This window comes from Notamacropus eugenii, chromosome X, assembly GCF_028372415.1.
Source record: "Notamacropus eugenii isolate mMacEug1 chromosome X, mMacEug1.pri_v2, whole genome shotgun sequence".
NCBI lineage: Eukaryota > Metazoa > Chordata > Mammalia > Diprotodontia > Macropodidae > Notamacropus > Notamacropus eugenii.
The window spans coordinates 50178177-50322355 of NC_092879.1; positions in this window are offsets into that span (position 1 = coordinate 50178177).

Here is a 144179-nt window from a genome sequence, read left to right on the forward strand (position 1 = left end):
TTCATATACTGATGAACAGAGCTGGAAAAAAACAATAATGATTGGTGTAAGTAAGGCAGATTTTAGTGTGTATAAAGTGGATCTTTGATATTCATTTTTAGAGTTTAGTTTCCCAGAATCCATAGCCATAACAATCTCTTGTTCCCAGGTATTTTATGAGTTCTCATGATTATGGTTCAAAACATCTCCACAATACTTATGCAGCATTATATAATGATAAATACTATAAATATTTTTGCTTAAATTGTAAATGTCCACTGCAACTGCACAGTGAGGTACTGGGATGGAGTAATGTAAAATTGGAGGATATTGGTGGTAATATGCCTTCTTTGTCTGTTGCCCTATAAAGCAGGTGGGCAGTAGTCAGTGAGTGGGGAACCCTTAGGGTTGAATGCACAAGCTAGAATGCTGTATGTGATTGGGCCCCATCAAGGTTTGGGGGAATCTGTACTTGCCTCACCCAGCCCCCATTGAGGTTTGAGGGAATTCAGGGGAGTGCACAAGCTGTGCCTGTCTTGATGATCCCCCCTTTTCACCAGCCCCTGTGAGAAGGGTGATTAGCCATTGTTGTAGCAGTTGGTGTTCCCATTACCAGTGACACCCTTTTGAGATTAGACTAGAATAAAGTAAGATTATTAACTCCTCAGAAGCTATTTTCCTGTCTGACCAGATCAAGAGGGAACCTATGAGTCCTCCTGTGTGCTAGTGTTACCTGTCTCACGATTAACGTGATGACAAATTTGTATCACACAATCTCTGCTGGGCTCTCACTGAAGCAAGGAAATATTTTTAATACCTCCCTAATCATTTCACTATTCATTTCACCACAGCAACTATTCAAAACCTTTTCATCTCTCCTCAAGCATCTCATGGCACCCCATCTTCCACCTTCTCATCTGAGGATCTGCTCATATTTCACCAAAAATATTGCAGCCATTTATTGAAAGCTCCCTCTTTTCCTTTCCTTATGTCATATCATTATGGTATTTCCTCTCATTATCTCCTCCTTTACTCCCTTCTCACATGAAGAGAAGACCTTTCTCTTTGACAAATTAAACATTTCTGTATGTACCCTGAACTACATTCTACCCAACTTCTCCAGAAGATTATACATTTTATCATCCCCACTATTTCACTAATCTTCAATTTCTCCTAATCTGACTACTTCCCTGCTGCCTATAAACATGCCATGATTCCCCTGTCCTTTGAAAAATACTCACCCAACATAGAGCAAATTGAGAGCTAGGACTCAAACCCAGATCCTCTGTCACTGCATCCAGCATTCTTTCCAGTGTGTGTGTGCATGCATCCTTCATTGCTGAAGAAGACCATGACATCAGAGAAATGATGACATGACTTGCACTTGACTTTGTTTTGAGTGAGGGAGGGCTGTGCAGGTCACCAGCCTCACTTCTCCTCCAGAGCCATCTGAATCCAGTGACCACATATTCATCAGGATGACTGGAGATGACCCAGGATGAGGCAATGGGGTTAAGTGACTTGCCCAAGGCAATACAGCTAGTGAGTGTCACGTGTCTGAGGTGAGATTTGAACTCAAGTCCTCCTGACTCCTCCATGAGTGCTCTATCCACTGTACCACCTAGCTGCCCCTCTTTCCATTGTACCAGCTGCCTCCAAACCTTTCCATTTTATAGATGAGAAAACTCATGACCAGAAAGGACAGGAATTTTCCCAGTGTCACACAGGTAGTAGGTGAGAGAGCTGAGCTAGCATGCGGATCCAGGTCCTCTGATTTCATATCTATTGCTTTTTCTAACCACTCTATACCATTTTTTAGAATTGTATATGGCCAAGTATAATTTCAAGTCAGCCCTTGTTAGAAATATCTCAAATTCATAACTAGGGAAAATTAAATCAATGAAATATCACGTTCTTTAGCTACCTAAAAAGTGAATTCTCCAAGAAAAGGAATGACTTCTTTTCCTATCAGAGAAAAAACTAAGAGCAACAATAACAATTCTCCTTAACTAGGGACAGTTTTCTTTTTCTTAAACTAGGAAAGCTGGGCTAAAAAGGAGGCAGCTGTTTCAGGGAATTGGAGCTGCTGCTTCTCTGCAAATAATGCCCAGTTCTTTTCAGCTGGGAAAATGGCTTGCTGTCAGTATCCTCAGTATACATGGCCCAGGACTACCTATCCAGGCAAAGGACACTTCAGACCAGTTGACTGGACAGGAGAACATTATGGAATGGGAAACCTTGTCTAATTACAAAGCCTTTCCCAAAAAATTGACAGAGAAATATAGCTGTCCTCAGGACCCCCTCAGCCAAGTGGAGTAATGCTCAAGAGAGCAAAGGCAACCTTTCCAAGGCAATCCAATGTGCTTCAAAAAGCGTCTGAGAATCCAGAGATCCTCTAGGGGTGGGGAACCTGACTCCTGGAGGTCACATGTGGCTCTTTAGGTCCTCAAATGCAGCCCTTTGACTGAATCCAAACTTTATAGAACAAAGTATTTGTTCTGTAAAACTTGGACTCAGTCAAAAGTCCATGCCCCAGGCTGTAGATTCCCCACCCCTGCAACCAAGATCAATGCTTGAGGTTGATAGGGAAATGAATTGGAGTGACACAATGCTACTTTTCTTAGCTTAATAATAATGATAATGATAATGGTTAGGGGGTTGGGGATAATGACTGGGATACGGATTGTATCTGTGATTTCATCTGTATAGGGAATTCCCAGGTGAGGAAACTCTCCTGACGCAACTTGAAACTTTCCCTGTAACTAACAGGCTTAGACTTGGAGTGCCTCCTAGAGCATTAAGAGATTAATTGACTTGCCCAGTGTCCCACAGCTAGTATGTGTGGGACTCAGAATTCAGGTCTTCCTGGCTTCCAGGCAGGTAATAATAATAATAATAATAATAATAATAATAATAATAATAATAATAATAATAGCAACAACAATATTTAGTATTCCAGAGTTTGCAAAGTGTGTATATAAATTTGGTCCCCATAACAGTCTTGTGAGGGAGGTCTTATTACTAGCCCCATGTTACAGATAAAGAGAGATAAAATGACTCGCTCAGGATCACAGAGGTAGCAAGTGTGTATGGCAGGATTCAAACTCAGGTTCTCCCTAACTCATCCAGCAGTCTATCCACTCTGCCACCTAGTGTGCTCAGCTCCAAGCTTAGCACAGGAGTATCACTGATTCTATACATCCACATCCCTCTCTTTTCTCTCCTAATCCAGTGTACATGAGTTTCTATCTTTCCAGGAAATAATACATGAAAGATCAAGCACATTTCTCTATGGCCTTATCCTGTGAATGTCTTGGTATGTCCTCACACACACTCTAAAATCCATCTTCCATCTCTAGGCTTTTCTATGTGCTGGGCTCAATGCTTGAAATGCAATCATTCCTCATCTCTACTCTGCCTCTTAGAATTCAAGGCTAATATTTTACTTCCTAGAAGAGGTCTTGACTCCTCCCATCGAGATGTTAGTGCCAGCTCCCTACCACCACTATCACACACACACACACACACACACACACACACACACACACACACACACACCACAACCTCTTATATAATTGGGATCTGGAGGACCTTCCATGAAAGTGAGCATATTTGCTGTCACCTTCATAAAGGACAAAGAACATGAAGCTCCTGGCTGATATGCCAGTTATTTTCAAGGCCATTCCAGTCACAGGAACCAAGAAGTCAATCAGGAGGTGTTAGACTATGCATATTTTTCATTATTTTCTCAATTAATAAGTATTTATTTAGCACCTGCTTTGTGCCGGGTTTTAGGGATCCAACTATAAAGGATACTCTCAAGGAGTTTACGTTAATAATGATAACGGTAATGTAGTATATGGCATGATGGATAGAGACCCGACCCAAGAGTGAGGAAAACGAGTTCAAGTCTTTTCTCTCTCTGCATCTTGGCTTCATGACTATGGTGAAATAATTTTACCTTTCATTGTCCTAGGTAACTCCCTAGCATTTGCTGATCCTTATTGATATGCAATTTCCCCAAAATAAACTCCATACATCAATGAAATCTTATGTTGTAACAAGACAAAAAAAACTTTATTTATAAAACAATTTGTATTCATTGTCTCATTTCATTCTTAGAACAAGCCTATAATATAAATATGGAAAGTATTATTTTCTCCATTTGACAGATGAAGAAACCAAAGTATCCTGTGGAACTAATATCATGACTTGAATTTAATAAGGGCTTGAAAATTTATTGAATTGAAAATGACTTGTTCAAAGTTGTGATATATGATTGTGATGAAATATCATTGTTCAGAAGTTATCTAGTCAACAACTTTGCTTGAAGCAAGGTCCATAACTCTTTGACATTCTTTCTGTGACATTCTTTCCTGTTTTTTTCTCTCTTATTTTATTTTTTCCTTAATTACATGAAAAAATTAGCATTCATTTTTTTAAGTTTTGAGTTCCATATTCTTTGTCTGCTTTGTGCTCCTCCCCACTTTTCAAGAAGGCCAGCAATTTGCTATAGATTATATATGTAAAGTCATGCAAAATGTATTTCTATATTAGCTACATTGTAAAAGAAAACATAAAATAAGGGGAAAAGTATGTTTCAATTTGTACTCAGACTCGATCAGTTCTTTTCTCTAGAAGTGGATAGCATTTCTCATTGTAAGTCCTTCAAAATTATCTTAGATCATTGTATTCCTTAGAATAGCTAAGTTATTCACAGTTGATCATCGCACAATATTGTTATTACTATGCACATTGTGCTGTTGCTTCTGATCATTTCACTTTGTATCGGGTCATGTAAGTCTTCCAAGGCTTTTCTGAAGCCATGTGACCTGTTATTTCTTATAGCACAATGGTACTCCATCACAACCATATAGCACAACTTCCTCAGCTATTCCCCAATTGATGAACATTCCATCAATTTCCAATTCTTTGCCACCACAAAAAGAACTGCTATAAATATTTTTGCACACATATGTCCTTTTTTCCTTTTTGTTTTTTAATCTCTTTGGGATACAGACCTAGTAGTGGTATTGTTGGATCAGAGGGTATGCATGGTTTTATAACCCTTTGGACGTAGTTCCAAATTGCTCTCCAGATAGGTTGGATCAGTTCACAACTCCAACAGTGCATTAGTGTCTCCATTTTCCCACATCCCCTCCAATTTTTTTATTTTCCTTTTATGTCATATTAACAATCTGATAAGTGTGAGGTAGTACCTTGGAGTTGTTTTAATTTGCACTTCTCTAATCAATAGTGGTGTGGAGTATTTTTTTCATATCACTATAGATAGCTTTGATTTCATCTACTGAAAACTGAATGTTCATATTCTCTGACCATTTATCAATTGGGGAATGACTTTTATTCTTATAAATTTGACTCAGTTCTCTATATTATTGAGAAATGAAGCCTTTTTCAGGGAAACTTGTTGTAAACTTTTTCCAGCTTGCTGCTTTCCTTCTAATCTTGACTACATTGGTTTTGTTTGTGCAAACCCTTTTTAATTTAACCCAATAAAAATTATCCATTTTACATCCTGTAGTGCTCTCTATTTATTATTTAGTCATAATTTTTTCTATTATCCATAGCTCTAACAGGTCAAATTTTCCATGTTCCCTTAATTTACTTATGATATCACCCTCTGTATCTAAATAATGAACCAGTTTTGACTTTATCTTGGTATATAATGTAAGATGCTGGTCTATACCTAGTTTCTGCAAAACTACTTTCTAGTTTCCTCAGAAATTTTTGTTAAATACTGAGTTCTTGTCCCAAAAGCTTGGCTCTTCAGTTTGTCAAACATTAAATTACACTGGTCATTTACTACTGTGTAAAGTGTGTCTCGTCTATTACACTGATCCAACTACTCTATTTCTAGGCCAGTACCTGATTGTTTTGATAATTACCCCTTTGTAATACAGTTTTAGATCTGGCTCTGCTAGGACACCTTCCTTTCTATTTTTTTCATTGATTTGGTTGACATTCCTGAACTTTTATTCTTCCAGATGAATTCTGTTATGATTTTTTTTCTAGGTCTATGAAATAATTTTTGGTAGGTTGATTGGTATGGCACTGAAAAAGTAAATTAATTTCAGTAGAATTGTCATTTTTATAAGCAATTAGTATTTTCATAATTATTTAGATCTGACTTTATGTGAAAAATATTTTGCAGTTGTTTTCATATGGTTCCTGATTTTATCTTGGCAGATTGACTCCCAAGTATTTTATATTGTCTGCAGTTATTTGAAATGAAATTTCTCTTTCTATCTCTTCCTACTAGGTTTTGTAGGATAGGAATGCTGGTGATTTATGTGGGTTTATTTTAATATCCTGCAACTTTGCTGAGGTTGTTAATTATTTCAAGTAGTTTTTAAAAATTGATTCTCTAGGATATAACCTCATATCACTGGCAAAGAGTGAGAGTTTTGTTTCCTCATTCTCTTATTCCAATTCCTTCATTTTCTTTTTCTTGTCTTATTGCTATAGCTAGCATTTCTAGTACAATATTAAATAATGGTGGTGATAATGGATATCCTTGCTTCATCCCTAACTTCATTGGGAAGGTTTCTAGCTTATCTCCATTACAGATAATGCTTGCAGACAGTTTTAGATAGATACTAATCAGTTTAAGGAAAGCTCCAATTATTTCAATTTTTTCTAGTGTTTTTAAGAGGAAAATATGTTGTATTTTTTCAAAAGCTTTTTCTGCATCTGTTGAGATAATCATATGATTTTTGTTGGTCTTACTATTGGCATGGTCAATTATGCTGATAATTTCCTAATATTGAACCAGTCCTGCATTCATTATGTAAATCCAACTTGGTTATAGCATATAATCTTTGTGAAATATTGCTAAAATCTCCTTGTATTTTACTGAAAATTTTTGCATCAATATTCATTAAGGAAATCATTCTAGTCTTCTTTCTCTGTTTTTTGCTCCTTCTGGTTTAGGCATTATCACCATATTTGTGTCTAAAAAGAATTTAGTAGGACTCTTTTATGTATTTTCCAAATAGTTTACATAGTATTGAAATTAATTGCTCTTTAAATGTTTGGCAGTATTTATTTGCAAATCCATCTGGTCCTGGGGATTTTTTTCTTAGGGAGCTTGTTTATTTATGGCGTATTCAATTTCTTTTTCTAAGAGAGGGTTATTTAAGTATTCTATTTTCTCCTTTGTTAATCTGGGCAATTTGCATTTTTTGTGAATATTCATCCTTTTCACTTAGAGTGTTAGATTTATTGGCACAGAATTGGGCAAAATAGCTCCCAATAATTGATTTAATTTCATTTTCATTGGTAGTGAATTCACTATTTTCATTTTTGATATTGATAACGTTGTTTTCTTTCTTTTAAAATCAAATTGATCAATGATTTATTTTTGTTTGTTTTTTTCATAATTCTATCTCCTAATTTTATTAATTATTCAATGATTTTCTTTCAATTTTTATTAATCTCTCCTTTGATTTTCAGTATTTCCAATCTAATAATTATGGATTTTAAATTTATTCTTCCTCTAGATTTTTTTTAATTGCATGCTTAACTTATTGATCTACTCTTTCTCTCTTTTATTGATGTACAAATTAAGAGATGTCAATTTTACTCTGCTGCTCTCTGTGTCCTACAAACTTTGGAATATTGTCTCAGTGTTGCTTCATTCTTTTTAAGGAAATAATCCCTAGTTTCTATGATTTGTTCTTTGATCCACTCATTCTATATCATTAGATTATATAGTATCCAATTAACTTTTAATCTATGCTTCCATGACCCTTTATTAAGTGTATTTTTTATTGTAGACCATATTTCCGGACCATAGTTTGGAAAGAGTGCATTTAATATTTCTGCTTTTCTGTATATGGTTGTGAGGTTTTTCTGCCCTCGCATTACTACATGGTCAATTTTTGTGAAGGTGCCAGGTATAGCTGAGGAAAAGTATATTCCTTTCTATTCCCATTCAACTTTCTCCAGAGGTCTATCTTATCTAACTTTTCTAAAACTTTATTCATCGTCTTAATATTTTTTGTTTATTTTATAGTTAGATTTATCTAATTCTAAAGGGGGAAAGTTGAGGTACTTCACTAGTATAGTTTTACTGTGTTTCCTCCTCTAACTCATTTAACTTTTCCTTTAAGAATTAATTGAAGCATGCCATTTGGTACACATGTTTAATATTGATAATACTTCAATGTCTATGATACTTTTTAACAAAATGTAGCATCCCTCTTTGTCACTTTTAATTAAGTCTGTTTTTTGCTTTTGCTTTGTCTGGGATCATGATTGTTATCCTTTTTTGAACCTCAATTGAAGCATATTAGAGTCTACTGTATCCCCTTATTTTAACTCTCTGCATGTTATTCATTTTTGTGCTTCTTGTAGACCCCATATTATTGGATCCTGGTTTTTTATCCATTTTGCTTTCTTCTTTTTTATAGGTAAGTTTATCCCATTCCCAGTTCACGGTTATGATTAATTGTATTTCCCTCCATCCCGTTTTTCCCTGTTTATCCTTATTTCTATCTTTTTACCTGTCCCTCTCAAAAATCTGCTTTACTTCTAACCACTGCCTCTATTACTCTTCCCTTCCTTCTATCCTCCCCATTGTCTTCCCCTCCTACTTCCCTGTAGGGTAAGACAGATTTCTATTGTCAACTAAATGTGTCTATTACTTACTCTTTGGCCCAATTCAAGTGAGAATAGGGTTCAAGTGTTGCCCCCCACCCCTTCATTTTCCCTCCATTGTAAAGGCTTTTCCTTTTATGTCTTTTATATGAGATAATTTCCCCTTTTATGTGAGATAATTCTTCCTATCCCTTCCCCCTTCTTCCAGAACATCCCTATTTCTCACCCCTTAATTTTATTTTTTAAGATATCATCCCATCACAGTCAGCTCCTATCCATATTCCCTGTCTACGCAAACCCTTTTTACCTACCCTAATAATGATAAAGTTCTTAGGTGTTACAAGCATCATCTTCCAGTACAGGAATGTAAACAGTTTAATATTATTGAACCCCTTGTGTTTACTTTTTCATGTTTACATTTTTATGCTTCTCTTGAGTCTTATATTTGAAAGTCAAATTTCCTATTAATCTCTGCTTGAAAGTCCTCTATTTCATTAAATATGTTTTCTCACCTGAAGTTTTGTGGGGTAGATTATTCTAAGTTGTAGTCATAGTTTGTTTGCCTTTCAGAATATCATATTCCAAGCCATTAATCCTTTACTATAGAAGCTGCTAAATCTTATGTGATTCTGACTGTGGTTCTATGTTATTTGGGTTGTTTCTTTCTGGCTGCTTACAATATGTTTTCTATGACCTGGGAGCTCTGGAATTTGGTTATTATTTTACTGAGAGTTTTCATTTTAGTATTTCTTTCAGGAGGTGATTGGTGAATTCTTTAAATTTCTTTTTTACTCTCTGGTTCTAGGATATGAGGGCAATTCTCCCTGATAATTTCTTGAAAGATATTGTCTAGGTTCTTTTTCTATATCATGGCTTTCGGGTAGTCATATAAATCTTAAATTATTCCCCTTTGATCTGTTTTATAGATCAGTTGCTTTTCCAATGAGATATTTCACATTTTCTTCCATTTTTTTTCTTTTTTATTGTTTAACATGAATAAAAGAACAAAGAATCACAGACTATACAGTTGAAAGACATGTCTGTGGTCATCTAGTCAAACTTATTCCTGAAGACAAAATCCTTCCCTAATATATCTAGTCTTCAATTCTTCTGATTTTTGAAGAAATTGTTTCTTGAGGTCTCATCAAATCATTAGCTTATACTTGCCTAATTCTAATTATTAAGGAATTACTTTCTTCAGTGAGCTTTTGTACCTTTCCATTCGGCCAATTCTATTTTTTAAAGAGTTATTTTCTTCAGTGAATTTTTGTACCTCTTTTTTTCACTTATCAATTCTGCTTTTTAAGGGGTTTTCCTCTTTAGTGGATTTTTGTGCCTTTTCTACTATTTGGTCAATTCTGTTTTTTAAGGTATTTTTTCTTCAGTATTTTTTGTGCCTCTTTTACCAAGCTGTTAACTCTCTTCTCATGATCAATATTTCCTCTACCTCTCTTATTTGAATTTTAAAATCCATTTTGAGCTCTTGAACTCTTGTTGGGCTTATGTCCAATTCACTTTTTTTCTTTTGAAGTTTTGTTTATAGCTGTTTTGACAGCGTTGTCTTTTTCTGAGTTTATGTCTTGATCTTCCCTCTAACCATTGTAATTTTTAATGTTCAGATTCTCTTTTTGTTGATTACTCATTTTTCCAGCCTATTTCTTGACTCTTACATTTATGTTAAGATTGCATTCTGTTCCCAGGGTAGAGGTAGCACTGTCCCAAAATTCAGATTTTTTGTGTTGCTGTTTTCAGAGCCAATTCTGTGTCTTTAAATTTTTGGTGGTTCCAAGGTGGATGATCTAAAGAAATCCTGCACAACTTTGGCCCATAAAAAGATTTTGGGAGGCTTGTCAAAAACGTAAAGGATGTAAAATAGGCCTGCACAACATACTGCCCATCTTTGGTGGGTTGTAAGCAGTCCATGAACCATATGTTGTATAGGCTTGATCTAAGGGGAAGTGTGATCACTACTCTCCTGCATTGTCTTTATAATCTCCTGGTTACCTCCTGGTTCTGGTCTTTATTCAAGAAGGGATCGTGTTACTCTGTAGCTGAAAGTGTTAGCACTCCCCTTGGCCCTGGGACTGTGACTCAGGTCCCTGCTCTCCTAAAACTACAAATGTTATAGCTTCTTTCTGCCTTGGAACTGAGACCAAGACTCTTGTTACTTTGTAAATGACCACAAGCACTTTTTTCTGCCCTGGAACTATGACCAGGGTCCCTGCTCCCCTTCAGCTACAAGCATTAGTGCTCCTCTTCACCCTTTAACTGAGCTCAAGAACTGCATCTAGGCAGTGTAACAGGATCCTGAAACCGGTGCTAGCAAAAGGTCCCTTGTCATCTCTTTCTGACTAGTTGTCAGGCCTCCTTACCATCTGTGGACTAACAGCTCCTGAAGCTTCTGGTGCAACTACTTCTAAGGCCTGCTATTGGACTTGCTGCAATGTCTGTGCTCTGGTCTGACTACCACCGTCGTGAGAGAGACCTTTACTATTGACCTCCTAAGTTGTCTTGGACTGGAAAATTTTTTTATTCCAACCTTTTACTAACTGTCACTCCATAATTTGATTTGAGGTATTATTTTAAAGTTGTTTGGAGGGGAATTTGAAGGAGTTCAGTTGAGTTCATATCTCTACTCTGTCATCCTTTAGCAAGGATTCAAAACACATGGTTCCACAGAAGGGAATCAGAGTTCATGTTCAACTTCATGGGAAGCACCCAGTCCCATATATCATGGGGACTTCCCTAATTACCCATGTTGCAGTGATATTTTCTCCTCTTATAAAATATAACCTCATTGAGGACAGTTTTGTCTTTATGTTTCCCATGCCTGGCACATAGTAAGTGCTTAATGAGTACTTGCAGATGGACTGATTGACTGGTAAGAGTTAGGTCAAAATACATAATAGTTAGCAAAGATACACAAAATCGAAGCTGATCCACACAAACTTGATGACAAGTTGGCTGATGTCTAAGGACAAAGTAATGTCCTAAGAAGGAAAGGAACAAGAAGGAGAAAATTGGAAGGGAATATAAAATTAGCCATACTTGAGAGGAAACAACTACCCCTAGCTAAAATGGTCAGGCAGCATGGTGGGGTAAACAAAAGGGTACCAGCTTTGGAGTCAGGAAACTTGACTTCAATATTGCCTGGCTATGTGACCATGAGTAAATCACTTCCTCCCTTCAAACTTCAATTTCTTTCTCTGAAAAATATGTTGATAAAAGAAAGACTCTCAAAAGTCTCATCTAGTTCTAAGGCTTGTCATTTATGATCTCCTTCACAGGCTGGTCATGAGCAAAAGCTCTTTGTACATCTTAAAGCAGCATGCAAATGTGCATTGTTGTTGCTGTTGCTGTTAAACAACTTAAAAATTGAAACCAAAAACTTACTCATTCTTTACTCACATAGTCTTCACCTCTGAGATTAATAAACCAAACCATTAGTAATCAAGCAACAAACATATTAAATGCCTACTATGTTCCAGAAACTGTGATAAGTTTTGAAGACAGAAAGGTAAAAACAAAACAATCCTTGACCTCAAAGAGCTTACATTCTAACAAGGAAGGCAATGTGCACAAAAAATAAATATAATTGATATATGATGCATAGTAACCTTAGAGGGCTAAGGCACATGCAGCTACGAGCTGAGATAACAGGAATGAACTTTTGTAGAAGATGACCCTTTAGAAAAGTCCTGCATTCTAAGAGGAGTTGAGGAGATAAAAGTATTCTAACCAGCATAAAGGCATTTAGTGACCGGAGATAAAACATTGTGCGAGTAACAAGTATGACAGAACTGAAGATGGTGAAGAATAATATGTAAGAAGATGATAAAGATAAGAAGGGGCTGTATTATGAAGAGTTTTAAATACCAGACAGACATTTTTATTTAATCTTTGAGGCAATACAGAGATCTTGATTGAGATAAATGTGTATATTTGGTTGGAGACCAGAGTAGGTATCAGTAGATTGCATTAGCCTCCCCAAGGAACAGATTTTACTTTTAACCAGAGCCTTCTAGAGAGATGACCTAAAACTGAAACAGTATCTCTGATAGGGAGTTGTTCAGTCTCTATGGCTATTCATTGGTAGAGACTTGGAGGTAACAGTGACATTTCAGGGGAGGAAAGCTTTTATTGTCCCTCAAATCATATTAAACCTAACTAGCAGATGGATAATGCTGGTGAAAGGAAAAATAAAAAAAAGAACAAAAAAAGGAAAGGTGAAGTAAGGGCACAGGGAAAAGCATAATTAATATGCTTTCCTGGATTCCAGGCAGGATGATTCTATAGGTACAAGTGTAGCTCCCCCAAAGATGTTCCTTAGTCCAGCTTACCAATTAGAGAAGTCCCTGAGACTCAGTCCTAAGTCTGCTGTTCTTCCCATGTATGCCCTTGGGCAATTCATCCATTTCCTGACTTCAGCAGTCACTAACTGGAATGAGTTCTGAATTTGAATCCTGGTCTTATAGCTACCTGTATGACCTTGTGCAGGTTGTTTCCCTTCCTTGGGTCTCAGTGTCCTTCTTTGTAAAAATAAGGGGGTTGGGTTAGCTGGCCTCTGAGGGCCCCTCCAGCTCTAGATCTATGATCCTATGTGTGACCTTGGTAAAGTAACTTTCCCTCTTCTGGGCTTCTATTTAATCTCCTTTAAAATAGGGGAGTTGGGAGGGGCCTCTAAGATCTCTTCTAGGTCTAAACTTTGCAGATTTCAGTGCCAGAGTTTGGAGCACCCTTTCTCTCTCAACATTATGAGAAATTAGTGCCTCTGTATTATTTGGTACCATATTCTACTGATCTATACATTCTCCCACCAAGAGCACCTGGACTGGAAGAATCTCAGTGACATTTGAGTACTGGGCAGGGGGGAGGGGCTGATTTGACTGGACATCTGTGGCATGAAGCATCCAGGAAGAAAAGATCACATCTGGACTTAGACCACCCTGTTCCTTCAGCACAGGAATTCCTTCTCTATCCCCTTCTGATTTTCCCCCATCCTATGCTCATCCTTTCTATCACCAGGCTATGAAAGCTATGTTATTGTCCTTTGGGATGGAGGTAAGAGGGAGATCAGATTTGGTAACTGCTAAAAGGAGCCAAGATCCAGTCCTTGTCGAAAGAAAGCCCTATTCAGATGTTCTCTAGATGAAGAATGCGTAGGCAGGCTGATGATTGTCGGTGTGAGTGGGATATAACTGCATCTCTGCCATTTCATGAGGCTGTTCATTGTATGGGAGCATTTTTCATCATCTTCTCTTCTTGCCTTGCTTTAAATTACTATGTATTTGGTGCGTGTAGTCTCATGATGATAAGTGGAATCAAGAAAGGCCTTCAGCACATTGAGTGGACCCCCTGTAGTGAACTAATGGTAAGACATGGCCAAAGGATACATAAGATAGGCAGGCATTGATGAGCTGCAGTCTTTATCCTGGGAGGGCATGACTAAATAGATGAGAACACAAGTCCATTTAGCCTACATATGGAGCTTTTCTTACTTTTTTAATGGTGTGGAGTGAGAGCCACTTCACTGTCATCTGGCCAATCCTATGCCAGTCCACAAGTTCACAAGAGCAAACATTTCCCAGGGCTCAAGGAATCTGTCCCATTCCATTAGTCAGAAAGTTAAAAACTGAAGCAGATTTTGTTCTTGCTATGGATTTCTCTGATGCTATTACCTGGTCTGACTGCTTTCCCCACAGTCCCCGGTTAATGGCATTCCTAATGTCATGTATAACGTATTTGCATTTATTTGTTAAAGTTTGCTTGTAGAGAATCCTAAGCCTACTGGCTTCTGCCAATCCACAGATGCTCTGGTTCAGTCTAGCGAGACATCCCTTGTTCTGAGCCACTCCATTAGGCACAGCCTTTGCCACGCCACTTCTGGACAGGTATCATCTATTAAACAAGGCAGGCAAGTGCTTGGAGCACTATGCACCCTGAATATTCATGGAGCCTAAGGAAAGAGATAACTTCCATCATATGAGGGTAGAGAGCTGGTCTATTTTTTAAAAAATCATTTCATTTTCCTTTTCTCACTTCTATTGTTTCAAGTGAAATTATTATATTTTCTTTTTACATCATCCTTACTTCCGATTATATCTCTCTCTATTATCTATCTAGAGATGACTCCCTTATAACATAGTAAAATGGAAAGAGGGGGAAACAATCAGGTTAGCAAAACTAATTAACACAGTCCCCAAATTCAACAGTATATGTAGAATTCTACAATCAGGGTCCCCCCTTCTTTGTAAAGAGGAGAAGGAGGCAAATTTTCTTTGGAGTCAAGCTTGAGCATTATAATTTTATAGCATTGTTTCCATTTTTTGTTGTTCTTTCCTTTCAGATTGTTGTAGTCAATGTGTGCACTGTTTCCCTGATTCCACTTCCATTTGTAGCCATTCATATAAAAGTTCTGTCAACTTCAGGGGTTCTTAATCTTTTTTTGCATGTTCTGGCCCCCTTGGGCAGTCTGGTGAATCCCTGGGACTTTCTCAGAACAGAATTTTATAAGTCCATAAAATAAAATACACAACAAAGAAAACCAGTTATGTTGAAATGCAATTATTGATGTATGCCAAGTTCTCAGACCCTTGGATACCAATATCTGGTCTATCTTGGCTCTAAAATGAGATCCAGGAAAGGGTAAATGGAAGGGAGAATATTCAAAATAATTCTTTTAAATAGGAATTTTCAAATATTTAGGAAAATCTCATTTTATCAATCCATTAAAGTTGGAAGAATATCACATCTGGAAGAAGGAAAACAAAAGCAAATGTACTCCCTTAACTTCGTCCCAACGAATACAGAATAAAAACTATAGAAAGTCCAGTGTCGCATTAGGATCATAGTTAGGCATAATTGCAATGACTGGAATGGCCGTAAATATGTATTTGCATTGAGGTCAGCAGATATAGAGCTCAGTAATTCTGGAGGAAATTACAGGCCTAGCCATACATACATGTCAAGAGCAGGTCATATTAACCTTTGGACTTTGGGAGGAATGGGAAAGGATAATGCAAGTCATAAACTATGAGAAAGTGTGGTGCTATGAAGGAGGTGTGGTACCTGTCTGAAAAGCACCCATGCCTTACTGTATTTAAGAACATCCTAGGAAGGTACCCTGTTTGGTTTGCTAAGCGTTTTATTTTACCAGGAATTGAGTCTATTTGGAGTCATAGAAATTAGAAGTTGGAAGCTTTTGTCATATACAATAATTTCAGTCCTGAAAAGAAATCGTTTTTTACCCTCTCCAAGATGAATAGATCCTAACTCCACCCCTACCCTTGAATAAGAATGCAGAAAGAAACTTCAGGTTTTCCCCAAACAGCTCCGATAATTTCTGCTTATAGCCTTTTTTCTGGTAATTGCTGCACTCAGTCTTCTATGCTCTGATTTAGCCAGCTTTAAATCATAGATATTAGAAGAAAAAGATGATCGTATGATTCTTCCTGCCACTCACTTCATCCCTTTTCTAAAATCTAATACTTTGGGAGAGACTTTCATAAACTGTTCTCAAATTGTGGGTTTTACATCTCAGAAATTTTTTCCCAGATCTAAGAATGATGCTATGATTCATTTAAAAAGAAAAAAACACTTCCAACCTGTTGATAATTTCATACAGTAATCTACATCAAATGGAAAGATATAAAAGCCCTTTAGGAGAGGGATTGGACCTGTGTTTTCACTGGAATAGGGGAGAAGAAAAAGATGATGATGATGACTTTGCAAAGCAAAACATATTAAGGCAAGTTTTAATTTTTTTAACTTTTTTTATAAACATATATAAATTTTATTTATTCTTACTCTTAGAACAGGTGGGACTCCAACAGGCAAATAAATCAAATTTGCAAAGCAGAAACATTAGTGGGCTCATAGGATCATAAATTTAGAGTTAGATGGGTTCTTCTCTTCCAATCCTTTCATTTTACAAAAGAGGAAACTGAGGCTGAGGGACACAAAGTAATTTGTCCAAGGTCAGAGTCAATAAAAGTCAGAGCAGGGATTTGAATAGAGGTCCTGTGATTCCTAGTCCAAAATACCTTCCACTCTACCAAACTGCCTCATTTAGGTTACAACAGAATTCTGCTCTTTATGAATAATTCCTGAGGTCATTCTAGGATCCTTACCCAAGGTCCTTGGTGTTGGCACCTTTGGACTATGGCTGCAAGGAAGTCAGGCACTCTTCTCACTTTCCAAACCCCTATGTTTTTGGTATGCCCATGTCTTCCAATTCCAAACCCAGGGATTTTTGTCCTTTACCTCCGTTAGCACAGGGAATGTGGCAAGACTGCACCAGACTGAGAGCCATGGAGTAGGCAGGTCATGGGGCCCTGGGCAAAGGGAGTGATGCTTGATAGATCATTCACAGTTGTCATCTCAGGGCTGGCAAGAAGAAGGAACACTGGAATAAGGGAAGATCCCTTTCAATCAGGGTTATGAGGGGAAGTGTCTTATGAACTGAACCTTGAAGAGAGACATTTCCAAAGGCCAAGATGAGGGCATATGTTCCAAGCATGGAAAATGGACTGCATGAATGTACAGAAGGGATCAGAGAACCATGGATAGCCACATCTAGTCCAAGTGCTACACATATAGAAGAGTGATGAGAAATGGATAGAAAGAAGGCAGACTGTGGAGGGTTTTCCTTGACAGACTGAAGGGTTTTCATTGTTTTCTTGGTTCTTCTCCTACCTCTCTGACCACTTCTCCATCTCCGTCACTTGCACATCTCCCAACATGAATCTAAGGCCCCATCTGCATGACGTCAAAAAAGCAGTGGACCAAAAAAACAGAAACATTCAGGCAAACACGTTATTTAGAATCATGCAGGCGAAGTAAACAAAAATTAAAGTTTAATTTTTTAACTGAATTTCAATATTCATATGTATAGACATCACAGAAAATTCTAGATCCAACTGTCAAAAATAAAAGAGGATATTTAAGTAAATATTGATATAGCGAGACAGAGGCTAGTATATACTGTTATTTCTTGGATTTTGTTTTTGTTTTTTTATGTAGATGCACATACATGAAGATATATTGACTTAATACTATCCAGGGCAGCTTTGACAGTTATGCATTGAATTTATCATATGCTTAAAAGGAAAAGCAAACTGTATGTGGTAGAGATATGCAGTTTCCTATATCAATTCTCTTTTCCTACTTTACTTTTATATAGAAATGCTAATCTTATTTGATGTTTGTTAATTTCAGTATATTTTAATTGAAATATATGATATATCATGGAAGGATAATCCTTGTAACAATTAATAGCAATTTTGTAAGAAATCACCTTGAGTTAAATTGGACTACTTTATAACCAGTCCTACCCTAGCATCTTTCTTTCTAGATAGAGATGTCACAGAAGTAGAGCTCTGTCACACTCTCCACAGAGATGCACATGCTTGGAGAAATCAGGCCCACTTGGCTTTGTTTTGTACCTTTAAATACTCTAGGGTTTGATTATTTCCTAATAATCACCATCTCTGTCATGCCTTATTACATAAATAGTAATCTCATCAGAGTGTTTGTGAAACTTGAAGAACGTGACCTAGAAAGTTTAGCTGGTACTGTCATTTTCCTTCCTTGGTGATTTTGCTATCAACATTGCATTAATCTTTGTCTATTTTTGAGCTTAGCGCAGACAGCATATTATCACGGAGCAGAAAAACAAACGTTAATGAAGCAAACAAATAGGTCTGTGTTTCAGAATTAAAGACTTCGGGTTTGGGAAACACAATCATTTTCTACTGTCTCTCCATCCACGTGGCCCATGTGGCACGTGGCTAGGAGTACAACGAAGCCATGCATCTCTATTTTGTTAATATTAACTAAGCTCTCTATTTATGGCCACACATACCATTCCACGTGATAAATACACAATATTCTGCTATCCTTCTCAAGGGGAAACATTTCAGGATGAATCTCAAAGAACAGAAATCTCTCATGATGTTTCTTTTTTATATTTGCTACAGATCTTTGCTTTCAATGGAATAAGGAAAGCCACTCTTACTACTGCAGATCAGCAAATCTACAACTTAGAATATCTGGGAAGTGCTTGAGGACACTGGGAGGTTAAGTGACTTGTGACCAGGCTCACACAGCCAGTATATGTCAGAAGCAGGATGTGGACCCACAGCCACGGCTATGTTTTTCTGTTGATTTTTCGAAGGAGCATGAGTCTGATGCCATCCTCCAGAAAAATATAACATAACACACATGAAAGGACATTCTGATAAACCCCCCTTTCAGTCTCACTTTATATAATTTGAATATTGGCTACAAGTCATTTGGTTCAGAAGCACCTGGAAGGTAAGTCGAAGTAGAAATAAGTATAAAATGATTTTAAAAAAACACCCTCAGATTATAAAATTTTAGGCTTACTATACAGATATTTACATAATTGTTAGGGCCAAGGTTTGGAAGAACACCTCTGATTGTTTGTAGACATGTATTCATTCACTCACCAATCATTTAAGGAGCATGAACCAGGTGAACGGCACCATGCTAAGTCCTGGCATAACACCATTTACAATAAATATGTATGGAGCTAATTTTGTACTTCCATGAAGTAATTATCTATTACTGTCAAAAACTGGTGGTATCTGGATGGGTCTTACAGATCCCACCACACAGGGCCTTTATGCTTTTAAGGATTCTATTTTCATATGAACACACAGCAGGGGCAAGTTGGGGTAGGGGTTGGGGGGGAGGGAAGGGATGGAAGACTAATCATTTCATGAAGGAAGTGAACCTTTCTCTCACACACATGATGTGCCAGGTGCTCTTGACAGTATGCAGGGAATTCTTAAGATAACCTCACTGCCCCCAACAGCCTCACAAGGCTTCAATGCAGATGACAAGAAATTAGGAAGAAACCAGATATTCCTAGCCAAAACTAGGGAGGACAGAAAAATCTTGGGACCAATAAGATCATTTTTACCATTCACTCTGGCATCTTGCCTCCCGGAACCATCTGATCATTTTTATTAATAAAACTGAGGTAAAATCAAAGACCTATCACTTTGATATATAATAAAACACCACTAATATAGAACGGTTTAATAAATGAAAACATTCATTAAGCCTTTACTATTTACAAAACATTATGTTGAGCACTGGGGATACAAATAGTGAAATGAACGTAGCTCCTCATCTCAAGGAAATCACATTCTATCAACAACCAAGACGGTACATTCTAATCTGGAGAGACAACACATCAAAGAAGGTTTCAGTGGCAAATCAGATGAAAAGGGCTGAAAATCTGCTTGATTTACTAGAAGGCTTGAATTATAGATTACTTTATTACTACAATTAATAGCTAACATATAAAGTTTTAAGGTTTGCAAAGTGTTTTACATACATTCTCTCATTTGATCATGACAACAACACTGTGAGTAGGGGCTATTACCATCATTTCAGTTTTATAGATGAAGAAACCAAGGTGGAGAGAGATTAAAAATTTTACCCAACCTTATGCATAAAAGGAGTTAATTTCAAGTCAAGTTTCAAACTCAAGTCTTCTGACTTGAAGTTCACCACTCTAACTACTATGCATCAAGGTCTTTTAGTGGAAACAACACAGGATTAGGAATCAGGAATCCTGGGTTCTAATTCTCACTCTACTTATAATTTTCTATAGGATTTTGTACAACTTCCTTCACCTTTCTGAGTCTCATTTGTATCATCATTATTTTTTAAATCTACATATTTTCAAAATTTTTCATGAGCTCTTTTGTTTTTACATGACCTTTGTTACTAAATACATCCCTACTTCTGCCCCTACCCAGGAACCCTCCTCTTGTGACAAAGAATAGAAAAGAAAAGAATTAGAAAAAACAGATCAGCAAAAGTAGCAAACATATTAATAATATCTGACAAGATATGTAGTGTTCCACATCTGTAGTTCTCCAAATCGATCTACAAAAGGAAGAAAGCATATTTTGTCATCTTTTCTCCAACGTCAGCTTTGCCTCATTTTAAAAATGAGATCAGATTACATTATATCTAAGAGTTCCTTCTATTTGTGAAATTTATGATTAATTAAGATAAACACAGTTTCAACTTCTTTTAAGGTTGGGTATCTGTTAGGAATAAGGATCCAGGGCCAAACGTAGCAGACATCCCCTAACAGTTTCCTGGGAAGATTTATCTGATCAGTAATATAGGATTGGAGGTTAAAGATTAACAAAAGGTCTTCAACAACTATTGTAATAGGTTTTCCAGCTGGAAATGACTTGAGAGATCATTTACATTAGAGATATACACAGCATAGCATACTAAATGACATGGAATTAAGAAAAGCTAACTTTTGATACAGCTTTATGTTTGGCAAAATATTTTACATTTATTATCTGATTTGATCCTTTTATCAACCCTGGAAGGCAGGTACATTATTATCATCTCCATTTTTACAGATGAGGAAACTGAGGCTGAGGTATGGTAGGGACTGGCCAAAGATCATGTGGCTACACCAGTATTTGAATTCAAGATTTCCTGACTCCAGTCTAGGATATAAATATAGAAATAGAAACAGTACATAAATGATATTAATGAGCAGTAGAAAAAAATCTGATATTTATATGGCAATATATGTTTCATTCCATCTTCATAACAACTCTGTTAAGTACCAGAGTCCAGTTATACAGATGAGAAAAATGGAGTACAGGGAGAAAGAAGTGAGTTGCTCATGAACATATAGTCAGTAAGTGTCAATCTGGATTCAAACCTAGGTCCCTTCTGACTCTAAATTCAGCTCTTTTTCCAGTGTAGTCTGGTAATAAGATGAAATTAATGAAAAAATTATTATTTACAATAGACCTTCATAAATATGTCTGGAAAACTTGGAATCCTTTAGCATAGCAGGCTTATAAGTTGAAAAAAATACTGAGTGGTTTGAAATGCTAGAGATATTAATTGGATGCCTTTTACTCATGGATCAGACACTCAGTTTATGAATGGAGAAATTAGTTCAAACTTTTGGCAAAATAAGAAGCATGTAATATATGAATAAGTGGGTCATTTAGCTTTAAAGTATTTCTTTCCAGAGGAACCAGGGAGACCTCCTCATAGGTAGAATGTGAACTCCCTTGAACCTGAGCCTCATGCTACCGCCTTTAAACAATCATGAAATGCTGTTCACTCTACCTCTTCACCAAAAAAATCCCTTTGACCTGATAGTTCACAAGTTAATGGATTCCCTGACAGATAATGTGACCCCTTAGGAAGTTTACCAGGGGAAAATGATTGAAGGAATATGACTAAATGCTAGGGATAATGTGGAGAAATTTTGAGGGAAGGATTTCCTATTTGTTAAGAATTATAGGAAAAACTAGAGAGCAGCTTAGCAGCAAGTGGATTTAGACCAGTATCTTATATTATATACTACATTAAGATTGAAACATATACAAACTAACTAGAAAAAAGAACACTTTTTGGCAAACACTCTTGTTTTCTTCCTTGCTTAATTAAGAAAATTAAGAACATGAAGGTTAATGCTATTGTTATAATTATAGAAAAGTCTTTTTTAACATTTAATTTAATATTTTAGTTCCCCAGAATTACATATAAAAACAAGTGTAACATACTTCTTTTAAAATTTTGAGTCTCCTGTTTTCCAGTTTGGGGAATCAAGATGGCAGAGTGATCACTAATTGCTATCTCTCTCCCTTTGTTGACTTTGATGAGCCCAGAGAATATCTCCCCAGGAAAAACCCTGGAACAATGGGAGCTACTGAAGGGGTAAACAGACTCTTAGAGCATGAGTCTAGGAAGATTGCTAAGGAGGGTGAAGGGGACCAATGAAGGATCAGAGCTCTCCCAAACAGCTCCACTTCAACAAACCAGGAGAAGATCCTGAGCCCCAGGGGGGTGAAGCCAGTAACTGTTAACACCAGGACCTCAGGTGTGCCTCAGTAGCCCAGGGGAATCAGGAATATACTAGCACAGATGGGATCAGAAACAGCTGAGCTTGCCTAGGCTCTGGCTCAGCAAAGCAGACCTCCTGTGGCCAGACCAACCCTTCCCCACACTTAACGAGCTAGCTCCAAGGTAACTGTAGGGAAACTCAAAAAGACCTCACCTGGCCTCTGCTTTCCAACACCAGCCAGCTCAGCACCAGGTAAGCTGCAGCATTTTAGCTTCTAGCTGAAAGAACCAGAGGCCACAGCACACAAAACCTCAAGTTTTAGGCACAAGAACTGTGGCACAGAGCCCCCTGTACTCCAGATGCAGAGATCTACTTTAAAAGCTAGGACAAGGGTGATTATCATGAGTAAGAACCTAAGGAGAAAAGAAAAGACCATACAATCTTTCTATGGGAACAAGGACCAAAACACAAATACCAAAGAGGTCAACATTGAGACTGTACTCCCATCTGAAACTTCAGAGGGGAATATGAACTTGTCCGAAGCACAAAGAGCAATCCTAGAAGAGCTCAGGAAGGAATTTAAAAGCTAAATTAGAGAAACAGAAGAAAAACTGACAAATGACTTTAAAAATATGAAAAAAGAAATCACAGAAGAATTTAAAAGGATAATTGGATAAATGGAAAAGGAAGCACAAAACTTTACTGAAGAAAATAACCCCTTTAAAGGAACAATTGGACAGATGGAAAAGGAGATGCAAAAGTTAACTGAAGAAAACAATTTCATTAAAATTAGAATTGGGCAAGTAGAAGCTAATCAATCTATGAGACATCAAGAATCAGTCAAACACAGCCTAAAGAGAGAAAAGATAGAAGAAAATGTAAGATGTTTAATTAGAACAACAACTGACCTGGAAAACAGATCCAGGAGAGAAAATCTAAGGATTATTGGTCTACCAGAAAACCATGATGAAAAAAAGGGCCTGAACAATATCATCCAAGAAAATATCACAGAAAATTGCCCCAAAGTCCTAGATCCAGAGGGCAAAATAGTCGTCAAAAGAATTCACCGTTCGCCTCCTGAAAAGGACCCCAAACTAAAAACACCAAGGAGTATAGTTGTCAAATTCCAGAACTATCAAGTAAAAGGGAAAATACTGTAGGCAAACAGAAAGAAGCAATTCAGTTATCGAGGAGCTACAGTCAGGATCACACAGGACCTTGCAGCTTCTACATTAAAAAGATGAAAGGAATTGAAATACCACATTCCATAAGGTAAAAAAGCTGGGACTACAATCAAGGATTAATTACCCAGCAAAATTGAGCATAATATTTCAGATAAAGAGATGGACATTCAATAATATAAGGGATTTCCAGACCTTCCTGATGAAAAGGCCAGAACTCAATAGAAAATATTGATCTTCAAACACAGGTCTTAAGAGAGGCATAAAAAGGTAAATAGGCCGGGGGGGAACTTGCTACTCAATATGGGCAAATTGTTTACATTCCTATAAGGGAAGATGGTACTTGTTAATCTTGGAATTGTATATTTATTATGAAATATAAAAAGGATATACATAGATAGTGGGAGTGGGTATAAATTAAATGATGTGATGATAACAAATGTGATTTAAGGGTGTGAAGGGATTGTTGTAGGAAATGTGACAAGGAGGAGGTAAAAAAAATTCCATCAGAGGAAGAGGCACAAAAATATATTACAGTAGAGGGAAAAGAGGAAGGAGATGAGCATTCTTTGAGAGGTACTCTCTTCTGATTGAATTCAAGGAGGGTACAACAAACTCAGTGAAGTATAGAAATACAACTAACTCTATAGGCAGTAGGAGGGGAAGGGGGAAAGAAAGGGGAGGGGAGGCTAAATGGGAGGGAAGAAGCAGTAAAGGAAAAGGGAATTAAAAGGGAGGGGAGCTGAAAGAAGGGAGGGAACACTGAGGGAGGCAGTGGTCAAAAATTAAAACTCTATTGTGGAGGGAAAGGGAGAAGAGAGAATTAAAATCATGAACAAAGGGAAAGGGGGTGGAGGGAAAGACACAAATAGTAATCATAACTGTGAATGTGAAAGGGATGAACTCTCCTATAAAATGGAGACAGATAGTAGAATGGATTAAAAACCATAATCCAATAATATATTGTTTACAAGAAACACATGTGAAACAGGGGCAAACACACAGGGTAAAGGGAAAAGGTTGGAGCAGAATAGTTTGCATTTCAGCTGATTTTAAAAAAGCAGAGGTAGCAATCCTAATCTCAGACAAAGCAAAAGCAGAAATAGATCTAATCAAAAGACATAAGGAAGGAAACTATATCCTGCTAAAAGGCACCTTAGACAATGAAGCAATTTCATTATTAATATATATGTTCCAAGTTGCATAACATCCAAATTCTTAGAGGAGAAATTAAGGGAATTACAGGAAGAAATACACAGCAACACTCTACTAGTGGGGTACCTCAACATACCCCTCTATGAACTTGATAAATCTAACCTCAAAATAAACAAGAAAGAAGTTAAGGAGGTGAATAAAACTCTGGATAAGGTAGATATTATAGACCTCTGGAGAAAACTTAATGGGGATAGAAAGGAATATACCTTTATCTCAGTGGTACATGGCTCATATACAAAAATTGACCATGTACTAGGCCACAGAAACCTCAAAATACCATGAGAAAGGCAGAGATAGTCAATACATCCTTCTCAGATCATAATGCAATAAAAATTATATATAGTTAAAGGCCATGGAAATATAAACCAAAAACTAAACAATCTAATCCTAAAGAAGGAGTGGATTAAATAACAAATTATAGAAACAATCGACAACTTTATTCAAGATAATTACAATAATGAGAGAACTTACCAAATTTTATGGGATACTGCAAAAGCAGTTTTTAGGGGAAGTTTTATATCTTTGAATGCCTACATGAATAACATAGAGAAAGAGGAGATCAATGAATTGGGCATGCAGCTGAAAAAGCTCGAAAAAGAACAAATTGAAAATCCCTAAGTAAATACCAAATTACAAATACTGAAAACCAAAGAAGAGATTAATAAAACTGAAATTAAGAAAACTATTGAACAAATAAGTAAAACTAAGAGTTGGTTTTATGAAAATACCAACAAAATTGATAAACCTTTGGTCAATTTGATTTACAAAAAAGAAAGAAGAAAACCAAATTATCAATATCAAAAATTGAAAGGGTGAACTAACCTCCAATGAGGAAGAAATTAAAACAATCATTAGAAATTACTTTGCCCAACTGTATGCCCATAAATTCAACAATCTAAACGAGATGTATGATTATTTTAAAAAATATAAATTGTCCAAATTAACAGAAGATGAAGTTGAGTACTTAAATAACACCATCTCAGAAAAGGAAATTGAAGAAGCTGTCAATGAACTGCCAAGGAAAAAATCTTCAGGGCCAGATGGATTTACAAGTGAATTCTGTCAAACATTTAAAGAACAGTTTAATTCCAATACTATATAGACTATTTGGGAATATTGCCAAAGAAGGAGTCCGACCAAATACTTTTTAGGATACAAATATGGTTCTGACACCTAAACCAGGAAGAGGAAAAACAGAGAAAGTTATAGACCAATTTCTCTAATGAATATAGATACAAAAATTTTAAATAAGATTTTAGCAAAAAGGTTACAGCAACCTATCATGAGAATAATATATTATGATCAGGTAGGATTTATACCAGGAATGTAGGGCTGGTTCAATATTAGAGAAACTATTAGCACTTTTTGCAGATGATATGATGATATACTTAGAGAATCCAAGAGAATCAAGGAAAAAATACTTGAAATACTAAACAATTTTTGCAGAGTTGCAGGTTAAAAAATAAACCCACATAAATCATCTGCATTTCTTTATATTACTAACAAAGCCAACAACAAGAGATAGAAAGAGAAATCCCATTTAAAGCTAGAGGAGACTATATAAAATATCCAAGAGTCTACCTGCCAAAACAAACCCAGGGACTATATGAACACAATTACAAAACACTTTTCACACAAATAAAATCGGATCTAAGTAAGTGAAAAAACATCAGTTGCTTGTGGGTAGGCTGAGCTTATATAATAAAAATGACAATTCTACCTAAATTAATTTACTTATTCAGTGCCATACCAATCAAACTAGCAGATAATTATTTTCTAGAGTAAAAAAAATAATATCAAAATTCATATATAATTTTTATTGCATTAAATTGAAAAGCTTTTGCACAAACAAACCCAATATAACCAAGGTTAGGAGGGAAGCAGAAAACTGGGAAAGAAGTTTTGCAAGTAGTGTTTGGGATAAAGGCCTCATTTCTAAATTACATAGAGAACTGAGTCAAATGTACAAGAATACAAGTCATTCCCCAGTTGATAAATGGTCAAAGGATTTGAATGGGGAAATAGCTGAACAAGTTGTGGTATATGAATGTAATGGAATATTATTTGCTATGAGTAACGATGAACAGGACTACTTCAGAGAAGCCTGGAAATACTTAAACAAACTGATGCTGAGTGAAAGGTGCAGAACCAGGAGAACTTTGTACACAGCAACAACCGCAGTATGCAAAGAATTTTTCTGGTAGACTTACTACTTCATTGAAATGCATGAACTTAAAAATTTCCAATGTACTCTTGAAGCAAAATGCCTTCCACATCCAGAGAAAGAACTACAGAATTAGATCACAGATAGAAACAGACCATTTTCTTTTGTATGATGTTTTGTTTTATGGTTTCTTCCATTCATTTTAATTCTTTTTTGGTTTATTTATTTATTTTTAGTTTTTGAAATTCATTTTCACAAAATTTTTAGTTCCAAATTTTCTCCCCTTCTCTCCCCATCCCATAATGCCTTGCATTCTGATTATCCCTTCCCTCAATATGCCCTCCCTTCTATAACAACCTATTCTTTCCTTATCCCCACCTTCTCTCTTTTCTTGTATGGTAAGATAGATTTCTATACCCCATTACCTGTATTTCTTATTTCCCAGTAGCATGCAAAAACAATTCTCAACATTCATTTCTAATACTTTGAATTCTAGCTTCTCTCCCTTCCTCCGTCCTCACCCATCCCCACTGAGAAGGCAAACAATTCAATGTAGGCTATATATGCGTACTTTTGCAAATGACTTCCATAATAGTCATATTGTGTAAGAATAACTATATTTCCCTCCATCCTATCCTGCCCCCCCATTTATTCTATCCCCTCTTTTGACATTGTGCCCTCTCAAAAGTGTTTACTTCTAATTACTCCCTTCTCCCATTTGCTCTCCCTTCTATCATCCCCCTCACCCCACTTGTCCCCTTCTCCTCTACTTTCCTGTAGTGTAAGACAGATTTTCATACCAAATTGAGTGTGCATGTTATTCCCTCCTTAAGCCAAATGTGAAGAGAGTAATTTTCATTTTTTTCCCTCTCACCTCCTCCCTTTTCTCCTCAATTTAAGAAGCTTTTTCTTGCCTCTTTTATGAGTGATAATTTGCCCCATTCCATTTCTCCTTTTCTCCTGCCAATATATTTCTCTCTCACCCCTTAATTTTATTTTTTAGATATCACCCCTTTTTATTCAATTCACCCTGTGCTCTTTGTCTACGTGTGTGTGTGTGTGTGTGTGTGTGTGTATGTAATCGCTCCAACTACCCAAATACTGAGAAAAGTCTCAAGAGTTACAAATATTATCTTTCTATGTAGGAATGTAAACAGTTCAACTTTAAAAAGTCCTTTATGATTTTTCCTTACTGTTTACCTTTTCATGCTTCTCTTGATTCTTGTGTCTGAAAGTCAAATTTTTTATTCAGTTCTGGTCTTTTCATCAAGAATGCTTGAAAGTCCACTGTATCGCTGAATGTCCATTTTTCCCCAGAAGTATTATACTCAGTTTTCTGGGTATATGATTCTTGGTTTCAGTTCCTTTGACTTCTGGAATATCATATCCCATACCCTTCAATCCCTTAATGTATAAACTGCCAGATCCTGTGTTATCCTGATTGTATTTCCACAATACTTGAATTGTTTCTTTCTAGCTGCTTGCAATATTTTCTCCTTGACCCGGGAACTCTGAAATTTGGCTACAATGTTCCCAGGAGTTTCTCTTTTTGGATCTCTTTCAGGAGGTGCTCGGTGGATTCTTTCAATATTAATTTTACCCTCTGGTTCTAGAATATCAGGGCAGTTTTCTTTGATAATTTCATGAAAGATTCTATCTAGGCTCTTTTTTTGATCATGGTTTTCAGGTAGTCCCATAATTTTTAAATTATCTCTCCTGGATCTATTTCCCAGGTCAATTGTTTTTCCAATGAGATATTTCACATTATCTTCCATTTTTTCATCCTTTTGGTTTTGTTTTGTAATTTCTTGATTTCTCATAAAGTCATTAGCTTCCATCTGTTCCATTCTCATTTTTAAAAAAACTATTTTCTTCAGTGAGCTTTTGAACCTCTTTTCCATTTGGCTAATTCTGCTTTTTAAAGCATTCTTCTCCTCATTGGCTTTGTTGACCTCTTTTTGCAATTGAGTTAGCCCGTTTTTAAAGCTGTTATTTTCTTCAACATTTTTTGAGTCTCCTTTAGCAAACTGTTGACTCGCTTTTCATGATTTTCTTGAATTGCTCTCATTTCTCTTCCCAATTTTTCATCCACCTCTTTTACTTGATTTTCCAAATTCTTTTTGAGCTCTTCCATGGCCTGAGACTATTGCATATTTATTTTGTAGGTCTCTGATGGTAAGTATTGCTCTTCCTCATCATAAAGGATGGAAGAAAATACCTGTTCACCAAGAAAGTAACCTTCTGTAGGCTTATTTTTTCCCCTTTTTGGGCATTTTCCCTGACAGTTATTTGACTTTTGAGTCCTTTGTCAAGAGGAGGGTATCCTCTTGGCACCTGTAACTTCTCAATTCCTCCAAGGTGACACAATCAAGGGAGAGGAGTTTATTCCTCTCCTGGCCTGTGCATTGATCTTGGAGCAACCAAAAACTTTTCTACCCAGAATCTGTGGGCAGTAGAATTCCTCTCCACAACAGCCTTCAGCTCTCCTCTTCAACCCAGGGCTACCACTCATGGCTGAGATTCAGATCAGCTGCTCAATGCCCCCAGGGGCTTTACTGAGGGCTCCACAAATGAATGCTGCAGCTGCCCCCACCACTGCTGCTGCTGCTGCCTCTACTGCCACTCCCTGGGGCCAGGGCTAGCGGAGGACCCTGCTCGCTTCTCACCCAGTTGAAAAAGCCCTCTCACTGACCTTTAAGTTGTCTTTGTCATTTGTGGGTTGAGGGATCTGAGAACCTCTGCTGCTGCTGAGGATTCGGCCCCTGGGGCTTGCTCTGGTCCTCCTCCTATCAGTGCTGTGTGGCCAAGCCTGGGCTGTGCTCCACTCCATGTGCTGTGTGATAGACCTTTCTTGTCTGCCTTCCAGGTTACCTTGGGCTTGAAATCTCTTTCACTCTGTCATTCTGTGGCTTCTTCTGCCCTAGAATTTGTTGAGAGTCATTTTTACAGGTATTTTATGGGCTGTGGGGGAAGAGCTAGAGTATGTGCATCTATCTACTCCACCATCTTGACTCCGCCCCATTCATTTTAATTCTTCTATGTGATATGCATTTAATGGGAATGTATGTGTAGAACCTATATAAGACTATACGCCGTCTCAGGGAGGGACTGGGGAGGGATGGGAGAATGAGGAGAAGGGAGTTGAAAAACTTCTAAGATATATGGAAGTGATTATCAAACACTGAAAACAAATAAAATAATTCAATTTAAAAAATGAAATAAAATAAAATTGTGAGTCCCAAATTGTCTCCCTCCCTCCCTTCCTTACCTCATTGAGAAGGCAAGTAATTTGACATAGGTTAAAAGAGAACATTAAAAAAAGGAATGCATAAAGTGGTGACTTTCACAACTATGCCTAGAAAGAGAATTCTTAACTAAGCGATGGACATAAGTACCCATTAAAAAGACAGTTCCAATCACGTATACTTCAAAAGCTTTTGTACAAACAAAATCAATGTAGCTGCAATAAGAAGGGGAATTTTCAGCAAAATATCTCTGATAAAGGTGTAATATTCAAGAAACAAAGAAGTAGAACACATGTAGAAGATCCATTGCCATGCTCTGTTGGATAAATGGTCAAAGGACATAAGCAGTTTTCAAAAGAAACACAAATTATCAACCACTATATTAAAATACATGCCAAATCAATAGTAATTAAAGAAATACAAATTAAAACAACTATGAGGACTTACAGCACTCCCAGAAATTTATCCAAAAATGACAAATGATGGAAATATTCAATGTTGGAAGGTCTTTGGGGATACAGGCAAACTAATGAACTGCTTTCTGGTAGAGACTGTAATTGAACCAACCATTCTTGAAAACAAAGTGAAAAAATGCTAGAAAGGAGATTAAATTGTTCTCATCTCTGACCCAGCAACCTCACCACTGACCACATATCCTAAAGAAGTCAAAATCAAAGGGCAAGATTTTACATATAGATAGATAGATAGATAGATAGATAGATAGATAGATAGATAGATAGATAGATAGATAGATATGTGTGTGTGTATTTCTATATATACACATACAGTTATATACATGCATATACATGTATGTATGTATGTGTATATATATGTACATATATACACATATGCCAGTTTTCACATCATTGTGTGGCAGGAAAAAACTAGAGACAAAGTAGGTGCCCATTGGTTGGGGAAAAACTAGCAAATTATTAAATATGTGTATTACATGTATGTGATATATATGTATGTATATTTATGTGTATATAATGGAATAAATTTCTTTTGGAGAAAGGACAAATATGAAAAATTCAGAGAAGTATAGTAAAATGCATGAACAGATGCAGAGTGAAGTAAGTAAAACTAGGAGAGCAATCACATAGTTTTTACAATAATGTAAGTGACAACAATGCAGAGATTCCTATTAATTTCAATGCCCAATCTTGGTCCAGGGGAACATCTGATAAAACACTTCTTTCTGTAGAGAGGTAGGGGATTCTGGATGCAAAATACCGTGCATGCAAACCAGAGGAGCTCTTGTATCAATAGGTTTTGCTTAACTATTTTTCTTTGTTGTAAAGGAAATCACAATAGCATATAAAAGGAAATGACAAGTAAAAAACAAAGGGCATTAATAAAAATTCTTCATAAAAGTCAGAGAAGAAAGAAATAGCTACACTCTTTTTTATTAATGGATTTGAAGAGTGATTCAGTACCTTTGGAGAACCATCTGTCAGTACACAGTGAAAAATATAAAAATCATCATACCCTTTGACCTGTTATTTCCATTCCTGCGAATATACTCTAAAAGTGCTGTAAAATAAGCAAAAACAATAAAACAAGAACTAGTTATTAAAATATTTCTATAGCAGCATTATTTGTAATTGTGGAAAACTGGAAATTCCCAACAATAAAGGAACGGTTAAATTGTGGCACATTAATAGAATAGAATACAATAAAGACAAAAGAATTACTAACAAAAAGAAAATGACAAAGACATTTCTGAAGTAAAGCAAAGTGAAAAAAGTATAACCAGAATAATGGAATACACATCATGACTAACTAAGAGAAAAAGTAAATGGTAATAAATAGACAAAAAATCCAGACAAAGAGATTTAGAAAAGGCAATAACTGAAATTGTTATGATATCCTATACACTAAAATGAATTTCATTGTAGACATTTACAGAGAACATGTAAATAATTGTATGGATGTTCAACATTAAATTTATAATAGATCATTTAACAATTATAATAAAAAGGAGCTTGCCAGTGCAGGAAAAAACAGCCTTGGGGTAATCTTTACCACAGATGAACTTTTCCATTAAATTCTATCTTTAATATAAAAATTAGTATTTTTGTTACTTATACAAAATAAGGTGACTGACTTGAGAATGAAACCTAATGATATTTGATCATTCCAAATCATGCTTGATCTTTAATAGTAAAATCTCTCTCTCTCTCCCCCCCCTTTTATGTATATTTATGTATATATATATATATATATGTATATATGAATGTGTTTTCACATTTTTATTCCCCATCCTAAGCTCACTTTAACAAAACCCAATATGTGAACATTTAGACTTAGGTAATATGTAAAATCACTTTTTTAAGTAAAAAGATTCATTAAGATTTTTAAAATATCCTTTACAAACCAAGCTTTCATAGTGAACTTGAAACATAACTGTCAGTTTTATAAATCTATTACACACAGCTCTTCAAAAACATACAATTTCCATTTAGAACTCAAAGTTTTAAAATTAAAAGTAAAAAGTTGCTGTTTACATGTGACTGGGGAAAATAAATACTAAATTTAAAAAAATATACAAGTTCCATAAAATAAGGTACAATTGAATTTTGAGTTAGCTTTTCTCGTTTTTAAACAAAATGGCAGTTCTAGATGTCAAGAGGGAAGATAATTCCCACTGCTTCTAAATTTACAAATCTGACCAAGGTTTCGTTTAAAAAGGGGGGAGAATACTCAGCCTCCCACAATTATTGAAGAGAGATCCCCAGAGCAATCCAGTAAAGACTTGACATCCAACTGACATTGATGTGCAATGACTACGCTTTAGATCAGGTCATGCAGTCAATTTTGAATCTTCCTAAATTGTCATATCATGGAAAAGTATCATGGGATAGTGGCAACAAAGAGTATTGACCTTTGAATCTGGACTTCATTTCAAATATCAACTCCTTTTCTTACTACCTGTGTGACCATGGGAAAGTCAGTTAATCTCTCAAAACATCAGTTTCCTCACATGTCAAGTGGGGATAATGAGAATAGTTACTTCAAAGGGTTGCTGTGAGGATCAAATGAGATAATTCTCATTAAACATTTTGCAATTACAGTAATTTAGAGCTGCCCCATTAGGGGCAGGTAGGTGGCACTGCAGTGGTTAGAATCCCAAGCTTGGAGTCAGGAAGATATCTTTCTGAGTTCAAGGCTGGTCTCAGATACTTAGTAGCTGTGTGACCCTATGCAAGTCACTTCACCCTGTTTGCCTCAGTTTCTTCATGTGTAAAATGAGCTGCAGAAGGAAATGGCAAACCATTCCAGTATCTTTGCCAAGGAAACACCAAATGGATCAGGAAGAGTTGGACATGACTGAAAATGACTGGACAGCAACAGTAAAGAGGCCATCAGAGTTTGAATTATAGTAGTAACTGGGTAAGAACAGACACAGGAGTAAATGTGAAAGATGTTTTAAAGGTAGACATAATAAGATTTGGCAAGAGGTTGGATAAGTTGGATAAGAGAAAGAGAGAAGCTAATGATAAGGCCAAAGTTATAATCTGGAAGGTAATCATGGTACTATAATCAGTTATCATCTGACTGGTGCTCCTTTCAACAGAAATGGGGAAGTTTGAGGTCTAAAGATAATAATTTCATTTTTGATATATTGAATTTAAAATGTCATTGGATATCCTGTTTGAAATGTCCAATGGGTAATACCTGTGACAAGAAGAGGGAAATACTGAGGCTGAACTTATAGAACTCATAATTATCTTCATAGAAATGATAATTGAACACAGAAGAGATTATTCTAATCTGAGGGAGGGCAGGACAGAAAGGAGGAGAGGACAAGGGTGAATGAGGGAGGAAAGAAAGGAGGGACGGAAGGAGAGAGGGAGAGACAGGGAGAGAGAGAGAGAGAGAGAGAGAGAGAGAGAGAGAGAGAGAGAGAGAGAGAGAGAGAGAGAGAGGGAGAGAGAGAGAGAGGAAAAAACAAAGAGAGACAGAAGGGGGCCCAGGATAGAGCTTTGAGGAACCCCCCAGTTAGGAACATAACCTGGATAATGAACCAGCAGAGGAGACTGAGAAGGAGCCATCAGACAGGTAGGAGGAGGAACTTCAAAACTTCTGGACTGTGACAACTTCTAATCTTCATCTCTTAGAATACCTACTTTATTCAGAATTCATCTCCAATGCCACCTACTACATGAAGCCTTTCCTGGGCACCCCTCCCTCTCCACCCTCAGTTGCTAGGGCTGTCCCCTTACCTGCAAATTATCTTGTATCTATTTGTATATCTACCTACATCTGTACCTGTTCTCTCCTCAGCTAGACTGTAAGTCCCTGGAAGGTAGAGATTGTATTGCTCTTGTTTTTGTAACCCCACCTTCTAGTACAGAGCCTGACACATAGTAGGCACATCACTCAACTCCTTGACAGCAAGAGAACACATCCTAGGATTTATAGCTTAGCCTAAGGAACCTTAGAGATCAACTAGTCCAAGCCATTCATTTTACAAATGAGGAAAGTAGGGCCCAGAGTGACTTGTCCAAGGTCACATGAATACTAATTCATAGAACCCAGATTTGAAGCCAGATGGTCTGGCTTCCAATGGTATCATCTACTCACTTCTTCCCCAATCCCTAGCAAAGTGTTGGGAACACAGTAGGTTAAATACCCAGATATATACACATACCTAGAAATAATGTACTATTATACTTTTAAAACTTTGAAGTTTCAAATAGTGAGTGGATAAAACTTCTGGTCCTGTTAATAATTCTGAGATTAAGAGGTGAAAGGTATGCAGAGCACAAAGGAGTACAGTGTCACAAACTGAAGGTGTGAAAACAGGTCTGTGAAAGGCATAAAAGAGTAAGGTCATCTCAAAAACTAAGGTTTTAAGCTTTTCTCTCCAAAAGAACAATGTAGAAAATGTGAAATACAACATCTAACCAGGCTGAAGAGAAAATACTTTGATGGAGGTAGGGAGGATAGAAAGGGAGAGATGGGATGAAAATAAATACATATCTACAGTGAAATGCATTGAAATTTTACTTCTTTGGTCTTCTATGGTGGGGAGATAAGACATGTAATAGAAAATAAGTAATTACATTTTTCACAATCAACCAGCTTTGGCGGGGTTTGGGAGGGGGGAAGAGGGGATGTTAAACCAAAGGAGAAATGTAAATCCACCGGGTCTACATGTGCTGTACAATTTCTGTACAGTGTCACCTACTTCAGAAAGGTAGAGTGTGCAAAGAGATCTGAAATATGTTCATTGAGCAACCACCTACTAGTGAAATTATCCTTGGACATTATGAGCCGAGAAAGAAGCTAAGAGCCAATGAAGCTGCTACCTCCTTTAAAGATCCAAACTGAGGGGAAAAGACAAAAAGGCTTCTGGATAAATAAGAGTTAAATAAGAGTACACTTCCCTGGAATATCCATCCTGTTGTTTATTCATTTCAGTCAAATCTGATTCTTTGAGTCCCCACTTGGGCTTTCCTTGGCAGAGACACTGGAGTGGTTTGCCATTTCCTTTTCCAGTTTATTTTACAGATGAGGAAACTGAGGCAAACAGGATTAAGTAATTTGCCTAGGGTCTCACAACTAGTAAGTATCTGAGGCTGGATTTGAACTCAAGAAGATGAGTCTTCCTGACTCCAGGCCCAATAATCTATATGCTGTAGCACCACTTAGTTTCCCAGAATGCCCCTATCCAATGCCATTTCATTTTTATGGCTCTTGTACACTCCTCGGTCAGGTACTCTTATCCTGGCTCATGCCTTCTTCTTCCTTCCCTCATACTTGTAGAAATTAATCTTATCTTTTATTTATATAGATATACACACATATATTTGTGTGTATGTGTGTATATATCTGTGTGTATATCTATATATATGTATATTTATCTTTTACCTTTTATATCTAGTCAAATATAGTAACCTTTAGGGCCTTTCCATGTCTTGCAAGAGAACAATTAAAATAGAATCCTTGCAAGTATCTTGACTGAATGTTAAGGAATGGAGATTCAAGTACTCTTTAGTCTGAACCACTCAGTCCAGATCTCAGAGATATATACATACATATACATATATGTACACACATACAAACATATATATATATATGCACATACATATATATGTTACAAAGATTGACAACGTATCACTCAAATACCAGTGCAGTCATCATTGGCACATAAGTCCTTAGTACCTTGACCCCATCCCTGCTATCACCTGCAAGCAAGACAAGTTGATAGTGAATATCACCTTAAATCCCTTCCAAGATCCATGAAGAAAAGGTGGTAGAAACTTGGCACACCAGATTTTCAAGGTTGACATCAAAGAATCCAAAGCTGGAGAGAACCTTATGGACCACTGAGGCAAATGCTCTCATTTGACTGACACTAAAATTGACACTGGAGTGGGCAGTAGGGAAGGGAATGGGAAATTCATTACTGGGGAAACCTATCATCCTGAAAGATTTAATTATCCTAGAGTGGCATAAGCTTCACAACCTGCCTTTAATGAGAGGGCCCAGGTCTGTAATTTCTATATTTTCCATTCAGCTGCACTCATTTGAACCTTTCCATATTGCCCCACCTGCCACTTTTGCACTTTACCTCCAATGACACATTTCAGCTCAGTTTTCTGTGTTGTCTTACATAAGATTATAAGCTCATTGAAGGAACTCTCTGTCTCTGTGTCTGTATGTGTCTCTGTCCCTTTGTCTCCATCTCCGTCTCTCTCTCTGTATTTGTACCCCAGTGTTTATCACAGAGCCTGGCACACAGTATGTGCTTAATAAATATTTGCTGACTTAACTAGGCTAAACCCATGAATATTAAGTAGCAGAGCAAGGACTTGTTCTGTCTTCTAACTCCAAACCCATTTCTTCCTACTCCTTACATTGACTGCTAAAACCTCATATATATTACTTCATTCCACAGTACATATGCACACCTCATTTTTCCAACTTGACTTCAAGCTATGGAATTATAGTGACTCATGCTTCTTCTTTATTTTCTATGCCAAGAAACAGAGAAATGGTAGCTGACATTTTTTTGTCTAAATAAGATTCTATTAATGTCTTCCGTTTCTTACATCATCATAGTTATCCCAAGTATCCCTCCCCCTGCTCTTCTCAGAGCTATCCTGAAAAACAAATAGTATTTTTAGAGGAAAAAAATAAGTACAACTGATCAATACATGGAAAAATTCTGAAAACATGTGCCATGGGTAACACCTGTGTACCTCCCATGTCAACAAAGGAGTAGATGCTGGGGGAGCGGGGTGTCCTCTCCTATGTCTTCATTCTACTCGTGCCTGATTTTTATAATGTTGAATAGCTGTCATTTAGGTAGTGCTCTTGGAATGCCTTTCACATATATTGTTGAACTGGAATAGACATGAAGTATATACTTTAATAGATACTTGTTGACAAGACTTTAAAGTTAGGAAAAGCCCCTGGAATGATCTGGGCTAAATACCAATAACCTTCCATTTAAGGAAAGATTTGCCTTTGATCTCATCACTTCATCATTGTGACTTATCTCATTTTATCCACAAAATAATCCAACAAATTTGTAATACCCTACCCTCATATATACAGACATTTGCTTCTGTAAACATGAGTCATATCACATAACATCTTAGGGAGATTTGGTGAATTTTTTTCTTCAACTAAAGCTTAACTAATGCAAATTAATTACCCCCAAAAGACTAAAAAAGCCCAGTAAACAAATGGGATATTTGGCAATGGAGAGAAATGGCTACCAACAGCAATAATGGGTTAGAATATAAAGGCATTTGTAAATCTTACTGGAAAAGGATGATGGATAGCTATTGACTCATAAAGCAGAGAGGGTCAATGGAGGGTAATGTGTGTGTTCATCCTTTGCTGTAGAAGAAGACCATGCCATCAGAGAAATGATGACATGACTTGCACTTGACTTTGTTTTGAGTGAGGGAGGGCTGTGCAGGTCACCAACCACACTTCTCCTCCAGAGCCATCTGAGTCCAATGACCAGATATTCACCAGGATGACTGGAGATGACCCAGGATGAGGCAATTGGGGTTAAGTGACTTGCTAGTGAGTGTCAAGTGTCTGAGGTGAGATTTGAACTCAGGTCCCCCTGACTCCTGCATTGGTACTCTATACACTGCACCACCTAGCTGCCCCAGTGGAGGGTTAAAACTAGTTTGAAGAAAGCTTGGCAAGATGTCAGACTAAGCTAAATTGGATCTAACCCTAGCCTCTCTCCTGAGCTCTGCTGTCCTAAAATCAGCTGCCATTTGTACATCTTGACTGGATATCTATCCTAGAGACACCTCAAATTCAACATGTCCAGAGCAGAACTCATTTATCTTTCCGTTAAAACCATTCTATCAACCTGAAGTCCCTATTACCGTCCAAGGCACCACCACATCCCTGGTCACCCAGCCTTGCAACCTTGGTGTCCTCATCCCACAATCCAACCTGTCATTTCTACCTTCAAAACATCTCTCCATTCCCATGGTCATCACTTTGACATAAGCCTTCATCCTTCATACTTGTATTATTGCAGTAGCTTTCTGATGGGTCTTCCTGCCTCAAATCTCTCCCTATTCCAGCTCATCTTCCACTTTGCAGTCAAAAACATCTTTCTAATTGCAGATCTGGCCATGTCACCATTCTGCTCAAAAACTATTAGTGTCTCCCCATTACCCCTAAGATCAAACAGAAAATCCTGTTTGACCTTTCAAAAAGTTCCCAATCTGGCACCTTCCTATCTTTTAAGGCTTCTTATACATTACACTCATTCATATACTCTGTGATTCAATGATATTGGCCTTCTTTCTATTCTTTGCACACAACCCTCCATCTCCTGACTCTGAGTCTTTTCTACTGGCTGTCCTCCACAACTAGAATGTTCTCACTCCTCACCTCCACCTTCTGATTTTGGGGGCTTCTTTCAAGATTCAGCTCTCATACCACTTTGGACAAGAGACCTTTCCTAGTTACAAATGCCCCTGATACTAGTGCCATCTCTGTAAGGATATCTTCCACTAACTCTATATATCTTACATGTACATAGTTGTTAGCATGTTGTATCTCCCAGAAGGCTGTGAATTTCTTGAGAGTAGGGATGGTGTTTTTGTCTTTCTTTGTAACCTTAGCTCTTAAAGGCACAGGAACCCAGGTGAATCAGGGTCACAGGGAACAGAATCTAGCCTTAGCACAAAACAATAATTAAGTTACTAAAACTGAAGAGATGAATAATAAAGAAGAACCCAAATAGTATAAAAAATTATTGTAGATCTACAGAAGGGGGAAGCTAGGAGATACAGTGAATAGAGCCCCAGACTTGGAGTCATGAAGATTCCACTTCCTGTGTTTAAATCTGACCCTATACATTTACTAGATGTGTGATCCTGGGCAAGTCCTTAACCTTGATTTAACTCAGTTACTCATTTGTAAAAAAAAAATGAGCTAGGGAAAGAAATGGCAAACTACTCTAATATCTTTGCCAATAAAACCCAAAATGGCATCACAAAGAGTTGTATATGGCTGAAAAAATACTGAACAACAACAACAGATCTAAAGAATCTCCAAAACTATGATTGTAACTCCATAACAATTTCAGGTAGCGACTCAAAGGAAAAAATGGATTTTTCATAAGGAGTATATGAATGTCTAGAAGAAATGAAGCAAGAGATAAAATGTGAAATAAAATATTCTGAGGAAAGAATTAGGAGAATAAATAACTTACATGACAAAGTGGTAAACTTTGCTCATGTAAGAGACTGTATAAACTTACAAGGATGAACTTTACATCCATCAGATCAGCAAAGATGACTAAAAAAGAAAAAGACAGACGTTGGAGGAGCTGTGGGAATATAGGCATATTACTGTGCTGTTGGCTGATCTATAAATTGGTTCAGCCTTTCTGGAAAGTAATTTGGAACTATGTCCAAAAAGCAACCAAGTTGTATATAACCTTTTACCCAGTGATTCATTACTAGACCTATATAACCAAAGAGATAAAAAAGAGAGAGGGAAAGATCCACGTGAAAATAAACTTTATAGCAGTTCTTTTGTAGCAGGAAAGAAGCAGAAAAGAAGGGGTATCCACAAAATGGAGAATGGACAAACAACTGATGATATATGAATGTAATATAATACTATTGTGCCATAAGAAATGTCAAAATGGAAAGCTTCAGAGTATCTTGAGAAGTATGAACTGATACAGAGTCAAGTGAGCAGATTTAGGAAAACTATTTATTCCAGGACAGCAAAATTATAAAGAAAAGCAACTCTTGAACTTAAGAACTTTGTCCAATGCAGTGATCAACTTCATTTTCAGAGGACCTGTGATGAAGCATGTTACTGAGAGAGAGATGATGAACATGAGGTGCAGAAAAAGGCAAACTTTAACTATATATATATATATATATATATACATATATATATATGTATATATATATATAAAATTAATTTTTAATTTGCTTCACAAGAATTTTAATTCCAAATTTTCTCCCCATCCCTCCCCACTCCCACCCCAGGACAGCATTCACCCCATCCACCCCTTCCTCTATTCTGTCCTCCCTTCTATCACCTCCTCCTTCCATTCCCTTCCCCTCTAATTTCCTATAGGGCAAAAGAGATTTCTATATCCCATTGCCTGTATATCTTATTTCCCAGTTAAATGTAAAAAACAATTTTTGACATTCATTTTTAAAGCTTTGAGCTCCATATTCTCTCCCTCCCTCCCTCACCACCAACCCTCATTGAGATAGCAAGCAATTCAATGTAGATCATACATGTGTAACCATGCAAAATACTTTCATAAAAGTTACGTTGTGAAAGATTAATCACATTTCCCTCTGTTTTGCCTTCCATTTATTCCATTCTCTCCCTTGACCTGTCCCCCCACAATAGTGTTTGCTTCTTATTATCCCATTCCCCAATTTGCTGTTCCTTCCATTATCTTCCCTGTTCCTATCCCCTTCCCCCCTGCCTTCCTGCAGGGTAAAATAGATTTACATACCCAATTAAGTGTGTGTTATTCCCTCATTAATCCAAATCTCATGAGAGTATGGCTCGCTTATTCCCTTTCATCTCCCCCCTCTTCCCCTTCATTGTAAAAGCTTTCTTGCCTCTTTTATTTGAGATGATTTGCTATATTCTACTTCTCTTTTTCTCATATTCCTAATACATTACACTCAACAGAAAATTTTATTTTTTAGGTATTCTCCTTTCATATTCAACTCACCCTGTGCCCTCTGTTTATGTGTATGTGTGTGTATATATATGTATATATACACGTTATATATGTATATATGCACAATACACCCATATGCATACCTACACATATAATATACACATACACACCATACACACCTACATATACATACATACATGGACATGTATATATGCATGTGTATGTATATATACACACATATATACATATATTCCCTCTAACTACCCTAATATTTAAAAAGGTCTCATGAGTTACAAATATCATCTTTCTATGTAGGACTGTAAACAGTTGAACTTTAATGAGTTACTTCTGGCTTCTCTTTCCTGTTTACTTTTTCATGTTTCTCTTGATTCTTGTATTTGAGAGACAAATTTTCTATTCATCTCTAGTCTTTTCAACAAGAATACTTGGAAGTCCTCTATTTCATTGAAATTCCACATTTTCCCCTGAAGTATTATATTCAGTTTTGCTGGGTAGGTGATTCTTGGTTTTAATCCTATCTCCTTTTACTTCTGGAATGTCATATTCTAAGCCTTTTGATCCCTTAGTGTAGAAGCTGCTAAATTCTGTGTCATTCAGATTGTATTTCCACAGTTCTAGAATTATTTCTTTCTGGGACTTGGAATGCTTTTCTCCTTGACCTGGGAACTCTGGAACGTGGCTACAATATCCCTAGGAGCTTTCCTTTTGGGGGTCTCTTTCAGGTGATTGGTAAATTCTTTCCATTTCTATTTTCCCCTCTGGTTCTAGAATATCGTGGCAGTTTTCCTTGAGAATTTCTTGGAATGTGATATCTAAACTCTTTTTTTGATCATGGTTTTCGGGTAGACCAATCATTTTAAAATTATCTCTCCTGGATATACTTTCCAGGTCAGTGGTTTTTCCAGTGAATTATTCTATAATGTCTTCTATTTTTTCACTGTTCTGGTTTTGTTTTATAATTTCTTGATTTTCCATAAAGTCATTAGCTTCCATCTGCTCCATTCTAATTTTTAAAGAACTGTTTTCTTCAGTGAGCTTTTGGACCTCCTCATCCATTTGGTCAGTTTGACTTTTTAAGGCACTCTTCTCCTCATTGGCTTTTTGGACCTCTTTTGCCATTTGGGTTAGTCTATTTTTGAAGGTGTCATTTTCTTCTTGCTTTTATGATTCCCTAAAAGTTATTTATGGACCAGACCAAAAACCTATGGTGCATCACAGCTATTCAGTGCTGATGGACCCACATTGATTAGCGATAAGGACATGATCCTAGAGAGATGGATTGAACACTTCCCTAATGTTCTCAACAGACCATCATCAGTCAATACTGAGGCCATTGACTGTTTACCTCAGGTTGAAGTCAATACCTCCTTAGCTGAACTTCCAACTGAAGAAGAGGTTTTGAGGGCTGTTAGGCTCCTTTCATGTGGCAAAGCACCTGGTGCTGATTCTATTCCAGCTGAGATTCACAAGGTAGGGGGACCATTACTCATACAAAACCATACTGAAATTTTCCAGGTTATATGGCAAGAGGAAGTTATCCCTCAGGAGTTTAAGGATGCCTCCATTGTCCATCTCTATAAAGGTAAATAGATTAGGTAAATAAAAAAGGTAGAAATAGATTGTCCTGGGACAATCACAGGGGTGGGGGGCCTCTCTCTTAGTCATTGCTGGCAAAATTCTTGCTAGAGTCCTCCTTAATAGGCTGGTCCTTAACCTGAGAAGTAGTCGTATACCTGAAAGCTAGTGTGACTTCATAAAGAGCCGAGGAACAGTCGATATGGTGTTTGCTGCCCGACAACTCCAGGAAAAATGCCAGAAGCATAACAGAGGTCTGTACACAACGTTTGTAGATCTGACCATGGCTTTTGACACTGTTCGTTATGAAGACTTATGGAAAATTATGTCAAAATTTGGCTGCCTGGAGAAGTTCATCAGTATTGTACATCAATTTCATGATGACATGTTTGCCTGGGTTTTAGATAGTGGGCAATACTCTCGTGCCCTCTCAGTCACTAATGGAGTGAAACAGGGATATGTGCTTTCTCCTGTGCTTTTTAGCATGATGCTTTCAGCCATGTTCTCAAATGCTTTCAATGAGGATGAACATGGCATCAAGGTCAACTACCATAATGACGGTAAGTTCTTCAATATGAAAAGGTTACAAGCCAAGACCAAAGAGGAGGGAGTGCTGGTGCATGATTTTCTGTTTGCAGATGATTGTGCACTCAATTCAGCCTCTGAAGCTGAGATGCAACAAAGTATGGATCAGTTCTCTGCTGCCTGTGCTAATTTTGGCCTAATAATTAACACCAAGAAAACACAGGTGTTCCATCAACCACCGTCACATCATCCATACATGGAACCATAAGTTACAACAAATGGAGAAGTTTTGAATACTGTGGATAAGTTCACTTACCTTGGTAGTGTACTTTCCAGGGATGTGTACATTGGCAATGAGGTTGATACAGGTATTGCCAGAGCTAGCTCAGTGTTTGGGAGGCCCCTGAAGAAAAGTTTGGGAGGGACTGACTGCCAAACTGAAGGTCTACAGAGCCGTTGTGTTGACCTCATTGTTGTATGCCTGTGAAACATGGATAGTCTACTAGCACCATGACAGAAAACTGAATCGTTTCCATTTGAACTGTCTTAGGAAGATTCTGAAGATCACCTGGCAGGATAAGGTACCAGACACTGAAGTCCTTGCTCAAACTGAACTGCCAAGCATTAAAACTATACTTCAGAGAGCACAACTGCAATGGGCTGGCCATGTAGTTCAAATGCAAAATGTGCACTTGCCAAAAAGACTATTTTATGGAGAACTCTCACGGGAAAGGTGATCACATGGTGGTCAGAAGAAGCGATACAAGGACACTCTCAAGGTCTCTCTCAGGAATTTTGGATTTGACTGTGCAACATGGGAGACACTGTCACAGGACCACTCAGCCTGGCATGTCCACATCAGAAAGGGTGCTGTGCTTTATGAGCAAAGCAGAATTGAGACAGCGTAAAGTAAACATAGGATGCACAAATTTGGAGTCCCTACCCAAAAATTCATATAGACTATCTGTGCCCAACCTGTGGTAGAGCATTCCAAGCTCATATTTATCTAATCAGCCACAGTCAGAAACACTGAAACTTCACTTTATCGTGGTGATGTCATTTTGGTCTTCCTTGAAAACGAAAGACAACAACCATTTTCTTCAACATTTTTAGGGTCTCCTTCAGCAAGCTGTTGACTCATTTTTCACAATTTTCTTGCATTGCTTTCATTTATCTTTCCAATTTTTCCTCCACCTCTCTTACTTGATTTTCCAAATACTTTTTGAGCTCTTCCATGGCCTGAGAACATTTCATGTTTTTTTGAGGCTTTGGATGTAGGAACCTTGACCTTGCTGTCTTCCTCTGGTTGTATGCTTTGCTCTTCCTCATCCAAAGGGATGGAAGAAAATACCTTTTCATCAAGAAAGTAACCTTCTATAGTCTTATGTTTCCCCTTTTGGGGCATTTTACCAGCCAATTACTTGAATTTTAAGTCCTTTGTCAAGTGGAGGGTACACTACCCCAGGCTTCAGAGGTTTTGTGCTGTTATTCTCAGAGATATCTCTAGGAACCTATAAATTCTCACTTCCTCCAAAGTGGAATAGTCATGGGAGAGGTATTTACTCCTCTCCTGGCCTGCACTCTGCTCTGTGAGCAATCACAAGCATTCTTTTCTGCTCTGGAACTTTGAGTAGAATTCTCTCTCCACAGCCGCCACACCAGTACTCCTCCTGACCCCAGGATTGTAACTCAGAATTGAGACCCAGATCAGCTACTTCATTCCCTGGCTATCTCTTGGCTCCAGAAGTAGCCACTGCTGTACAGTGGCTGCCTCCATCTCAAGTTGGGGCTGGTGCTTAGGCTGGACCAAGCTCCCCTCTCACCCAGGTAAAAGAGCTTTCTCACTGACCTTTGAAGCTGTCTTTGGCATTTTTGGGTTGAGAAATCTGGAAACCACAGCAGTTGCCCATGATTCAGCTCCCTGAAGCCTGCTCCAGTCCCAGTTGTGCTGGTGTGACCCATGTTGGTCTCTGCTCCACTCTGAGCATGTTGTAATAGACTCTTTCTGTCAGCCTTCCAGGTTTTCTTGGGTTCAAAATCTGTTTCACTCTGTCATTTTGTGACTTCTTCTGCTCTAGAAGTTTTTTTGAGTAATTTTTTACAGGTATTTTAAGGGCTTTGTGGTTAGAGCTCAAGCAGGTCCATGTTTCTACTCCACTATCTTGATTCTGCCCCTTAACTTTTTTTAACATTGTCATTTTTACATTATATGTGGATTATCATATAATTTTATATTATATTATATATTTTACTTTCTATTATATGTGGATTATATTACACATGGATGAAATTTTATAATTTTATATCATATTTTATATATATATATATATGGATTAGTTAATGGGTATTTTTGTTTGTTTGACTTTTTGTTTTAAGGTTTGTTTCTCTCCTTTCTCCTTCTTTCTTAGTTTTTAATTAGAGATTGGGTGGGAATTGGGGAGAGCAATGAACAAAATAACATCATAAAAAGAGGACCCTTGAAAAAATACTTATAATGTACAGAAGAGAACAGGAGGAAGTTCAGAATGAAATACAAATAATCGAGACTGTTTTGAAAGTTACATGTGGAATGTGTTATATTCTTTTTTAAATTTAATAGCAAATACTATGAAATGATTTGTGATTTCATGTAGAATACTCTTTGTGTATTCTGCTTGACATATGGAAATACCCCCTCTTCAGTGTTTAAGTTGAGAATAAAGATAAAAATACAAATAAAAACATTTGATCCCAGCAGTCATTAACATCTTCTGTTATTTCTAAAAAACATGGTTTGAGGTATTCAACTGAGTCCAGAGAGTATACTCATAAACTAACTACCAGAATTTTCTTTTTTTCCCACTTAATAGTATTTTATTTTTTCCAATTATATGTAAAGACAGTTTTCAACACTCAGTGTTACAAGATTTTGAGTTCCAAATTTTTTTTCTCCCTCACTCTCTTCCCTCCCTCTTCCCCAAGATGGTACACAATCTGATATAGGTTACATTTGTACAATCATATTAAAAATGTTTTCACATTTGTCATGTTGTGAAAGAAGAATCAGAAAATAGGGAAAAACCATGAGAAAGAAAACGCAAAACAAGTGAAAATAGTATTCTTTGTTCTGCATTCAGACTCCACAGTTTTTTCTCTGGATGTGGACATCATTTTCCATCATGAGTCTTTTGGAATTGTCTTGGATCATTGTATTGCTGAGAAGAGTTAAGTCTATCAAAGCTGATCATCGCACAATGTTGCTGTCACTGCTTACAGTGTTCTCTTAGTTCTGCTCATGTCACCCAGCATCAGTTGGAGTAAGTGTTTAGGATTTTATTTTTAATGCCATTTATACATTTTCTATAAAGCCATATGGGACTAGGATGTCAGATTGCAGTTTGGTAGTTCTACCGCTTTTGATGAAGAAAAGGATTTGTTATAATGGTTTTTTGTATTCATTTTTTTCTTCTGCTTAAGGAAAAACATGGCCTAGTTGATAGGGAGCTAGCCTTGACACTTAGAATACCTGGGTTGTCCAACACATACTAGCTCTATGACCCCTGTGTAAAGTCACTTAATCTTAGAGTTCCAGACAACTCTCTGAGACTGTAAAGGGCAAGATTCTGATGTGCAATGGTAGAGAGCATTCTCTATCCTGAGAGTTACCTACACAAAGGAAATCATAAGTCTAGTCAATGCATAGTGTAATCCAGCAATATCAAACTCAAATAGAAATGGGGGCAACTAAAACATATAGAAGGATCCCTGAGGGTACATAATGACTTAGAAAACCACATATTAATATTATCTACGTTCTATTGCATTTCTATTAACTTTGTTAAATAATTTCTAGTTACATTTTAATCTGGTTCAGGCGGCAGTAGGAAGTGTTGTGGGCAGTAATTTTGATGACAGAATAGATAACTTAAAGAGAGTCACTGGAAGTGCATAGACTTGAAATGACTTGCCCAGGTTCACTGATTTCAAGCCTGGCATTGAAATAAACATGCTACACTGGTTGTTGGGACTACTTTCTCTAAAAAATGATTTTATTGTTTCATGCATTATTTCTGCACACTGTTTTTTGGCTCATTCATTATTTAGGTTGTCATCACTGTCAGTCTCCATTTAGAATCTTTTCTTTATGTCTTTTTATTGATTATTATTTTTATTGTGTTTTGGTCTGAAAATGGTTTATATTTCTGCATTTATTTATGATTTATTTTTGTTCAAGTAGATAATCAATTTTGTTAAAGGTATTGCTTGAAGCTGAGAAAGATATATATTCTTTAATATCACCATATAGAAATCATCATAGATCTTTTAAATCTAATTTTTCCAATAATCTGTTCAAATCTATAATTTCCTTTACATATCTTTGTGTTATACTGATCCAGATCTGAAAGAAGAATGTCCCATTCACCTATATGATTTGTCTTATCAGCGCCTTTTTACATTTTTCGTTTTGGATAATCAATACTTTTCTCTCATTAATGTATTTTTTCAATTTTGGTTCATTTTTCCTTTGAGTATTTACTTGCTACGTTATTGGGAATGTGTGAGAGACAGAAAAAAAAGAGATGCAGATAAGAGAGGAGGTGAAGGATGAGAGAAGAGACAGAGAAAGAAATAGAGACATAGACGGTAATGCTGGATAGAGAATAGGACTGGGGAAGAATCCTTGCACTTCAATCCCACCTCTGACACTTACTGGTTGCTTTGTGACTGAAGAGATACTTGTCACCAGCGTGAGATCCTTGAAAAATACTTGCTGATTGGTTGATTGCAAGAGGAAGCTAATTCTCTACACCAATGAGCTCACAGATCCAGAAAAGAACAACAAATGTGAAGAGTCATGGATTCAAGCCCCGTCTTTGCTACACACTGACTGGGTGATCCTGGACAAGCCCAGGGCAACATTCTAAGATGAGGAATTGCAGAACTGTTGCTTATTTGCATTGGTAAAGTGAATTCCCTCATGGGCTATTCCCTACATTAATGAAATCGCAGGTCTTTATCAAAAATAGATTTGCTAATGACATTTTTAATGGTCTATAATGCTTTCAAGTATAATTTATTTTCCTTGTTTATATCCCTTGACAGCATCTATTTAATGCTGCCTTATTCAGAAGAACAAGCTACTGCACTCTGGCTTTTTTGAAATTACCTGAAACATAATAAATTTTGTCCCTCATTTTCACTCTAAATGTGCTTGTTTTAAATGTTTCTTATTTGCAATGAATTAGTGTTTTAAAAAATCTGTTGTCACTCTCTTCTGATTAATTTCCAAGTTTATTACTTTCATATTCAAGTTTATAATTGTTTGTGTTTTCCTCCATTAAATTCTCTTGTATTAATTATTTTTCTCATTTAAAATTTTCTCATTTAAGGCACTTGGTCCCTTAAGTTAGTTTTGCTTACACTAACCTGATCACAGTCTCCTCATCTCATCCTCAGAAGTCCTTCCTGTTACCCAGAACACCTTTGTGTTACTCAGCCCAAACCCCAACATTCATTTCTGGTGCCCCTTTCCAATAAATGTTCACTTAGTTCATCCCTTTGCTGACTCCTTTCCCTTTCTATGATGGCCTAGAAAGTAATCTTTTTCTATTCATTGGATTTGCACACAAATGTTCTTTTTTTATTATCTTGATGATTCTCATACCAGATGGGACTTCTGGAAGACAAAAGCCTTATCTCCCCTTCTATCCAGTCCAGCTAAAATTGTGATTATGAAATGAGTGCAATTATGAATCTCTCTCAACTTCCTTCCCCATCTATTTGTTTGAAGGATTTTCTAAGGAGTTCCATCACCAGAAATATTTATGAAAGAGGCAATAGAGTACAGTGAAAGCAGTTATGAATACAAAATTAGAAAACCTGGGCCAAATCCACATCCTTCACTACTTAGGGGGCAGGTGTATTTTTCCCATTGCTCCTAAAATTGCTTACACACTGTGGCTCAGAGAAAAGAGCACTGTATTTAGAATCATGGGATGTAAGTTCAAATCCTAGGTCTGATACGATACCACTTTTCCAAGTCACCATCCCTGAGCCTCAGTTTCCATCTCTGTTAAAAAGTATGAGGTTGGACTAGATGATGTCTGAAGTCCCTTCTACCTGTAAATCTCTGGTGCTATCACACTATATAATACCAGGTTTGCACATAACATTGAACTTTGACAGAAGGAAGGACAAGGTCTCCTACCTCTTTATGGTAAGATCACTACCCATTTAACACATATGTCAATTGCAGCAAAAAGTTTAGATCATAGCCACAAGACAAAAAGGTTCAACAACATGTTGCACATCTATCACACTAACATGGGTAAGAGATCATGAGGGATAGCAAAAAAAAAAGAAAGAAAAGAAAAGAAAAAGAAAACATTTTTAATCCAAAAATAGGGTAAGTCTGTCAGTCACTGAATTAAAAGATTTTCTTTTCTTTTTCATCTACAAGGATGTGAAATAAGAACAAGCAGTGTTTTTAAACAAGAATAGAACTCTTCACAAAACAATCCAGTAGTAATTTACAATTAAAGATAGGTCACAATGATTATTATATTGAGTACAAACAACCAATTCTTATTAAAACATTTGGTTTTTATTTAAATGGTTCAAACAGTAATTATATCAAGTCTTACAAAAGAGAAAGATTGTTTAAAATCTTACAAACTAAATTAACTAATTCTATGCCTGAGACTCCTACATAGACCCAGATAATATATCCTGAAAAAAAGGAAAAAAAGCCTCCCACATAAATAAATCCATTACTTTGACAATTCCCCTGCATAAAAGTCCTTCTCAATTTATGCACCTGAACGATTATGGTGTATCATAGGATTTGATGCTGGGAACAGACCTTAGAATTCACTAGTCTAGGTGATTCATTTCACAGAGGTGAAAACTAAAGGTCTAGAGATGGGAAGGGACTTGTCCAGGGTCATGGAGACTCTATATCATGAAAAAGAGGATGGGGGGCAGGGGGCTGGGACTTTATACAGGTCTGAAGTCACCTTTAAGTGAGCTTGAGTATGTTGACTATATTCTATGAAGTTTGGATTCCATCAAAGGGCCTCACTTGAGGACCTAGAGGTCCACAAAATAAAACTCCAAATAATAAGAGCACAATAACAAGATAGCAAAGAACCAAAATTATTCCCTACCTTTCCCCTTTTTTCAATTTGTCAGGTACAAAAAAACATGAAGACAGAGAATGTTTAATATCCAGAAATCTAATCTCCAGAGGATGTTTTGAGTTCAGGGCATATTTTCAGCCCAATTATCTACATTATCTTCTGTTATTGTAATAATCGATGACAGTGAATATTCAGAATGAAGATCATAAGGGATCATTGCAGAATCTTCAAAAACATAATTAGCCTCATCATACTGTACTTTCAAAATGAGAACATGGACTCAAATATTTTCTTTTTATCTTATTTTTAAGTTTTATTGATGCCTTTTTCTTTGACACCATATTAATTTGTCCTATGTAGCAGACCTTTCCTTGTACAAATGGTTATGTATTCATGATTACTCTTTATTATGCTAATAACATTAATTATGTGAAATCAGGTATACGACTTTAAATTTATCCCAACGTACTTTCATTTCATTTGATTCAGTCTGTTGTTACCCAATGGGTTAGTTTAGCTATCCCTCGCAACTCTCTGGTATTAGCAAAGTGAATAAGAATACCATCTATGTCTTTATCCAAATCACTGATAAAAAGGTTCAATGATAATAATAATAAGAGCAAGCATTCATATAATACCTACTGTGTGCCAAGAACTGTGCTAAGCACTTTACAAACATGTGATTTGATCCTCAAGGTATATGCTATATCTCTACTTGGTACTTGAGGAAACTGAGGCAAATAGAGCTTAAATAACTTGTCTGGGGTCACACTGCTATTAAGTGTCTGAGGCTGGACTTAAACTCAGATTTTGGGGACTCTAGACCCAGTGCTCTATCCACTGTACTGTCTAGCACACTGCACAGGGTCAAGTACAGATACTTGAATCACTCTGCTAGAGATCTTCTGATAAAGTGAAACTGAATCATAAAAGATTACTCTGAGTCCAGACATTCGGGTGGTTCCAAATTCATCCGATTATACCATTGTCTAGTCATATTTCCCACTTTCTCACAAGAAGAGTATACGATACTTGTTACGAGTTTTTTAAACTAATGTCGATTTTGTTTTTAAAAATATTTGGAAGCATTTCAATATAATTGCTTTCCTTTCTAAGCCAGCATGTTTTACTTTATATATTTAAACATATTATTCTGAGAAAGGATAGACAGGCTTCACCAGATGGTCAAAGGAATTCTTGACACAAATGGTTAAGAACCCTTTCTTTATTAATGTTTTGCTAAAATCTAGGCGACATCTATAGTACTCCTCTGTTCCATCAGTTTAGGAGTCATGTCAGAAAAGGAAATAAATTCTATCAGCTACCACCAGTTCTTGCTTATGATTATTTCCTCCTTTTCTTAATGTTCTGTCATCATCTTTGTAATATTACAGTCTAGAATTTTGCCAATGAAATTCAATCCCATTGGCCTATATTTACAGTCTCTTACTTTTTTTGAAAATTGGGGCATTTGCCCTTTTCTAATCTTGTAGTAGCTCTCAAATTCTCCATGCTCTTTTGTATTTTGTTGGCTGTGTCACAACAATAAAATCTGTGGTACCCAAGGATGAGTTTCATCTGGGCCCTGTGCCTTGACCTCATCAAGGGTAATTTAGTATTACCTCAATATACTTCTCTCAGGTATCAACTCCTTTCAAGTCATTTTTATTCTGTCCCTACCTGTAGAAAGAGCTCTAACAGTGAAATGTTTGGGTCAACCAATCAATAAGCAAGCAACTATTATGTGCTAGGGACTGTACTAAGTTCTGGAAGTCTAATTGGTATAGATATTTTAATCACTTTTTTCGCATTACTCCAAATTGTTTTCCAGAATGGTTGGACTAATGCACAGCTTTACCAACAGTGCAATCCATCCATTTTTCGCTTTCTATATTGTGTCTTTTAAAATTTTAAGTTGCTTGCTAAATTATCTGTGTCTACACTTTGATCTCTTTAGCCAATCTCCCTTTCTTTTTTTGTCTTCCTCAGAATTGTGTCTCTTTGTGTCTTTGAGATTTCACTCTTAAGCACTTTTTATCTTTCTTTATAGAATTTTAGTTCACAGTACCATAGTACCTATCCATTCTCTGAACTCTAAGATCTATTAAAAAAATTTACCATGAAAGCAAGATTATTCCAAATTTTTTTCTCCTCTATCACAAAACCAGGGATAGAGGGTCATTCTCCATTATCATATCTGCCCTAGCAACCAGTTCTCCCATTTGTGAGAATCAAAATCAGTTCTCCTTGGGGCCAGCCAACCTCAATCCTGACTGAATTGAGGATAATTAGCTTGGATAGTTAGAATTATATTAGACCATGGCTATTGTAGGGATCAAAGGCCTTTCCCAGTCCCCCTCAATGTTAGTGTCTTCTCTTTGAGATTAACCCTAATTTATCTTGTATATATCTGTTGTCTCCCCCATTAGACTGTGAGCTCCTTGAGGGCAGAGACTATGGTTTTGCTTTTGTATCGTCAGTGCTTATCACAGTAGTTAGCAAATAGTATACGCTTAATAAATGGTTATTGATTTATTACCAAAAACCTCTTAATTGATATATCCATTACCCTATCTCAGTCCTTGCCCTCCTTGATTACTGTGTAGTTTTTGACACTGTTGCCCTTTCTCATAGACATTCTCTCCTTTGGTTTCCATGATGCTATTTCCTCTTGCCTCTTCTCCTACTAATCTGACCACATCTTCTTAGTCTCCATTGCAGGGTCATTATTCATCTCCATCATTAGTATGACTGTTCCTGAATGCTTTGTTCTAGGGTTTCTTCTGCTCTCTTTCTATACTCTCTTCGTTCGTTATATCATCCAATTATGATTTATTGTTGTTGATTACCTCAAAATCTATGTATTTAGCCTTATCTCTCTCCAGAACCATAGTCCTGCATCACCAAATCATTTTTCTTCAAGATGCATCTCAGATGTCCCTTCCTTACATCTTTCCTGATCCTCCCATCTTTTCAGTGCCCTCTCCTTTCTCAAATTAACTTGTATTTATAAATATGTACATGGTACATCTCATGGTACATGCAATGTCCTTCAAGAAAGGCATTGTTTCATATTTGTCTTTGTATTTCTAGTACTTAGCACACTGACTTATAACTAATAGGACTATAAGAATTAGTCAGTGCATTGAATAGAAAGAAGGTATGGTGCAGTGGAAAGAGAATTAAATTGGGAGTCACAGGGCCTAGGTTCACATCATTACTATTTGTGTGACCTTTGTCAAGTCACCTTCTGTAGAAGTGTTTGTCTCCTCATTTGCAAAATGTGTGTATATGTGTTTATGAATATGTTTACTAACCTCCAGTCTCCCAGTCCTGAATCTTTGACTCCATGAATATGATAATTTCTTTTGTTCTTAAATCTAGCTCTAGTTCCTCTTAGATGGTCTATGTAGCTGCCATTTTTGCCTACTACTACTACTACTACTGCTGCTGCTGCTGCTGCTGCTGCTGCTGCTATTACAACTATACTTCCTATCTCTATTATCTGCAAAAGTTACATAGAGATGAAAGTATTCATGGTTCAAAGTTCATGGTAGCCATGTAAGACCTTCCACTAAGCTTCTATTGAACAAAAGGACATGTGTTAAGTTTCTTGAATAATCATGACTTCACGCCCTTTCTCAGTAGTCACTGATGATGCATTCTGCAGAATTTTAGGATAGAATTGAGCTTCCCAACATAAACTTAACAGATAGAGCAATAACTACAGCAAGCCCCAATGTCTAGCCAGAGGAGAGTGAGATTTAGACTAGGGCATGATTTGGTGAACTAAAGTTCCAAAGAATTGGTCCAAATTCAGAGAGCACATGTGTTCTGGGAATCCAGAATGTGTACTTATGGTAAAAGTGAGCACAATGTTCTGAGAATCCTACTGAGCGAGCCAGCAGAGGGGTGAGTTAGATAAAATCATAATTGAGTTCAACAAAAGCAAAATTCAATTGAACAGTGAAGGCAAGTCTTTCCTGCTCTGAAAAAAGGTTTCATTCACGAAAATGGATATTAAAATGAAATAATTATCAGTCAAATACCATGTAATAGGCAACATTTTTCAGATCCAATTTAAACTCACTTAAGACAACTACCACCCCAGTTCTGACCCCCTCAAGCAGAAATTAAATCTTTTTAAGGGGCAGGGAAGAAGAGATAAAGTTATTCTCATTCTCTTTCCTTAGTTTCCTAGTAGGGAAGAATCTTCGATTCATCAAACATTCATAAAGAATCTAATAAATAAAAAGCATATTTCCACATGAACTTAAAGCATACTTTTCTACAAATACATACACAATCTGTGAGAAGAGGGGATACATGTAAAATATGATAAGACACACATGTTGGGAACATGTGGCCAGAACACGTAAGTAGAGGAGAACAATTAGGGAATATGTCACACATATGGAAATGTAACCCATCTATAATTTTCTTAACTCTAAGGTTTCTTTGCCCTCTTATGCAAAAGAATGAGAGTAGGAAAAGGTTCAGGAATAAAACTAAAGAAAGGACATGATTTTCCTCATGCCTAGCCCCATTCTTGCCTTTAATGCTGATGTGTGGCTACCCAATGAGACATGTAGAGAAGACAGAAGCAAAGACAGGCATTAGAGGACGGATGTTAAAAGATGTTACTGTACTTTAAGAATTATATCAAGTGTGCCAAAACTGACTTCGGGGAAAGACAGACATGAAAGTTACCAGCTAAATCCAGATCCCTCTTAAACCACCTGAAGAACAATAGCAAATGGCACTATATGCAATGAATTCAATGAACAAAAGGCACCTGACTGCCTAGTGTCTGCCTAATCCAAGACTCTGTGGAAAGTTGAAGGGTCTAAAGACATTGTTAGCTAGGCTTGTTGCCTGTTCTATCCCAGGCCACAGAGAGACGAGCTTTATGTGGGCTATTAGCTCATCACTTGCATCTAGACAGACCCTATAGGAGGGTTCAGCATGATAGTAACTCCAGCAATTGTAATGCCAAAAGAAGTTCAGAAAAGAAGAAAAAAACAGTAGGGGTGGTTTGGGGGGCAGACTTTTCAAGGAAATTGAGCCATGAAGAGATTGAAGAAATGAGTAAACATTAAAACTTCCTAATATGCCAAATATACTTAAGATACATTGCGGGTTAAGGGAACCCCGACACAAACTTCCAGAAGAGGAGGATAACTTAGTAATAATTACAAACAGAACAACCCAAAAGAGAATAAATCTCTCCCTCCCCACCCCTCTGCTTTGTTTATAGCTGTGTGGTTACTCTCTTCTTTTGGATTTACCTCTTGGGCTGATCTGAAAGCCAATTTTCAAATTGCGTTTGATTTATTTTTCCCTTTTGTTCATATTTTCAGGCTAAGCTAATTTTAAAAATTTGGTTTTCTACATCCTTTCCTTTTCAAATTTTAAATTTCAAATTCTCTCTCTCTCTTTTTCAAAGCTCTCCCACATACTGAGAAAGCAAGAAAAATTAAACCAATTATGCACCTGAAATCATACAACAATATTTTCATAGTAGCCATGTTGCCAAAAATAAAGAAATTAAGAAAACTATACACTAATTTGAGCTCAGAGTTCATCAACTCTCTCTCTCTCTCTAGAGGTGGGTAACATTTTTCTGTCATGTGTCCCTTGGAATTTCCTTACATCATTGTATTGATCAGAGTGGCCAGCCTTTCATATAGATCTTGTCATATTTTGTTTTGGTTTTTTTTGAAACCATCCTCATCATTTTTTATAGGACAATAGTATTCCATGACAGTCCTATGCCACAATTTGTTTAGCCATTTCCCAATTGCTGGAATTCCCTTCAATTTCTCATTCTGTGCTATGACAAAAAGTGCTTTATACCTCGTGGTGGAGAAGTAATAGAAAGTAGGTGCAAAATGAAACATACAATTCCAGACAAAATCACTACAGCACATATGTATCTTGCTTGACTTTAGCTTTTGTTGTTGTTTTTAGGGAACAAGCATTTAAGTGCTTACTATAGACCAGGCATCACGCTAAGTACTTTTACAAATGTCTCATTTGATCCTCACATCAACCCTTATAAGTAGGTACTAATATGATCCTCGTTTTACAGTTGAAGAAACTGAGGAAAACAGCGGTCAAGTGACTTGACCAGGGTCGCACAGTTAGCAAATATCTGAGGCTAGATTTCAATCAGGGCTTCTGCCTCCAGCACTCTAGCCATCAGGCCACCTAGCTGCCTCTTTTCTTCTCAAAGATATGGAGGTGAGTTGAAGGAAGAGTGGGGTGGTAGTGATAGTGATACCAAAGAAAAGAGAAATGAAGATGAGAACATCAATTAAACATTAAAAAATAAACAGAGGAGACCAAATGGAAGTCCAGAGATGAACACAGACAAGTAAAGGAATGTTGCTACTACTACAAAATTTAATGCATATTAATAGGAACAAGTTGTATGTAATGAATTTATGCGTTCACTTAAAATCTGCATTTTCTGGCCTTTCTGTATAGAAATATTCATGTTGATGATTTTAAAGTCTATAATTCTAAAAAGTTCAAAGAAGGCTATGGTATCTCTCAACCCACCCCTTCAGTGCTAGCCAGGATTCATGTAATTGTCTGGGAGAACAATCCTTACCCTGCAAGAGTAATGCTAATATGTATGAATATATGTATGCATGTATGTATATGTATGTATGTATATACACATGTATACATAGTTTTAAACATTTTTTAAAAAGAAAAATAATAATCATTGGATTCTTAAAAAAGACAATAAAAGAATAAAAACCTTTATAGGACACTCCAAGAAATATTAAGCAGAAAATTGCCTAGAATCCCAGGGTAAATTACAAATAGACAATTCACAGGTGGCTTTTCCTGAAAGAAACCTTCAATCCGACATACCCAGAAATGTAATTGTAAAATTCTAGAGCTTCCAGATCAATGAAAACAATGCTGCAAGCATTTGCAAGAGGCAAAGCTATATCATGAACCATGACAGGATCTCAGTCAGAATCATATAAAATTACACTTGACATAACATAGGATAAATAAAAGAGAAAAAGATAGTATAACAAAAGGAAAAATAAAAAATCTACAGCAAGGAATAACTTACCCTATAAAGCTGACCTTGATCCTTCAAGGAAGAATTAGACTTTTAATAGGACTAATAATCTCCACATATTCTTATTGAGAGAAGGGACTTGGGTAGAGTATTTGAAATGCAAATGCAAGACAGAAAATAAGTCTACCAAATAAATAAGTTTGAACAATCATAAAAGGCTAAATAATGATCAAATGTTTACTTTAAAGGGGGTAGGGAACTACTGCCATCTTTAATGACGAAAATCAAATTTTTAAAAATGAACTTAGCCTGAAAATATGAACAAATTTCCTGGGAGAAAGAAAAGGAAAAAGAAATGGGAACATCATCCCTATCCTAAAACCTACTGGTGTGAAACTTTCTCCTGCTTGTTAAAGATGAATGCCCTACTCTGAGTGAGGATTGGTGTGGAGTTGGCAAAAGTGAGAAGACTTCAGTTTTCATCCAATCCTTTTTGAGACTCTTCAAGCTTCATTTCTTCAAGCGTTGAGTCAGTTTGTATGCTACTGGTTTGCAGCTTCCAGTTTTGAGAAGGAAGATGTAAGAGGCCAATCCCACTTCACCTTGTGAAGGAAAATACTATGAAGACATGAAAGAAGTTGACATTTTCCATCACATCCACAACTCCAGTTTGCTACACAAGGATTTCCCCTTGGGTGAGATCTAGAAACATCTCTCTTGATTGAGCTAAGCTATCTCAATCCCAATGTGAGTACTTCTTCATTCTATATCATTTGGTCTATATTCATCTATGTATACCATCTCTGATCTCTGTTTTATTACAATTTGGATAAATGAGTTCCTTTGCTATTTACCACTTGTTCATTGTGGAACTGATATTCAGTTGGAGAGAGGTCAAACCTTGGATATAGAGCTTAGGATGCCCCCTTTCACCCAATAATGAGACAGAGTGATCTCATATTAGCTTGAACTTGAGCATATCCCTTCAACTAACAATATCTAGGGGAGCAGATAGCTATAACTCTAGCTTGAATCTTCTCCTCTGAGAAGAGATCACCCTCCAGATACAACATCTTGCTTCCCCTCCTGGAGCAATCTCTGAGGAATGAAAGCATCCCTTAAAGAAGGTTAGAAGGAGAAGACATTGGGGATGTCTCTTCTTCCTCCCTGTAAGCCATGAGTAAGGAATTCAGCTACACATGGGGCTGGAAAGAAAAGAGAAATAAAGGAAGAAAAAGGAATAGTGAGAAAGAAATGGGAGAAAAAAGAGAAATGACCTTACTTTTTGAAATAATTAGAATGCCACAAGAAGATAATATGTGAATACAGATGTTGATAGATGAGAGAGTATTGTTCTCATGACCCTTACTTTAATCTGAGCTGGGTCTGGGGAAGGATAGGGAAGAAAGAGCATAATTTAAGAACACAATAAAGTAAACATGGAATTAGAAGAGAGAGAGAGTTTAAGTCAGAAAGGGAATAATTATATGCAAAATTGACTTTCCTTTTGTATGGCATACAGGGGGATGGAGGAAAGGAGAAGGACCAGGAGAGATGAGCAGGGGTTGCAAGACAGAGAGAGACAGACAGAGAGAGAAATGGACTCAGTAATGTGGTGACCCGATCTAGATGAAGTGGACTAGGGGAGAGGATTAGAATCATAGTGCTACAACTAGAGTGATTCCATTGTCTTTTTTTCTCCTTTGTTTTTTCATTTAAAAGAGGGGCATAGAAGACAAAAGAAGAAACAGCATTAAGACATGATGGAGGATAAAATAAATTTATCAATCATAACTGCTAATATTAATGGTATAAACTTGCCCATAAAATGGAGAAAAGTAGCAGATTAGATTAGAAACGACAACCCAATGAACTGCTGTCTAAAAAATTATCCACCACATTTAAATCAAAACTTAATACAGATATAAAATTAAATGTTGGAACAGAATCTACTAGATCTTAAATGAATCCAGAAAAGCAGGACTAACAATCATGAGCTTAGAAAAGAGATTAAATTAGGGTTTCTGGTCAGCATGATCTAGGTCCTGAGTTTCTCCAAGCAAAAGGTGAAAATGTTCCATCTTTCCAACCACATAGAGCTAGGTTCACACAGTGCAGTGAAGTTTTCCCATAATTCTCATAACTGAATAAAGTTTTGTCACAAGAAAGAAATTGTAGTGGACCCATAACTGAATAGAAAGCTAGATCTAGAACTGATTCATAAGATAGAATTCATGTGATTCACTCAACTCTCATAATTCCCACACCAATTGAAAAGAAAATTTGTGAAATGTATTGAAATAAGCAAAACTAAGCTACTTTTTTAAAGTGTCAAAATGAGACAATTAGCCAATTTGGTCAAATAAAAAGAAAAATTTCTAATATCAAAAAGGAGAAAATGGTAATTCACAACAAGCTAAATGGAAATGCAACTTCACAGAAACTATTATACCCAATCATATATAAATAAAACTGAACATGTAAATGAAATTGGTAACTATTCACAAAAAATATAAAATAGTCTTATTAACTGAACAAGAAATAGGCAATCTAAACAAATCAATCTTAGAAATACAAATTGAAGAAACCATAAAAATTCCAAATGAAATACACCCTGAAAACAAATGGATCTCCAAGCAAATTCTATTAAACATTGAAAAAACAATACCACACAAATTTTTTGTTTAAAAAAAAGAGATAGAAAGGGCTTTACTAAATGCCTCCTGTGAAACAATTTTGTTCCTGATCCCAAAACCAGGGTCAATTGAAGGAGGAAAAAATAGGTCAATATTTCTAATGGTTAAAAATAGAAAAGAGCAGCTTGGTGGATAGTAGTGGGTAGAGGACTGGGTCTGGAGTCAAGAAGACACATTTTCCTGAGTTCAAATCTGATCTCAAACACTTACTAATTCTGTGACCCTGGGTAAGTCATTTAACCCCATTTGCCTCAGTTTCTTCATCCATAAAATGAAATGGAGAAGAAATTGGCAAAACACTCCAGTATATTTGGCAAGAAAACTCCAAATGAGGTCAGAAACCGTCAGACCTCACTGAAACAACTGAACAAACAAAAGAAGAGAATTAATAAAGAATTCTTGAAGAGAAATACTGTAAGGGAAAAAATCTGGGTTCAGAGCTAAAGTTTAGAGTTCACCCTCTTTCTTGATACCATATATTCAGGGCTTTGAAGATTGTGCATTTTGCTCCCCAGCATCCCTCAGAGACAGAAGTTGATACCATTGGGTGCAACTGATATTACTGAAGCTAAGGATGATGAATGCGTTTGATTAGACCTGGTCGATGAAACAATCCTCACTTTCCCTAAGAGACAATTCCCTTCTCTCGTGGCTAAAGGTGGGGAGAGGTGGAGAAAGTTGCCATTAAATATCCCACTCCTCCAGATTTTTGCCTCAATTTTTTCTTTAATTGATTTTTTCAGTCAGCAAAACTTCACCCTCTCTTTCTCAACAACTTTCTTGAAGTGGTTTGCTCTTTCCTTCCCCAGCTCATTTTACAGATGAGAAACTGAGGCAAACAGGGTCAAGTGACTTGGCCAGGGTTGCACATCTAGTAAGTATCTGAGACCAGATTTGAACTCAGGAAGATGAATCTTCTTGACTTCAGGTGCAGCAATCTATTCACTGCTCCACCTAGCTGCCCTGTCCTTTGTAGTAGTGGCTGCTAAATTGTGTGTGATCCTGAAAATGGCTCACAGGTACTTGAATTCTTTCTTTCCATTTGCTTGCAGGATGTTTTCCCCTTTGACCTGGATTCAATGAGAGTTTCGGTTTTGGTAATTCTTTCAAGAGTTAACTGGTAGATTCTTTCTATTTCCACTTAGCGCTCTAGATCTTAAAGATCTGAGAATTTTTTACTTAAGATTAAAAAACTTTGTTTCTTTCCTTCCTTCCTTCTCTTCTTTCCTTCCTTTTTCTTTCTCTCTTAGCTTTCAGGTGGTTCAGTGATTCTTAATTTTTTTCTCCTCAATCCTTTTTTGAATCATTTTTTTACTATTATATACCTTATATTTTTTTCTAGTTTTGAGTCTTTTGACTTTTATTATTTTCTGGTGTTTTGTGGAGCCATTACCTTCTTTCTTTCAGTTGTAATTTTTAAAAAGGTCTGTTGTTTGATCAAGGCTTTGTATCTATTTTGCTAAGTTGTCAGCTCTCCTTCGAATTCTTTCTTCCATAGTTCTCACTTCTTTTAAATTTTCATTTTCCTCTAGCATCCCATTTCACCTATAAGTATTTTTAAAACTCTTCTTTCATCTCTTCTACAAATGTAGTTGAATTTGTACTCAAGTTGAGTTTTTCTTTGAGACTTTGTAGATATTTTAGTCATTGTCCTCTAAGTTTGTATCTTGAGTCTCCTTATTGCAATAATAGTTTTTATATGGTAGGATTCTTTTTTGCAAATTTTTGTTTGTTCATTTGCTTATTCTTCCAGACTACTTTCTGATTTTCGACTTTATGTTAGGGCCAGGCTCTGCATGTCGGAAGGTATGGGTTGATCCAGTTGCTTTCTTAGGGTACTGAACCTTGTGTCATTTCAAGATCTCAGGAATAGGTTGGGGACCTGCAAGCTTTCAGTGCTCCCAAAGTGGTCTAACCCAGGGAAAAAATATGTTCACTGCCCTCCTGGTCTGAGTTTTGCAAGTTCCTGACCTGGGTTTGGGTCTAAGCAACAGAACACTGTTGGTATAGACTCAGCCACTATCAGCCAACTGGAAGGCTCTCCTTTTTCAGAGTGATAAAACTATACACTTCCCTTTGGTCTAGGATTCCTGTCCTAGTTATTCCTCTGCAGTCTTCAGAATGGGCTAGCTGGAACTGAGACACCATCCATTTGGAGAGCCACAGTGCTGCTATTTCTCGAAACAACTTTCTCAGGAAAAGTTAGGGCCTGTGCCCACTCTTCAGGGCTCTACAGCTAGGTACCCTGAATCTAAAACCCAGAACTGGGTAATGAGTGACAAAACTGCCAGTTGGTACCTGTTCCTGCTCGCTACATGAAGTTTTGATGCCTTGGTTTGGATCTGGGACCTCATCTTACCCTTGATAGTCCCTGGACACACTCTTGGCTAGAACTTGACTCCAGTATCTACAGACTTCTTTGTCTGTCTCTCTATACTGACCTAGGCTAGATAAATGGCTCCCTGTGATTTTTTTCTTGGACTTCCTAATCAGGATAAAGTTTAGTTCATTTTATAGATCTATTTAAAGGAGGGTTTTTTGTTGTTGTTGTTTTTGTTATGTTTTGCTTTTTGGAGGGAGAATATGGAAGCTTACTATACTTGTTTCTGCTTCTCTGCCATCTTGGTTCCACTTTCCATCTTCTTTGTAAAGGGAAGGACTTAAAGTAAAAAAACCCTGGTTTCTGTAACAGCTAACCTCACTCATTTTGTATGGACTCATGATTGACTGATTTATTCATAAGTTTATATGTGTGTGGGTATACCCAAACAGAGACATATAAATTCATAAATAAATATATAGATGCACACATAATAATGAGAATAAGCAGTAGTGAGGTCAAGGACGTAAAGTGCCTTTGAAAAGAGAACCATTGTGTGTGTGTGTGTATATCTGATTTATTAATATACATGAGTATATATTTTTACGTGAGTTTATGTGTGTATATATTTAATGTTAGTCACAATGACATGGATTTAAATAAAGGACAATATGGATAAAAGGAGTATATGGGAAGGCAGACAACAGAGTAACAGATTCTTTCCTTAGAAGAATAAAATTCCTTGGAAGAAAAAATAGTAAGCAAAGGCAGATTACCAACTTTAAGTAGAATAAATAACTGCCCCTCCCCACCTTGATTAGTAAAAGAGGTATTTTGGAAGCCTCCCAGAAAGAAGACAGAAAAAGGAGTAATTTCCATCTGAACCTGGTGGATCCTATCAGATCTTTTAACAGGGGCACATAAAGGCTTGTCCCTACAATATCTATCACTTATGACATCATTATAAGTCCCAACCAAAGAAACCAGTCTATACAAAACTTACATCCAAATGACCTGTGAGGGTCAAGCTTAATTCCCCAAATGCCCCCATAATTCATATTATACTTTGAAGGTAAGTCCGTTATTACTGACATAATATTCCTTGTTACAGACGAAACATGGCAGCAATATATAACCAAAACCTTAAACAGAATAAAACTAAATGGAACTTTCCTAAATATGATAAATGACATCTATCTAAAATTTTTTAAAAGCATCATTGTTTGTAACATATAAAGAACTAGAAATCTTTTAAATAACATCGGATGTAAAACGAGGATGTCTAAAATCAACCCTTTATCAGTTGTAAGGAAATGAATTGGAGAGGAGATGCACCAGATTCAGAGAAACCAATTAGAGGGCTATTGAAGTCACCCAGGTGAGACTGTGAATTAGAATGGTTATGGTGTGAATAGAAAGAAGGAGATGGATGTGAAATATATTGCAGAAGTAAAAATCCCATTGGCTTTGGGGGTAAGCAAGAGTGAAGAATAAACACATGATACAAATCTGGTGACTAAAAGAATAGAGGATCCTCTGTTAGAAATAGTAGTTTAAGAGGAGGGGTTTAAGACAGGGGTTAGTTACCTTTTTACGAATTTAACACACTCATTTGGCAGGGTGATGGAACCTATGGGCCCCTTCCTAAAATAATGTATTCAAATGCACAAAATAAAATATATAAAATTACAAAAGAAACCAGCTATACTAAAATTTTGTTCAGTCATTTTTCAGTCATGCCCATCTTTGTGACCCGATTTTAGGGCTTTCTTAGCAAAGATGTTAGGGTTTGCCATTTCCTTCTCCAGCTCATTTTACAGATGATGAAACCAAGGCAAACAGGGGGAAGTAACTTACTCAGATGGCAAGTATCTGAGGCCAGATTTGAACTCAAGAAGATAAGGCTTCCTGACTCTAGGACTGGCACTCTATCTACTGTATCACCTAGCTGTCCCTATACTAAAATACAAATATCAACATTTTTTTCTAAAGTTCATGGACTCCAGAAGAGGAACCCCTGGTTTAAGGGGAAAGCTCTGTTTAGGACAAGTTGAGTTTAAAATATCTATGGACCATTCAGGTGGAGATCTTCAGCAGGTGGCTGGAGCTGCGAGCTCAAAATTCAAAAGAGAGATATATAAATTTGGGAATCATCTGTCCTTCATTTACAATTACAGCAGACAGCTAGGTGGCTTAGTAGATAGAGGACTCAGCCTAGAGTCAGGAATACCTGAATTCAAATCCAGGTTCAGACTCTTATAAGCTATGTAACATTGGACAAATCATTTAACCTCTGCTTACCTCAGTTTCCTAGATGTAAAATGGGGATAACAATAGCTTCTACCACATAGTGCTGTTATGAGGATGAACTGAGATATTTATAAAGCACTTAGCACAGAACCTGGCACAAAATACATGCCAGATAAATGCTTATTCACTCTTCTTCCACATACCCCAAAAAAAGAGCCTAGAGAAGAAAAGAACCATGGACAGATCTCTTTTTGTGAAAAGCTTTAAAGGGTGGGTAGAAAATCACAGTTGAATGGAAGAGGAAGAACATTTCAGTCATATCAAATAACATGAGAAAAGATACTCAGGTGAGAGAGTGCAAGAGATAGTTTGGAAACAGAACAGTCCAATGTGATTGGAATATAGATTAATGGGACAAGCGTAGTATGAGTGAGATACCAATGGAAAGGGAAACTTTTCACACATTTGCAATGAAAAATAGAGAAAACAATACTGTTCTAACACTAGCAACCAAACAAAAAAAATAGAGAAAGAAATGTTTCATTTTATTCATTTTGAATGTTGTTGCTTGATGGAAGGCATATTTAACTAGTGAATAATGAGAAGTTAGATGGAGGCTTTTGTCTTTCTGAAGACTCCTGATTAATTTTAAGAGCTTTGGAAGTTGATAGCTTTGGTTCTTTATTCTATCCAATTTGACTTCCAGTCTTTCAGTTTTTCCTTCCATTGACACAAATGTGCCACCAGTACCAGTGCTATACAGTGAATCCAGAGACAGAGGATTCAGGTTCAAATTCTGATTTTGATACCACCTGGCAATTTTGAGTGAGTGAATTAAACTCTTAGAGCCTATGTTTCCTCATCTGTAAAAAAATATGTGTGCTATATTCAGTGATCTCCAAGGTCATTCCAGTTTTTAAATCCTATTAGCTTCCTTTTGTGACCCTGATTAAGTCACTTCAGCTCCCTAGGCATGAATTTTCTCATCTGTAAAATAAGAGTTTATACTAGATGACCTCCATAGCCACTCCTAGTTGTGAGTTCAGGAACCCTGGGATTAGAGCTTGAAAATGCCTTCTATTGGTGAATCCTGTGATCATAAGAATTAATTGGGGGGTGGGGTTGTCCCACATAGTGGAAAAGGGGCAAGAAAGAGAATATTTGGGAAAAAGTTTTGCTGAAGGAACTAGGGAAAAGTTAGGAGAGGGAAAGAAGGATGAAGGTTAACATGATATGAAAAAGATTGTGAAGGGAAGGTGAGGAGGAAGGGAAAACCTCAAGTTGGGATCACAAAGAGTTGGACATAACTTAACTGAATTTCAGTATGGTTTGCTGTGGTTTCTTATGTGATTTTACATGTTTACATTTGAAAGTGTTATTCTGGGAAGGGGCCCAAAGGGTTCATCAGCCTGCTAAAGGGGTGTGTGGAACAAAAAGGAGAAGAGGAAGGGAGAATATAAGCCACTGGAAAGAAGCATATGCCCACCAATCCACTGTGCGTGTGTGTATGTGTGTGTGTGTGTGTGTGTGTGTGTGTGTGTGTGTGTGTGTGTGTGAAAGAGAGAGAGACAGAGAGAGAGAGAGAGAGAGAGAGAGAGAGAGAGAGAGAGAGAGAGAGAGAGAGAGAGAGAGAGATGGAAGGGCCCTGAGAAGCCAACTAGTCTAACTCCATAATTTTAAATACAAAGAAACTGGAATCCAGTAAAGTTAAATGACTCACCCAAGGTCACAGTTAGTCAGCATTCTAGGTGGGATTTGAGCCAAAGGCCTCTGATTTCAGGGAAGTTGCCTATTCCCCTGGACTGTACTTCATATGGACAGAAGTGGTCAATGTCTCTGCCAACAATGATGAGGAAAGGTGAATTCAATATAATGATTTAAGTCTGAGTCTTATTTGGCCAAATCCCACTTTCTGAATATGTTGCATGAATTAAGAATACTACATGAAGACCAGTGGTATTTATGACCAAATACGGAGTAGTGTCCACAAACTACAGGAACCTAGTGGCTGAAAGGTGGGGAGTAGGATGGAGGAGAGGAGGGGAGAGCATCATATTTTATGCTGACATTGTCAAAAGGATGGATAATCAAGTTTCAGAGCCTCCTACAAGCTGTGACCTCTGAGCAAGCTTCAATCCCAGAAACACCCACATCTTCAGGAGGAGACAGATCTTTAATGGAAAATTGACTGGTGCATTAGCGGAGCAAGTTGGTAGAATGAAGAGGAAGCAAGATGAAGCATCTATTTTCTAGCCTGGAACAGAAGGTGGACTGTGTCGCAGGCGGGTGGGATAATTCTGAATCCCAGCTACAAGACGGTGTCACTCAATGACAGCTTTGAGCAGATGGATGCCAGAGTGTCACACTGGTGAGTACTGCTAATTGAATGACAAGGGATTAAGTTTCTTAGAACTTAAAAAAATGAAGTTAAGTGCCAACCAATTTACCAAGCCATATCCTGCCAAACTTGAGACTTGCCAAAAGGGGTCTGCGTGCTGTGAGCAAAGCTGTGTGAAATGACCAATTTAAACCATGCACACCTTCTTGAATAAATATTATTGAGTGATTATTTGTAAATTGTGTTCCAGTTAACTGCAGAATGAGTTCAGGTATGACATTTTAGCTGAAAAAAAAACCCATAAAAACTTTCTTTCCTTTCCAAGTACTTTCAACTTTCACTTTTGCTTGTTTGCTCATCTTTCTCTAAGAAGGATATTTCTAAGTAATAAAGCCAGGAAAGAATAGTACTTTCAGGGAAAAGGCATATGGACCCAATTATTTTCCCATAATCCCCCACCAAACACTCATCAGTGTTAAATAAGATTGCAATACCATGTTTTTTTAAAATAATGGACCAAGCAGCCTCCAAAGATGTCATGATAGTTGGGGGGGAATTTGTAATTAATTGTTACTACTTATATAGTGTTTTTAAGGTTTGCAAAGTACTTTGTAATGTCATCTCATTTGATCCTCATAACCTTCCTGTGAGATAGGTGATATTATAATCATTTTACAGATGAGGAAACTGAGGAAGAGAGATCTTAAGTGACTTTCTCAGAGTCACACAGTTAGTAAGTAGCCATTGTAGGATCTGAACTCAAGTCATTCAGGCCCCCTCTCAATCCTTTGTACCACCTAGCTGCCTAACTACAAAGACAGAGCAGTAAAATAAGACAAAGTCACAACCTCCAAGGGAAGTCCATCTACTTTCTGAAGGTCCAGTGTCTCCTGTCTAGGAAGGTAAGAAAAGCCTTAAATGTGTAATCTTCCTTAAAAAACAGCCCTGAGAAGCTCATTCATACTCACTTGAAGGTGGATGGAAGCTCAGTGGATGGAAGACTAGACCTGGAGTCACAAAAAGACTTGAATTCAAATCTGTCACTTAACATCCTTTTGCTTCAGTTTCCCGAACCATAAAATGGGGATAATAATAGCACCTACTTTACAGGGTTGTAAGAATCAAATGAGATGAGGTCATCAAATGAGATATTATTTGTAAAGCATTTAGCAGAGTGCCTGGCACAAAGTGAGCACTATATAGATGCTAATTCCTTCCCTTTCCTTCCCTTTCAAAGCTTCGGAAAGGGTAACTGGTTTTAATTCCATCACGTGTGTTTGTGCAGTCACATGAGGGCTTTGGGGCTACAGTATCAAACGTATTTAGAAGTTATAAAATAATAATTGATAAAGCTTTATGGTTTTATACTTTTATACAATGGCCCCTAATAAACATGAGAATACACTGAGTATTCCTGCAGTAGCAGGAGACAATGATCTCTCACTACTTCTGCTATTATGCTTTCATCAGACAAAGGCATGATATTAAAAGCAATAATATAAAATGATCTATCAAGGGAATGCAAATTCACATCTATCTGCTGTTTCAAAGCAAACAAGCCCTGCTATGGAAAATGAGGTTGTTCAATTGCAGTATGCATCTTTCATATCTATATATAATTTGGAAATATATATATAGGTTTCATTGCCACCAATACAGAAATTGCATCAGGAAACCAAATGGTAGAAATGAGGCAGAAGTTTGGGCAAAAATATAACTTGAATATTTTGAATGAAACTAGGCAGATACAAGGGAAAAATCTAACCTCTAATCCTAAAGTGTTGCCCACAAAAATCACCAAAAATGCAAATGCCTCCCTGAAAATAGAAACAGATTGGCACTGTGTTCTAAAGTGAACAAATGTAGAGGGTCCATGGAGTACTGAAGGCTATGCAAGGCATCATGAGATAGAAGGAGGAGGAAAATGGGAGGCTCATTGCCTTCTGTGAGCTTGTCATATCCTTGTACACTAATCTAGAGCAAAAGTTCATATTTTTTCTGGTGTCATAGATTTCTTTGGCAGTTTGGTAGAGCTTATGGACTTCTCAGAATAATTATTGCAAATAATTATTTGTAAATTATATGTGTAAAATTATATACATTATATATATGTAGGATTATGAATGAAAGTCATTATACTGAAATGCAGTTACCAAAAGACATATTTTTTAAAGTTTATGCTCCTCAGGTTAAAGACTTCTGTTTTAGAGGAAAAGGCTAGGGAAAAGAATCTCCACTTCTGTTCTCATAAGGCATCTTCTGATTATAGTCACCTCATTGCTACATGGTATCTTCTCCCAGTATGTTCCAGTGAAGTAAAATATATTGTCCCAGAAGTCACCCATGAGATCACTGGGAGGGGGAGTCAGGGGAGAATAAGGAGGCCAAGTCAGTTTCCTGTAGAGAATGAAAATGGGCCGGAGAGTGTGGGAACATGATTAAGTGTGACTGAGCCCCCTTAAGGTGGTGATGATGACTGTATGACATACTAAAAAATGAATATAGATTAATGAGAATATGCTATATATGTGAGAAAGATTGCTTGAAATAGACTCAATTGAGCCAAGAAATATGAAAGAAAAAAAGGAATTACATCACTTTTATACAATCCCACATGGGGGTTTTGCAATCATAAGGAAGAAGCAAGAAGTTGGACAGTTCCTGATGAAGCTGTCCACCAAATGGTACCAGTGACTCCAGACACACTGGTTGCTGCTTGTGGTGGTAAGATAGTGAGACTGCATGCAAAGTGCCTATCCAAGATCCAGGACATTCACAAGTCAGGTCTTTGTAGCTCAGCATCTGTCTGCTTAAAATAAGGCATACTACAAGTATACCTACTCCAATGGGCCAGAAGCAATAGCAGACCTTTTGAAAATGGGAGCATGAGAAATGAGAAGGGCGAAGGGTACTTAACACTGAGTTTGAGTAAATGTGCAGCAGGCCAACTCAGCTACAATATGGTGCTGATGAAACCAAGGTCACAGGTTCAGAACCCTTTCTGGACCATTTACCTCTGTTCCTTCCCATGGCCACTGATGATACTCCTGTCCCTTGGCAATGATCTCAAAAAATCCATGCCAATGGATTTTACAAAGAGAATCCAATGAGTGAATGGATTGATTAGCACAAGTCCATCTCTTCTATCTGAATAGTCAACACAACAAATTTCACATTCCTATGATAATGGGTCAGTATTGAGAACCAGAATTTTCAGATTATATAGCCCAAAATCACCACCACCACCACCACCATCACTATCATCACCATTGTCATCATCATCATCGTCATCGTCATCATCATCATCATCATCTTACAGAGGGAGGAAATGAAGAGCAAAGAGGTTAAATTCACCTTCCCCATGTTCACACAGCTAGTAAGCCTCAGAGCTGAGATTCTGACTCCAAATTCCTTGCTTTTTTTCATCAACTGGTATTACCTTTGTACTACAGGGTTCTATTTGTGCTGATGTGGGCAGGGCCAGTTTTGTGACCCAAACCAAAGGAAGTGTAGGGAGGGGATTCCTCTCCCACATCTCTCCCCATTAAACCATTTGTGGATGGGCCTTGGTAATCATCCTAAGTATACATGAGAAATGAACAGATTATTTCATCAGTTCCCAAGACAAATCTAGTTTCTGGCCTTATTCCTGTACCTCTGTGTTCCTATCCCCCTTGCAGAGAGAAGGACTGACAGTTCTGTTATTGTGACACAGTGACTGAGCCCACCTCCAGAGGTATGATAGAGTTCTGAAAGGAAATATAACCAGGGCCAAGGAACACTGTTCTCTCTTCTGGATGCACGTGGAAGAACCTGGCATGTTACTACACTGTGTCCCAAAGATGTTCAATAAGCCACTTAGCAATTGTTTGTCTCATTAGCATACCTGCTGAGTTTATGTACTTTATAAATCTATCACATTTTTGACAAGGTTACTTTCAACTTATTTTTTCATGGAACAGCTTACCCATTCAACACTGACCTTGAACTTTTCCCCCAGAAGTCATCTGAATGTGTCAAATGACGGGCTCTATTTTATAGGGTTTTTGTTTGCCCCAGGCACATATACGGTCATGGAGGTTGTGTTCATCTTTATTGTTTTAAGTGAAAGAGACCAACTGAATGAGAAAAGGAGGAGTCAGACTAGGTTTGGCTTTATTAAGAATGTTGTAATTGAGTATAAAGGCTAGAGCTTAGAGATGATGCTGAAAGTAACATTGGATTAACTCAGGAAAAAGCCTCCCAAATGCTAAATTCTCAACATGTCATTACACCACTGTTCGTCAACCAAGGGGCTGGTACTGATCAATTGGTCCAGTTGGTCACAAAGATCTTGGTCATGGTAGTGATAAACCAGGTTTTCCCTTCCAAGTACTGACTTTTTCCCTGTATGGATTGTTGCCAGGGATACACCTAATTTTGGCCCCAATACCCCAAAATAATCATAGAATCATAGATTTAGAGCTGTACAGGACATATAGTTCAACCCCTCCATTTTCCAGAGAAGGAAACTATTCTAGGAAAGTTAAGTGACATAAAAAATCACATGTAGGATGACAAATCTATAACTGCAAGGGACCTTGGTGATTATCTACTGCAATCAAGAAATAGAAGCTCAGAAAAGTAGCTTGCCTAAGGTCACTTAGGTACCAGAGGCATAATTTGACCCCTAGACCCTCTGGCTCCAAGTACATTCCACTGTACCATATTGCAATGACATGGTATGCCTCTGCCCTTACTAAATCATAACCTTAGCTATTGTGGTCTTGTAGCACCACACCCCCTCCATCCCTACTCCCTAGCCATAACAAGTAGGTGATCACTTAGAGATACAACAAACATTAATTTAGTACATGAATTTCTTAAGTAATCAACCTATGCAAAGCATAGTGTTGGGCACTGGATTCTCTATGCTATCTTTCCTCTTTTGTTGTCAATTAGAGCCTTAGAAAAAGGATCATACCCTATCTATACTCCCTCCACAAAATGATTTATTGCTTCTGAGAATAGAGCTGGGATTTGTCACCCATTTCTCCACTGGTATATCACAGCCAATTTATAAATTTACCTGGGCACCACACAATGGAAAATGTTGGGAATGAATGCACTAATCAATGCAGTCCTGGGGCCTGTTTGCCACAGTGATAACTGAAATCCACCAGATGGTACAAGAAAATGAAGCCTTAATCCAACAATGTTCCCATACCTTTCCAACTACTGTGCAAACCATCCAGGCCTATCTGGCTCTGTATTATGCCCAACAGCTCAAAAGATGATACATTTTCTAACTCCCAGTCTTGGTGGATTAATGCTCAAAAGCTCCTTATTTGGCCTCTATTATCCACTAATCTTTCTAAGCCTTGCACATGCATGAGAATGAATTTCAACTCAGTATTTTATTGCCCTGGTGAGAATGGAAGGGAGAAATGAGAAGGACTAATTTAGCCTACTTCACTTAAAATATTACCTTTTAGAATAGATATACAGTAATTGAAAAAATGAAAGCTTTAGAAAGTCTCACTAAATTCAGAAGACGCTTCCAACAGAAATATGTGCTAATGTAAATATTGGTCTGGACAGATGGGCCACTTGGTATAGGAAGCACAGAAATCTATTGTCTTGGGTGTCCTTGGGGACACTCTGATTAACACCAGGCTTTTGCGATGATAGGTAGAAAGACCAGAGGCCTTGTGCTACTGCTGCAATCAGCATGCTCATGGGTTTTTGAGCTGTCTGTGGCATTGGCCAGGCAGGAAACTTTATACTGAAAAAGGGAGTGGCATATCACAGATTCTGAGGCTTCTATCTGGCAGTCAGGAGGGCCAAAGGCAGACTAGTGACTACCCAAACAATGTGATTTCTCCCATCCATGTATTTCATTTACTCATCTATCAGATTAAAAATTTCACATTGGTTCCTTCTATGATTTATCATATGTAACCTTTAATTTTAATGTTTTCTTTTTCTGACTTTTATTACATCTTTTTCTTTTAAAATCACCTTTATTTTCCAACATTTCAAATTCCCCCAACTGCTCACTAGAGAGTCATCCTTTATAAGAAAAAATAAAAAAGGAGAAAGAAATAAAACAGTGCAGCAAAATAAACCAACACAACAACTAACTCTGACAACATATACAATGTTCAATGCCCATAATCCCCACCTCTACAAAGAAGGGAAGGGATACATTTTTCCACTCTCCTGAATGGACAGAACTAATCATTATAATTATGCAGCCTTCAATTCTCTCTTTTTTTCATTCCTTTGACGTTATTGGAATGATTGTGTAGACTGCTTTTCTGGCTTTGCTTACACCATTCTGAATCTGTTCAAGTAAGTCTTCTCATATTTCTCTGTCGTTATGATTTGCAGCACCACTGTAATACTCTTTTTCATTCACACACTATTACCTGTTTAAGATACTTATCTTCTGAAATGCAAATATGTTATCCAGATAGGGAAGGGGATAACAAATTAAGTTGTCGCAAAATATTGAGTAAGGAAAGTAGGACAAAACTTCTTGCATGGCTGCAATATTTGCCCTTCTAACCCTATTTCACATGATCCAAAGAGCTGAATTAAAGAGGTGGGGTTAATTTATACAAATTTAGTGGATATTATATGTAAATGAAGTGTGTTAAAGAGTATCTGATGTCTCACAGGATTCCAATATCCCTTTTTAAATTAGTGGAACCAAAGAAACCATAACAATGGGCAACCATCTATTGTAATATTTTAGCTGAAACAAGAAGAAGCAGAAGCTGCTAGGTGACACGGTAGAGAGTGTTGAGTCTGAAACGAGGAAATACTGAGTTCAAATCCAGTCACAAACACTGTGAACCAGGGAAAGTCACTTAGCCCATATGTGCCTCAGTTTCCTCAAGTATAAAATGGGAATAATAATAGCAGCTACACTCCAAGATTGTTGTGAGAATCAAATGAGATGTTTCTCAAGTGCTTGGCAGATAGCAGGCACTTAATAAACGTTTATTTCCTTTTTCTGTGAAACAAGCACTGATCAGGAGACCTGGATGCTAATTCTAGTTCTGTCCTTAATCAGCTACGTAACCTGGCCAAATCACTCCACCTCTCTGAAGCTGTTTCCTTCTCTGTAAATTGAGGTTGGTAATACCTGTTCTACAGTACTTCCCTCACAGGATTACTCTGAAGAGTGAGATAATTTATTTGAAAGTACTTTGAGAGCTATAAAGAGTTATACAAATGAGTTATCAGTACAAGTTTGAAGAGTCTTGTGCTGAGGTGAAGAATACTTTTCAGAATTTACTCCTAAATGAACTGTTTTAGGTACAGAGTTTTTGCATGTTGGGTTTGTCTAAAGAGGAACATATCTATATGTTATATATGTGGCTGTAAGTTATATCTTTTCCACCCTACTAGCTTATGTTTACTCTATCTGAGCTCATGACATAGTTGTCAGCATTTTCATTTTCTTTATAACTTTCTCACTTCTCCAGTATGGGGAAATTCAGAAACAACATGTATATTTAATTATTTAATATATATTATATAATATATATATTATATTAATATATATTATATAATTATAGTTGATTATTTAATCAACTATACCACAGTTTACTCTTTCTCTGATAACTGCCAAATATTGAGCCAGGCCATCATTTAAATGAGTAAACACAACTACATTAAAGGGATGGGACTGGACTTGTGAATTGCCAAACTAAATTGATAATACAAAGTTTGAAGGAAAAAGTGTGGTTGAATTCTGTGGCATTCTGAATCCTTCACTGAATCCTCTTCTGATACCTCACTATGGGGGTAGCAATGAGCCTGAGTTTAAAAAAAAAGCTGTAGAAGGCCCAAGCAAGATGGAAACCTTACAGGTCTGGAGATGGAGTCCTTGTCTGTTGTCTGACCCATCTAAGTAAGAGAAACTCACCCCAGGTAGCTCCTAGGATGCCACTGAAGGTCTCCCAGACCATCCACTAAGTTGTGGAGTAGATATCATGTATTTCAATGATGGAAGGAGTCACATTCACAAAATAACAAGTACTTGAAAGATACCTAGGTACATGTATTTTACAACAAACACATACATAACATAAAAGAAGGCAGGGAGGGGGTGGAGCCAAGATGGCTGAGTAGAAGCAAGGACCTGCTGGAGATCTCCCCCCAAAAGCCTCAAAAAACCCTATAAAAATAACTCTAAACAAATACAAGAGCAACAGAAGGCACAGAATGACAGATTGGAGCAAATTTCCACCAAAGACAATCTGGAAAGTCGACAGGACAGTTCTATCACACCATGCTGGAAGTGGAAGACAGTTTGGCTTTGACCACACCAGTGCAGACAGAGCTGGAGCAGGCTTTGGGGGAATGAATCAACTGGGGCTGCAGTTTCCAGATTTCTCGACCCACAAATACCAGACAGCTTCAAAGTCAGTGGGAAAAGTCTCTCACCTGGCTGAGAGGGGAGCATGGTCCAGTTCCAGCCCCACACCCAAGGCAGAGGCAGTTACTGATGAAATAGAGTGACTCTGGAGCCCTCAATATAACAAAGAGCTCAAAAGTCAAGTAATTGACTAGGAAAATGAGCAAATGAGGCAAAAGAAACAGACTGTTCATTCTTACTTTCTCAGAGAAGAGGTATTTTCTTACATCATTCATGACAAGGAAGATCAAAACATACAACCAGAAGAAGAAAACAAAAGTCAAAGGTCCTGCATCCAAAGCCTCCAAGAAAAATATGAATTGGTCTTAGGCCATGAAAGAGCTCAAAAGAAATTTTGAAAATCAAGTAAGAGAAGTAGAAGAAAAATTGGGAAGAGAAATAAGAGTGATGCAAAAAAAATCATGAAAAATGAGTCAACAGCTTGCTAAAGGAAACTCCCCCCAAATGCTTTAAAATTAGACTAACTCAAATGGCAAAAGAGATCCTAAAAGCCAATGAGGAGAAAAATGCTTTGAAACGGAGAATAGGCCAAATGGAAAAAGAAGTCCAAAAGCTCACTGAAGAAAATAATTCCTTAAAAATTAGAATGGAGCAAATGGAAGCTAATGACTTTACTGGAAATCAAGAAATTGTAAAACAAAACCAAAAGAATGAAAAAATAGAAGACAATGTGAAATATCTCATTAGAAAAACAACTGATCTAAAAAATGGATCCAGTAGAGATAATTTAAAAATTACTATACTACTCGAAAGCCATGTTAAAAAAAGCCTAGACATCGTCTTTCAAGAAATTATTGAGGAAAACTTTCCTAATATTCAAGAACCAGTGGGTAAAATAGAAATGGAAAGAGCCCACTAATCACCTACTGAAAGAAGTCCCAAAAGGAAAACTCCTAGGAATATTGTAGACAAATTTCAGAGTTCCCAGGTCAAAGAGAAAATATTACAAGTAGCCAAAAAAAAATAATTCAAGTATGGTGAAAACACAATCAGGATAACACAAGATTTAGCAGCTTCTACACTAAGGGAACAGAGTGCTTGGAATATGATATTTCAGAGGTCAAAGGAGATAGGATGAAAACCAACAATCACCTACCCAACAAAACTGAGTATAATACTTCAGGGGAAAAAATGGAACTTCAATGAAATAGAGGACTTCCAAGTATTCTTGTTGAAAAGACCAGAGCTGAATAGAAAATTTGACTTTCAAATACAAGAATCAAGAGAAGCATGAAAAGGCAAACAGGAAAGAAAAACCGTAAGGGACTTATTAAAGTTGAACTGTTTACATTCTTACATGGAAAAATCATATTTGTAATTCATAAGACCTTTCTCAGTATTAGGATAGTTGGAGGGTGTGTGTGCTATGTGTGTATGTGTTTGTATATGTATGCATGTATGTATATGTGTGTGCATGTATCTATATCTATGTGTGCATATATGAGAGAAAGGGGATAATAGAAAGGATGGACAATTGGGGGAAGGGACAATCAGAAGCAAACACTTTGGTAGAGGAAGAGGCCAAAGGAGAGAATAGAATAGAGCGTGGGACAGGATAAAAGGAAATATAATTAGTCTTTCATAACATGACTGTTATGGAAGTATTTTATATAACTATACATGTATAACCTATATCAAATTGCTTGCCTTCTCAATGAGAGTGAGTGGGGAGGGTGAAAGGGAGAGAATGTGGAACTAAAAGTTTTAAAAATAAATGTTCAAAATTGTTTTTACATGCAACTAAGAAATAAGATAAATAGATAATGGTATATAGGAATATATCTTGCCCTACAGGAAAATAAAAGGGGAGGGGATGGGGGGGGTGATACAAGGGAGATCAGACTGGAGGAAAGGATAATCAAAGTGCATGTTGTCCTGGGTAGGGGTAGGGGGCAGATAAGGAGAAAATTTGAAAATCAAAATTATGTGGAAGTGAACGTTAAAAACTGAAAAATATGCATTTTTTTAAAGTGAGCAATAAAGGAAAAGGGAAGTTAAAGAAAGAAGGCAGGAATGTAAATCAGGAGACATGGGTTCACATCTAAGCTCTTCTACTAACTAATCACATTGCTTTGAGCAAGTCACTCATGCTTGTTGTACCCAGTTTCCTCTGCTGTAAAATGAGTCTATTCCATGTTTTTCTAAAAATCAATCTGCTCATCATTTTTTATAGCACAGTAGTATTCCATCACAATCATAGACCACCATATTCCTCAATTAAGGGTATCCCCTCAATTTCCAGCTCTTTGCCATCACAAATATAGCTGCTGGATTAAAAGGTATACACAGTTTGACAACACTTTGGGCATAATTCCAGACTGCTCTCTAGAAATGGTTGGATCACTTCACAGTTCCACCAACGGTACATTAGTGTCCTAGTTTTTCCATATCTGCTCCAGCATTTGTCATTTCTCCCTTTTATCATTTTAGCCAATCTTATGGGTATGAGATGGTATCTTAAAGTTGTTTTAATTTGCATTTCTTTAATCAATAATTTTTTAGAGCATTTTATGATGTGACTATATGTAGCTTTGAATTTTTCTTCCAAAAACTGCCTGTTCATATACTTTGATCATTTATCCCCTGAGAGAATGACTCATATTCTTTTAAATTCAACAAAGTTCTCTATATATTTTAGATATGAGGCTGTTATCCAAGAAAGTTTATAATTCCTCACTCCCCACCCCTCGAAATTTTCTGCTTTTCTTCTAATCTTGTCTGCATTGGTTTTATTTGTGCAAAATCTTTTTAACTTAATGTAATTAAAAGTATCAATTTTATATCTCACAATGTTCTCTATAACTTGCTTATTCATAAATTCTTTTCCTATCCATAAAACTGATAGGTGATATGTTCTGTGTTCTAATTTACTTATGATATCTTCCTTTATGTATGCATATCATGTATGAATTTTGATCTTATAGTGATAAATAATGTAAAATATTGGTCTATACCTAGTTTCTTTCGACTGCCTTTCAGTTTTCCCAACAATTTTAACAAATTCTTATCCCAAAAGTTTGAATCTTTACATTCATCAAATATTAGGTTACCATAATTATTTACCACTGTGAATTTTATACTTACTCTATTCCACTGATCCACCACTCTATTTCTTGGCCAATATTAAATAATTTTAATAATCACTGTTTAATTTTCTTTTCTTACTTTACACTCTTTTCTTTACATTTTTTAAATAATTCCTCTGATATTCTTAACCTTTTGCTCTTCCAAATGAATTTTATTATTATTTTTATTATTATTATTAGCTCAATAAAATAATGGTTTTTGGCAATATGATTGGGGTGGCACTGAACAAATAGCTTAGTTTAGATAGCATTATCATTTTTATTATATCAATGCTCAGCCAACCTGTGAACAATGAATATTTCTCCAATTATTTATATCTGACTTTATTTTTATACCAATAAATGTGTTTTTATAAAGTGTTTTATAATTATGTTCATATAGTTCCTGGGTTAGGCAGGTATACTTCCAGGTATTTTATATTAAATAAGGTAATTTTAAATGAAATATCACTTACTATCTCTTCTTTCAGGGCCATGTTGGTGATATATAAAAATACAGATGATTTATTGAGTTTGTTTTCTATCTTGCATTTTGTTAAAATTATTAATTGTTTCAATTAACTTTTTAGTTGAAACTCTAGGATTTTCCAAATATAACTGCATATCTTCTGCAAAAAGAGATAGTTTTATTTTCTCATTGCCCATTCTAATTCCTTTAATTTCTTTTTTCTTTTCTTACTGTTAGCATTTCAAGTATAGTATTTAATAATATTGATGATAATGGAGATATGCTTGTTTCACTCCTGATCTCACTGGGAAAACTTCTAGCTTATTCTCATGATATATACAGCTTGTTGATGGTTTTAGGTAGATGCTTCTTATTTTCAGGGAAAAATTCATTTATACTTATGCTTTCAAGTGTTTTTAATAGGAATGAGTGTTGTATTTTACCAAAAGCTTTTTCTGCAACTATTGATAGAGTGATATGATTTTTGTTACTTTTGTTATTGACATAATCAATTACATTAATAGTTTTCCTTACACTTATAGATTCCTTATTTATCTTTGAGATCATGATAGCTACCTCTGATTTTTTTTACATTAGCTGAAACATAATAAATTTTACTCCAGTCTTTTGTTTTTACTCTATGTGTATCTCTTATTTTTCAATATGTTTCTTGTAAACAGCATTTTGTCAAGTTCTGGTTTTTGATCCACTCTGCTATCTGCTTCCTGTTTATGGGTGACTTCATTCCGTTCATATTCAGAGTTATAATTACTAGTGATATATTTCCCTCCATCCTATTTTTCCTCACTGTTTATCCTTCTTTGTCTCTCTTTTTACTCTATCCCTCTTCATAAGTCTAATATACTTCTGCCCAATGGCCTCCCTAATCTCCTGTGTGGGGGATGTCCCAGACATCAGGTTGTTCATGTTGCTGTTTTCTGAACTCCATCTGGTTGAATTCTTGGTTATTCCAATGTCCTATAATCCAAGACCAGGTATTATCACTGCTCCTCCTACTCACACCTTGTTCTATAAATGTCCTCAGGTACTCCTCCCTGCCCCTGAGCCCAGATCAAGACCCCCCCCAAACCACCTCCACAGCAAACCTCTTGCCACCCTCCCCTTCTCCCATCCAGCTTCAGCAGAATATGCCTGGAGGTCATGCACTTCACACAGGTGAAGGGAGAGGTCAGAGCTTTCCTAACATTATCCTAAATTGTCTTAGGCCAAATGACTGCTTTACACTGATTTTTATTTCTGCAGCTCCAAAATTCACTTTGGAGTATTATTTTAAGTTACTGGGGAGGGAGAATTTGGGAAAGACAAGTAATTGCCTGACTTATTCCAACATCTTCTCACAATTCCCTCCTACCCATCTTTCATGGCATATTTCAAGTCAAATCTGTTTCATGAAACCTTTCTTTACTATCTAGTCCACATTTAAATGTTTCTACCACTTGACCCACAAATCCCTTAATTTTTAGGGAAAAATACATCTAGTTTGTAAAGCAGGTTTTACTAAGGTATTTTCATCTGCCATTACATTACTAAAATTAATAATAGTGTTTAGATATATACTACATGATGTGAGATTACAAAAACAGTATATATTTATTATATACCAACTATATACCAGTCACTAAGCTAACGGGAATTCAAGGAAAAGCAAAAAACCCTCCCCGTATTCAAGAAGTTCTCAATTGAATGGGAGGAAACAAAATATAGATGACTATATGTAAACAAAATATATACAGCATAAATTGGAGATAATCTCAGAGAGGAGGCACTGGAATTAAGAGCAATCAGGAAAGGTTTCTTGGGGAATGTAGGATTTTGGTAGAGACTTGAAGAATGCAATGGAATCTAAGATAGAGATAAAGATGGGGAAAGTTCTAATAGAAAAAGCCTCCCTTGGGACTCAGTTTTCTCATTTGTAAAATAAGGAAGTTGGATTAAAGGGCCTCTGAGTTCCTTCCTAGCTCTATATATGGTCCTATGAAATTTGATATATCACATAATGAAAGTGATCTCCAATATTGAGAAATAGTAACAATCCATTATATTAACTTTTACTCCAACAGAGTAAATAGTCATCTTCTACTTTGTGTATGAATCTATGGGCCAATCATTCCTCTAAAGTTAGAGTCATGTACTATAGATGCAGGGGCAGCATCAAAAATATTGTCGATCTTTTCAGTTAATCTTTTCTTCTATAACCCCTCTTTCCCCCAATCTATGTAAAATTTTAAATTACTACCACTGGATGGTGGATAATATCTTGACAAGTCATTTCAATTACAAAAAACTACCCATTAGATATTTGGCATTAAAAAAATGTGATTATAGCTCAACTTTTGAACTGCTGTGATCCAAATGCCTGTAGAAAAGGGGAATTTTTTTTATGAAGTCTCCAATGTATAAGTTGTCTGCTGAAGTGTCCTTGGAGATTTAAAAGGAAACAGATTTTCTTTTATTTCTTGTTCAACATTTAAGATCAACATTTACTTTTTACTAAAGAACTGTGTCTATTAGGGATTTTTCCTTCAGGGTGGTAGGGGAGAAGGGTGGTAGAAATGGGGCAATGTAGAGAAAGGGCATGGTTAAATGAAGGGAAAATGATGATAAGCAGCAAAGCAGACTCAGCAGTTAAGTCACTTGCTCATAGTCACACAGTTAATAGAAGTGTGTAAAATGTAAAATGTTTAACAATTCCAAAAAGTATTAGTAAAACGTATGCTCTGGTAAGCTCAGATCTGTAACTAGGAAAGAAGTGCGATCTTTTCAAAAAGAAAGAAACTATGGGAAGAAAGGTTATAGCTCTACAGGAAACTATAGCTAAGCTGCAAATGAGTCAGTGGACTGAAACACAAAGTCAAGGAAGAGAAAGCTTAAGAACCAGGATAAATAGATAGCCAAGGTAGGTAAGTCAGCTACTGGTGATTGTTGTGGAGACAGGTTGTGGCAGTTAAAGAAAGAAGCCTAGAAGTCTTCGTTGTCAACTTAGCCTAAAGACTTAAGACTATTCTGGAAGAGTCTGACTCAAGAAAGACTCAGGGTGAATTAGTTTTATTCATTCCTAGGGAATAAATACAAGATGAGTTTAAATAGTTATTGAGAAGTCAAATATTAATTAGTAAGGTGCCTACCTGTTTGTAGTTCTTTAAATCTTGCTCCAATCACATGTGTATGTAATGTGGTATTTAATACTAGTTATTGTTCATATTTAGCTGTTTTGATAAGCAGTTATATTTTTGCTTTAAAAAATCATAATCAAGTCGATAAGCAGGATATTCTGTCTCTCTCAGGTTTTTGGTTCTTGGTTTCCACAAGGTTATATCTGAAACACCTCCATTCTTTTAACAGCACCACAATCTAACAAAGTACAGGAGGCGGGGAAATAGCCACCTTCTAGAGTGTTAGCCTTAGAAGCTTGGGATCATAGTAATAGTATTTGGGGTGAAGATGGTAGGGCATTCATGCAGTCAAAGAAGATGTCCAGGAAAATACAAGTGCAGTCATTTGTTATGGGAACATGGAGATCAAAATTAATCAGGCACCATTGTTGAATTTTCTCTATATGGAGGAGTTGGTTTGGAAGCATTCATGTGCCACAGACAAAAAAAAAAAAAACTCTTAGCTTTTGTCATGTTTCCTCTATTTCTTTTGCATATTCTCCCCCTCCCTGGCTTTAATCTCTCCCTTTGATTCTCTTTCTTCTTTTCTCCTTCACTGGATATAGGTCATCTGTGTTCTTGTCTCCTTTCTCTCAGTCTTCTAGTGTTCTCTCAGTGTTTCCTCTCTTAGATGTCCCACTATTGTCAAGAGAAGAATTCTCTTTTTCCCTGAAATGTTTGATTCTAGGAATTTGAACAAGACCCTCAATTCCCTCAGAGAAAGAAGAGAGAAAAAGGCAAGGTTTCTGATTGTCGGGGCAGGCTACAGAATTAACAGAACTGACAATGGAGCACAATGAGAAACCAATATTATTAAAAACAGTAATAATGTATAGGCCCCCAGGAGAGTGACAATTTATGTCTCTGCAGGCAAATTTAAGTGCATAATTGTATCAATTATCTAGATAATTGTACCCCCCCAAAAAAGAGAAATAAATTATCTTTTAAAAGAAGGATTCTTTTTTGATTCTCTAATTTAAATCACCCTGGTTGATTGCTGTGCCTACACAGAGAAAAAAAATTATAATGAATCTGATTAGTGTCTGAGGTTCTTAACCTGGGTTCAGGAAACTTTTTAAAAAATACTTCAATAATTGTATTTTAATATATTTGATTTCCTCTGAAATCCTGTGTATTTTATTCTATGCATTTACAAACCTGATTCTGAAAAGGGGTCAACAGACTTCACCAGATTACCCAAGGGGTCCAGGAATCCAAAAAACTTTAAGAATGTCTGAAATAGATAATGGTTTCTACCAGTTGTCCAGAAAGTAAAAACCAAGGTAAAAATCAAAGAATACAAAATTCTTCACTGATCCCTATTGTTAATTCTTTTCAGGTCCTGGGGGAGGAAAGCTAATTATTTGGTGTGCCATCAGAAAGTGGAAAGAGAGTTTCATTGGCATATGAGAGGTATGGGCTTTCCCAGTTACAAGGAGGACAGAGAAGCTTCTGTGCTGATAATTGTTCCAATAGTGGAGAGCCCTGGCAACGCATGTCCCATTTCCCCCATGCCAGTGGTCAGCACTATGCTCTGGACACAAAAGACCTTGAAGAAATCTGTTGAATTCAATGACAGGTTCCTCTATTACAGCACCTATTGCACAGGTGGGCCGCTGAAAGTATTTGAATAGGTGTCGATTTAATTAAAGAAGGTTCTTGCCTCCTTAATTGCTCTTACCAAATGTTTAGAGTTCAGGAACGCTGCCAACAACAGTAATGCACCTGTAGAGAGATTACATAGAGACCAAAAGCTTTGTGCTTTTTTAATGGAGAAAGAGGTTTCCTCTTGAGAGAATATCTTAATAATTCAGCAAAATAGCTAGATATACAGAGTAACTAATATTAAATATTAAGTGCTACATTAAACATAAAATATATAAACATAGTTACAGCAAGACTTAAAGAAATACAAACCCCTGTGTATAATTAGATAAAATGTAGCCTGAAGAATAATGGATCTGGAGTCAAAAGACCTGGGCTTGAACCCAGGCTTTGCCATATGCTACCTTTAAGACCTTGGACAAATCTTTACTTCTCTCAGCCTCAGTTTTCTTCTCTGTCCAATTCAAGGGACAGCTAGGTAGAGCAGTGGAGCAAGTACAAGGTCTGAAATTATGAAGTCTCTTCTTCCTGAATTCAAATCCGGCCTCAGATACTTACTAGCTCTGTGTCCCTGGACAAGTCACTTCACCCTGTTTGCCTCAGTTTCCTCATCTATAAAATGAACTGCAGAAGGAAATGGTCAACCACTCTAGTACCTTTGCCAAGAAAACCCCAAATGGGGTCATGAAGTCAGAAACAATTGAACAACGACAACAAAGAATTCAAGAATTGGATTAGATGATCCCCAAGGTCTTCTCCAGTTCAACATGCTATGATCTAAAAGCAATTACACAAGCATCTGAACAGCAAATATCAGAAGTGGGACTGAAAACATAACCAAGAATAGCAGTGACCAGAGGCATGCTCGTATTGGAATGCTTTGTTGGAGATTAGCTTAAAAGGGAAAATTGGAGGGAAGCGCGTTAAGAATTACAGCAAATACATACTTCTTTTGATAGAGGACTACAATTCTAGCACTTTTCCTTTATTGTAAAAATCACCCATTTTAAAGAAAAATGAATAAATGTCAAAAAGAAAAAGGAAAGATGAAAAGGAAAAGTGAGGGGGATCTTTTAAATGCATCACAGAGGTATAGAGTAGATAGCTTGCTTGAGAAGGAAAGTTAAGATTTCCTCTGAATACAGTAAAAAAAATGTTGATAAGCAGCAAAGTTTGACTTCAGAGAGGTTAAGTGATGTTTACACATTTGGTGTGTGTAAAATGTCAAAAATTCTGGGTTCTGAACTGGGGTTTCCCATTTCTATCCCCTTATGGCCACTCTGAGCCTGAGATTTTTTCCCCTTAAAATGGAGAATTTGGCCAAGATGACCTCCAAGATTCCTCCCTGTTCTAAAGCTGTGATCCTTTACGGTCTTATTGTTTGCTTTCTATATGGATTTGTGGAACTATCAAGGCAGAGAGTGGTCACCAATACAGCCTAGAGTCATTATCAGGATTAATTATTCACCTCCTAGAGCTATTGTGAGGATGGCAGAAAACTAGAAATAAAACAGAAATGGAAGTGGTTATGTATTATTATAGGTGCCTTGAAGAATTACAGGATTGCTAAGACTATTTTTGAGAGTGACTTGCATTTGGGCTCCAGTATCCTATGTCAGAAAGAAGCCAGTGAATTTGGGCTCCTGACAATGCCTCTAGACACTTGAGTTTAGACTTCACCAATAGGGAATCATGGATGGGCTCTAAAGAATAACCCACTAGGTGGACACTAATGGGGAGTCTGAGAACACATACTAGGTTTCTTTGAGGGCATAGAAGAAGAGGCATCAAAGAGAGTGACACTGCTATGCAGACTTTATATATACTCTGATTCTTATTTAAGGGGTTAGAGGGGGAAAAACCCTGTTTTCCAGAATGTGGCCACTTGAGGCCCTGACAGAGACCCTTCTAGGAACCAACTTCTAGAACAAATTCTGAGAGAGTAATACTGAGCTGCAGACCTAAGAGTTGAGTAGGATATAGACAGAGGAAAGAGAACTACCCTAGTTTAAAGCATTTCCTAAACCTTTCTAAGACATAATGCTGACCTACCAATTAGAAAGCACCATTAATAACTGTTTGTTTATTTTTTTAACCAAACAAACTCTAGTACCATTTCAGAAAAGTTTGACCATTGGAAGTCAAAGTCAGTGCAGCCACACTTGCTTTCTTGGCTCTCTCATGTGGCTAGGTGATAAAATTGTACAATCTATAGGGATTGGGATAATCATTGAAAAGATCAAAGCCAGGTGCCTTTGCTAAAAACTATAATGACTGAATTACATGATATATTTAAAGAAAGGTACCTAATGCACGCACATGCTCATATACACACATGAAGTGAAATGAAAACACAATCTTTGAAAGAAATTTGAGAAGAGATCATAGCTATTTAAAACTGTAAGACACCTCAGAAGACATTGAAGCCAACCCCTTCTTTTTCCAAAGGAGGAAACTGAGTCTCAGAGAAATTAGGTGTGGCTTATCCAAGATCACACAGACAATAAGTCACATAGTCAGGATTTGAACCCAAATCCTCTGACTCCAAATCCAGCATTTGGAGTATTTCTTCCTTTCCTGAAGTACCAAGGTTAAAAGTTTGGTGGAATGGTAAAATAGAAAAAAAAACAAAACAAAAATGATATAATAGACAATTTAGTGAACCTAAAGTTGGAAGAAAAAAGTTACTGCACTCATTTCAAGAAATTTCTCTGAAGTGTTCACTTTTCCCTAGATTTTAGAGTTTATTAGCATAATACAATTCAGAGAACCTATTATTTGTGAATGTTTTCCTTTTTTTTCCCCCTTAGGTGGTAAGCTGGAACTAAAGGAGATGATTCAGTAGAGGAAATGGTTCCATGTTGTTCCTCTTTGTCGCATGAGAAGGTAAATCACCCATGGCACAGAAATTATTCCCTTTCTTCTGATGGCTCCTGGACAATGATTTCTGGCAACTCTGGGTTAAGGTGGGCTTTAAGCCTGGTCTTCATTAAAAAGACAGTTTTGTACTTATTCCTATACCTCCTTCTTTGATGCTAGGGTACCACAGATCACTTTATACCCCACATGTGTTCAAGGAAGAATCCTTGACGTCCTAACATTCTCTGGCACTAAGCTTCATGGACCAAATTCACCCCTTTCAAAAATCATGATGGGAGGAATTTTAACAGTGGTAACATCATCCTTCTTTAAAATACAAAACAAAACATTGCCAATCATTTTTTTCCATTAAAAAGTAATTAGGTTTTTTTTCTCTCTCTCCCACTTCCCACTGGAAAAGGAAAAAAAAATCATTGCAAGAAAAATGTACAAAGAAAACAAATTCCCACATTGGTCATGTTCAAAAATGTACATCTTATTCTTTACATTGAGTCTATCACCTCTCTATCAGGATATGATTAACATCATTTTTAATTATCATGGCTGAGCATTGCATTTATCAGACAGTTGTATTTTTAAAAGAATAATGTAGAGTTCAAGCCTTTTGGGTCTCTGCTGGGTGGTCAAGGAAATCAGAGAGAAGACAAAAAAGTCTTACACTAGAGATAAGATTCTCATCCCCCTCTACCATACTCCTGGCCAAATGTAAACCAGCAGTCTGTAGAAGGCTTGTCCCAATGATTACCAGAAGGGAGAAATCTGTTCGTTCCAGTGTTCTTCATTTAAAAATCTCACATTGCTGATTTAAAAAAAAAGCTTTGTAAATAGAAATTATTATCACAAAGATATTCATAAACAGATGTTTTAAAGAATGTAAATGACTTCTCAATTGAGAAAATATGCCATTTGTGTGCCACAGGGAGTTAGATCTTTGGAAGGAGAAAAATACATCAGATTCTATTTCCAGGGCACCCCAGTAAGTAGACTTTCGAGAGTCCTTCCACCCTACCCAACCCCCCTCCAAGTTGTTTACTATGTTAATCAAGAAGAGAAGCTGATTATTTATAAAAGAGTATTGCTCTAGGATTCCATTTGTATTCATAAACTCAGTCATGTAAATATGAATCCTACATCCCATTACCCCCTTTTCCAGTTTGGAAATGTTATGGAGAATTTCAAGATGCTGAAAGGGAGTTTAGAGGACTTAGGGGTGGGGGAAGGAAGGATACTTTGATATAAATGCCATCTATTTTAACTAGATGAGTTATTGAGTATTTCATGGTCTGGAAAACTAGAGTTTATCCTATTTGGTCACATTTCTGGTGAGTATGAACAGGCTCCCTGATTGTCACTGTATTTGTGAAATATATTATGAACTGTTGCTTCTGCGAGGGTAATTGGGTGTCGACTCAATTCTATTTCCTATCTTGAGATACCACTAGAAATGATGAAATACTACAGATTCTGAAACGAGTATGGTCACTTAATTTTAAAGCAAAGCAATTACTGCTCTATTACCAGGTATTGTGAATCAATATCTTGTCTTGCAACTTGTGTTCATGTACACAATAAATCTATAATATTACAAGTAATCAGAAGTAAATAGCATCCAAGCAGGATAGATATTCAAGAGTCCTTGGGTATCCTTTATGTAGGTTACAGATCAAGATGGCTTATTATAGAAATATATGGAGCTTATTGCTTCAATTTGTGTGGATACTGTCCCAATATCTGACATATCCAAGGTCAAGTAAGTGGCGACACAAACAATAAGACAGCACCCAATATCCCTTTACTCATCCCCGTATCCAATATTTTTAGGTTCTCAATATGGTGCACATAATTTTTAAAAGAAAAAAAGATATATTTTAGCTATGTTACTTCAGTTTTGTGACCATATCATTTGGGGGTACTTACATAAATGGGTCTATGGTAGTCATTTTAAAGACATATTCCTTACCTCTAGCATTGTTTTCTTTTACTCTAAAATTTGTATCCATGTGTATGTATATATGCACATATATATATAAATATATGTATACATGTGTGTATGTATATGTGTGTATATGTGCATGTGCAGATAGATACTGGTGACATCATAAACTGAGTTTAGGACTTTTTTTCCTATCCTAATCATGCTGGAACTACATAGCCAAGTCATGAATAAAATTGATCATGGAAAAGGGAAGAAATGACTGATGAATGACTTTAAAAATCCATTTGTGTTGAAAATACATTTTACAACAACCTCACATTTGTAGGTGATATAGAGCTTGCTGGAGCTGCTGCATTTTGGAATTTGCAGAATCCCTCTCCTCCAAAAAAATTCCGCTCATGTTGATTCACTTTCCAGTTACTGATCCTACTCCATATTTAAACCTCTTTCATTTTAAAGAGATACGTTCGGATTTACTTACAGCCAGATTTTAAATGTACTACATTAAAAGAGATATTCAATGTCAAGAATGCCGCTGAGACTGTTAATAAGTCTTTTTCTTAAAAGCAGGAAGTCATGTTTGACCACATTTATAGCTGTTGTATTTAATAACAAAACCACAGAAGGAAGGAAAAGATATCTTTAAAATGGATCCAGACCCAAGTCCCTAGCCAATTCAAAATTTCTATCTGAAGGGCAAATTCTAAAGAGACGAGAATACTGAAAATGTTCCATTGATGGTTCATATCTGGTCTTCTAAGCTATAAGCCAGTAAGCAAGAATAGTGCCAAAATGTCTCAATCCAAGGTCCCAATTAGCTCTAATAATGTGTTCCCTGGAGTGGTTACCTTGTTCAAATTCACACTCAATACTTCTATTGGGCTAGGACCAATGATGATATTTTACATAATCATAATTTTTAAAAATGCAAATTCAAATATAAGCAACCACTTCAGGAGATTCAGTATTCACACTAAGGATTCATAATAAAGACCTAGGTGTAATAGGTTAAAGCAAAGCAGAATTCTTAACATCAGTAGTATTCTTTAAAAATGATGAAACTTTACCTCTAGTCTTACAGATTTTATATGGATTCCAAATATTAGTGAATAATCATATTACATGGGAAACACATGAATTATTTTATAATAGTACTTATTCTTATAACATTCCTGACTAAAGTCAATGGAAACCTAATTGATTCCCTGCAGACAGTTTTTGACTCAACATACATAAATTTTTAAACTTGACAGGGCAAAGTAGGAGCAATTTGTAACCAGTCATTGGGGTTTAGTTAAGGAAGTAGGTTATCAATCAAATAGCCATTTTCTTAAAGTGCTTAATGGGGTTTCAAGAGAAGCTGGCTGGCCTCTTTTCACTGATGGGGAAATTCATTGTGATCATGAATTCCAGTGCCCATTCCCATTGACATCGCTACCAGGAGTTCTACTTCTAGGATGGGTCCAATCTGAGTCTTCAAGTAGGCACTCAATAAACGTTAATTAGTGGCAAGTGTCCTACCATGGCTATTACGTTGGTAATGACACCTTGGAAATTCTCTAGCTTCTCCTTGATTCAAGAGAGCTCAGATATGACATTGTTCAGGAAGCTTCCTCCTGGTTGACCTCACCTGATTCCAAGCGTGCATCTATCCCTATGCCTTTCAGGGGTATATATACTCAGCTTGCATGTTTCATAGTCCCCTAAACCCTTCAGACACATTTCTCTGTGGTTGGTTGTTTGGAAACTGTTTCATGGGGGCTTTCATTTTCTGAAAGTAAATGATTAGTTATTTGGAGGAAAAGACTATGACTACTTGAAAATATCCCTCACATAGCACCTAGTCCAAGTCTTCTACTCAACAGTCACTCAATAAATGCTTTGCTCACTGACTAATCTCATTAAAAGGGAAACAAAGAGAAAGGCAGGACACCTTACATTTTCTCAGTTCTTGTCTCTTATGGCTGTGTACCAAAGGAAAGTCTTCATATGTCCTTGGGGCAGAAGGGTCTGATGGGGAGGCATCAGTCTTTTCTACCCCACAGGTGGTGTCAACTCCAAGAGTGTTATCTTCTACTAGGGGGGACAATGATATATGGAGATGGAGGAAATCAGATTTTCCAATACATCAGACTGAAAAATGACTAGGCCTGGCTTAACAGCCCCAAAGGCAACGGCGCTGTGCTTCACTCTCACCTACCCCACACAGTAAGAGGGAAATAAAAGAAAGAAAATACATGGAAGAGGGGAAATGAGGAATCAGTTAAATCAATCCAGCTGAATCAAAGCCAAGGTTGTGGCCTTGTAGTACATATAACCACATCAGAGCCTTCATTTCAAATCTTCAGAATCATGAGTGGGACAATAAGTATGTCATTTCATTAGTATAATAAGCACAATGAGGGAATTAAAGATACTAAGAATTGTTCAGACTCTTTCGATATACTGATCCCAAGGAAAGAATTTGGAGTTAAAAGTAGAAAGACCTGGATTATAACCCTTGATCTATCACCATCGCTAAGTGGGTCTTAGTATAAAGTGACTAAACCTCTTGGGTAATTGTGTCTGAGGCTGTCTATATAGAACAGAAAAATGTTTTTTCAGAACAATAACCTTCCAACTGTTACTGAGCCAGAATGATATAATGGATAGAGAGATAATCTTGAATCTGGGAAGACATGTTTTGATCCCCTGCCTCTGGCTGTGTGACCCTAGCTAAGTCATCTAACCTCTCAGTACTCTATGCAACTCTCCAAGACAGAACTGCAGAATATCAGTTGCAACAATGTGAATTGAACAGAGCAGTTTCCTTACCTGGGAGTTCCTTATTCCAATATAAGTGTGATGCAGTCACTCAACAGTAGGATTGGGAGAGACCCAGAAAGATAAGTTACAATAAGGATGACCCTGAGAAGAAAGATGATATTTGTTCAATACAATTCAACGAATCTCTCTTTTAAGTTCTTAGTGATATCTTCTATTTTTGCATCACTTTAATGTCTGAATACAACCACCACCACTACTCATCAAACCATGCCCTCTAGCATCAATTTTAAAAGGAGAGGAGTTAAGAAAAGCTAATCTGTTGTTCACTCAGTTTTCAGTCATGTCCAACTGGTTGTGGCCGCATTTGAGGTTTTCTTGCCATTTCCTTCTCCAGCTTATTTTACAGACGAAGAAACTGAGGCAAATAGGGTGAAATGACTTGACCAGGATCACACAGCTAGTAAGTGTCTGAGGCCATATTTGAAGCCAAAAAGATGAGTCCTCTGACTCCAGACCCAGCACTGTATCCACTGCAGTACCACCTAGCTGTCCTACACATCAACTAAGTCTGACATATGCCACATTCAACATCCAGAATCCCCTATCTCTGTGAAAAAGCAATGGCAGGGAGAATCCATTCTCTTATATCTTCTCTGATGACAACCTTGTCAACAATTCTCTATTAAGTACCAACATGCCAAGTACTATGCTAGCACTTGAGATACAAAGACAAAAGTAGGGACTGCTTTCACTGTCTTCCCAGAACTTACATTCTCCTGGGGAGGGGGTACTACAAAGACAGTCATAGCTAGAAAATGAGGTAGTTAGGGCAGATGAGCCAAATGTCCTTTGCATCCCTCCCTCTGTGATCCCAGGATCATAAGTAAATTCCAAGTGATTTGAAAGAGAGAGAGAGAGAGAGAGAGAGAGAGAGAGAGAGAAACATAAGCTAAGATATCAAAGACAAGTTCATGGACAAGGCAACATCTGAGTTGAGTCTTGAGAGAACCTAAGGATTCTGAAGGGGAAGAGTGAGGCAAGAATGCATTCTGGGTATAGGGAACAGTTGGCATAAATCCCTAAAGACAAGATAGAAGGCTCAATTTGTGGAGTGATTCTATTTGACTTGAGTGAATAATGCATGAAAAAGAGTAAGGAAATGAGTCAAGAAAGGTTTAAATTAGATTTAGAAGCGGAGGGGACTTTGACTGTCATTTCCCTCCTCAGTTTACAGATGAAAACACTGAGTCCCAGAGAAGTTAAGTAATTTTTTTTCAAGGTCACACAGGTAGTAAATGATACAGAAAGAACTGAAATTGAAATTCTCTAACCCCAAATCCAGCACTCTTTCCACCCCACCCTGTCAAGGACTTTAAATGAGAGCTTGAAAAGTTTATTTTTTACCTGAGAAGCTGCTTCTTGGGTAAAGGAGTTATACCCCTATATGCTAGGGGGAAATGGGAGTGGCATCAGGGGAAGTGGGTTTCCACATCAGCAAGCAATGACCCCCTGTTGCAGAAATGAAGGGATGAAGACATAGGAGTTTGCTAGCGAATTTTTTTGAGAGCAGGAACTCTTTTGTTTGTCTGTTGTTTTGTCTTCGTAGCCCCAGCACATGAAACCAGTTTGGTGTCATGGGTAGAGAACCAGCCTCAAGTCAGGAAGACCTGGATTCAAGTTCTGTCTGTATCACATACCGACTGTGTGACCCTAGGCAAGTCATATAATCTCTCAATGCTTTAGGCTGATCTCTGTGATCATAAGTTGCAGAACAGGTGCAGAACAGGTACTGATAGAGGGAGTTGCCTCACTGGGTGTTGCCTTTACCAGCAAAACCATAGATCCATCCAGTTGAAAATGATTTAAAAATGCCTGAGATAGTTAGTATGTAATAACTGTTTATAATAGCCATAGAGTGGGACGAACATCTGCTAATTTGGGATCTCACCCTCTAAAGTCCTCTGGGTATGTTTGTATTATATACATTATATACACATATAGATATAGAGATAGAGATATGTATATAGATAGATAGAGATATAGAGATAAAGATAGAGATAGATATGTGTGTGTATGCTTGTGCATGTATATGTGGGTATGCATGTGTGTGTGTGCGTGTGTGTGTGTATGGGGAGGGGAAGAAATATGTCAGTCCTTCATGTCTCTAAACAATAGAGAAGAAGGGGCTGAGCTGAGTTTATAGGAGCATAGATTTGGTGCAAGAAGGGACTACAGATGCTATCTATCCCATCTCCTCTCCTCATTTTACAGAGGAAGAAACTGAGGCCCAGAGAGAAGTGACTTCCCTAAGGATCACAAAACTAGTCATTGTCAGAGGCAGGATTCGAATCAGGTCTCCATCAATGCAAACCTAGTAATGCATTCCACATACCATTCTGCCCCTCTGGAATCAGGCCTTGATGAACCAAACTCAGTAACTAAATAAAGCATACCCAGAATCTACCCTGCAAATGGAGTTGGTGCTTAGCCCCCAATTGAGTCTGGTAACTGAGTCTCTGTTCTGGAGGCAAGAAGCCTGATATTTGGTTATGCAATGTGACTTGGGGCCAAGGTGGCAGGGTTTTCTCAGACAGTTCCATGACCCAGGACAGAGTCAACAGGGCCAGGGACCTGGGGTGGAGGGGGGGTTGGGAAGAAATGGAGAAAAACCTCCACATTTGGAAGCTGGGGCTGGGGAAGTAGGTTCCAAGATAAGGAAAGCTCCAAGTCTAGTCCCCAGTTGGGTGTGTGAGGCCTGACCTACTCCGGCTCACCTCTAGGTCCTGGCCAGGCTCCACTTTAATCAACTTACCGAAAAGTTGGAGTTATAAGAGTATTCCAAACAATTCTCAGAGCAAAGTGATATTTTTTCTGAATATTACAACGCATAAAAGGTTGAGGATGTCAGAGGAAGTCAAATGTTTCCTGTTTGACTGATCAAACCTCTTCAATGAGAACCTTTGCACAAACCAGTTTGGGTGATGGATACCATTATGAATGCTAATCAAATGCCTCCTCCTTTCTCCTCCCTCCACCCCAGCGCTATTTTCCTCCAGACAAGGTTTGGCAGTGGCTTGAGGCTGATTATAGTGTGTACCCAAAACTGTCGATATGTAGTAAATCAGTCTGTCAGCATTTGTAACGCCTGACATTGTGCTAAGGTGCTGGCTGCATCCATTCCCAGAATGCCTCAGCAGCCTGCCCTGAACACTTTCTCTCCCTCATTTAAATTCCAAGGGGACACCTGGTACTTTCAGCACTGGCACTTGGGAGCACTGACCTCTCTGCAGACACACTCTCCCCAGGAAAGGAGACGATGGGGCTGGGGTGGGAGAGAGATAGACTATAGCGGTTTAAAAAATTAATCACACATAACAAAAACCTACAACCAAGCATAGGTGGTACGTACGTTTCTGCTGGGATTTCATAGAAGTTTTGTGGACAGTGGGATTTCATCTACTGTTCAGCGAGCAGGAGTGGTCAGGGACAGATATTCCATCTGTCAACCTCTGGGCACAGGACAATTCCACAATAGAACAGTGACTGAAATTTGCTATTTAATGTCTCACCATAACTTTAGGACATTAAAGTGAATGGATGGATGTTTTCAAGGTACTGTGAAAACAGAACTGTCTCATACTGAAGAATCTCCCCTAATCCCATGACAAGCTAAAAACATGATTTAAAAAGGATATAAATGTGTGCATGAATGTTATTCAGTTGTTTCACTCATCTCCGACTCTTCATGATTCCATTTGAGATTTTTGTGGCAAAGATACTGGAATGGCTTGCTATATCTTTCTCCAGTTCATTTTACAGAGGAGGAAACTGAGGCAAACAGGGTGAAGTGACTTGCCCAGGGTCACAGTTAGCAAATTTCTGAGCTCTATCCACTTTGCCACCTAGCTGCCCCCATATACATGCATCCATAATATTAAATACATACTCCTTATTTATGTATGTGTGTATATTTCTGTTCTGACAGAAAATTTAAAATCCAGTAAAAAGAAGTGATTCCCAAAAGTTCATTTTTTTAAAAGCATTGACTCTCTTTATGATCAATAAACAATTATCCACAAAATCCCCCCCCAAAAAAATTTCTATTCTAGAAGCAACTAGGTGGCACAGAGAATAGAGCACTGGCCCCGGAGTCAGGAGGACCTGAATTCAACTCCAGCCTCAGACACTTGACATTTATCAGGTGTGTGACCTTGGGCAAGTCACTTAACTGTGACTGCATCACTTCCCCCTCCAAAAAAATAAAAATCTATTCTTGGGTATACAGGCTGAATATAAGCTTCAGAAGGCTCTTCCAAGCTGCAAAGTCTCTTAGGATGGTCTCAGTGACACTGCATCAACTGTCTAACAGAGGTAAAAATGGAGAGGACTGTCATTAGTAGGTTGGCCACTAAGAGATACATACTTAGGTCATGGAGGCCTGTAAAAGAAGCCACATCCTAACCTTCAGTCCTGTATGGCCTCTTTCACCCAGAGAAGTCTAACAGCAGCTGGCTGGTGATTGAAGGGTCAGGGATTGTTTAAGATCCACAGAATCTCAGAGTTGGAAGGGAACTCCTTAACCATCAAGTCCAACCCATAACTGAAAAAGTATTCCCACTACAACATATTCAATAAAGCATCATCATCCATGCTCTTCTAGAGACCTTCAATGAGGAGGAATCCACTATCAATGAATTGACATTTATTAAGCATCTCCTAGGTACCAGATACTGTGCTAAGTGCTAGAGATATAAATAGTCCCTCTTCTCCAGGAGTTCACAATCTAATGGTGGAGATGACATGCAAACAAATATATACAAAGAAAGCTATATACAGAATAATTAGGAAATAAGTAAAAGAGGTAAAGCAATGGAATTAAGAGGGGTTAGGGAAGGATTCCTATAGAAGGTGCGATTTTAATTGGGGCTTAAAGGAAAGCAGGGAGGTCAGTGATCAGAGTGCAGGAAGCAGAGCATTCTAGGCAAGGGAGACAGCCCGAGAAAATTCCTGAAACTGAGAGATGTGAAGTCTTGTTCACAAAATGATGAGGAGGCCATTGTCACTGAGCTGAAGAGTGTGTGGTGGGGATTAAGGTATTGAGAATTGAAAATGCAGTAGGGGTGCAGACTCGGAGGGGCTTTTAATGCCAAAGAGAGCACTACTTCCAAAGTAGCTCCTTCCATTCTGGTCAGCTCAAATAATTTATTTTTTGGTTCTTTGGTTTTCTTTTTTTTCCTCCTCATATCAAAGATCAAGTTGCTTCTCTTCCATTTTCCACTCACTGCTCCTGGTCATGTCCTCTAAGGTCAAATGAAACAAGTCTAATCTTTATGATTCCATGACAGCTCTTCCAGGTTTTGAAGCTAGCTGGCATATTCCCCCTGAACCTTCCCTTCTCCAAGTTAAGTATCCCCAGTTCCTTCACTGAACTTCATAGGATGTGAAGACTTTCATCATTCTGTTTAATCTCCTCTGGATAGTCTCTAGCTTATCAAAGTTCATATTAAACTGTGATGTCCAGAACAATATTTCATACATGATCTAAGTAAGGCAGAGTACAGTGAGAATATCTGACTCTGAATGCTGGAATACAGTCCAATGTCACATTAACTTTTCTGGCTGCTGACTCAGATTGTTTACTCATATTGAGTTTTCAGTCTACTAAAACCCCCAGATCTTTTTCAGATAAACTACCATAGAGCCATGTCTCCCCCATCTTCTACTCAAGAAGTTTACTTTTGAAACCAAATGTAAGATTTTATATGTACTCTTATGAAATTTCATCTGATTAGATTCAACCTAACTATATAGCTTGTTAAAATCAAAACTATAACCTTTTAATCTAGTATTTAGTACATTCCCTGTGCCCCAAGGTTTGTGCCATCTGCAAGTTTAATGAATATACCACATATATATATATATATATATATATATATATATATATATATATATATATATATATATATATATATATATATATATATATATATATATATATATATATACAAGTAACTGATAAATATATTTATTAAACAGCATAGGACCAAACACAGATCCCAAGAGCACTCCACCAGAGAACTCCCAAACTGATGTCGAACCATTAATGTATGCCCTTTGAATCTGTCGACTCAGTTTCTGAAATAATGTAATTATATTTTTGTTAGTCACATCTCTATATTTTCTTTAAGAAGAGGCACAAGTTATTTACTAAATATTTTGTGAAAATCTGAGTAAACCTACAGTAGTCTGCTGATGTCAATTTAGTGTGCCTGTCCCAAAAAGGAAATAAAATGTATAAGGTATCCAGGAGTGGAGAAAATGTCCTTGCTGAAATCATGCTAGCCCTTTACTACCACTGTTTCCCATTTCTAGATGTTTATGAATCATCTCTTTAATAATACATTCCAGAAATTTACCAGGGAATTGAATCATACCTGTTTTAAACCATTCATTTTACTTACGCATTGATTTTATTTTTGGCAATCTAAATACTAGATGATTATCTGAAACTCAGTGACCAGACACACTATTACAGGAACTGAGCCATTCTGAAGCTGACATTCTCAGATAAAGGAAACCTAACTCTTGCTACATGAGAAGATGGATCCCATGCAAATGAAGATATTGACAGAGTTGGTTTCATCATGTGTCAAAAAGCAACAAGAAGTAATTTCTTTGGAAATTTGCTAGTTTCACCTCACAGTGTTTATGATGGATGTAAGCATTGCTACAATTGGAACAATATAATTTTCCAGAGGATCTCATCATCAATTAGGAATGCCTCTTCCATTTGAACCCTGCAAGATATCCTTCATAACAATGACCAATGCCTTTCATGAACACATTTGTCTGTTTTTTTGTGCCTTAATAATTATTTTAAATCAGAAGGTTTTTGAAAACAAAGATAGGTAGGAAGCAAATACGTACTCTTCTATCCAGTGATGTTGACCTTCTGGCTATCTCTCAGCTCAGAGAATTATCTCTGGTTGTCCCCATGCCTGGAATTCTCCCTTTCCTCTATTCTGATTACTGACCTCCCTGGATTTCTTTAAGTCCCAACTAAAATCCTGTCTTCTGCAGGAGACCTTCCCCAGCCCCTCTTAATTCTACCACTTTCCCTCCTTTAATTATTTCCTATTTATATTGCATGTAACTTGTTTTGTATATATTTGTTTGCATGTTATCTCCCCCATTAGATTATAAGCTCCTTAAAGGCAGGGTCTATTTTTTACCTCTTTTTGTAATCCTCAGTTCTTAGCACAGTGCCTGACCCTTTGTGCTTTTGTTCATCCTTCATTTTCAAAGGAGACCAATTACACCATAGGGTGATGTCTTGACTTGTGCCTTAATTGGATTTAAGTGAGGTAGAGCCACACAAAGTTGTCAGCCTCACTCTCTATTCCATTGAAGTCCAGTGGCAAGAAAAAAGTCAGGATGACTGGTGATGGCCCAGGGTGTAGTAGATGAACTTGGTGTCTTGGATGTCTGACTCCACCTCTCTTACGTGACTTTCAAAATCCTTTTTGAGCTCTTCCATTGCCTGAGACCATTACATATTTATTTTGGAGATTTGGATACAGAAGCCTTGACTTTTAGGTCTTCCTCTGATGGTAAGCATTTTACTTCCTCATCTGAAAAGATGGGAGAAGATATCTGTTCACCAAGAAAGTAGCCTTCTATAGTCTTATTTTTTCCCTTTTTTGGGCATTTTCCCAACCAGTTACTTGACTTTTGAGTCTTTTGTCAAGAGGAGGGTATACTCTGGGGATCTGTAAGTTCTCAATTCCTCCAAAGTGGCACAGTCAAGAGAGAGGAGTTTACTCTTCTCCTGACCTGTGCTCTGGTCTGGGAGCAAATATAAGGACTCTTCTGCCCAGGATCTGTGAATAGGATTCCCTGTCTAGAGCCTCCACCAGCTCTACCAGTCAGTGTTCCTCCTCCCCCCAGGGCTGCCACTCTGGGCTGAGATCCAGATAAGCTGCTCAATTCCCCCAGGGTCTTTAGACCCAGGGCTCCAAGAATTAATGCTGCCATCTCCTGGGGCCACCTGGGGCCAGGGCTAGGGCAGGACCCTGCTCCCTTCTCACCCAGGTGAAAGAGCTTTCTCACTGACCCTTGAAGTTGTCTTTGGCATTTATGGGGTGAGAAGTCTGGGAACTGCAGCTGCTACCTGTGACTCTGAGCTCTGAAGCCTGCTCCAGTCCTGTCCCTGTTGCTCTGCATGGCCAAGGCTAGTCTGTACTCTGCTCTGAACTTGGTATGATAGACCTTTCCTGTCAGCCTTCCAGGCTGTCTTGGGCTGGAAATCTCTTTCACTGTCATTTTGTGGCTTCTGCTGTTCTAGAATTTGCTTATTGTCATTTTTTACAGGTATTTTATGGGCTGTGGGAGGAGAGCTTCTACTAGTCTGTCCTCCTACTCTGCTATCTTGGCCCTTCCCCTCCCTATTTTTCTTGTTCTACAGATGAGAAAACTAAAGCCCAGAGAAGCAATTGGCTTGAGGTCACATAAGTAGCAAGTAGTAGAGCTAAGGCTTGAAGCAAGTCTATTTCTTTCTGTTGCAAGTCTCATATGAATACACAGAAAAACACTGCCAAAATTGTTGTTGTTCAGTTGTTTTTCAGTCATATCTCACTCTTGATGACACCATTTGGGCTTTTTTTTTGGTAAAGATACTGGAGTGCTTTACCAGTTCCTTCTCCAGTTCATTTTACCGATGAGGAAACTGAGACAGATAGGATGAAGTGACTCCCCCAGCATCACACAACTAGTAAGAATCTGAGGTCAAATTTGAACTCAGATCTTCCTGACTCCAGGCATGGCATTCTATCCACTGCAGCACCTGTACCAAAATAAAGGAAGACACAAGTTTGAGATATATTAAGATTGAACAATACCAATATGTACAAAATAATACCAAAAAAATAATAAAAACTGTGTAAATTAATTTACAGATTCATTGCTATACCATACTACAAGGGGTTTGCTTTAGTGGTCAGGAATCTGAGAAGAAACAGCTAAAACAGTAGCAATGAAGGAGGTTTAGCATCAGATATCAGGCTATAGAATATAGTAATAATCATCCTAACTATCTGATAGTGGATAAAAGTTTTACAAGTTAACAAATGAAACAGACTAGGAAAGTAAGACCCAGGGGCAATTGAACATAGTAGCTTAGTGTCCTATAAACCAAAGAGCATAAACTATTACTTAGAAAGGCCTGCTGGGATAGCTAAAAAGGAGTTTGGTAGAAACTGATTCATCTGACATTTTACCTAATATAATAAAATAAGTTCCAAATAGATAAGTGGCCTTAATGCAAATAATCATAACATAAAAAAAGAGGAGGCTGGAGGAAGGGACATTTCAGATCTATGGTTGGGGGGAATTCTTAAACAAACCAGAAATAGAGGTGTTCATAAAAGATAAGTCATTTTGAATTACATATTTTTAAAAGCCTTTTCCACAACTATAACTCACTGTAGCTAGAGGACACTGAAGGGTAGAGAGGCTAAGTGATTTGGCCAATATCACACAGATAGCAAGTGGCCCAAGTCAAGACTTGAACTATAATTCCAAGTTGAGCATTCTTTATACAACTACATGAAGCAAAACCAAGAGAACAATTTATACAATTACCCCCCAAGAACGTAAAGAAAAACAACACCAAAAGACCTTAGAACTCTGATGGATGCAATAACCAGTCTTGACTCTAAAAGACTGAGATAAGTGATCCACTGGTCCTGGAGTCTGGAAGGCCTGAGTTCAAATCCAGCCTCACATATCTACTAGCTGATTGATTTTAGGCAAGTTACTTAACCTCCTAGTTTGCCTAGTTTCCTCATCCATAAAATGGGGATAATAATACCACCTACCTGACAGAGTTGTTGTGAGGATAAGATGAGAAAACATTGATTAAAAGCACTTAGCACAGTGCCTGGCACATAGTAGGGGCTATATAAATTCCTTTTTTTTATTAATCATGAAACAGAACATCCCTCCTGGCCCAGAGGGGTAAGCTATAGGTCCAGATAGTGGTATTTGTTGTCAAACATGATCAGTTCTATGTGCTTTGTTTAACTATCCCTTGTTAACAAGAAGAGTTCAATCATAAGGAAGGGGGTAATGGGTGAAGAGACAATTATTTGGGTAGTGACAAATATTTTAAAAGTATTGATTAATATTCATTTATTAAAAAAAGAAAGGAAACTTTTTTTACAACAGCTAACGCGGAAATATGCTCTGCATGATTTCACACGTATAATGGATATCATATAGTTTGCCTTCTCAATGAGTGGGGGAGGAATAGAAGGAGGGAGAGAATTTGAAACTGAAAATTTTTAAAAATAAATCTTAAGAAAAAAAAGGAAGGAAATAACATGCCCCTTAATAAATGAAGGATAAAGAAAGCAAGTTCTAGATGTCAAGGGAGTAAAAAAGAATGAATCTGAGAATACAAGATTTCCTTTAAGTTTCACCCCAAACAGGAGCCCAATATAAATCTCATTAACTAGGCAAAGGAATGAAAATCAAGTTCAATGCTTTCCCTTAGGGACTGCTGAATCTAACTACCAGCATTAAGAAAACCCACGTGATTTACCAAAGGCTTCATCTTAAAACGTAATTCACCATAGGTTTCCTTTAAATCGCAGCTTCCCCAGTGCATTTGAATGTTGGTTTACAGATCATTAACTACTTGACATAGAGCCCGGGCAGGGGAAGGAGGGCAGAGAAAGGTTTCTGAAGTATTTGGAGCCCCTGTCCATTGAAGATCAATCAGAAATAAAGACAAAGCAGCTGTAAAATAGTAATGTCAGTCAGTCGGGAAATGGGATTGATTTACACAGACCCTTACAGGAATGCATTAATTGGATAATGGAGGTACACCTGTAGACAATTTCAAGTCAGCTAGGGCTATTCTCTGAGTACTTTGAGGACCAAATGGTGAAAACTCAAGAGCCCTGACATTTTCTGAGGGCCAAGATTACAGGAAAAAGGCAAGAATATCAATGATCATCTAAGGTCACACACATCATTCGAACTCCACATTTTCATACCACTTCTAGTCAACACATTAAAATTAGTCTTAGTAACTGAGCCCTAGGAGATCTGCCCCAATTAAGCATAGTTTTTAAAAGGGGAGAAAGCAATTCAAGAACAAAAAAGCCCTGGTGTTTTATTAAACTGGGATCTTCTCTTCCAGGAACTTCAGGAACTCATTTGATGAATCATGTAATGCTACATGCTAACTCCATTCCTCATACTACATAATTGAATAAGGAAAGTCAGTGAATCTGTTTATTCATGTAATTAATACAAAATTCCCAGGATTAACACGGTGTTTATGGTGGGCTCTATTATCCCTGTGGATTGGGGTTTTTGTTTTTGTTTTTTCCAACATCAATGGCAGATTTGCCAGTAACTGACATCAATAGAAAAGTATCTTCACCTTTTTGTTGTTTTATATGTATGGCAGCTTCCATGTGCATTACATAGACTCTCAAGTCTTAATAATTTCATGACTGCATCTTTATGAGAAGTTAATGAAATTGAACTATCTGATTGCCCTAGTGTTGGCAAGAGAAACGTGGGAAGATGGGCTTGGTAACACCTACCATGCTGGGAAGACACATCATGATGATGATACTACCACCTCCTCCTCCCCTCCCCCTGGAAAAAAAAAAACCAGAGGAAGACAGTAATTTAATTAGATTCTCAGACATAATCATACAGGCAACTGACCAGAACAATGAATATAATCCAAATAAAATTAGACACAGGAAAAAACACCCCATCATTAGTATGGCGAAGTCATGAAACATTTAGATGTTTCTCTTTGTAAATAGCTAGTGCTGTACTTTTTAATCACATTGAACACATCAAAATGCCTTGATTTCAAACTTGGAAGGTTTGTTTGCAATTCTTTTTTTATGATCATGGTTACTTTTACCAATAGCAATGTGAAAACCTATTAATGCTGTTACAATACACCTCCTGACACCATGGAGTATTTAAAACATTTTTGAAAGCACTCATCGAGACATAAATAATTGAGGAGAGAAGCCTTGTTAAATATTTAGAAAATACATCTTTCCATTTTGCTACTTGGCTGCACTACCCAATTAAAATTAATAGTATGAACATTTCCATCAAGATTAACGAGACACAAAGCAAAACACTAAATAACAATGGGATGAATCATTATAGAGTTTCCTAAAAGCTTGAATAGTGGGAGTCTTAAGTAATGGCAATAAGATGGTGTGTTTACTTTAGGGCCTGGTGGATATAAGCCTGCTGGGCTTGGACAGATCTTTGGAAATCTATATGAGCTAACTATCCAAGAGCAGCAAGAATGAGCTCACCAGGTAGCAATATCTAAGGCAGGGTATAGTAAGTGTTTAGAAAAAAAGCAAAGTGATCTATGAGAAAAAGATCTCAAGAAAGAAGGGAAATGGCATAGAATGTTGAGAATGTATGCAGCTGGATGGAAATCTATGAGTCCTTTTGATGCTTATCCTGCAGAACTGTTTCCATAGTGAGGAAACCAAGAGAGTCCAGAAATTGCCCTAGCCAAAACCTTGCTTAGCCAAGAGAGTTGAAGACAGCAATCGAGTCTCCCTAAAGTAAGTATAATTTCCTGAGAATTCTAATTTTCTAGCAGCATAGTCAAAGGAACTTACTTCAAATCCTGACTCTATCTTTACTATCTGTGTGGCATTGGGCAAAACACTTAATTTCCCTTGCCCTATTTCCTCATCTGTAATATGAAGAAATTAGACTAGAATTCAGCCCTGAAGGGATTTCAAGTGGAAAAAGTTTAAGAAGTCCTGGATTAGATGACCAAAGTTTTGGTCACTTCTGAATCAATGATCCTATGACTTTTCTCTAATCTATGCATCTTCAGTTTCTTCAACTGCTTATCTTTTTTATGTTATACTATATTTTATTTTATTTCCCAATTACATTTTTCCATATAAATTTACTTATTTTCAGTTCTCAACATTCACTTCCACAAAATTTTGAATTTCAAATTTTCTCCTCATCTCCCCCCTACCCCACCCCAGGACAGTGTGTATTCTGATTGCCCTTTTCTCTAATCTGCCCTCCCTTCCATCACCCTCCCATCCCCTTTCCTTCTATTTTCCTGTAGGGTAAGATACATTTCTAAACCCCATTGCCTATATATCTAATTTCTTGGTTGCATGTAAAAACAATTATCAACATTCATTTTTAATGAATGTTTTCGAGTTTCACATTCTCTCCCTTCCCCCCTCCCCATCCACCCTCATTGAGAAGGCAAGTAATTCTGTAAAGGTTATACATGTGATCATACAAAACACCTCCATAACAGTGATGTTATGAAAGACTAATTATATTTCCCTTTTTCCTGTCCTACCCTCCATTTATTCAGTTCTCTCCTTTGACCTATTTCTTTACCAAAGTGTTTGCTTCCGATTACCCTTTCCCCCAATCTGCCATCTCTTCTATCATCCCCCCTCTCTTATTCCCTTACCCATTGAGTGTGCATGTTATTCCCTCATGAAGCCAAATCCAATGAAAGAGAGACTCACTTATTCCCTCCCAACTTCCCCTTCTTCCTCTCCATTGTAAAAGCTTTGTCTCATCTCTTTTATGTGAGATGATTTGCTACATTCTACCTCTCTCTTTCTCTTTCTCCTAGTACGTTCCCCTCAACACTTAATTTTCTTTTTTAGATATCATCCCTTCATATTCAGCTCACCCTGTGCTGGCGCTCTCTCTCTCTCTCTCTCTCTCTCTCTCTCTCTCTCTCTCTCTCTCTCTCTCTCTCTCTCTCTCTCTCTCTCTCTCTATATATATATATATATATATATATATATATATATATATATATATATATATATATATACATATATATGTGTGTGTGTGTGTGTGTGTGTGTGTGTGTGTGTGTGTGTGTATGTGTGTGCGTATATATACACATATACATATACATATATATATATGTGTATATATTCCTTCCAATTATCCTAATACTGAGAAAAGTCTCATGAGTTACAAATATCATCTTTCCATGTAGGAATATAAACAGTTCAACTTGAATAAGTGCCTTATGGTTTCTTTTTGTTATTTACCTTTTCATGCTTCTCTTAATTCTTGTATTTGAAAGTCAAATTTTCTATTCAGCTCTGGTCTTTTCAACAAGACTGATTTCAAGTCCTCTATCTCTTTCCACTGAAATATTATATTCAGTTTTGCTGGGTAGGTGATTCTTGGTTTTAATCCTATCTCCTTTGACTTCTGGAATATTATATTCTAAGCACCCTGATCCATTAGCGTAAAAGCTGCTAACTTCTGTGCTATCCTGATTGTTTCCACAGTACTTAAATTGTTTCATTCTGGTTGCTTATAACATTTTCTCCTTGACCTGGGAACTCTGGAATTTGGCTATATTTCTAAGAGTTTTCTTTTGGAGATCTCTTTCAGGAGGTGATCAGTGGATTCTTTCAATTTCTATTTTACCTTCTGGTCCTACAATATCAGGACAATTTTCCTTGATAATTTCTTGAAATTTAGATCATGGCTTTCAGGTAGTCTAATAATTTTTAAATTATCTCTTCTGGATCCATTTTCCAGGTCAACTGTTTTTCCAGTGAGATATTTCAAGTTGTCTTCTATTTTTTCATTCTTTTGGTTTTGTTTTATAATTTTTTTTTTATTTCTAGTAAAGTTATTAGCTTCCATTTACTCCATTCTAATTTTTAAAGAATTATTTTCTTGAGTGAGCTTTTGGGCCTCTTTTTCCACTTGGCCAATTCTGCTTTTTAGGGCATTCTTCTCCTCGTTGACTTTTTGGACCTCTTTTGCCTTTTTGGTTAGTCTAATTTTAAAAGTGTTATTTTCTTCAGCATATTTTGGATTTCCTTTAGCAAACTGTTGACTCTTTTTTCCTTATTTCCTTGTATCACTTTCATTTCTTTTCCCAGTTTTTCTTCTACTTCTCTTACTTGATTTTCAAAATCCTATTTGGCCTCTTCTATGGCCTGAGACCAATTCATATTTTTCTTAGAGGCTTTGAATGCAGGAGCTTTGGCTTTGTTTTCTTCTGCTAGTTATATTTTTTTATCTTCCTCATCACCAATGATGTAAGAAAATACTTCTTCACTGAGAAATTAAGAATCTATAATCTGTTTCTTTTTTCCTCTGTTTGCTCATCTCCCAAGCCAATTATTTGACTTTTGAGCTTTGTTAAGTGGAGGGCTCCAGAAGCAGCCTCCACTTCAGCAGTGAGTGGGCCTGGACCATGCTCCCCTCTCAGCCAGGTGAGAGACCTCTCCCACTGACCTTTGAAACTGTCTTTAGCATTTGTGAGATGAGAAGTCAGGAATCCATAGCAGCTGCTAGCGATTCAGTCCCCTAAGGCCTAATCCTGCTCTATCTGTTCTGGGTGGCCCATCCTAAACTGTGATCTGCTCCTAGCCTGATGTGATAGACTCTTCCCATCCACCTTCCAGATTGTCTGGGGCTAGAAATTTGCCTCAGTCTGTCATGTTGTAGCTTCTGCTGCTCTATAATTTGTTTAGAGTGATTTTTACAGATTTTTTGAAGGGTTTGGGGGGAGAATTCTAGCATGTCCCTGCTTCTACTCCTCCATCTTGGCTCTGCCCTTCAACTGATAATTTTAAAATATAATTTCAAGGTCATTCATATTTCTAATTACTATCCTCTAGATATTTTCCAATTTACCACACAGGCCCCCAATCATTAACCATTTCATGATTTCCTTTTTATAAGTAGTTAATGATACTGAATTATCTGATTGTCCTCAATTGTTGCTTTTCTCTTTACAGAAGAGAAAGGGTAAAGAGCATCTGAGCAAGGATCAAAGGAGAGGAAAACAGAAGTGATATTATTGTGAATTGTTCTATAGACATAATAGAGGAAAACAAATAGTGACACAGGCATAGTAATATGGTGATGGTGGGTGACTTCAACTACCTGAATTTTGGTTAAAATGGAACATCTACTCCAAACCTAACTTTGACCAACAAGAGAGAATTTGAAACAGGAGCCTCAGGAGACATGTTATCTCAAAATTCCTAATAGAAAAGGAAAAGAATTCTGGCTCACTTTGACATCTATCTATACTTTAGGAAAGCAGATTTAAAAATATTTAGAGAAAATATTTATAGTTTGCTCCTGAGGTGACACCAAACAGGGACAGCAAGGAACTTCAAACTCCATGAGGTCAAAGTAGGTAAAGTGTTATTCTGTTTTCAGTTCCAGGTTTCAAAATGTGGCCTTAGAGAACTGTGAGGTTTCAATAAAGAAACTCCCTCCACAATATTCCTTGATAGAGGGGGATTAAGCTTTTAAAAAACATCCAGCCTTTGCTTAAACATTTTCACTGATTGGAAACTCCTTACATCATATGACATCTTATTCCTTTTTAGACATCTCTATTTGGGACAGTGTTCTTTATAATGAGCCAAAATCTGTCTCCCTATAGTTCCCCCACATTTAGCCTAATTCCTCAGACCATAGGATTTACAGGTGCAGTAGAAAGAATGCTGAATTTGACATCAGACGATTCAGGTTCAAATTCTAGCTTTGCCATTTGTTTGTTCCCAAGGCTGTGTGATTTTTGGGTTACTTAATCTTCCTAGATCTCAGTTTCTGTATGTGTAAGATAAGGATATCCTCTCAGATTCCTGAGTAAATATTACATATATATATATATATATATATATATATATATATATATATATGTATATACATATATATATGTATATATATGTATATATATGTATATATATATACATCTATATATATACATATATATATACATATATATGTAACTATTATACTGTACTTAAATTACATTAAATATACAAAGAATAGAAAAAGATCAGCTAGCCTGAACAGAAAGCAAGTACAAACAAGTCTATTATTTAGGGAAATGATGGTAATAATAATGATAACAACAACATTTACACTACATACCCGATACTGTGCTAAATGTCTTAAAACCGTTACCTCATTTGGTCCTCACAACAACCCTGGAGTATAGCTATCTTTATTATCCCCATTTTATAGATGAGGAAAGTGAGGCAAACTGAGGTCAAATGATTTGTCCAGGGTGACACAGATAGTATGTGTGTGAGGTTGGATTTTAACTCAGGCCTTTTTAATTCCAGGCTCAGCACTTTATCCATAGTGACACCTCACTGCCCCATTATTGGTGTGTGTGTGTGTGTGTGTGTGTGTGTGTGTGTGTTCATCCTTTGTTGCCAAAGAAGACCGTGCCATCAGAGAAATGATGACATGACTTGCACATGACTTTGTTTTGAGTGAGGGAGGGCTGTGCAGGTCACCAGCCTCACTTCTTCTCCAGAGCCATCTGAATCCATTGACCAGATATTCATCAGGATGACTGGAGATGACCCAGAATGAGGCAACTGGGATTAAGTGACTTGCCCAAGATCATACAGCTAGTGAGTGTCAAGTGTCTGAGATGAGATTTGAACTCAGGTCCTCCTGACTGCTGCACTGGTGCTCTATCCACTGTACCACCTAGCTGCCCTTTCCATTATTGGTAAGACAATATAGGTATGGGTAAGCCAAAGATCAGGTCCCTAACTTTAACTTTGGAATACAGATGGAGTCATAAAATTACATGCACACTCTTACAGGTCCTCCAATGCACATGCTCTCTCTACCCAGCTTGATTCCTTTTACTTTTTGAACTTGATGATATTTTTAAATATAATCCAGCTGTACAATTTTTATTCATGTAGGACATAGCACACACTTGAGATTCACTTTCTCTGAATTTGTGTTATTAATGTTCTCACACTTTCCTACATGAGTTTGTTAATTGTGAAATAATTGTGAAATGACGAGGATCTGGAGCTGCAGTTATAACCTCTAATAATATAAAGAATCACAGAAAAGGCTTAAAAATTAAAACATGTTTGGTGACTGGAATAGAATTCGAAATCAATTGCATCCAAGAAAGGTATTGATTTAAGTGATCAGTCACTTTATCTTCTCATGTTCTTTAGCATTATCCAAAGTTGCTTTATTGCTTTCTTTTTCATACTCTACTTTGAGGAAGGTCAAGGGCCTCTTTCTTACTAATCATTTGTATCCCATACTATATATATGTGTGTGGGGGGGGGTGTATGTGTGTGTATGCATGTATGTATACCTATACATGTATATGTACACATACGTATTTATGCACACACATGCACACATACATACACATGTAAATGTGTGTGTATATATGTATGTGGGTGTACACACACATATATACATATATATATGCACCAATAAGGCTATTTGTCTGAAGTTAATCCTACAGGCAAGTGATCCTTTTCCCTTGTTTGCAAACTTTCCCCAGAATAGGTACACCAAGTGATTAATGAATCACCATTGTAGTTGCCTGCCCAAACACACTCTCAGTGCAAGGGTATGATGGTCCAAGAGCACAACATGTGTGTGTATGTTTGCGTATGAGTTCATTTTTTTCCTCTGACATTTTTTGAGGATGTTAAATAAGCATGCAGATGAAGGAGACAAGATGTAGGAAATTTGAAAATTCAACCCCATTTGCAAAACTAGGTAATTGCAATTTAGATTAAATCAAGTCGTCAAGAGTAAATGTATTTAATTTCAACTCTACATATGAAGATTCCATACCCTCATGGGCAAACATGTCTTAGTATATTTAAGGTGAAACTCAAGAGTTTAAATTTAGACTAGATTGCCAAACATCATATTTGTAATGTTAATTTTGAGACTCTTCAAGACCTTATCCACCTGGAAGATTTAGGGGATGGGAAGTCTGGGCAAACCAAATTATTTGTTTATAACTGAGAGTTAATCCAGAAAATCCTTTTGGTTTCCATTGTTGTTGAAAATCTAAAATTTATGAGCCCACTTTTCCTATGGTAAAATGAGCCAAATTACATATTACTTGAACTAAAGATCCAATAGTCCCACAGGGTTAACAGTTTGAAAATCAACTGCTATTAAACAAAGAAGAAGAATCACCACGTAAAAAGTTAACAGGAATTTGGCTGAATCTGCACTCATCCAAGGATGTACCATAGAGGTAAGTTTTGTTGTTTTAATTTTGACGAATTCCTCACATGTACTTTCTTTGTGGTCATAGAATTAAGAATTAAAAAGCAACTTCAAACATAATCTAATCTAATCTCTTCATTGGATCACGAAACAGGCTGAAAGAAGGAAAGTAATTTGCTTGTTATCCCAAAGTTACTGGTCAAACAGGATTCAAACCCAGGCCCTCTGAGTTGAAATTCACTATCCTTATTATTGCCTCCCCCAGCCGAATATAAGCTTCTTGAAGACAGGGATTGTGTCATTTCTTTGTCTATATGCTCACACCTGGCAGAGTGCCTGGCAAAAAAATAGGCTTTTAATAAATTCTTACTGATTGATTTAATACACCATGTCATATTTTCCCTAGAAACTCACCTAAATGGAGTGTCCCTGTTCATTCAAATGGTACTGTATCCCACTAAAGACGTGCAAGTTCTCATCTCTGCAGCTCCAATCTCTTTTGTCCTCAGTTAGATTTTTTTCTGACATACTTAATTACCAGCTTAACTAATCCTTTATAAATGTTTCAGCATGTGCGTCTTGCCAAATGTTTTCTAAAATGCTGAACCATTCTGCTTGCTCTTGTACATTGCTGTGCAGAGAATCACAAGAAGACATGTGAGGCTGGGTAAACAAGAATATTAAAAGTCCCAACAGTATATTCAAGACCATGTCAGAATTGGGGGTAGGAGGGGAAGTGTAGGGAAAAATCTCCGTGTCCTAATGGCTCCAGAAGGAGCAGGATTTCTGGAGAGGTGAAGTTTAACTAGCAGTGATACCTCATTTGATCCTGCTGCCTCACTTATGGAACCTCATCAGTCAGTTCCTCTTTACCATACCCTATTTCTACCTTCCCTTCCAGGAGCTAGCTGAGTGCCCTGCACATAGCAAGTAGGAGACAGTAACATTCTTTTAAAACTGAGGTCATCCCTCACCCCCAAGCATCCCTTGTGGATGAAAAGATCCACCACATCTGATACTATCAGTATCAACTGCCAACCAGCTGCCACCACCAGGCAGATAATCACAAGATTAATCACAAGATAATCACAAGATCTGGAAAGAGATGCATCCACAACATGCCAATGGTCTCGACTTCTAACCTAGCCCTAATAGTCATCATTTAAGAAAGCCACCTCCATGGAACTGTGACCTGAAAACTTCCTCTGCAGATGTGGTAGTCCCTGACTCCTCAGCAACCATAGCTACTGAAAACCAAGAAATAGCTACTGAATACCACGAAATAAAGTTTGGTCACCAATGTTTTGGGTTTAGCATCAGAAATAGATTTGGTTTTCTCAACAGAAATAAGCTTATAAAGAATCCTTAAAGACTACTGGGTCTTTGCATCTGATATGCAGCTGAACCCTCCTATATGTGTTGTCTCTTCCTATTAGAAAGCGAGCTCCTTGAGAAAAGGCACTGTCCAAGGGAAGCCAACTGGGCCTACTCTTTCCTAAACTAGATATTCCATCTCTCATCTCCCTGCCTTTGCCCAGAGTATCACCCATACACTCCTTCTTCTTTTCCACCCCTTAGAATCTCCAGCATCTTTCAAGGCACAACTTCAGTGACAACTTCCCTAATGAGACCCCTCAATGATTCCATTGGTCTCCTTCCACAGAGGATCTTGCACTTGTTATTTGTTTTCATGCCAATTGTTTTATTTTCCTCTTGTATTCCTGGAGCCCAGCTCAGTGCTCTGTATCTAGCAGGCACTGAATAAGTATTGGTTGAATTTGACTGAATCATCATTCTCAGGGATGTGAAAACCAATGAAAGAGCACTAGAGTTGTATTCAGAGGACCTTAATTCCAATGATACTCCTGAATCTTATTATCTAAGTGACCTTGGGCAAATCAACTTCACTTTCTTGGCCTCAGTGTCCTCCTCTGTAAAATCATAGGGTGGGACTAAAATGGCCTCTAAATTGTCTTCCAGCTCTAGATCTGTGACCCTAGGATCCAATAAAACCCAAATTTGACTTGGGATTGTTTGCACAGGTTTCTTTGGACATGATTCTACTGAAGGCATTAATATCTTCCATTCCTGTAGCACCTTACAAGGGGTAAAGTCTTTCTAGAAAAGGGAGGTAGAATGGAACCCTACCACTGCCCAGCAATCCTCCTGCCTCCCTCCTGAATCACTAGACTCCTTTGGATCAAACACCTGACAGTGACTTCTGCAGTCCTTTTGTTGTGACCCATTTTCCCCACTGGTGATCAAAATCCCCTTAAAGGGGAGAGAAATTACCCCTTTGGTACCCATCATTTGTCCTCCTGACATGCATGCCTGCAAAACAGTTGCACTTCTAAGGGAGATTACTATTTCCCCAAGAATTATGTTTTTATTGAATTTTCTTCACACTGTTTTCCTTAAAAGCCTCTTCTACCACACCTTTGCAGAGTGATAGTTTGTGATAACGCCTGCAGCTGGCCATCACTTCACCCTCAGTCTCTGGCTATTGAATTCAAACATTAGCAGTGAGTTCCTCTAATGTAATTTTGTCACCTCTAACTTAATATTGCAAGTAAAGCATTATAATTCACCGCAAGTGCTTATTGGGTGGCAACAAATTTATATTCATTAATGTCCTGTCTGTTGTTCTCACAATGTACTTCTCCTTAGAGATATGAAAAGGACAAAAGTAACTTAATATCAAGTAAACTATGATATACATGCAAAGTAATGAGAGAAATAACACTGGTCCAAGAGGGAAGACATGGCATATTTTCCTTCCAGTAGGGTGCCGATTTTCTAAAAGGGGGATAAAGTGTGTTTATTTGCTGCAAGGGTAATCACAAAATATTTCTCCATCAAATAAATGCTACCCATTTACCTCAAATTCAATATTGTTGTTCTTAGGCTGGGAAGAACCAGTCTTCAATTCTTATTTTAACATGCAAAGCTCTTCATGTCATATTTAGGATGCTACAAACACAATAAAACAAGATACATTGCTAAAGGGTCGCAGGGGGCCCGTTATAGTCCTATACCAGGACAGGCAAAGTTCTAGGTTGATTTCCTAGCACAAATGTAAGTTATATCCCCTTGCTCACTTTGAAAAGAAATAAAAATCTAAGGAAAACTATTTTATTCAATAAGTATAGTAGTACTATGGACATTCAGCTTTCACATGGCCCATTAACACATTCCAAATTCAGCTCCACAGAGACAACTCTTTGGTATCAGTCTAGGGAATAAGGAAGTGGGAGAATCAAACATTGATTAAGTACCTACTAGAAGTCAGGCACATAGTGATCCAATTCTAACCCTAAATGCACTAGGCTCTAGAGATCCAAAGACAAAAGTCAAATAGTCCCTGTTCCCAAGTAGTTTGCATTCTAGAATCATGGATAGTAATAGAATCTTACAGACATTTAGAGTTCCAGCTGATGCTTTGTTCTCTGTAGCTCAAGAAGATGACCATGATCCATTTATAAAATATCTGCTGTGAGTTATTTTTGCCAAAGGTTATGGTGAGATAGATTTTACCCCTTTCAGTTAGTGAGAATAGATGGCACTAAGCCATCTATACCCTCTCTCCCTCATGACTAATTGCTTAATCATGGCCTAGATGCTCCTTCTTTATGCAATAACCTAGCTCTTTAATTCCTTTGATTTATAGGAATGTAGGTTTTAGGGCCTTGATAAGTATAGAGAGACTGATCACAAGTAGGTTGGACACTTGATGCTGAATTATTTAGCCATGTAAATCTATGGAACCAAGAAAAATGCAGAATTATCCTCAGTCCTCTGTCACTCTCTCGCTTTTATGATGACAGTGGCAGAATCAAGGAGAAGACTAAAGAATCATTTAGCTCTTTGACACACTTAAGTGTTGGCCCACGAAATGTGAACTACTAGTCCAGTACTCAATAAGTGAACATACTACTGTGTATCAACATCAACTCTGATATTCTCACTGTCTATTAAGCCAAAAGGTAAAAGGAAGATGTAGCTGAATAGAAGGCTGACTTACATGGTGCTAATTTGCTTCTGTAAAGGGAAGTTGTCTTTGTTGTACCTCAAAAAGAACCAGCCAGTATCATTTCTGGTATTTTGCTGCTACTCATGAACAACAATGGGGGAAAACTACCATGAAAATAATATCTCCAATTTGAATGTAAGTTTATTGAGAGCACAGGTTGTTATATTTTTTTGTCTTCGTATTCATAAGCACAGACTTAGCACAGTTCCTGGCACATAGTAGGTGCTTGATACATATCTGCTGATTTAGTGACATAGCAAATGTTACAGAGTTAGGGAAATTATACAAAGAACTTGATAAGATCCTTCAAATTAAATCAAAACACAAATGTTAATTCTTTGTCAGTTTGGTACAATGGTGGCCACAGGGGAGCATGATGAAAAACAAGTTATAAAACATGGCTCATGTGTGAAAAACAAGATCTCAACAACTTGTAGGCCATGTGGATGCCTCATATGAAAATGTAATGGCTATTTTCTTCAAGAAAGGAGTTAGGAGACTCTAGACATGGTGACCACCAAATAATATTCCCCTAAAATGAAGCTGATTACATTCTAACAGACAGTAAACAAATGATTACAGATATTAGAGTTCTTTCAGAATGAGTAATTTGTGTATAGTCACATCATCAAATTGTTAGAGCAAAGGTAAAAATAAAACTCAGAGCTATAAAAACTAAATATCAGAAAAAGATATATTGTATAAATGAAGAAACTTGGAAGTGGTTGGTTTAACCAAGCTGATGACACTGAAAAGTGGAACTTGAATGTAAGAACAGACCAACACAGAGCGTTACAACATAAAACCTTCCTTTTCAGATTTATGACAAATTACTCTCCTTCACGTATCCTACATTTCGGTAAAACTAGCCTACTTGTTCTCATTCATAAATGACATGCCATCTCCCATGTCTATACCTTTGTACAGTCTGACCCCATGCATGGAAGGAATGCATTTTTTTTTCTCACCTCTGCCACTTCAAAATACTCCTTTTCTTTTTTTATTTATTTGTTTATTTTTTTATTTAATTTGTTTTCAGTGTTCTACAATCACCTCCGTACATCCTAGATTCTTTCTGCTCCCTTCCTCTCCTTCCCCCCTACTCACCTTTCCCTCCCTGAGATGGCATACAACTCCATATAGGTTCCGCACATACATTTCTAGCAAATACACTTTCATCTTAGTCATATTGCACAGAATAATCAAAATGAGTGGAAGAAATCACAAAACAAACCAAAACAGAATACAAAAGAAAATGATCTGTTTCATTCTGAGATCAATTCCATAACTCTTTCTCTGGATGTGGAAGGTATTTTGCCTCAAGAGTCCATTGGGAATTTTTTGAGTCCTTGCATTGCAATGAAGTACTAAGTCTACCAGAAAAATTTCTTGCACACTGTGGTTGTTGCTGTGTACAAAGTTCTCTTGATTCTGCTCCTTTTACTCAGAATCAGTTCATATACGTCTTTCCAGGCCTCTCTGAAGTCTTCCCTTTCATCATTTCTTATAGCACAATAGTATTCCATTACACTCATATTCCACAATTTATTCAGCCATTTCCCCTTTGATTTCCAGTTTTTGGCCACCACAAAGAGAGCTGCTAAAAATATTTTTGTACATGTGAGACCCTTTCCTATTTTTATGATCTCCAGGGGATACAGTCCTAGAAGCAGTATTGCTGGGTCAAAGGGTATGCACATTTCTGTAGCACTTTAGGCATAGTTCAAACTCCTCTCCAGAATGGCTGGATCAGCTCACAGATCCACCAACAATGAATCAATGTGTCCACTCTCTCACATCTTCTTCCAGATTTATCATCTTCTTGTTTTGTCATGCCAGTCAATCTGATAGATGTGATGTGGTACCTCAGAATAGTTTTGATTTGCATCTCTCTAATCAACAGTGATTTAGAGCATTTTTTTCATATGATTGTAAATAGCTTTACTTTCTTCCTATGAAAATTGCCTGTTCATGTCCTTTGACCATTTATCAATTGGGGAGTGACTTGTATTCTTGTACATTTGACTCAGTTCTCTATATATTTTAGAAATGAGGCCTTTATCCCAGACACTACTTGCAAAAGTTTCTTCCAATTTTTCTGCTTCCCTCCTAATCTTGGTTGCATTGGGTTTATTTGTGCAAAAACTTTTCAATTTAATGTAATCAAAATTATCGATTTTGCACTTCATAATGTTTTCTATCTCTTCTTTAGTCAACAATTCTTCCCTTCTCCATAAATCTGATAAACACACTATTCCGTGCTCCACTAATTTGTTTATAGTATCAGTCTTTATACCTTCATCATGTACCCATTTGGACTTCATTCTTGTATACAGTGTCAGGTATTGGTCTATGCCTACTTTCTACCACACTGTTATCCAGTTTTCTGAACAATTTTTGTCGAACAGTGAGTTCTTATCCCAGAAGCTGGAGTCCTTGGGTTTATCAAACAGTAGACTGCTATATTCATTGTGTGTGTCTTGAATATCTATCCTATTCACTGGTCTACCCTTCTGTTTCTTAACGAGTACCAAGTGGTTTTAATAATTGCTGCTTTATAATACAATTTGAGATCTGGTAGAGCTAGGCCACCTTCCCTAGCGTTTCTTTTCATTAGTTCCCTTGATATTCTGGATCTTTTGTTCTTCCAGATGAATTTTGATATTATTTTTTCTAGCTCTAGAAAATAATTATCTGACAGTTTGATTGGTATGGCATTGAACAAGCAAATTAAGTTAGGTAGAATTGTCATTTTTATTTTATTGACTCAGCCTACTCATAAGCAACTGATGTTTTTCGACTTACTTAGATCTGACTTTATTTGTTGAAAAGTGTTTTGTAGTTGTATTCATATAGTCCCTGGGTTTGTTTTGGCAGATAAACTCCTAAATATTTTATAGTGTCTACCCTAGCTTTAAGTGGGATTTCTCTTTCTATCTCTTGCTTTTGGGCTTTGTTACTAATATATAGAAATGCAGAAGATTCATGTGGGTTTATTTTGTAACCTGCAAATTTGTCAAAGCTGTTTATTATTTCAAGTAAATTTTTACTTGATTCTCTTGGATTATATAAGTATATCATCATATCATCTGCAAAGAGTGATAACTTAGTTTCTTCTTTGCCTATTCTAATTCCTTCAATTTCTTTTTTTTCTCTTATTGCTACAGTTAGCATTTCTAGTACCATAGTGAATAATAGTGGTGATAATGGACATCCTTGTTTCACCCCTGATCTTATTGGAATGCATCTAGCTTGTCTCCAATGCATATAATGCTTGGTGAAGGTTTTAGGTAGATACTGCTTATTATTTTATGGAAAGTTCCATTTATTCCTATGTTCTCCAGTGTTTTCAGTGGGAATGAGTGTTGTATTTTGTCAAAAGTTTTTTTTGCATCTATTGAGATAATCATGTGGCTTCTGTTAGTTTTGTTGTTGATATGATCAATAATGCTAATAGTTTCCCTAATATTGAACCCAGACCTGCATTCCTTGTATATATCCTACTTGATCAAAATGTTTTATTCTTGTGATATGTTGCTGCATTCTTTTTGCTAAAATCATATTTAAAAGATTTGCATCTATATTCATTAGAGAAATTGGTCTATAATTTTCTTTCTCTGTTTTGTCTCTTCCTGGTTTAGGTATCAAAACCATATTTGCATCATAAAAAGAATTTGGGAGGAATCCTTCTTCCCCAATTTGCCAAAATAGTCTACATAGTATTGGAATTAAATGTTCTTTAAATGTTTGATAGAATTCACTTGTAAATCTATCTGGAGATTATTTCCTAGTTCATTGATGGATTGTTCAATTTCTTTTTCTGAGATGGGGTTATTTAAGTGTTCAACTTCCTCTTCTGTTAATCTGGGCAATTTATATTTTTTAAAATAATCACTCATCTTATTTAGATTGTCGAATTTATGGGCATGCAGTTGGGCAAAGTAATTTCTGATTATTGCTTTAATTTGCTGCTCATTGGAAGTGAGTTCACCCTTTTCATTTTTGATATTGGTAATTTGGTTTTCTTCTTTTTTTTAATCAAATTGACCAAAGGTTTATCAATTTAATTTGTTTTTTTCATAAACCAACTCTTAGTTTTATTTATTAGTTCAATAGTTTTCTTAATTTCAAGTTTATTAATCTCTCCTTTGATTTTCAGTATTTCTACTTTGCTATTAACTTGGGGATTTTCAATTTGTTCTTTTTCTAGATTTTTCAGCTGCATGCCCAAGTCATTGATTTCCTTTTTCTCTATTTTATTCATGTAGGCATCAAAGATATAAAACTTCCCCTAAGAACTGCTTTTGCAGTATCCCATAAGATTAAGTGGGCTGTCTCATTATTGTCATTCTCTTGAGTGAAGTTGTTGATTGTTTCTATGATTTGTTGTTTAACCCACTTATTCTTTATGGTTAGATTATTTAGTTTCCAATTAATTTTTGGTCTATCTTTCCATAGCCTTTTATTACATATAGGTTTTATTGCATTATGATCCGAGAAGGATGCATTCATTCACTATCTCTGCCTTTCTGCACTGGATGATGAAGTTTTTATGCTCTAGTACGTGGTCAGTTTTTGTATATGTGCCATGTACCACTGAGAAAAAGATATATTCTTTTCTATCCCCATTCAGTTTTCTCCGGAGATCTATCATATCTACCTTATCCAGAGTTTTATTCACCTCCTTAACTTCTTTCTTGTTTATTTTGAGGTTAGATTTATCAAGTTCAGAAAGGAGAAGGTTGGGATCACCCACTAGTATATTTTTGCTGCCTATTTCTTCCTGTAACTTCCTTAACTTCTTCTCTAAGAATTTGGATGCTACACCACTTAAAGCATATATGTTTAGTAATGATATTGCTTCGTTGTCTGTGATGCCTTTTAGGAGGATATATTTTCCTTCCTTATCTCTTTTTATTAGATCCATTTCTGCTTTTGCTTTGTCTGAGATTAGGATTTCTACCTCTGCTTTGTTACATCAGATGAAGCACAATATATTCTACTCCAACCTTTTACCTTTACCCTGTATGTATCCCTCCATTTCAAATGTGTTTCTTGTAAATAACGTATTATTGGATTATAGTTTTTAATCCATTCTGCTATCCTTCTCCATTTTATGAGAGAGTTCATCCCATTCATATTCACAGTTATGATTACTATCTGTGTCTTTCCCTCCATCCTCTTTTCCCCCATTTTTGCTTTTAGTCCTCCCTTCTCCCTTCCCCTCCACAATAGAGTTTTAATTTTTGACCACCACCTCCCACAGTCTTCCTTTCCTTCTTTCAGCCCCCCTCCCTTTTACTCCCGCTTTCCCTTACTACTTCTTCCCTCTCTTTTAGCCTCCCCTCCCTTTTCTTTCCCCTTTCCCCTTCTACTGCCTATAGAGCTAGTTAGATTTATATACTTAATTAAATTTGTTGTTCCTTCCTTGAACCAAAGCAGAAGAGAGCAAATATCAAACAATGCTCATCTCCCTCCCGTCTTTCCTTCTACTCTATTATAATTTTGTGCCTCTTCCTGTGATGTAATTTACCATTTTCTACCTCCTCCTTTTCACATCTCCTGTTACAATCCCTTCACACCCTTAAATCACATTTTTATCATCACATCATTTAGTTTATACCCACTCCCTCTATCTATGTATATCCCTTTTATATTTCATAATAAATATATAATTCTCAAGATGAACAAGTATCATCTTTCCTTATAGGGATATGAACAGCTTACCCATATTGAGTAACAAGTTTTTTTTTTCCCTGTTTAGCTTTTTATGCTTGTCTTGAGATCTGCATTTGAAGATCAAATTTTCTATTGAGTTCTGACCTTTTCATCAGGAAGGTCTAGAAATCCCTTATTTCACTGAATGTCCATCTCCTTGCCTGAAATATTATGCTCAACTTTGCTAGCTAATTGAGCCTTGGTTGTAGTCCCAGCTCCTTTGCCTTACAGAATATTACATTCCAATTCCTTTGGTCTTTTAATGTAGAGGCTACAAGGTCCTGTGTGATCCTGACTGTAGCCCCTCAATATTTGAGTGGTTTCTTTCTGGCTGCCTTCTCCTTCACTAGATAGTTCTGGAATTTGGCAACGATATTCCTTGGTGTTTAAGTTTGGGATCCCTTTCGGGAGGTGAATTGTAGATTCTTTCGATGACTATTCTGGATCTAGGACTACTGGGCAGTTTTCCTTGATGATTTCTTGGAAGATATTTTCCAGGCTCTTTTTGTCATCATGGCTTTCTGGTAGGCCAATAATGCTTAGATTTTTCTCTCCTGGATCTATTTTCCAGGTCAGTGGTTTTTCAAAGTAGATATTTAACATTTTCTTCTATCTTTTCATTCTTTAGATTTTGTTTGACTGATTCTTGATGTCTCATAGAGTCATTAGCTTCTGCCTGCCCAATTCTAATTTTAATCAAATTGTTTTCTTCAATAAATTTTTGCATCTCCTTTTCCATCTGTCTAATTGTTCCTTTTAAGGAATTATTTTCTCCAATTAGTTTTTGTACTTATTTTTCCATTTCTCCAATTTTCATTTTTAAGGAGCTATTGTCTTCAGTGAATTCTTTTTTCAGACTTTTAAAATCGCTGGCTAATTTTTCTTCTATTTCTCTAATCTGGCCTTTGAAATCCTTCTCCATCTCTTCCAAGAGTGCTCTTTGTGCTTGTAACCATTTCATAGTCCCTTCTGAAATTTCAGATGGGAGTACAGTCTCAATGCTGACCTCTTTGGTATTAGTGTTTTGGTACTTGTCCTCATAGAAAGATTCTATGTTCTTTTCTTTCCTGATTTGCTTCTTATGCATGATGATGATAATTACCCTTTTCCTGGCTTTTAAAGTAGATCTCTGTTTCTAGGGCATGAGGAGCTCAGTCCCACAGGTCTTGTGTGTTGAACTTGAGGCTTTGTGTGCTGTGGTCTCTGGTTCTTTCAGCTAGAAGCTAAAGCATTGCAGCTTACCTGGTGCTGAGCTGGTTGATGTAAAAAAGCAGCTGCCAGGTGAAGTATTTTTGTGTTTCTCTGAATTTACCCTGGAGCTAGCTTTCTAAATGTGGGTGTGGGATAGTCTGGTCACGGGAGGTCTCCTCTGCTGAACTAGAGCATAGGTAAGCTCTGTGGTTGGTGATCCTGGCTGCCCTAGCATCTTCCCAATTCCCCTGGGGTGCTGAGACATGCCTGAGTCCTGGTGTTGGTGGTTGCAGGGTTCCAGCCCCCTGGGGCTCTGGATCTCCTCCTGGTTTGCTAAGGTGGGGCTGTCTGGGACAGATCCAGTCTTGCACTTGTCCCCTTCAGCCACAGCAAGAGGGACCCTCCTTAGTGATTTTCCTAGCCTCAGGTGCTAAGAGTCTGTTTGCTCCTTCTGCTGATCCCACTGTTCTTGGATTTTTCTGGGGAAATATTTTATGGTTCTTTCAAGGTCGACAAGGGGAGGGGGAGAGAGCATTTACTGATCACTCCACCATTTTGGCTCCCAGGAGTTCAAGTAGGTGACTTACAGACATTTAATCTGCAGGCTGGTAGTCTCAGGAGCAGCTGTTGCAGATACCTGGGGTTCCACAGCTCTCACTAGCTCGGTTCTGCTGGACTCCCACCCTGGGTTGATATGCTGAGATTCCACGGTGCAGCTGCTGCCTCAGACCACCCAGGGCTTCCTGCTCAGCCCTGCTATGGCAGGGATGTGCTGGTACAGCCTGTGCACTATGTGTTGAGCACTGTGTGCTCCTCCAGCCTCATGGAACAGACCCTTCTTGTTGACCTTCCAGTCTGTCCTGGGCTGTGAATCTGCCACAGTCTGTCTCATATTGGATTCTGCCCCTCCAAAATTCAGTCATATCCTCTTTTTAGAGGTATGTGAAGGAGTTTGTCTAAGAGTTTAGGTGAGTAGTTTTTCTTACCCTGCCATCTTGGCAGAGCATACAGATAGATAGATAAATAGATGATAGATAGATAGATAGATAGATAGATAGATAGATAGATAGATAGATATAGATATAGATATAGATATAGATATATACTTGTTTCCTCTGATAGGATGTTAGCTCCTTGAGGGCTTGAGCAATGTCATTTTTGTCCTTTCATCCCTCATGCTTCGCATGTATTAGAGATGTAATAAATGCTTACTGATTGATTTCCTAAGAAAGGTTAACAGGTTTAAATAAATTACACAATAAAGGAACCAAAATAACCTAGAAACTTCCTTAAATAAACAGCTACAGAATTGGTTGGTAGGCCTTTAGTCAGCATGCAGCAACTCACTTAAGCTAAGTGCAAAACTCCTAGATCCATAAGACATTTATATGAAGAAAGAAGTGTGATTCAGGTGGGCCAGTAGTCAGTATCCAAGAAGTCTGAGGTCAAGAATTGGGGCAGAAGAGAATAGGTAGATTACCATATACCTAAATGGATTGTATTACAAAGATCCCAGTAACATGGAGCATTGAATATATTTTCAGTGGGTTTTGTTTTGTACTGACCAGTTTTTATAATTTTTCAATATTCTTTTTCTTTTAAAAAATGGTCTTTGTTTTATAGGATGATTGGGGGGAATGTAGGGGATACAGGGGAAGTCTAGGTGATATATAAACGAAAAGCATCAATCAAAATTTATTTTTTTTAAAAAAAGAAAGATTTAGCTATGCATGGTACAGATATCCATGAAGCCTGGCATTCAAAGCACAAGGTGGAGTGCCAAGGCAGAATGCCACTCACATTGATATAAACCTAGAAGCAACTTGCCAAAATGAGTCACAAGATAAGTGCTTAGTCCACGTGAGGTTAATGGAACTTGGACACAAAATCAAAGTACAGAAAGCAAATGAAGTTAACATTCTGGAATTTCTAATTTCCTTGGATAGAATGTAAACTCTTTAAAGGGGGTAGCATAGTTCAAAAGAGGTGCTGGTTTTGAAAGTCAGAGGACCTGGGTCCAAATTTGCTATGTTCTACTTGTTCAGGCTTTGCTAAGTTGCCTCACTTCTCTAGGTTTCAGATTCCTCAACTGTAAACATGTGACTAAAGGACTTCACAGATCCCTTTTAGTTCTAAATCCATGATCCTGTGTTCCAGGAAGCATCTTAATCCACACAGGGATTGCATTAGCACCACAGCTTTAGGGTGGGGCTGTCACCATAGGTGAGGTTAAGTACTCTAACAATGGAGATCAGAGGGACTGTGGGGCAAAAAGCCAGGCCAGTTAATACAGCTACTCACTAACAACAAAGCATATCTACAAAACTGTAAGTCTCTGGATTTTATTTCTGGAAGAATACAGGTGGCATGAGAAACTCTAGAAACACCATAGTTGCCATGTGTCATTATTGTGTAGCTTTCCTGAAGAGATGCATCTACTTTTATTAATGAGATTTTTTTTGCTCAGCTTTATTTTTGATAAAATTACTTAAAGCAGTTTCACCTAGAAGGCTGGTTCAATTGGAGCTGATTAAGTAACCCAGTGCAATAAATCTTAGAATTGCAAAACTACTTGAGTGTTCATTTTTGTTTAATCAGATTATTAATAACACAAATAGCCTTTTAATTATTCTTCCAGTGTATTCCTCCCAATCGACACACCTTCTGACTTTCAAAGCACATTCACAAATTCTTTCTTGATACTAACTGTGCACTGGTCATCTTCTAGAATTTAACTTTGGCCAAAAAGTTTACACCTAAGCAATTTCTGTCTTTCTTTCTTTTTTCCTTCCTTTTCTTCTTTCTTTTTTTCTTTCCTTCTTTCTTTCTTTCTTCCTTACTTCCTTCCTTCCATCTTCTTCCAATATCACCATATCAATTTAGAAAATCATAAATCTAGAATTTGTGAAATGTTCCCTCTAACATTAAGCCTAGAACTATTGAAAGAAGAGACTCTTTCCCAACTTTTAAAAGAAAGATTTTAATGTCAACCTGGAGTCAAAAAGTGATACTGCAATTGGCATCCTTTAGTCTGCTATAAGGACTGGTCCAATTTCTCATGTCCAACAAAAAAGAGAGGGACCATTCGAGTAGTAGAAATGCCAATATGAACTCATGGAAGATCCTGTGACCTTTCTGATAAGAATAAAGATATTATGTCTACTGGCAGGATAGAATCCAACTCTAGTAATACATTTACCTACCTCATTTTCCTCTGGAGTTTCTAATGGATCCCCACATCTCTGATACACTGAGCTAAATCCCTTGCAAAACGTTGTTGTGGCAAAGCTCCAGGGGTGGGCAAGGTGATGCTGAGGACATCTTTTTAAGTGTCCTGGAATGAAATGTCAGATCTTTTGGTGGGAAGGCAAATTGTATTCTACTTCTAGTCACATAACCCAGGAAGAATCGTAGCAGCGGAAAACGTTAGATAGCTTGCATAATTAACGTAACTATGAAAAGAAAACACACATGAGTTTTTTTAATTACATCTTTTGAATCAACATGAAATGAGTTAGCACTTAAATAGTATATTAGATTCACAAAGTACTCTATAATCATTCTTGTTTGTGATTAATCACCTACCTATGCTGTGAGGTGGCATTCCTATAAAAACCTCTATTAAGCAAAATACCACTATCTGGGTCACCCAATCAGGCATTTTTTTTGCTGCTCTCTACTTAAAGGAGAGAGAGACAAATAATTAAAAAAACACGATAAAATGAGCAAAGATCTTAGAATTACCAAAAGCCAAACAAAAAAATCTTAAAAGAAAATAACATAAAACCAACTAAAAATTTTCTGGAGTCAAAACAAATTCAGTACATTTTATTACCTATCTTCTACTTCTCTACTTTGAGCCCAGGATGGCTGAAGTTCAAAATGATGATCTTAATCAGTCAATCAATAAACAATTATTAAGTGCCTATTACATGCCAAGCATTATCCTTCTCACTGACAATGCAAAGACAAACACAAAATAATCCTTGTCTTCATGGAACTTCCATTCTAATGGGGGAGACATGAACATTTGTATCTACTGAGGGATAGAGGAAGGCAAGATCAGGAAAGACCACGCATAGGCACATGTAGGATGTAGTGTTAGAGCTGAGCTTTGAAGAAAACTAGGGATTCTTCTAGGCAAACACGAGGATGGAGTGCATTCCTGGCATGAGGGAGAACCAATGGAAAGGCATAGACACTAGAGATTGCGTGCCACATGTGAGGAGGCCAGATTGGCTGGACCAAAGAACGAATAAAGGGAAATGTTATATAAGACTAGAAATCTTATAAAGAACTTTAAATGATGAACAAAGGAATTTGTGTTAGATCCTATAGGTTGCAAGGAAACACTGGAGTTTACTGAGCAAAGAAGTGACATAGAAATGTTTCTTAAGAAAATCATTTTTGCAGTTGTATAGATGATGGATTAGAGGGGGAGTAGGCTGGAGGCGGGGGGACCCATTAGGAGGATGTTGCAATAGTTCAGGTGATGGGATATGAAGATGGGTAGTAGTTATATGAGTGGCAAGATAGGAGTAGATATGAGATGATATAGCAGTAGAATTCACAGCACTTGGCAACTGATTGAATATGTGGGTGGAGGGAAAGTGATGAGTTGAGAATGACACCAAGGTCATGAGCCTATGTGGCTGGGTATGTGGTAGTGGGCTAGATATTAATAGGAAAATTGGGATCCCAATGCTATAATAGAATTCCTGACCAATAAAGAAAGAAAAGCACTCTTAAGGGCAGGGATGAGGAGATAGGAAATTCCAAGTCTGAAGAAAGGCCTACCCAAAAGTAAGGGGAAATCAAAAGTCAGGAAACAGCTGATGGTATAGTATGACTGTAATAATGAAAGTATCAGGAGGAGTAAAATGGCCTAAGGAGAGACTACATGTAGATGATATTGAATATCAGGTCAAGCAACTTGTATCTTATAGGCAAAGGGAGCCACAGGTGTTGGAAATCACTGACACCATACACTATACAGCACAACATTCCTATAGTACTTCAATGTTGTAAGATTTCTTTTTCCTAACAAACATATGAGGTAGGTAAAATAAGTGTTGTTATTCCCATTTTACAGATGAAAATGCTGAGGCTTAGAAAGGAGGAGCTAATAACAGCTGGCATCTTCATACTGAGGTTCCCAGATGACTTCCTTTCAGAGTTTAACAGAGTTAGAGAGATTCCAGTATAAAACCTCATGGTGCTTTGAAAAATGCTTTCTTCTTGGTCAAATATATCCCTTTTATTCACATCGTACTCCCTGTGTGAGAAAGATCAAGCAGACAAGGCAATCAGTAGGAAACATCAGGAAAACCAAAGATGGAAAATGACTTTCCTAAGGTCACATGGCTGATTAAGAACAAAGCAAAACCTGGATCTCAGCAGATAGGCATTTGATTTGGATTTCTCCCAGAACTTCATTTCCTTTCCAGGCCTGCCTGAATACAGATGAGCTGCTCTCAGTAGTGGTACAATTTCACTGTCCTTTGTTACTGACGAAACACCAAGCTGAGCAGCAGGCCCAGAGCTTGGGGGATGATCAATATTTCCCAAAGCGTAGCAGCTATTGCTGCCCAAATCCTCCATACCTGGGCCTTTCCCTGCTGCAGAGTCACTTCTGGACCTTTTGTTTCCATAGCCAGCCATCCAAGGAAAGAGTTTCAGCTATTAATCACCAATCTCCTCCCACACACATCTACAAATAAGCTTGTCTAAATGCTGCACCTTACCCAGAAAGCAAAGCAAAGACAAATGGAGCAGTGGAAACAAAGATAGGTGGCCTTCTACCTGGTTATTTCCACCCTGATGCTGGAGATGCTTGGGTACTTTTTGCCCTTGGATTTGGGCTGGTTTGGAGTTTTGTTTTGCTTTGTTTTTCTTACCTAGACTTTTGGGTTCTCTTTTTCTCCTGAAGTCTCAAAGCTAATTTATTTGAGAGTTACCAATATATTTATAAGGGGAGAATGTCTCCCTGCTGAATTTCATTTCCATGCTCCTATGGGAAAGAGGGACAAAAGAGGAAGAAGAGGAGTGGATAGAAGAGTATTGAAAAGAGAAAGCAAAGTTGTAGTTCAGTTGTTTTTCAGTTGTGTCCACCTCATCATGAACCCTTTTGGGAGTTACCAAACCACCAGTGGTTTGCCATTTCCTTCTCAAGCTCATTTTACAGATAAGGAAACTGAGGCAACAGGGCAAAGTGACTTGCACAGGGTCACACAACTAGTCAGTTTCTGAGGTCAGATTTAAACTCAGAAAGATGAGCATCCAGTTCTCCATTCAGTACAGCACCACCAAGCTGCCCTAAGGCAAATCGTAGCCCAAAAACAAATCATAAATCATATGTATCATGCACTATCCATGTGTCTCCTATAGACCATACTGCGTTAAACATTGATTCTGTTACTGATGAAGACTGAAAGGGGTAGAGAGGCACAAAGATAACGAATACTCATGCTGCATTCTTTGACTATGTTAGTGTAGTCAGATAGAGGACTTTTAGTATATTACCCCTGTCCAGACCACTTAGACCAAGACAAATTAGAATGTGGCAAAATTGTGGAAGGGGTGAAATTTGTCTTCCAATACTAGCAGCCAGTAACCCTCCACCTAAGGCAAGAAACCTGTCCTCTCTGAAAGGTGACAACTGCTTATTTGATTCAATTCTACAAACAGCAAGTGTCTACTATGTTCTCTGGGCCTTAGTTTCCTCACCTGAAAAAGGAGGGGCTTGGAGTATAACCATGAAAGCTCTACCAGTCATAAATCTAGGGTCCTAAGACTTGCAAGTCCTCTTCCTGGTCTGACACAACAATCTTATATACAGAACTACGGTAGGCACTGAGGAGACAAGATTTGCTATAGCAAAATCCCTGCTTTCAAAGACCTTACAACATGACAAGGGGGGAAAAAAACATGGTTTGAAATAAGTGCAATGACTGTTCCCAAAGGGCCACAAAAATGTGTATACTCTTTGACCCAATGATATCACTTCTAGGGCTGTATCCCAAAGAGATCATAAAATGGGAAAATGACTCATATGTACAAAAATATCTATAGCAGCTCTTTTTGTGGTGGCCAAGAACTGGAAATTGAGGGGGTGCCCATCCATTGGGGAATGACTGAACAAGTTGTGGTATATGAGTGTAATGGAATACTATTGTGCTAAAAGAAATGATGAACAGACAGACTTCAGAAAAATCTGGAAAGACTTATATGAACTGATGGTGAGTTAAGTGAGCAGAACCAGGAGAACATTATACGCAGTAACAGTCACAGTGTGTGAGGACTGTTTTTGATAGATTTAGCCCTTCACAACAATGCAAGGACCTAAAACATTTCCAAAGTACTCATGATGGAAAACATCATCCATGTCCAGAGAAAGAACTATGGAGTCAGAATGCAGAATGAAGCAGACTATTTTCTCTTTTGTTCTGCTTTGTTTTGTTTTATTTTTTTCATGGTTTCTCCCATTCGTTTTAATTCTTCTATGCAATATGACTAATGTAAAAATGTGTTTAATAGGAAAGTATTGTAGAATCCATATAAGACTGCATGCTATCTTGGGGAAGGAGTGGGGAGAGAAGGGGAGAAAATTTTGAACTTATGGAAGTATTGTTGAAAACTGAAAACAAATAAATTAATAAATTTGGAGGAAAAAGAAAAATAAGTCCAATACAAAGAAGAATGTGATTCTTTTGGAAAGGAGAAATTTGTGGGAAGGGTGTAGGAAGGGAGGAAGGAAGGAAGGATGGAAGGAAAAAAGGAAGGAAGGAAGGAAGGAAGGAAGGAAGGAAGGAAGGAAGGAAGGAAGGAAGGAAGGAAGGAGCCTCCCAAAGACAAGTATTTTGTGCAATTTGTGATGGGACAGGAGGCATAAACATCTACAAAGAGGTAAGAGAGAGTAAGGCAAGAAGAGAATACAGAAAGTAGGATGGGGGAGGGAACACTAGGAAGTGATAGTAGCATAAAACACAAAAATCATCAATAAAACATTTTAAAAGGTAGGAAAAAAGAAAGTAAAAGGCTGAAAAGGTAGGCTGCAACATCCATTAACACAATGGGGATTAGTTTATGTCTTCTGCTCATCAAAGATGGGACACTTGCTTTCCGGAGCTAGAGCACTCCAGCTCTGGCTTAATTTCAAACACCTTCGATCTTTAGCAAAATTTAATACCATAATTGCATTAGTTTGCTTCAAGGAACATTAACTTTTAAGACACCATGATGGAGATGACAGTTTGGCCCATTTGGTAAAAATGATCTCAGCTCTTACCCGATCCATCATTCTTAGATTTCCACAAACACCTCTTTTTGATGAAGTGTGTGAATGACTGTATAGATGGTCCTCCAACTCCTTGCAGCATGTTGTACCAAGAAACTGTGACCTCTAATCCCTGAGCCCAGTTGCCATGGTAGAGAATCATGGTATGGTCATGGATGTCCCACTATTTTGAATCAGGACAAATCTTTGAGGAAAAGCAATAAGAATGAGGGGTGCTTTTTGATATTACTAATGTCTTGACTTTCATCTTGTCACTGGATTTCAGTGACTCTGGAAGAGAGCGTGAAGCTGATGACTTTGTGCAACTCTGACTTGCTTAAATCCAGTTCATGTGGGAGTCATGACATTACCTACTGAAGTCATCAGGCCTTTTCAAAAACAAAGATTGCACAACAACAGTGACAACAACCAGGCAGTGTGGTGCAGTAGATAAAGAGTTGGATTCCAAGTTAAGGAAGATATGGGTTCAAATCCAGCCTCTAATAAATATTGGCTTTCAGACTCTGGACAAAGTATTTGATTTCTTGGTGCCCCAGGCAACTCTACAAGACTGGATGTGCAGAGGCAGGAACAGATCTGCACTGGTAGAAGGAATTTATTCTTTATGAATTCTCTATGCCAGTGAATCCCTGGTTGAATCTAAATGCCTATTCAAAATATGATTTGGAAGAAGCCTTGTGCAATGTACTTTCACATCAGTGATCTTGCTTTCTCTGCACAGCAACCTTGCAAGTTAGGTAGGGCAGCTAGCATTATCTTTCCTATTTTATGGAGCTCCTGATTCCTGGTCTAGTGCCCACTGTGAAAGCACTGGGGGAGGACAGCAGAAAAGTATTGCTTGTGGCTCCTGCCTTCCCAAAGTCTGCTTGGAGTGGCCAGGTTAACACCAATGAAACAATTAAGCTGTTTGTACCAGTTTAGGTTTTCACTGGAGGGTTCAGAAAAGGCAAAAATGAAACTATATGCCCTTGTTAGTTCATCCTAGCTTGATGATTCTGTGAAATTTAAGCACAGAGAGAAAGTGACCTGTTAAGAGGAAAGACTTGTGTTAACACCAGGCTACCTGACTTCCAGTATAGTACTTTTTCAGTGTAAACATAGCCTGGTCTCTGATCCTTTGGTCTCTATGGCCCCTTTGAGCTTAGCTAGAAGGTACTTCTACCTTCTTCTTGCCACTCAACTTCTGGCCCCAATAGTAAAGGCTTACTTCTTTCCATAGCTCTCTCCCTCAGTTGGGAAGCCCAGGAGCTATTCAACCATGGATCATTGGAGTATCTGGCATTCCTTGGGATTCCCCAAAGAATTTCATTGCTGCCACCAGAACCTTACTAGAAAATGTCTCCATTCTTTACTGTAGATGGTAGATATCCCTATAACTTCAGACACGGTGGCCAAGTGAGGTGGCCTCATATTCCAGGGGACTTTGCAGAGCAAGGGTGTATCTACACACACACACACACACACACACACAGCCTATTTTTACTACCTTGCAGAGCTTTAGGGGAGGAGGGAAAGAAGGAAACAAACATTTATTAAGCACTTACTACATGCCAGGGACTGTGCAAAGCATTTTAAAAATATTATCTCATTTGATCCTTAGAGAAACACTGGGAGCTAAGTGCTATTATTATCTTTATTTTTACATAGAGAAATTAAGTGACTTGCCCAAAGTCTTCCAGCTAGTAAGTGTCTAAGGCTGGATTTCAACTCAGGTCTTAACTCTTTGAATTCCCTGGTAGTTGGAGGTGCAGTGAATAAAGTACTGGACTTCAAATCAGGAAGACCTGAGTCAAATAAAATAATATTTGCAAAAAGCATTTAGCACAGTGCTTTGCTCTGCAAAGAGTCATCCAAGCTGAGCAAATGAAATGACTCATCTGTGACTGTTGTTTTACCCTTAATCAAACCTGGTGGGGATAACACAAAGGTAGAAAATAGCTTCCAGGGCTAGAAGTCCCATAGTATCCCCTAGCCTCATCTCTTTCTTTCACATATACCTTACTACCTTTGTATTTTAAGAGTGAGTCTTCTCTCCAAAATCTTGTGTATACATAAAGGAAGAGTGTTCTTTCTGGTGTTAAAGGAGTATTTTGTAACTACTGCTCTTTCTATAACTTTTTAGTAAATATTATTAAAAAGTTACAAGAGCAGCAGTTACAAAATGACGGTTGGTGAATCAATATTGAAGATTACTCCAGATAGGGGCTTATTAATGACAGTATCAAAAGCTATACTCCTACAATATTACCCCTACAACCCTGAGAAGAACAATAACCAGCTGCCCTCTAGAGACCTAACCTACCACTGCAAGTAGAAGTTAGGAAAGTGAGCCCAGAGAGGTATACGGGGGGGGGGGAAGCAAAAACACAAACAAAACAGGCCCCGCCCTCAAGAAACTACATTTTAAGAGGAGAGATAATATGTATATAAAAATGCATTTCAGAATTAGTCACTGAAATTTGTTTCAACCCAGCAACTGTGAATACAACTTATAGAGTATCCTGATGCCTTTTCACCTACTACATACTGATTCCTGACAGTCAGTCAACTCTTTGGAAAATCAGCACTGAACAATGACAGACTTCCAATAATCCCAAGAGCCTTAATTCTGTAAATTATTAAGAAAACTGGTTTCTTGATGTGTAAAATAGATGAGAATTCTAAACAGAACAAAATAATATCACAAAAGTGGAAGAGCCAATGAAATCATCCGCTTAGCTGAACTCAGTGATCAGGACATTTTAAATATCCCAGCCAAACCAGCTGAAGAAGTAGGGCACTAGAATTCTTTAGTACCTTCCACTCTCATCGTGTTACTTGAAAATGACCTTTCCAACAATAATTTACAGTCCCTATCATAAAGAAATAAAGAATAAAGAGCTACAACAAGATTAAATTATAGCGCACCAGTCAGATATAAAAATAAAATAATGGTACTTATTTACCCTCATTGGTTCATTAGATTTTCCTCAGCAGAAGTTCATGCTTCTCTTCCCCTTTTTAGGTAACCTGTGGTAATCAGAGACCAATGTAACCCTGAAGCTTCTTTAACAAGGTGTTTTGTTCAATATTTCCCAGCGGATGTTTCTAAACCCACTTCCCCAAAATCATCTTGCCGAAGGGTTTGCTCAATGGTAGAGGTATCAGTCAAACAATCTGCCTTTGATGGTTCTTCTGCTTGCTCCTCCTCGACCCTGGTGCTCCCCCTTCCTTTGTGTCCTTAGCCTCCATTCTCACCCTACCAACCAGTACAGTGGGGGTCCAATCTAATTGGTATCATGGAATCCCATGATTAGAAGATTTCTGGACAATTCCAACTAGTGACTGTGTTCCATACTATATTGCAAAGGCTGGAAATCAAGCAAATAGATCTTCAGAAGATTGGTTGTATCAACGGTGCAAGGCTTCTGAAGTCTCTCGTATGGCAGTTGAATTAGAATTATATTCTGTGAGGTTGACATTTTTTTGTGGGGTCTGGGGGAGGGCAGGGGAAGAGCAGTGTCTTGTTTTTTAATTGATTCCCTAGGAGAATACACACTCAGTGCTTATAAGCAGCTGCCAGGAATAGGAGCCAGCAGCACCCCAGGGTTTAGGTTTTTGACCCAACAGTTTTAACTACTTTGGCAATGGTGACAATGGAAACACCCTTTAATGTGTACCCCAAGTGGCCTGCATTCTTAAGAGAGATTTATCTCTTTTAATAGAATTAAGTGTTTTAACGTCTAGAATGTTCACATCAACATAAAACGTTTAATAGTCTTTCCTTGTGACTGACTGGCAGGGGTTATTTAAGTTTCATTCCTTAATGGTTATGGGTTATAAAAAGGTTCAGCTTTGATGATGTATCTGTAGACATCTCCAGGCAGTAACTATAATCTTTTAATAGGATGAATCTCTCATAGGAGAGGGATCTGAGTGGACAACAATGTATTGTTGGTTAGATGTATTCCTGGGATTTAAGGTTTGATAGTTAGCTATTTATAAATGCCCTTTTTCTTTTTACAAGAGTCAAGGAAAACCGAAACTGCTGCCTACTGAGCGTATGGTCCCGGCGGGTGGTGGTGGCTGCAGACTCAACGATGGTGCCGAGTGCTGCCCTTCATCACGCATTTAAAAGTGAGCCTCTACAAGGTCTAGCCATGAACTTCAAGGTCTGCTTTGAAAAGGGCGAAGAGAGGTTGGACTCCTTTTCTTTAGATTCCAATTTATAAGGCCCTTTGGCACTCTATGCCATGAGCAACAATACATTCTATATGCTTTACTTGCTGCAGAAATCTTCAAAGGGAGGTGACTTTCTAGCAATACCTGAGAGACACATAATCACATGAGGAAAACAATGTGCTTACTGTACTGAAGAAGGCACACTGTAAAGAAAAGATATGCTAATGGTAGGAAGACTGAGAATTATAGACCTGAACAGGGTCCTTGAAGGAGATCTAGTCTGAACTCCTCACTTTGTGGATGGAGAAACTGAGTCCACATTGTTAAGCATCTGCCTACTTAGCCATTTGGGGGGGCAATAACATAAATATGAACTGATGCTTTTATGTAATGAGGGTTTGGAATAGATGGCATAACAATCAGCCTCTCCCCACTCCTATCTACAACAGCTCCAAGAAAAGTAATCTGTTTCAGAATAGTGGACACTGGTGAGTCATAGGACTAGACTGAGAAAATTCATTGGATTCTAGATCTAAAGTTGGAAAGAAAAATTTGGCCATAGAACCATAGATTTAGAGCCAGAGTTGACCTTAGAGGTGATCAAGTGCAATCCTTCACTTTACAGATTAGGAAATTGAGGCAAAAAGGGTTACATGACTTGCCAAGGGCCGTATAATGTCTAAATATATGAGGAAAGATCTGAACCCAGATCTTCCTGATTGCAAGTCCACTGCCCTATATCCATGAATTCACACCATGCTTCCCTTCAACTGTGTCATGTTGTCTCTTACTGACTTGTCCTTTCTGTCCCTTTTATAAGTGTGTGGTTGGAGCAGGAGGAAGGAGAGGCTTATCTCCCAGACCTTATATCAGGCACAGATCTGAGAATGTAGATAGCTTTAAAATAAAAATAACAACATAGCTGTAAAGTTTACAGAGTACTGTACAAATATCACATTTTATTTTTACAAATACTCTGGGGTGGGGTCCTGAGGAAGGGAGAGTTAGGTACTTTCATTATTCCCATTTTATAGATGAAGAAACTGAAAAGACTTGTCTAGGGTCACACAGCTAGTAAGTAAGCATCTAAGGCAAAATTTGAACTCAGGTCCTCCTGATTCCTGTCCAGTATTGTATCTGATGTTACCACTAACCCTTCAGGGAGTGTTGAGGAGTACTCTTAGCCTCCAATATGAAGGAAGAAACTTACATATACCCTAACAACTCCAGGTAGTGAACTAGCCTTAAAGACACCCAGATCTTGAGTTCTTTCTCTCACTTCCCCTGTTGTCATTCTTTTTTTTTTTTTTCTGGAGTACAGCGTAGCATCCAGTGCTAATATATATTTTTTATCAACTCCTCAGGACACTAGGTCCTAGCTAGCATGGGCATCTTGCCATCTCCCTTTCTGTTTTTCATTTCTTGCTCTGGGAATAATAATCAACCCAACACTGCTACTGTTCCTTAAAAGAGCATTCCTCCTTATGGTGCCTACTAGATCAAAGCACCCTACATTGGCCTCTACTTCCTCATATACTCCTTAGTAGATTCAGCCCCTTGAGGGCAAGGATGGTAACTTCAGAGTCTGGCATATAACTAACAAATGCCTGCTGATTGTATAAAGAGGGGTTTCCTGCCTGCTTAAGTTCTAGAAGAGTCTTAGTCTTCTGTTCTCTCATTCCCAAAGTTTGTTCCCAGACTCTTCTCTGATCCTTTCAGGGCAGTCCAGCTAGGAATCAATCAAAACAGGAATCAATTGGTCAGTCAGTTCTAGTCTCATTGCAGGATGGCTGGTAAGCCTGGTTCTTTACAGAATTACATTCTCAAATTAGAGAAATCATTTTTAAGAAATTTGCATATGTTTTTACTGAGCTAGAAATTTTTTCCAGCATCCATGAGCTTGCTTGTCCTCATTAAATCTTTTTCTCTCACTGTCTTAGGCAAAATTGTCTCTGAACATTGTGTCTGCCTTTAATGTATCTTATAGAGAAACACAAGCAGTGCCTTTAATAGAGAAGGGAATAGATTTTCTCATAGTGATAACTGAAAATGGCAATCTTGAACCCAAATCTCCTGACTTGTGGTTCAGAGATCTTGCGAATACCCCACTATGTTTGCTCAGTGTATGCTCTTTTATGTCTTTCAAATCTATGGGAATTACAAAACAATGCAGGTAACGGTGGCATCAGGAAGATTAGATAGAAAGATAGATAGATACGTATATGAACATATATACAAACATGCATATATACATACATATACACATTATGTACATATAATATATAATAGTTATATTGAATATATATTCAAACTTTGAATCTGACATTCACTAGCTGTGTGACTGAGCACATCCTCAACATCTCTGTACCTCAGAATTCATCTATTATGAATTAGTGAGCTTTCTGCTGGTTATAAAGTCAGGGACACTGGGGGTCAAATCCTAACTCATTAGCTGTGTTACCTTAGGCAAGTCATTTAACCTCTTATTTGAGACTAACCATTCAGCCTCAGTTTCTTCATCTATAAAATGGGGCTAATAATAGCACCTACTTCACAGAGATCTTTTAATGACCATACAAGGTAACATATGTAAGGTACTTTGAGAACTAAAAAGCACTTCATAAATGTTAGCTACCTTTATTTATTTTTTTTTACTTACTAAGTCACTGATGGGGTGCAATATGTATAAATTGAGGGAATTCCTGCAATGAGAGTTCAGCATCCCATTGTTCAGTAGAACTAAGAATGTACATGTGAGATGTAAAGGCTTGACAAATCCCATGGCAAGGATGACTATGTCCACATAGACCACTGATTGTGTGATGTGTATTAAAATATTGCATATTTCAATTGATGGAGTCTGAATACAGATCAAAGCATACTTTTGCTTTGTTTTATTTCTCTTGGGGTTTTTTTGGTCTGCTTTTTTCTTGCATCATGACTAATGTGGAAATGCATTTTGCATGACTACACATATGTAATCTATATGAAATTGTTTACCTTCTCACTGAGGGGGAAAAGAGAAGGAGGGAGAGAATCTGAAGCTCAATTTTCTTAAAACGAACTTTAAAATTGCTTTTATGTTTAATTGGGGAAAATAAAAGATTAAAAAGATTAAAATACTGCATATTTCTTGACTTAACATACGTTGAGATAAGCTGAAAGGTTATATTGACAACTAGAACTTTTTACCATTGCTCAAACAAAATCAAGAAATGTACAACTGCTGATGAACACTGTTCATTCAAAGGCTCAATGGAGAAAAAATGCTGTTTGGTTGCCAGGATATTCTGAGTAATATTTTGGTGAACCCTCCATCAAGTAACATGATAAAACAAAGTGATGCTTTTTTTAAAGCAGTGCAAGTGCAACATTGCCTTCAAAAATTCCTCCCAATTTAATTTAATTTAATTTATCTATTTGATAGGGAGAAAGTTTTGCTGCTAGAGAATGACTTACATCCTTAGAAAAATTCACAAGTGGAGAAATTCTCAGTGAGGTTTGCTGTCCTGTTTTATACCCACATTACGGCTAACCTACCTTTCTGTAAGAATATCTGCAGAAAACAAGTCGACTAGCAGGCTATTTATCACTTAGGTCATTAAATACAACATACCACAGAAATATTCAAGTGTTAGCATTGGGGATGAGCCTTCTAACACCAATGGGGAATTGCTCCTGTCAGCTAGAGGGGCGCTCCTCTATCACTACACCCACTGGCAATACATTTGTAGCAGACTCTTGAAAGTAACCACCAATTAGTGGATCAATCAATGACAACCCCTACCCCAGCACCTACTCTTCATATAAATATATGAAGGGTAAAATTACTTTCAATTTGTGGGTCAGCAAGGTTCTCAGACATTGAGAGAGAGAAGCAGGGCATGTTTTGTTTTGTTTTTGAACTAAATGTTAGTTTAATTTAGTTGTCAGTTGGATTTAATGTTAGAAAAATACCATATCACTAAGGCAACTGAATCAGTGGCAACAGTGACAGTTTCCAGACCTCTCAGCCCACACACAATAAGGGGATGGGACAACAGATTAAGAGATTCATAGGGGTCCCTTTTCTGGCACCAGGGACAGGACTCTGTTGCAGCGCCAATACCTGGATCTGAGTCACAGTCCTGGGTCTTACTACCAGTGTGAGGAAGAGCACCAGCACAGCCAAGCTTCTGACCACAGGGGATCAGGGACTAGTTCTATGTTTGAAGATAGTGCTTGTGGTCACTCACAAACTAGGGCACAGTACAGGAGACTAGTAAACACACCTCTCCCTAGATCATGCTACCTCAGAAGACCCCAAACTTACAGTTCCCCAGAATTGCCTCTGAAAACAGTTGTATGAAAGGCCTCAAGTTTTGTAAAGTACCCCCTCTACTTGCAAAGCAGAGTCACACTTTAGCATAAAGTTAAAAATCAATAAATAGGCTGGAAAATTAGCAAACAGTAGAAAAATTCTGACCATAGAAAGTTACTATAGTGACAAGAAGAACAAAACACACTCAGAAGAAGATAACAAAGTAAAAATTTCTGCATCCAAATACTCAAAGAAAAATATAAATTGGTCTCAAGTCATGGAAGAGCTCAAAACTTATTTTAAAAATCAAGTAAGAGAGGTAGAGGAAAAATCTGGAAGAGAAACGAGAGTGATGCAAGAAAATCATGAAACAAGACAACAGTTTGGTAAAGTAGGCACAAAAAATCCTAAAGAAAATAACACCTTAAAAAACAGAATAGACAAAATGGTAAAAGAGGCACAAAAATCCAATGAAGAGAAGAATGCCTTGAAAACCATCATTGACAAAATAGAAAAAAAGATATCAAAAATTTACTGAAGAGAAGAACTCCTTACAAAATACAATTGGCCAAATGGAAAAGGAGGTACAAAAGCTCATGAAAGAAAATAACTCCTTAAAAGTTAGAAGTGGGTAAAGCAGAAGTTAATGACTTCAGTAGACATCAAAAAATAATAAAAACAAAACCAAAAGAATGAAACAATAGAAGAAAATGTGAAATATCTAAATAGAAAAACAACAGACCTGGAAAATAGATCTGGGAGAGATAATTTAAGAATTACTGGGCTGCCTGAAAGTTGTGATAAAAAAAAAGAACCTAGACATTATCTTTCAAGAAATATTAAGGAAAACTATCTTGATATTCTAGAACCAGAGGGTAAAATAGAAATTGAAAGGATCTAAGAATCACCTCCTAAAGAGATCCCAAAATGAAAACTCCCAGGAATATTATAGCCAAATTCTAGACCTCCTAGATCAAGGATAAAATACATCAAGCAGCCAAAAAGAAACAATTCAAATATGGTGTCACTGTCAGGATCACACAAGATATATCAGCTTCTACATTAAAGAATTGGAGGGCCTGTTATAAGATATTCCAACAAGCAAAAGAGGTAGGATTACAACCAAGAATCACCTACCCAGAAAAAGTGAATATAATGCTTCAGGAAAAAAGGGATATTCAACAAAATAGAGGACTTTCAAACATTCCTGATGGAAAGCCCATAACTGAATAGAAAATTTGACTTTCTAATAAAAGATGTAAAAGAAGTATAAAAAAAGTAAACAGGAAAGAGAAATCATAACGGATTTGATAAGGTTAAACTATTTATATTCCTATGTAGGAAAATTATTTTTATAACTCTTAAAAATTTTCTCATTATTAGGGCAGTTAGAAGGAGTATATATAAACAGAAAAGAGTTGAATGTGATGGTATGATATCTAAAAAAATAAAATAAAAGGGAAAAAAGAATGCATTGTGTGAAGGGGAAAGAGAGAGGTAGAATGGATAAATTATCTGATATAAAAGAGGCCTGAAAGAGATTTTAGAATGGAAGGGAAAATAGGAGAAGTGGGGAGGGGAGCACATGAATCTTACTCTTACCAGAACTGGCTCAGAGTGAGTAACATATACACTCATTTGGGTGTAGAAATGTATATTACTATACAGGAAAGTAGAAAGGGAAGGGGATGAAAATGGGGAGGGGAACTGATAGAAGGGAGGGCAGTTTGGGGGAGGTAAAAGTCAGAAGCAAAACACTTTTGAGAACAGACAGGAATACATAGTTGGTAATCATTGCTGCAAAAAAATTTCTACAGTGAGTTTCTCTGATAGTCTTCATTTCTCAAACATATAGAACCCTGAGTCAAATTTCGAGAAATGAGTCATTCCTCAATTGATAAATGGTCAAAGGATATGAACAGGCAGTTTTGAAATAAAGGAATCAAAACTATCTATAGTCACATGAAAAAATGCTCTAAAACATTGTAGATGAGAGAAATTCAAATTGAAATAACTGAACAACTACCTCACACCTGTTAGATTGGCTAATATGACAAAATAGGAAAATGACAAATGTTGGGATGGATGTGGAAAGATTAAAACACCAGTGTATTATTGGTGAAGTTGTATACTGATTCAACCATTGTGGAGAGCAATTTGTGACTTTGTCCAAAGGCCTATAAAACCATGCATACCTTTTTTACCCAGAAATATCACTACTAGGTCTGTATCCCAAAGAAAGGAAATAAAAACAAAAAGGAAAAGGACATATGTGTACAAAATAATATAACAGTTCTTTTATTGGTGGCAAAGAATTGGAAAATGAGGAGATATCCATCAGTTGGGGAATGGCTAAACAAGTTGTTGTATATCATTGTGATGGAATACTACTGTACTTTAACAAATGATGAGCAGGATGCTCTCAGAAAAACATGGAAAGGCTCATGGGAACTGATGCAAAGTGCAATAAGCAGAGCTAGGAAAGCATCATACACAGTAACAGCACTATTGTATGAGGATCTACTGTGAATAATTTAGCTATTCTCAGCAATATAACGATCCAAGACCACTCTGTACAACTATGATGAAAGGTGCTAGAAAAGAACTGGTAGATTCTGAATGCTGATCAAAGATACTTTTTCTCTACTTTTTATATTTTTCTTGGTGATTTTTGTCTGGGTTTTCTTTCACAGAATGACTTACATGTTTTGCATGGCTACCCATGTATAAACTATGTCAAATTGTTTGCTTTCTCAATAAGAACAGGAAAGAATGGAGGGAGAGAATTTGGAACTCAAAATTTGAAAGAAAACAAAAAATATTAAAATTGCTTTTACATGTAATTGGGAAAAATAAAATATTAAATAAGAAAAAAGAAAGAAAACTACTATGTCATAGTGGAGAAAAGAAATAGCATCCAAGCTAGAATTCAAATCCTGCTAGACATTTACTAGTCATGTGACTCTGGGAAGGTCATTTAACCACCTAATACCTGGACAACTTTCTAAGACAGAGATGGTTAACTTTTTTCCCTTTGGCATTCTGGAGAATCCTATGGTGTTCTTCTCAGAACAAGGTTTTGAAATGCACAAAATAAAATGCATTAGAATACCCAGGAAACTAGTTCTATTGAAATACAGTTACCAAAATATTAAAAAACGCAAATTAATAGGCCCCAGGTTAGGAGCCCCTGCTTTAAGACCATAAATTGTAGAGAAGATACCAACTTTCACTGGAAAAGGAAGCTACTCACCAGGAGTTGCCTATGCCAAAGAAATAAGAGATCATATCCAGGCCCTATAGCTGACCCTGCTACATTTTGGACCAATTATTGGGAACAAATAGAAAACTCAAGCAAGAGTTGGTCTTTCTCAGATAATCTTTATAGATAAACATATAAGACATCAAGGCGGGTGAAACAGGTGCCATGGAGCACTTAGAACTTAGTCAGTCTTTAAAGATACTCAAGTTATCCATTGCATCCTGGGCCATCACCGGTCATCCTGAATTTTGTCTTGCCAATGGTCTCTGATGACTCTGGAAGAAAGAGTGAGACTCTGCCTCATTTAAATCCAATTCTCGTGCAAGTCAAGACATCATCACATGATGTCATTGGTCCTCTTAGAAAACAAAGGACACACAACAAAGTATGAAGATTATCTAGATATAGTCTAGACCCTGGCGCATCGCATAAGACATGTGATGACTGGGTCATATGCTCACTGCATAAGAGCTAAAAGGGACTTCTGAGGATATTTAGCCAACACCCTCATTTTACAGAGGGGGAAACTGAGGCTAGTAAGAGGAAGTGACACACAGAGGGTCCTAGATCTAGAGATGGAAGAGACTTCAGAGATCTTGTCAAAACCATTCATTTCATAGAGGAGAAAACTAAGGCCAATAGAAGTGATGTAATTTGGCTACAGTCATACAACTATTACAACACAGAGTCAGGAGTTGAAACCAAGTCCTCTGGCTGCCATTCCAGTGGTCTCTCCCTCATTTCACATTGAAAAAAAAATGGTTTTACCTTGGAATCTGTGACTGATTACTGACCAGGGGTAAGGAACCTACAGCCTTGAGGCCACAGGTTTCCCACCCCTGGATTAGTCAAATCGGTGCTAGAAAGGAAAAGCTAGCAAGGAAACCCAGGAAATAGAATTCAAGCTGCAGCTGGGTGAGAAACATGGTTCAGAAGATCCTCATGGTTGTAGAAAAGCAACAAGAGACTTGATAACAGCTAACACTGATTAAGAACTTTAACATCTGCAAATCACTGTACATGTTATCTCATCTGTACCTGTGAGGTAACTATTATCCTCATTTTACAGATGAGGAATCTGAGTTAAGTGACTTACCCAGGTTCACACAGCCAACAAGTGTCTGAGGAATGATTTGAACTCAGATCTTTCAGACTCTTAAATCCAGCTTCTGATTCCTAATTCGTTGAACTGGAACACATCCCAGGGCATATACTCTGATTTGTTGCTGAGAAACATGCACTTTGTTGGGATGACATGGAGAATTCCTTATTGACTGAGAGTTTGTCAAACATTAGTGACAATTGAACCTCTCAGTCCCAGGTCCACTTCCCCTAACCCTACCCCATACCCCATGGCCATATACACTCACATACTTTACATAGCCATGGGTAGAGTCCTGATGGTGAGACTTTATCTCCCTCCCCCAATGGACTCAAATCTATATGATCACAGAGCCTCTTATAGGAGATGTCTTGAGTCTCAGCATACAATAATGAAGCAGTTAGGTGATACAGAAGATAGCGTTGGGCACGGATTCAAGAAAATCTGGGTTCAAATCTAGCCTCACAAACTTATTAGCAGGGTGGCTAGGTGGCACAATGAATAGAGCACTGACCCAGGCAGCAGGAGGACCTGAGTTTAAATGCCACCTCAGACATTTACTAGCTGTGTGACCCTGGGTAAGTTACACAACCCTGTTTGCTTCAGTTTCCTCTTCTGTAAAATGAGCTGGAGAAGGAAACGGCAAACCACTCCAGGATCTTTGCCAAGATAACCTCAAACCGAGTCACAATTGAACCACAATAACAAAGGGCAGGGATCACATCTCTTTTGCATTTGCATCCCCAATACTTTGCACAGTACTCAGCACTTCTCATTAATTCATTCACTGAGCTACCATTATTGCCATCTTGCTCCAATTCCAATGCTCTTTCTTTTACTGAAACTCATGATCAGAGTTGGAGAAGAGACCATTCTAGTTCCTTCTCCCTCTCTTCCTTCTGATTTGTTTATGGGGCATCCCTCCTATTATTTTCCTGTTCAGAGCATGACAATGTTGCCTGCACGAGACAATAAGCTTCTGGAGGGAAAGGATAATGCCTAACTTTTGTAGCAGGCAGAGCCCACTGTTTAATGCAGGAGGTGCCCTGAAAACGTCTGCTAAATGAATGAATGGCTTACTCTTAAAACATCAACAACTAGAAACAAAGGTAGCCTGCTGTCTGGCAGGTGCTTGGGACCTTCTGGAGTACAGTGGGGAGAAGGGAGATTTCCCTCTTTTTCACTGGAAGCTCATTCCAAAACCAATGTTGGTGACAACATAAATGAAACACATTTTTAGAATCCTTATCAAATGTTCAGTTACCAGTTCCATAAAGAGCATGGGTTATTAAAAAGGATGAGCCAGATTATGTGATTCACATTGCCAAGGGGGGCAGGGGATCACATTAAAATAGAGATGCTTTAATCTGTCACTCAAAAGGCATTGCAAATATATTTCCA